This window comes from Seriola aureovittata, chromosome 2 (assembly GCF_021018895.1).
Source record: "Seriola aureovittata isolate HTS-2021-v1 ecotype China chromosome 2, ASM2101889v1, whole genome shotgun sequence".
Lineage (NCBI taxonomy): Eukaryota > Metazoa > Chordata > Actinopteri > Carangiformes > Carangidae > Seriola > Seriola aureovittata.
The window spans coordinates 614,902-747,447 of record NC_079365.1 but is presented as its reverse complement, the minus strand read 5'-3'; the positions used below and the strand labels follow the sequence as shown (position 1 = coordinate 747,447).

The 132,546-nt window shown below is 41.0% G+C and overlaps 5 protein-coding genes across 6 annotated transcripts; 4 read left to right on the top strand and 1 right to left on the bottom strand.

Annotated features, from left to right (window-relative positions):
• Positions 1–20,698: 20,698 nt before the first annotated feature.
• Positions 20,699–30,475, top strand: arfrp1 (ADP-ribosylation factor related protein 1). Its single transcript, XM_056364205.1, has 7 exons — positions 20,699–21,053; positions 22,521–22,608; positions 22,963–23,045; positions 23,886–23,967; positions 24,236–24,306; positions 25,497–25,597; positions 29,755–30,475. The coding sequence occupies exons 1-7, from the start codon at positions 20,961–20,963 to the stop codon at positions 29,840–29,842; spliced, it is 606 nt and encodes a 201-aa protein (XP_056220180.1). The 5' UTR covers positions 20,699–20,960; the 3' UTR covers positions 29,843–30,475.
• A 19,483-nt stretch (positions 30,476–49,958) lies between these two features.
• LOC130185437 (uncharacterized) lies at positions 49,959–52,012 on the bottom strand. Its single transcript, XM_056401910.1, has 2 exons — positions 50,765–52,012; positions 49,959–50,666 (listed from the first exon to the last, which is right to left on the bottom strand). Exons 1-2 carry the CDS (start codon positions 51,158–51,160, stop codon positions 50,019–50,021), a joined length of 1,044 nt encoding a protein of 347 aa, XP_056257885.1. The 5' UTR covers positions 51,161–52,012; the 3' UTR covers positions 49,959–50,018.
• A 5,287-nt stretch (positions 52,013–57,299) lies between these two features.
• On the top strand, positions 57,300–83,885 carry stmn3 (stathmin-like 3). Its single transcript, XM_056400328.1, has 5 exons — positions 57,300–57,404; positions 75,371–75,466; positions 76,226–76,404; positions 77,652–77,843; positions 83,613–83,885. The coding sequence occupies exons 1-5, from the start codon at positions 57,386–57,388 to the stop codon at positions 83,670–83,672; spliced, it is 546 nt and encodes a 181-aa protein (XP_056256303.1). The 5' UTR covers positions 57,300–57,385; the 3' UTR covers positions 83,673–83,885.
• Positions 83,886–84,532: 647 nt separating this feature from the next.
• LOC130181254 (helicase with zinc finger domain 2-like) lies at positions 84,533–107,378 on the top strand. Its single transcript, XM_056395246.1, has 20 exons — positions 84,533–84,622; positions 89,778–91,372; positions 92,197–92,380; positions 92,598–92,705; positions 94,594–95,108; positions 95,252–95,890; positions 96,041–96,839; positions 96,979–97,054; positions 97,163–100,568; positions 100,676–100,761; positions 100,930–101,055; positions 101,137–101,292; positions 101,389–101,533; positions 101,627–101,758; positions 102,674–102,866; positions 103,251–103,397; positions 105,227–105,436; positions 105,529–105,685; positions 106,156–106,323; positions 106,427–107,378. Exons 2-20 carry the CDS (start codon positions 90,021–90,023, stop codon positions 106,537–106,539), a joined length of 8,712 nt encoding a protein of 2,903 aa, XP_056251221.1. The 5' UTR covers positions 84,533–84,622; positions 89,778–90,020; the 3' UTR covers positions 106,540–107,378.
• A 13,136-nt stretch (positions 107,379–120,514) lies between these two features.
• On the top strand, positions 120,515–131,758 carry stk35l (serine/threonine kinase 35, like). 2 transcript variants are annotated; one of them, XM_056401225.1, is made up of 3 exons: positions 120,515–121,167; positions 123,490–124,231; positions 126,576–126,783. In XM_056401225.1, the coding sequence occupies exons 1-2, from the start codon at positions 120,675–120,677 to the stop codon at positions 124,206–124,208; spliced, it is 1,212 nt and encodes a 403-aa protein (XP_056257200.1). In that variant the 5' UTR covers positions 120,515–120,674; the 3' UTR covers positions 124,209–124,231; positions 126,576–126,783. The 2 variants fall into 2 exon arrangements, with proteins under 2 accessions (XP_056257200.1, XP_056257192.1); XM_056401217.1 differs by lacking the exon at positions 126,576–126,783 and adding an exon at positions 129,353–131,758 and having other exon boundaries at positions 120,517–121,167.
• Positions 131,759–132,546: the final 788 nt, after the last annotated feature.

Genomic DNA, 132,546 nt, shown 5'->3' with positions numbered 1-132,546 from the left:
TTATAGTCTGCGTCTCCCTTTGTCTTGTGCCAGAGTGTCTCGTTCCATTCGTGCACCCCAGCCAGTCATCACAGATCTTGCCTTGCCGTGTGTATTCTTTACCTCCATGCGAGTGATTTTTTGTTTGTATTTTAATAGTTTAGAGCAGTTTTTGTAGTCTTCTTTGGAGTGAATTTTTGTTCTAGTTGTTGATGCTTAGGTGTAATTGTAGAGCCTCTGTTTTTTGAGAGCGTTTTTAGTTGGTCATTATAGTGTAGTGTTCATAGTGTTTAGCTATTGTCTTCCTCCTTGTGGAGTGATTTTTCTGTTGGTTTATTCCTTTTTTTTCTGCAGTCATGTCCCTCCATTTGGTTTTTGGAGTGGTTTTTGTTAATTAGATTTTTCCCTGATAAGTTTAGTCTTGACTTGATAGTATAAATTCCATAGCAGGTTTATTTTATCACTCACAGCCGAGGTTGGAATATATTAAAGTCTGCCTTATTGGACACTCTGCATCTGAGTCCTCTTTATAGTCCAGGCCTGACAGTTTGAATTTAAATGTCTTCTTTGTTAATAAGACAGAAAACCAAATGAGAATCTCATTCATGAAAAGTGCAAATGAAAAAAATGACCGAATAAGCAAGCACAAACCTTGTCCTCTCTTGCTGGTGACATTTCTAGGCTCTGGCTGTCCAGTCTCTGGACGCCTTGCTAAACCATTTCAGGCCATAGTGTTAAGCAGCAAGGATACTAGGTTTCTGGCAGCTGACACAACTGTACCATGACCCTAAATCAGTTCAAGATGTAATGTAAAGATGTTTTCAGATGAACATGCAACAACTACACATAAAACTTACCATATATTTAGGCTTAGATTACTCAGTAAGAAAATACAGCGAATCTGGACTAAAGCTACTTTGACTGATAAAAACCCCTCAAACTTTGGAGTTTGTTTTGCAAAAGAAGAACACATTTATGTGAGCCATGCCTCGCCCAAAAAGAGCTTTCAGAGGATCTATGATCAAGAATTGTTGATTTACATAAAGCTGGCAAGGGTTACAAAGTGATTTCAAAGACTTTAGAAATTCACTAGTCTACAGTTAGGCAAACAATCTACAAATGGACACTTTGGGACTGTTGCTACTCTACCAAGAAGTGGACGCCCAGTCAAAATGACACCAAGAGCACAACGAAGACTCATTAATGAGGTAAAGAAACAACCCCCGAATGACAGCCAAAGATTTGAAGGCATCATTGGAACTGGCTAACATCTCTGTTCATGAGTCTACAATACGTAAAACATTGAACAAGCAGGGTATCTACGGCAGGACACCATGAAGGAAGCCACTGCTTACTAAAAAGAACATTGCTGCACGCCTGAAGTTTGCAAAAGAGCACATTTACACTCCACAGCGGTATTGACAAAATGTTTTTTGGACTGATGAAACTAAGATTGAACTATTTGGAAAAAACCCCCAGCACTACATCTGGCGTAGAAAGGGCACAGCATATATTCATGAAAACATCACCCCCAACCGTAAAGTATGGTGGAAGAAACCTCATGATTTGCTGCATCAGGGCCTGGCCAGCCTGCAATCATTGAGGGGAAGATGAATTCCCAAGTTTATCAGAGAATTCTTCAGGATAATCTGAGAATGTCTGTACATCAGCTGAAACTCTCTAGAAAGTGGGTGATGCAACAGGACAATGACCCAAAACACTGGAGCAAGTCCACAACAGAATAGTTCCAGAAAATAAAATCCACATTTTGGAGTGGCCAAGTCAGAGCCCAGATCTCAACCCAATAGAAATGCTATGGATTGACTTGAAGAGAGCCAGACACATGAGACGTCCAAAGAATATGGCAGAGCTTAAGCAGTTCTGTCAGGAAGAACGGGCAAAAATTCCTCCTCGACGATGTGCAGTTCTGATCCAGAGCTACAGGAAACGCCTGGTTGAGGTTATTGCTGCTAAGGGGGGGTCAACCAGTTATTAATTCTAAGGGTTCACTTACTTTTTCCACTGCCATTTTGAATGTTGAATGAGTGTGTTCAATAAAGACATGAAAGATCCGATTTTTTCTGAAAAAGAGGGAAGAATTTATAAAGTCAACATACAAATACCTGCAAAACCAAATAATGGAACAGGCTACAACTATAAGACAGCAAGAGAGGAAGGAGCACAATCTGAATGAGACAATGTCCAAATTAAAAGACACTATTACAGTGAAAAACGAAGCAATTAGACATAATGATAGGACAATTCAAAGGAGAATTATCTTGTGAAAAACTGACGACAAGATTCGAGGAACAGGAGTCAGCCGGTCCACTGACTGGGAACCAGAATAAGGAGTCAGCTGGAAACAGAGGGGACTTCAAACAGGAACCAGAAGCACGAGGTAACACAAGGAACTTAAACCAGTAACACAGGGGACATGAACAGGTAGCAGAAGCATGAGGACACACAAAGGGGTTTAAACAAAAACAGAAGCACGGGGGACTCGAACAGATGAAGTGACACAGACAAAGGGGAACACAGTGTAACGGGTGAGGTTTGGACCCAAAAGCAGCACCGACAAGAACCGATGTATTGGAAATCACTTTAATTGTCAGCAGAAGCAGGTAAATAAGCACAGTTCAGTTCTAAGGGGAACGGCAGTCTTTGATGGGCTTGGGGAAAATCCAAGGGCCCGGAATGAAGCTGTTGATGAGGCAGCCGTACGAGGCAGAGGACCGAAGAACCAGCAGGAAAGTTCTCACGCTGCAACAGTGGAGGCGGAGGACTCAGAGCAGCCCCGAGAACAGGCAGACGAAGACCAGGAAGGGGCAAGGCAGATTCGTGGTCAAAAACAGAAGGGCTGAAGTATTTACCAGGGCAGAGACAAGGCGGGTAGGTCGGGAGCAGGCAGGGTCGGAACCGGGAGATCAGTCGAAGGGTAATCGCTGGAGAGTCTTGCATGGGGACAAAGAACAATCTGGCAGTGAGTGTGGAGGAGAGTGGGGCTTTTAACCAGGCTTGATTGCTGATGAGCTGCAGCTGAGTGAACAGGTGAATGGAGTGACTGACGAGGTGGATGTGGTTGGCAGCTGGGGTGAGCAAGGGAGTGGTGAGTGAAGAACTACTGAAGGCAGGTATGTATGGAGGACAAACCATGACACACAGAGACTAAATAGACACAAGGGAGGCAAGGGTGATTAGCAAATGTCAAACCAAGACACTATGGCAGAAAAAATCCAAAACAACAAAAGTATCCCATCTAAAAATAGTTCAAAACAATCCCAATCGCAATTAATAAGCATGCAAAACAAACATCCAACCAAGAATATTCTGCTGTTTGACACATATAGAGGAGGTGTGCATGTCTGATATAGAAGAGTCCAGAAAAATAAGGGACAGAATCCTCAACCTGAAAAGAAGCCCTATAGTAGACGACGAGAAAGTCCTGGTGGATAGAAATACCAGTATAGCCTACCAACATCACTGTCTACAGACAAGATTGATTATTTCGAAAGGATCCAGCATAGTCACTACAGTGAGAGGAGACATTTACAGGAATAGCTGCAGGAAGCACATGAACATCTGGATCAGAGGCTGCAGAGCAAACACCATCTCTTTACCTGGAGGACATCCAACTGGTCAGGCAGAGGGAGTTTTTCCAGGCCACTGTCGCCCAGTGTTTGCTCATGGGGGAATGTTAGGTCTCAGTAAACAATACTGTAAAGAGTAAGTCTAGACCTGCTTCGCTGACCTGTTTTAGTCAGTTGTTCTCTCACAGATCCTTGCTCTGTGCGCTGATAGATAGCTGCGAGCTTTTCACACTGTCTCTGAATGTGTGCCACACACTTGGAGAAGTAATCCTCATTGGCTGTTTGTGCAAACCACAAAGGCTTAGTCCTTACCACAGCGGCCACGGGTTCAAGTCCGACCCATGGCATCCCTCTCTCTCTCCATTACTTTCCTGTCTCTCTCTCACTGTAGCTATCTGGATAAAGGCAAAAGAAATGCCCCAAAAATAATAATAACAATAAAAGGATCTTAATCAAGTGGAGCTGTCTGATTTGAACTGGATTACAACACATGTTCAGTGAATATTTTTTATTATTGAATTACGTGACAGAAATGCCTATATTGTTTAGTGTATTATAGCGCTGTTCCTCTCATTAAAAATTGATGTCTCTCTCATATTCAGATTCAGCCTAGATAGAAACTATAGTCGGGGTTCTAACACCTTTCCAAGGATAAATTCAAGCACTTTTCATGCACTTTCAAGGTGCGTTTTCAAGCCTTTCAAGCACCTTACAGCTGTGGTAAATTACATATTTATATACACATATGAATATACTCAAAATCACATTAAATCAGATGTTATTATGCTATAAGCAACCAAATTCTCTTTCATAATAACATTCCACAGAAAGGTGACAAATTAAAAATAAATAATTTTTTAAATGAGTAAAAACATAAATATTTAACTTGTACATAGGCTAGCAAGTAAACATTTTCTTCAGCTGGCTATTCTTGGCAAAACTGTCCACTCTGTTGACAACTCTCAGCATCATACTCTTCGTGTATCATGTCACCTCGCAAGTTACACAGGGCGACACAAATTCTAAGCATTTTTCAAGTTTTGGTGCAAGGTTTATTGGCACTACCTGGGAAATAATTCTGAGTGCTTTAGTCTGCACATGACCTTCTCCATGTGAACTCTCACATAAGCAATTCTCCTTGTGCTGTTGGTGTCTTCCTCAGAGAGCTGTGCTCCTTGTTTGGTATTGGCCAGTAGCTCAGCACTGGGCTAACAACGCTCTGGGACACAGGAAATCTTTCAGCCAAGTCATCCTGGAGGAGAGTAAGCCTCAACTTCATGAAAGTCTGTTGGGTTGAGCTGGAAGCTACCTTTGTAGAGAGGTGTAAGTTGTTTGGCTACTGAATGAAAGGCAGCAAGTGACAAACCAGTATGGAGCAAAGAGAGAGTTTCAGACCTAAGCATAGTCTTGTGGAGAGTTTCAGCACATTGTGTTCCCTGGTCAGCCGTGGTGGGTCAAAACATAAGGGAGAGACTAGGGTCACCCAGTGTGCAGTCCTTCCAATGCAGGGCTCCTGCACTATTTTAAAAATCAAATAGAATGCTTTGTAAGACCTTTTTAAGACCGCATTGAATGAAAATTAAGACCGAACAATTTCGAAATGACTTCTTTTACTCAGACTTTTATTTTGGTTCTTCTGTAAACAATGATTTAAAATAGAGGCAGTAGAGGCAGCGTAGAAAATTCTGTCTATGCTAGTCATGGAAGTTCAACAGTTCATAGTCGACAAAAATAGATGCAGCAGTTAAAGATCTAAACACCTGCAGCAGCAGTATTAAAGAGCCACGCCATTAATTTAGCATTTTGGTAGAAATAACTATCTTTTGTTATTACTGCTTTACTACTGCTAAACATTTTCTAAATCCTATCAATTTTTAGATTGGCAGAGGTAAAATAACATCTGTTTTTAGTGTTTTGTAGTGCAGACTTTATCACTATGCACAATGACTTTCTTCTCTTACTTCAGTTACTGGGGAACAGCCTAAAAGTCTAGCTCTACTGCAAAAAAATAGACAGGGGGTCTCCTGTTGGCTCCAACCACATCTTAAACTGCACTTTCCCATTTCCGAACTTAGACTGATGAACAGACTTTACAAACTGCCACAAACGTCAACTCTACATCATACTTGCTAAATACTAGGACATCATCAAAGATGTTACTAGGCACAAGGTTATTAGGGTTACAATTCATTTAAATGAACGTCTGTTTTTTTTTTTTAAATGGGCAAGCAAACCTGGAAAGGTACATAATTGGTGGGGTACATAATTGTAATTTATAACAGATTTCCTGCAATTTTACACCACCTAACCTCTTGGATTAAGTCAAGAAGCAGCCACTTGGGTTAGTCTAAATTAGTTAGACTGAGGTGCTGTGAAAACCAAGAATGCATCAAGAACAGCTTATAACTGGGTGGAGCAGGACAGGAAGTGATTTTTATTCATTAACAAAGTACAAACACTGGATGAATGAAATAATCTCACAACAACTCTCTAATTCACCTGTTTATTTTGCAAACAAGTTCTCGTGGCAGCTGCTCTCGTAGCTCCACTAGCTGCTATAGTTGGAATGTTAATTAACATTTTTAATGTGCCTGCTGCTTGGCGCGTGTACTTCACTCCTCACGTTTCAATCTGTAAAAAGGACGTTACTCTCAGTTTCATTCATGTTGTGTCATGTTGACTTGTCCTGACACTGACCTCAGTCACTGCAGGTGTCCCTCAAAAAGCCTTTTGAAGCTGTCACGCCTGGCCAAAATAACCTCACACTGATGGTTTCAAACCCAAATTTGTCCCCACAACCATAGCAAGACATGTATACACACATGTACATACCCTTACAGAAGTTGGTCTGCAATAAAGCTATATATATAATAGCTTCTAAGATTGAACTTTTATGACCTACCTTACCTCTTACTCTTTTTTGAAAGTGTCTGTGCTTCTGTGTTTGGCAGTATAAATTGCATAAGGTTTTGTACAAAAACCTTACCATTTTGAGACTTTTATTTTTTATCCAAATCGTGGAGATGGTGTTTGTGTGTTACTGTCAATATACTGTATATATGTGTGTGTGCGTGTAGCGATAGAGCTGCCCAACAAAACCTCCAGTAAATTCTTTTTACCTGGTTGAGACTCTTATTTTGAAGGTGAATATAATAAGTAAGATGGTGTTTGTGTGTGTCTGTCAATGTGTGTGTGTGTGTGTATTGTTGTGTATGGCAGAAGAGCTGTCTACCATAGAGCCTCCAAAACGCTTGTGTCACCAGGTTGAGACACTTATACAGTTAATATCTATATGGTGGTGATGGAGTTTGTGTCTTTTGATGTGTGTGTGTGTGTTGTTGGGAACTGCGTAAGCTTAACCTTCATTCAAAAAGCCCTTTGGAGTTGTCAGGATGGGCCACAATTAGGTCACAATTTTTAACCAAAATTGTACTCACAATTATAGAAAGACATGTACACACGCTCAAAGAACCACACATCAACACGCACACACAAGTACATGCAAATAAACCGAGTTGATTTATCTTAGAGTTGCTCTCATACCAAAACAGCCAGTCACCACATTATCTCAAATTATTTTAAGAGGTTTTTAAAAGCACAGAGCAGTGATGTCATGACCAAGACCTCCACCTATTGTATTTCAGAGATATCTGCTGAAATGAGCATGCTAACCAACTAGCCGCCTCCCAAGCTGTGTTGTAATACTACTTTATGACACTAGATGCTGTGTGAGTCAGTGTAATGTTTAGTCTGCCCTCAGTCCCACAAAGAACAGCTTCCTCCAGAGCTTAAAATTACGCTACAGCTCCCGACTAAAAAGAAAAAAAAAAAGCTGCCAACTAGCATCACAGAAACGCAGAGATAGCTGAAACGCCTAGAAAGCAACCTTTATCTCCTTCACAAAGGATTTCTCCAACAAGAAACCATGTTCAACAGCAAAGAAGCAAAACATGGGTGAATCCTGGTCAGGTCAAGTCAATTTTTATTCGTACAGTGCCAATTCACAACGTGCGTTATCTAAAGGCACTTTCCAAATAGAGCAGGTCTAGACCTTCTCTTTATTATATTTACAGAGACCCAACAATTCCCACCAAGAGCAGCACTAGGCAACAGTGGCAAGGAAAAACTTTCTTTTAAGAGACAGAAACCTCGAGCAGAACTAGACCCAGGGTGGGCGGCCATCTGCCTCGACCACTTGGGTTGGAGAGAGAGAGCAAGAGAGAGCACAGAGGAAAAGAACAAGAACGTACAGTGATAACAATATTAATAATAGTGATAGTAGCGGCAGTAACGGGGATAGTAAGGTAGTGGCAACTGTATGGTATACAGTATGTTGTATATATGTACATATACAGTGCTGCTTGAAAGTATGTGAACGCCTTGAGCAGTTCAGATGTTTCTGTTGTTTACCATGATTTTCTTATTTTATCATCACCAGTTTTTATGTATGAAATGTCAGATATATGTTTCATCAATTGCTTGTACTTGTTCAGTGGAACTTGTTTAAACTACATGAAACATGGAATTAGTGTATGTGCAAAAGTAAGTGAATCCCCAGCTGCATTGGTTAAGTCAAGCAGGTGACTCAGGTGAAATACATGTGAGTGCTTAATTAATCATTTCAGTAGACCAATGAAATGAGACATCCTTGGGAAAGGGATTGGCCTGCACTAATTGAAAGAGAGAGGAAACCAACCAAACCAACTTGGTCCCATACACATCAACAATGCCGAGAGGAAAGGAGATATCCGAGGACATGAAGAAGAGGGTAGTGACAGCCCATCAGTCTGGGGAGGGATATAAGACCATCTCCAAAAGATTCCAGCTCAATCCATCGACTGTAAGACAAATAATTTACAAATGGAGGGCCTTCAACATGACAGCAACTCTGCCTAGAAGTGGGCGCCCATCAAAACTATCACCCAGAGCCACCAGAAAAATAATAAATCAGGTAAAGGCCAACCCACACATCACCTCTACAGAGTTGCAGACCTCTCTGGTAGCATCTGGGACAAATGTGCATGCGTCTACGATCAGACGACAATTGAATAGCCATGGCATTCATGGGAGAGTTGCTAGAAGGAAGCCTCTGCTCTCAAAAAAGAACAAAGCTGCCCGTTTCAACTTTGCCAGAGAGCACTTGGACAAACCAGAGGCCTTCTGGGAGTCAATTCTCTGGACAGATGAGTCTAAAGTAGAGTTATTTGGTCACAATCAAAACCGCCATGTTTGGAGAAAAGCCAACACTGCAAATGAAGAAAAGAACCTCCTCCCAACAGTGAAGCATGGTATTGGAAATGTGAAGGTCTGGGGCTGCTTCTCTGCTTCTGGACCTGGGCGACTCCATATTATCCAAGGAACCATGAATTCTCAGGCATATCAACAAATTCTTGACCAGAATCTCCTGCCATCAGTCAAACAGTTGAAGCTGGGACGAAAATGGATTATGCAACAAGACAATGACCCGAAGCATTCCAGCAAAACTACAAAGGAATGGCTTCAGAGAAAGAGGATTCGTACTCTGGATTGGCCCAGTCAAAGTCCAGATCTAAATCGCGAGACCTGAAGAAGATGGTACATGCCAGATGTCCCTCCAACCTCTCTGAACTGGCTGAGTTCTGCAAGGAGGAGTGGGCAAAAATCCCCATAAGCAGATGCGAGAGACTGGTTAGAGGTTACAGAAGACGTTTGGTTGAAGTAATGGCTGCAAAAGGAGGAGCCACAAGCTACTAATAGAAGGGTTCACATACTTTTGCACATGTTACATTTTCAGTGTTTGTGAAATAAACCACATTTGTTGAATTACATAATGGAAAAATATCTCTTTTTGTGTGTGTGTCCAGTATTTGGAAAGTGTGCTTTACAAATTAGGATTTGGATGTCTGTTAAATAAGGTTCTTTTAATGTTTTTTACAAAAACAGTGACCATGTCTGGAAGGTTCACATACTTTCAAGCAGCACTGTATATGTATGGTGTGGCTTCCCACTGCTGGAGACAGCTCCAGTCGAGTAAAGAGATGCAGTTTGATGCTGAGCTTCAACTTTTCTGCTAGACTGGTGAGGAACATCTAATGTTGGTCTGTAGAGAAAAGTATCATTAGTGCAAATGGCAAACCGTACTGACAGACACTTCAAGTGGCGGCTGTTGTCCAGATAGATGCATCAGTAACTTTTTTTTTTTTACAAGTAAGACAAAGAGACTGATCCAGAACCAGCGGGTTCAGGATCCACTACCTAATACTATATTTATTATATACACACACAACAGACCTAACATGTTTGAATATAAAGAACTTGTATGATCTAAACTAATTGTCCTATCACATGTTTGTCTGTATCAAGACCAGAATTCCAGTCCAGTCCTCCCCAGTGACGGACCAGCACCTGCCTTTATTTCTGCGTCTGGCCTCATCAACCATCAACAACCACATGACAGTAACACCTTTGAGTATTATCCTTGCACAGAACAGGTATTATCTGTCAGGCCTGGACTATAAAGAGGACTCAGATGCAGAGTGACCAATTAGGCAGACTTTATTAATAGATTCCAACCTCAGCACAGAGTGACAAATTAAACCAGCTATGGAATTTATGCTATCTAGACAAGACTAAACCAATCAGGGAAAAAATCTAACAAAAACCACTCCAAATGGAGGGACAAAACTGCAGAAACGAAAAGGAATAAACCAACAAAAATTCACTCCAAAGGAGGCTACAAAAACTGCTATAAACTTTACAAAACATATTACTCTATACTATGAAAATACAAACAAAAAATCACTTGCATGGAGGTAAAGAATAAATACAAAACGGCAGAGACAAGGCAAGATCTGTGATGACTGGCTGGGGTGCACGACTGGAACGAAACACTCTGGCACAAGACAAAGGGAGACGCAGACTATAAGACACATGAGGGCAAATGGGAAACAGGTGGACACAATCAGGAATCAGGGAACACACTCAGACAGGTGACACATGAGGAAGGGCAAGTGACCTGAAACGAGAGGAGAGTTACTTTTCAAAATAAAACAGGAAATGACAAGATATGGAGACAGGACAAAAACCCCAACTTGACCTCACCGCGTGACATTATTGATACTGTGATCCTTTTTACATCCTGCCCAGCTTGAGTTTTGTCCACACTTTTGTACATAGTTTTATTTTTTAATATGTGTATCTATGTATATTTATCTGTTAAGACTGTTGCAGTATTTTACCAGTATTTTACCTTTTCATTGTTATTTCCTGTTAATATGTTTATTGGATACTGCACCAAACACCGAGCGAAGTATCTTGTAAGTAAAATCCTGCCTGGCAATAAAACTTATTTTCTGATTCTGCCTTTGTGATGATGTCATCATCCCTTCCTCATGCTGCTGTAGCCTCACACCCATGTGTCATGCAGGATCCCCTTGGCTTCATATTTTTATTGGTAAATAAAAACATACTGTTTGTACAACAGTTTCAACAATTTTAACTATCAACAATAAATGCGCATATAAATACCAAATTATAAGGAACAACAACATGATTAACTGGACAGGGGTGAAGAGGTGAAATGCTGCCCCCTATGGAGGTGGAGCAAGTAGCATCTGATCTTACACATTATGTCAAAAGGTGGAAGTTGATTTTATGGTTACTTATTGATTTCACAGTTTACATGCATGCGTTTATATTTTGGGTTTTATTTATTTGCATGGTTTTATTTATTATGACTTTGTTTTTATTATTGCTGTGTTCTGATCATTGTTTTTATTATTGATATTGGTTGTATTTCTTCCTTCCTTCAAGCACTGGATCTTCCGTCTTGCGTATGCGTAGGTCGAGTATTTAATATCAACAAAGTTACCTGTGACCCCAGATGACCCGAGAGAGGGTATATCTTCCGGTATCATCAGGGAATCAGTTCCTTTTTATCTTCTCACTTCCTCAGGTTCACTACTGTGGTAGTGTTAACTGAAACTATTTTTCTCAATCTTAAAATACACTTGTTGCCGGTAGCCTTGCAACCATGTCCGTCGGAGCTGCGAAAGACTCGCCCTCCGAGGGGCTGCGACGAGCTGTCCCTCTGTCGTGAGGGATTGTGATCGCTTTCGCTCCAGCTGATTTTGTTTTGTGTTTGCTTAGTCGCACAGCCTAGTATTTATTGTGGCTGTTAAATTTTGTTGGTTATGGCAGTGCTCTCGCTGCCATTCCCAGTGTATGATTAGCTGTTGTAGCTGTTCCGGGCATGTGATAGTTGTAGTAGCTGTGTTTGGTTGTTTAAATCTGTATGTAAACAATCAAGGGTTGGTGATGGCAGTGCTCTCACTCCCCGCTCCCAAAACGAGCGAGGGTGTACCTTGTTTCTGCTCATACCACAGTCAGACAGCATTACCCCTGGGTCTGACTTGGTGGCATCGGCTATTGACGGTAATTTTTACTGGCTTGGGTGGTGTTTGCACCTCCGCTCCCAGTGCACATACAGTATCCTCTACTCGTGTATCCGCTGACACCCCATTATTGTGGTACTTGCATGGCCCCTCTTCAGCCAGATGATGGCAACAATCGTTGCCCCTCTTGTCTTGGCCTCGAGCACTTGAGGGAGGGCCTCTCAGAGCACCCTTGCATGAATTGCAGCTTCATGCCCTGGGCATTATGGACCACCAGGCTGGTGGAGGTGGAGCAGTCGCTCAGTGAGGAGAGTCTTCCCTCTGCAGAACAGTTGCATCCAGCTCAACCTACCTGTCACAGGCATAAACGGGTCGAGGCGGCCAAAGCTGCCCCCTCTAGGAAGAGGGCTAAGACTGAGAAGGGTAAGCTCTCTTCTCAGGTGGAGCAGCTATAAGTGGAGCTGGCTCAGATGAAGTTTCTTCTCCTGACCCTCCGTCCTGGTGTTCAGACAGGCGACTGAAGACGCCAGCTGTGCCCTGTTTGACTCGTTCCCTGAGGAAGATGTTGTCTCAGTAGCTGCCTAGGCCACCCTCTTCTATAATGATGATTAGGAGTCGTCCCATGTTTCTGGGCCGGGCTCTCGCTCCTAGAACCACAGCTCCATGGATGACACTTGCATCGGCTCTATAAGGGCTACTGTCCGCATGGCCCTAGCTCATCTGCAGCTAGACATGCCATCTGAACTGGATGTGTTAGCGCCTTTTTTCGATACAGGCCAGTCACTACTGCCTTTACTGTTCCCCCCTCAGAGGAGTATTTGAGGGAGCTGCATGCATGCCGGGAAAACACTAGAAAGCACTTCCATCTTACTGCAGATCCTTGGCTGCTATGCAAGATGCAGCAAAGTTTGTGTTACTGGTGCCAGACCTAGGGGAAATCTGGACCGGCAGCAAAGGTTACACAGGCAACGGTGAACCGTGTAGCCAATAAGAACATTCTGTCTGTGGAAGGAAGAGAGCCAAAGTTAGCGTCTTGCTCCAGCCGATGGTCATTTGAAATTGAATACAACACAACAGTATAAAACTACATATTTCTCAGTCCTATCAGCTTTCTAAAACCTGCTGCTTTGGAGTTCATGTTCATGTTCACATTCACGGCAAAATACATGTTACAGAAATCAAATAAATGTTGAAGCCAAATTGACAATAAACAATATAAAACATTCTGTCTAAAAAAAATAGTTTCACACAAATTTAAAATATGACTTACATTTCTACATAAATACGAATAAGCTTAGCTAAAACATAATATTCTATAGATGTAAAATATAATATATGTATATATACAATATATATAAAATATAATATACCAGTACAAAAATTATAATACCCAAAACACACATTTACTTTACTCAAATTACTAGTCACTCATATTTTAACACATACACCACAGTTACACTCACCCTACACTGATATAACAGACACAGAACCTTTCTGCAACATTAACATAACGCTCTCTTACACTTACACTTCACCTCTTAACAAAATGGCGCGACTACGTCCCATTAACGAGTGACCGGAAGTGAAACTGATTTGGATACAACATCTCTCTTTATAATTAACTCATGGCTGACTAGCTTATACCCTAAAACAATCTTTTAAACACATTTTTGTATATTACCACATGCAAATGTCGGTAGCTTGCACTGACAAAACAGTAGAAAACCGAAATTCATGGAGGTAAATATTCTCAATGGCGGCGCCCGCCAAGATACACAGTAACAAAAATACGACCCAAATACATCTCAAAACCATGTCACAACTTCACAGAACGATTTATAATGCATTTATATTAGATATTAACCAAAGCTAATAATGGAAAAGCAAGTTTTAACATACCTGTGGATTAATAAAGGGGAGAGCCAAAGTTAGCGTCTTGCTCCAGCCGCTGCTCATTTAAAATTGAGCTGCGCATGAGCAGAGCACATATCCACACTGGCATTAGAGCGCCGTCTACTGACGTCTTTGAGTATTGACCTCATGTCAAAACTGTATAACAGAGTTAGATTAGTTCAAATAATTAACAAAAAATTAGGGGGTGTCTGTTTACATAATGTGGCATTTCCAACCCACTACATTTGGCCTGGGTCGCATGCTGGCTGTTGAGCCTGCCATTGCGTCCTTCATAGTGCCCCCTGATGAGGTTCTGAGACCGGATGCCAGGTGTCCTCAACCCCAGTGTTGGGTCACTGATGATTTGTTGTGCAGGGTTTATGATGCAGCGGCTTGCATGGTTCTTGTCCTGCCAGAATGTTGTGGAGAGGATGGTTGGTATTGGCCTAGATGGCCTCCATCTTACATTGCGTGCATCTCTCCACAGCAGTCCTGAGTAAGTCCAGAATTCTGCCAGGCACAGACCCATCCTTTATTACCAGCTTGTCTAGTCACTTTGTGTTCATGTCGGACATGCTGCTGCCCCAGCAGACTGCGGCATAAAAAAGTACACTGGCCACTACTGACTGATAAAACATGTGCAGCATTTCACTGCAGATGTCAAAGGACCTGAGCCTCCTGAGGAAAAGAGCCAGCTCTGCCCCGTGTTCAGGGACCAGTCCAGTTTACTGTCCAGGTGCACACCTAGGTGTTTATAAGTATGCACCACCTCAATGTCCTTCCCTCAAATGTTGACTGGCTGAAGGGTGGGGCTAGACCTCCGAAAGTCCATGACCATCTCCTTGGTCTTGGAGGTGTTCAGAAGGAGGCAGTTCTTGTCGCTCCATTCACTGAAGGCCATCGTCAGATCCCTGTACTCCACTTCCTGCCCGTTCCTGATATACACTACAATAGCTGTGTCATCCGAGTATTTATGGATGTGGCGGGACTCAGAGTTGTATTTAAAGTCCGCTGTATTTAAGGTGAACAGGAACAGAGCCAGAACAGTACCCTGTGGAGCCCCAGTGATGCTCATCTCTGTCCCTGAGACACAGTTACCCAGCCTGACGGGCAAGGGATTGATGCCTTGGGGCCGGACTCGGTTATTTGTCCCAGCAGCAGTTCAGATGCTGGACTGCTCACACTTCCGACCCCTGGGTGATTTCAACCTATGCCCACGGGTTGCAGTTCCGATGCCAGCCCCCTGCTTCCAACCAGGTCAGGATGACGATCATCCAGGACCCAGCACAGGCTTTCCACCCTTCTGGCTAGGGGCGCAATTGTACAAGTAGATCCCCTGTCAGACCCCAGGGGGTTCTACTCAACGTAATTTCTGGTGAAGAAGACAGGTGGGTTTCACCCAGTCCTCAACTTAAGGGGGCTCAACAAATTCCTCAAGGTACTGACATTCCATATGGTGGGTACAACAGATGTGCTTCGAACTGTTGCCCCAGGGGAATGGTTCACCTCCATCGACTTGAAGGATGCTTACTTTCATGTCCCCATTGCGACTCAACACAGGCAGTTTTTACATTTTGCCCTCCACGGCTGTTGTTTTCAGTTCTGTGTGCTTCCATTTGGTCTCTTCCTCTTCCCAGGGGTTTTCACCAGGTGCATGGCAGCGGCTCTCTTGCCCGACTGGCTGATGTGGTGAACAGATTTTGACCAAAATTGGTACACATGTTCTGGAGGTGAGTATTAACGAAAATCTGAAGTGCCATACTGATTAATGAAAGTGGGCGGGGCCTATTCAGCAGTATGTTCCATCTTAAACCTTTGCTCAATTTGCAGAGAGCTGGGACAAACCAAACCACGAAACACGAACACATGATGACATCATCAAATCAGCAGCCCCCTGTGAATCATCAACTCCTGCTCAACCTGCAGCTTGAGCCTCCAGGTCAAAGCTCAACACCTTCAGTCTGACACATCCTTTGTCCTGCCAGTCTTTGTTTGTCCAACGCTGTCAGCAACAACATATCATCATGACACTGACAGAGGGACGCCTCAGAGTTGAGTTTCAAACACAGGTTTTATTTCAAAAATGCTTCAGGTGAAAATGTAGCAGTGGCTCTACAGCTCTTCATTCACGTCGGTGAGTGACACATTTTAAAGTCAGGGATCGGAGCTCATGTTTAATGAGACTTCAGCGCTGTGGGCTAATGTTGTTTTCTTCCCTCAATCCAGCAACCACAACCAAACTGGTTTGTTATTTTACCAACTGGTCCCAGTACAGAACTGGTGTCAGGAGATTCCTGCCTGAAAATGTGGATCCCTTCCTGTGTACTCACCTGGTGTACACCTTTGCCGTCATCAGCCATGACAATGACATCACTGAGTATGAGTGGGATGAGAGAAACCTCTACAGATCATTAACTGAGCTCAAGAGCAGGTAACAAGTGCTCCATGGACTAAACTAAAACTGTAACTGCGAAATTTAAAGTCTGTTATAGACAGAAGAGGATTAGGGCCACATGTGAAAAATGTGACTTTTTTCTCACAATTCTTACTTAAAACTGGCTTTTTTTCTCACAATTCTGGTTTTAAACCTAGAATTCTGACTTTTTTCAAAGAATGCTGAGAAAAATTGTATTATTTTTTCACATGTGGCACTAATCCTCTGTGTGATTTTCTGTGTGTGCACCTGAACAGAAACCCCAGACTGAAGACTTTCCTGTCGCTCAGAGAGAAGGAGGACGGAGCCCAGTGAGTTGATTCTGTTGTTGAATCCTGATGAAACTGCTCCACCTGCTGACAGAGAGCAAGACCAGCCGCAGAGGAACTGTTTTATTTACTGTGTCTCTAGTTCATCATTTGGTATAATATTTGGTATAGTAACTGACTGTTGTTTGCATATCTAATTATAAACTCACTATAAAGTTATTGTAAACTGCTATTCTATACCTCACACACAACATCTGCTGCAGGTTCTCCATCATGGCGTCCACTGCAGCAAGCCGTCAGACATTCATCCAGTCCACCATCAAATTCCTGAGGACTCATGGATTTGAAGGTCTGGATCTGGACTGGGAGTACCTTGGTGCTGGTGGAAGTCTTGCTGAGGACAAAGAGAGGTTCACACTGCTCTGCAAGGTCGGACTGAACACTACGTGTATGCTTTTTGTCCAAATCCAGTTGAGGTCTCAGATTTTCTATTTCTAGCTTCTTCATGTGTCCTGTGACTCTTTGAGACTGTCCTTCCTTGAGTTGCTTTGAGGATTTGACTGTTGACAGTTGATGTTTGGCGTCTTCCTTTTATTCTGTAGTTATTTTGTTATTCAGTCTCATAATCAGTGTAATGAGAGGTGATCTGCTGTCTGCTGCTATTGCTCAATCTCAGCTCTCATCACTGTGTACTGAATTAATGTGAAACATTCTCAGTGTGAAGCAGTGAAGCCTGTGGAAAGTTAGTAATGTCATTGGATGACATCATGTGCCAATTAGCATTAGCTTGTGAAATCATTGCGTGGTGTTTGCGTCCTGCCGAGTGTCTCATGGTGTCAGCCCTTCAAATCTCACTGCTTCTCTCCTACTGTGAACTTTCCGAAAACCTCCTCATGTCATGTTTGTTTCGTCAAGAACATGAGTGTCCAAACTGTGTGCCTCTTTCCTTCCCTGCCTCATTCCTCCCCCATCCTCTCTCTTCTCTCCGACTCTCTGTGCTACACTGTTGATTATCCTGCGGCCTCTCTCAGTCTCCTAGCTGTCGGTTCCTCATCCCAGATATTTTGGATTTGGATATTTGTCTTCAGGAGTACCAGGCTCCTCCTTGTACCTGACGTGTGAATTTAAGTTCCTCCAGACATGTTTAAACTCTGTAAAAATCCTCTGCTATGATTCATATGTTAATCATCTATTCTTACTTCCTGATTGAGAAATCTGGATCAGGCCTGATGCCCCGCCCACCACCTGCTTGCTCCAGGTGGACAGGTGAAAGAGCAGAGAGCATCAAGATGGTGAGAGGAGGAAACATCAGAGAGACTCAGCCACATGTTTGAGCCTCAGTCAGACCCAGACTCAGATGAGGTAAGAGCGGTTAGCATAGTTAGCATATTTTATTTGTTGAGAAACACCACGATGTGACTTAGTTCAATCAACTCTGAGTATGTTTACTGTGAGTTAAGCGCATGTATGAGGAATATAAAAAGCCATCGTCAATGATTCACCATGGTAACAAGTAAATAAAGATTAGATTAGATTAGATTAGATTAATTTTATTAATCCCACAACTGGGAAATTAATTTACCACAGCAGAAAAATAAACATCTATAGAATAAACATCTATGGAACTATACATCAAAAATACACCACATATACACTAATAAATACAATATACACAATATACACGATATGTACATGAAAAAGTGCAAGTTTGCACATGGTCAGGAAGAGCAGGAGTTGTGGAGTCTGACAGCTGCTGGAATGAAGGACCAGCCCCAGATTACTGAAGGACTGTGCAGATCAGCTCTGTGGTGTGCTCATGCACTTGTTTAATCTGAGCCTGAGCCTGGAGAAAGTACCGGCCCTGTGGAAGACCTCCTGTGTGGTCCAGGTACCTAAAACCCAGCGCCCCAAGGAGCCTAACCATTTCAGGCCTGTTGTCTTGACCTCTCGCCTGATGAAGACTTTGGAGAGGATCATCCTGAGTCATGTGAGACCACTGGTGAGCAAACAGCTGGACCCGCTGCAGTTTGCTTACCGGCCTAGTGTTGGGGTGGACGATGCAGTGATCTACCTACTGCATAGATCACTGCTACACCTGGAGGACAGTGGGAGCACTGTGAGGGTCATGTTTTTTGACTTTTCTAGTGCTTTCAACACGATCCTGCCGCCACTGCTCAGGGTGAAGCTGGAAAGTGTGGGAGTGGACCATTACCTGGCTGCATGGATGATAGACTACCTCACCAACAGACCACAGTACGTGAGGCTTCGTCACAGTGTGTCTGATGTGGTGCTCTGCAGTACAGGTGCCCCCCAGGGTACGGTGCTCTCCCCTTTTCTCTTCACCCTGTACACCTCGGACTTCACACACAACACCACACACTGCCACGTCCAGAAGTTCTCTGACGACACAGCCATTGTTGGGTGTGTTTCAGAGGGAAATGAACAGGAATACAGGACAGTCATCAGGGACTTTGTCAGCTGGTGCAAGATCAACCAGCTTCAGCTTAATGCCAGCAAAACAAAGGAGATGATTGTGAACCCCAGGCGGAAGACATCCCACTTCACACCAGTGAACATCCAGGGACTGGACATCGAGGTGGTGGAGAACTACAAGTTCCTGGGGGTTCACCTAAACAACAAACTGGACTGGTCCACCAACACCCACGCTTTCTATAAGAAGGGTCAGAGTCGCCTTCACCTGCTGAGGAGACTGAGGTCCTTTGGCGTGTGTGGGGCTCTCCTCAGGACCTTCTACGACTCTGTGGTGGCCTCAGCCATCTACTTCCTGTGGTCTGCTGGAGAGGGGGCAGCGCTGACAGGGATAGGCAGAGGCTCAACAAACTGATCCGGAAAGCGAGCTCTGTCCTGGGCTGCCCCCTAGACTCCATTGAGGAAGTAGGTGACAGGAGGATGTTAGCTAAGCTGACATCCATCATGAACAATAACTCTCACCCTCTGCATGACACTGTAGGGTCTCTGAGTAGCTTCTTCAGCAGCAGACTTTTACATCCTCGCTGTAAGAAGGAGAGGTTCCTCAGGTCCTTCATTCCAGCAGCTGTCAGACTCCACAACTCCTGCTCTTCCTGACCATGTGCAAACTTGCACTTTTTCATGTACATATCGTGTGTATTGTGTATATTGTATTTACTAGTGTATATTTGGTGTATTTTTGATGTATATTTCCACAGATGTTTATTCTATAGATGTTTATTTTTCTGCTGTGGTAAATGAATTTCCCAGTTGTGGGATAAATAAAGTTAATCTAATCTAATCTAATCTAATCTAATACTAAGTTCATGTTAAATTAATAAATTTAAATTGATAAGTTAATTTGAAGTTCAAGTTAATACATTTTAAGTTAAATAGCTAGTAGCACGCATCTGCCAAAGTTGTGTTATGTGCATTTCATTGTGCAAGCATTACTGTATCTGCCTTTACAATAAGGTTTTGTGTTTGCAGACTATTTCTTAAAATTTGCACTGTGAAATGATGTGAGGATAATATGCTGTTGATGTTCCTCCAAAAGCTTATTTTTTTTCATGGTCTCTCTGTCACACTCTGATGTTGGCCTATTGTTTTCAGCTATGACAAAATGTCCACTAGAGAAGCCTGCTGAGTTGTGATAAAGAGATGGAGTTAATTTGTCAACATTGACTGAAATAGAATTTATTTTGGAATTTCTAACTTGAAAGATATCTATATTGTTTATTTCTAAAAACAATGTTAATAAAGCACTTCAAGCACCCACCCCACCCTTGGGCCAGTTGTGATTGGGCCCCCGCGGAGCGGCACCCCTGCTGGGTGGGGCGTCCTTTAATGTTCTGCATGGAAGGTGGCAACCCTAGTAATATATGCCTTTAATGCTATTGCATTGCAGGCACATGATAATAATAATGATATTCACAATCTTAACAACCATTACTTGTTCGCACCAGATAAAAAAGACTAAGTAATGTACGTTCTTTTTCCTGCAACCACAATTTTGGGTGGAATGTTCCTTTAACTGGACTACGATCTGTGAAATAATAACGCAATCATTTGTGGGAGATGTAGTTTTTCCTAATGTACAGCCAAAGATCCTCTATACAGCCGTTTCACAGAAATGGTTTAACGAGATGCTGTTTACTTCATTTCCCATAATTCCCTCCGTTTTACTTCCTTGCATTGTACCAGTACACGTAGTGTCAGCTGTGTTTAGAGTTTGGTTTAGGAAAATAGCCGCAGACGACGACGACGGCGACTTTTACTGACTAATGTCGTGTATCTGCGGTTGTTAGTCGCTGCTTTATAGACGTGTTCGTTGTCTTGGTACATGATGAAGCCACAGCGGCGACACTCTTGTTTGTCCTCATATGTAATCTAGGCTAAATTAGCAAGCTAGCATTAGCAAGACTGAGCACTTTTGTTGTTTACAGTTTATTCCAAGATGTACACTTTATTATCTGGGTTATATAAATACATGTTCCAGAAGGACGAATATTGCGTATTGATTCTGGGACTGGACAATGCCGGGAAAACGGTAAATTACACTACAGTATGAATTTATGACAGCTGGGTGAACTCGGCCCTGAAGGAGATATACAGACTTTAATCCTCTATAACAGCCCCTAAAACATTTGTTGTGCATCGTAGATTAATTTATGGGGTTCAGTTGAGGTTTTTACCTGTTGAAGCTCGAACCCCGGGAAAACGACGGACTGAAGTTAGGGCCGGTCTGTAAAGTGCAGGCAGTCTGACACACAGAGCTATTTAAATTATTAAATACCACAAATATTAAGGAACTATCCATTCTTACCAAGTTTGTTAAATTGATAATGAAAACGTTTTAGTAGCCACTGATTGTGAGTCAGAGGCTGCTTGTGTGTGTACTTGTACTTGTGTCTGCTGGCACACCTGCAGAGGTCGTGAACATGCCACCTGTGCAGCTTCAGGAAAGCTTGACTGTAATGCCCAACAGATTAGGAGGGGACTGATGGTGTTTGAAGGAACTTTTGGTATAAAACAACTGAGCACCTGTGACAGTGGAATTTGTAGTTGTATAAAATAATCACGTGTATCAAATTTGAGGTCACAAAGAAAAGATGCTCTAGGAGTTGCACACTTGTAGATTTTTTCTCTCTCCCACAAACACAACAGTCACACCTTGTCAAATTCTTAATTGCATGTGCACAAATCCTGTTTTACAAATCACAAATTAAGAAACTCATACACTCACATTTTTTCTCCAGTTGCTGCACGTGGCTTGAGGTGCCACAGGTACAAATCACTTTTGCTCCACATTTCACAGAGACATTTGGTGCAAAAGTCAGAATGTGCCGAACTTGTCATTTGAGACTCGTAGCGGAATATTCAAGCAGTTGTAGTTATTGACTTGTGTTTGTGCAGTTCTTGAGGTGTAGCCAGTGTTAAGCTACATTGACATCTGTTTGTTATTTCTGTATGGTGGTGTGTCATATGTGGCTTTGTCATTTGTAGTCTAATTTTCTCTAAGTTTGAGTCCAGTGCAAACCAGACTCTATACAAAAAGACCTTAGTGTGGTTAATGACCACTGTACAATTTGGCATACATTTATTACTAATGCAGTATATCCAGTTCAATAAGTAATAAGAATAATAATAATAATAATGATAATAACAACAACAACAACTATGTTCAAAACTTCTACCAAACTTAAAAAATGTTAATTTATAAATTATTCCTGCAGATTATATTTATCTCCTAGTGGAATGTAATTATACAGCTCTGAAATGTGTATAATATATAAGCAGAAGTTTTAAATTTGTCCCTTTCAGAATAAAGAATTGTTAATAAAGTAACTTATAAAAGCAGTGTTTTAATTTAGTCGAATTTTCTATGTGGAGCTACAGCAAATACCTAATTCATCTGAGTATTTTAAGCTACAGTAATGCACCGTATATATGATGTCATCTACTGACGAGCTGGGAACAGAGCATCCTGTTCCATCTAACTGTTGTCTCTCTGCAGACCTTTCTGGAACAGACCAAAACAAAGTTCAGTAAGAACTACAAGGGCATGAACCTGTCAAAGATCACAACTACAGTTGGCTTGAACAGTAAGTGTGTATTCTGCTGTGTGTGTTCAGCTGTGTCATGAGGAGTGATGGCCTGTTATTTCTCTGCTCTGTAACACCAACAGAACTGATTATTTACCCCTCTCCTCTAAAATCAGTGTAGCAGATTTTTGTCAGCTGAGTGGACATTGACTGTCAGTCAGACTATGATCCTGTGAGGGTGTTATTTTGAATGGCTAACTGCAGTGATTAATTCGTTTACAAAACTAACCATTACTTTAGAAAATGCTCTGTTAAAGCCAGACTGAAGCAGCTCTCCGCACTGCCCTGATGCTGCCTGTTCTACAGTTGGTTCCTCTGCAATGTTTCCTGTGTGTGTCTCACTTTGCTTCATAGTTGGTACAATCGACGTGGGGAAGGCGCGTCTGATGTTCTGGGACCTGGGAGGTCAGGACGAACTCCAGTCTCTGTGGGACAAAGTGAGTTCAAAAGGAAGCAACAACATTATCCTGCAGCCACACACACACACACACACACACACACACACACACACACACACACACACACTATACTAGTGGAAAATGTCCTGAAAACGTTTCTCAGACACAGCTACACCATGGCTTTATATAAATACAGTCGTTTGAGTTTCAACATGTTTCTAGTTTTCTTTGTGAAGGATCACTGAATATAATATATATATCATTTTAAAGTAACATGTATTTACATACAGTGGTTGGAGTCCACTCAGACTGTTGGACCCCACTGTATGTAATAGTTCACTGAACAAAGCCAAATTAAACTGAAGGCATAATATTCTGTGATCAGTCTTTCACGAAGAAAACATGTTGAAACTCAGGACTTTCCTGTTGTGAAACATTAAAGACACAGTTAGAGAAAAATAACCTGAGATTTTAAGAACAAAGCAGAAATATTATGTGGAAAAATCATAATATTTCAAGTGTCAAGCTTAAAGGTTCAGGGTACCACTTAACAGGATGTAAGACAAACACTGAGTCTTGATCCCTGAACAGTTTTCTCATACAAACATGTTTGATAAAACTCCACCAAGCAATAACCTCACCTCACACAAACCTCACTTCACCAGCCAAGTGAGTGCAGCACATTACTGCTTCCTGAAGGTTTTCAGTGTGGAGCGTGAGGACTGTGCACATTATAATCATTATGTCTTATCATGTTTTCACTTTAATCTCAGGTATTTTCTGGGACTAATACATCATAATACATGTGATCACATCACTGTCAGTCAGATGATGTTGGAGCTGCTCTAATGTCCTGTTTGTCTTCCTGTTTATTCATAGTACTACGCTGAGTCTCATGGAGTCATCTACGTGATAGATTCAACTGATGAAAGCCGCCTGTCAGAATCAAAGGAGGCCTTTGGTGAGAGACAGTCTGTGTGTCCCTTTGTTTAAAACAGAGTCAGACTGTAGTCTCTGAATATAACTGAGGCTTATTTCTACGACAACAATGATGTTGTTACTGACAGGTTTATGTTTTAGAGTAGATTGTCTGTTCAGTTCAGTCTTATAACATGAAAAGCTTTGTTGCATGTCAGGGATCTGAAAAGAGCCTTTAACAGTCAGTATTCATGTCATCATTGTGTGATGATAGAAATGTTGACTGAGTGATTTCACTGTGTCTCCTCCAGAGAAGATGATCAGCAGTGAGGCTTTAGAGGGAGTTCCTCTCCTGGTGCTGGCCAACAAGCAGGATGTTCCGGTACTGTGTGACCCATGTCTTTACTAAGACCATGTTCAGGTTCATGATGATGTTGAAATTATTCAGTTTGTTTTGGCCCTCATCCTCATGTTACTGTGTCTCCACGCTGGGGACAGCTGTGGTCAGAGGCATCACGTTCTCAGGTTGTCTGTCTCATCCTCATGAATGTGATATTTCAGTAACATATCGAAGGAATTTCATTACATCTGGTGCAAACTTTCACTTATACTCAAGGATGAACTGAGTAGAATTTGGTGGTCAAAGTTCACTGTGACCTCATAAAACAAGTTTGTGGCCACAACTTAAGAATTAATTCACAAGATGAAGATTAAGTCAAGTCAGTTTTCATAACAGCAGGTATCTCAGGTTGTTTTCATACAGAGCAGGTCTACACTCTCTGTCATGTTATTTATAAACTATCACTTAGTGACAGTGACAAGATAAACAGGAGGAACAGGAAGAAACCTTCTGTGTGGGCGGCATCTGCCTCAAAAAGTTGGGTTGGGTACATAAAGATGTAAGGTAATTATAATATATAAGCTTGTGAGCCTAACACATGCATGAATAGCTAAACTGTTGATAAGTAGGACTTGAACCTAGGACCTTTGTGATCCCAGAGAATGAGACCTACATAATTCAGCTGATTAATTTCGTAGAGTGTGATGAAAAGTTTAGTGAAATAGAAAATTTGAATGGAAGACAAACAACCCGGAGGAGTTGATTGTAGTTTGAGTCACATCAAATGAAAATATTCAACATCCTGGTTCCAGCTTCTCAGTCATTTAAATTTGCTGCTTCTCTCTGGTTTTCATCTCTGTAAACTCAAAATCTATTCGAACATATGAATCAATAATGGAAAAGGTTATTAGTTACAGCAGCTCTAGTGTAGAAACAGTTAACAACAGTTTTCCATCAACAGTCAGCCTGTTGGATAATTTCTTGATTAATCACTTTGTCTATAAAATGTCTGAAAAAAGTGAAAAATGTCTGTTTTTAATTTCTCAGAGCCCAAGTTACCAGATTTACAAACATTCAGTTTATTAGAAAAAGAGATTCAGTTACACATTAGAGAAGCTGAAACAGTGAACTCCTCCTGAATCATGGAGCTGTAGCTATAAACACAAGCCAGAGGTTTACACTGATGTGTTGTGGTTTTGACAGGTGTGTGTATGTCTCTGCTCTGTCCTCAGGACTGCCTGTCAGTGCCCGACATTAAAACCGCCTTCAGTGACTGTGCCCCCAAGATCGGCAAGAGGGACTGCTTAGTCCAGCCCTGCACTGCCCTCACAGGGTAAGACCACCACTCGACACTGTGTGTTCAACTGGGGAGGGGAGGTGATGAGAATTTATTGATACCAGTGCCATTAATGATTCTGCCTATTGGTCCGATTCTTTATCGAGTCCCTTAACGATTCCTGATCAATTTTTTGTTTGGAGAAAAATCTCTTTAATCTGCAATCCAGGTGTGATGAAGCTTTGGACCGTCTCTTCCTCTCCACCATGACTCCTGCAGAGTAGATGCTGCTGGAGTTTAGTAGGGCTGGGCGATATGGCCTATCAATAATAGCACTATATTTTTAGCCTATATCGCGATACACAATATTTATCTGGATATTGTGAAATGTCCTCTAAAGAACTTCAGAAATGTGCGATTTAACCCTTTGATGTATAAGGAGATGTGCCTCTCTCACCTCACTACGGCATCATGTGATCTAGAGATTCGGCGTCTCCCCTGGTTTTCATTCTTGCTGTGTCTCTCTGCAATAACAGACAGGGAAAACACCTGTTGATGTCATAGTGACATCATACCAGCAAAGTTATATACAACCAACACCTTCCACTATAGTTAATAATGATATGAATATAATATTTTTTAACCATTTTAGCAGCTGCATGTGGAGACAGAAAAGACCACATGTACTCGATGGTCATAGCAGAAATCCAATGTTGGTTATAATTATTGGCATGGCCAATTATCGGTGGTAAAACTCTGCATTTTCCAATTATCGTTATCTTTTTTAAATGATAAAATAAATTGATTTAAAAATGTGCTACTTTGGCTCTGATGCAACCGCCTGTCTCTGGTCTATAGTCACCACTCTGTGGTCTGAAGCAATTTCCCGCCCTTAGCACAATCTGATTGGTTAAACGTCAGGAGAATAGCCTATCACACTGAAGGCTGGTCACATACTAGAGCAGTTCCGGTTAACACGCAGAGCTGTGTGTCCGAGGTGAGACAGCAGACATCACTGAAAATGTACAATCGTCTACACTGTAGTTACAACAACACCACACTCTGATGAACAAGTTCATCTGTTGGTAGAGAGAGAGAAGCTAGCGTTAACTGCTAAGCTAAAGTAACTAGCTCATCTGAACAGCATGTAAACAACTGCTGAATTAGTGAATGTCGCTAAAAGGAGCAGGGAACTCCTAAGTGCTGAGGCAGAACTAGTGTAAGTTTAAAGTACAGCAGGTAGTTCATCACTGTGATGAAAAAAAGGAAGCATTACCCGTGATAAATAGAGCAGCAATAAACACTGCTAATATGAGAAACCCCTGGAACTGGAGATGAGACACTAGACTGACTACAGCACATCAGCAGGTGAAAGGTCATTCACTACTGTTACTGAAAAGACATTTACTCCAGTAGAAGTAAAATCACTGTGTAAAAATGTTCTCAGATAAAAGTACAAAGTAAGTCTGTTAAAAAGCCTCTGAGTAAACATTTAAAACATGCATTTTAAAAGGGGGAAACATCCTATTTGGTGATGATAATAATAATATATGGTAAAATTATTAAAATAAAGAGCATCTTTAGGCCGAATCAGTTCACAGGTGAGGACAGGACTGAAATCAACCAATTGATTCCAGTCAAGCTCTTTGCAGCCTGTGCATACAACTGACTACTAATATACACTCAGTTGTCAGTTTATTAGGAACACCTAGCTAAAACTGGTGTAGTCTAATACAACAGTCCTGCAGTAAATCCTCCTTCATGAAGGTTATAATGTTCAGTTTGCAATAAAATTGTTTTAGACAGTTGTTGATTCAACTGTATGATCATTATGGAGGATGTAATGTGTGTAATGTATTACGTTATACAGAGGTGTTTCTGTTATTTAGCCCACTTTCACTGATATAAATGGGGTAGACAAAATAATAGAAACACCTAGTTGCCATGCTGAGTGTCCTTATACAGCACTAGTTTTGTGTTGACATATCAGTTCCAAATATCGTTATCAGGCTCCTTGATTACGGATAATTGAGATTAGCCCTGAAAAAAACATTTCGGTCGATCCCTAGTTATAATATGTTATATCCACCCACGTCACACGCACGCAGCCAGGAGAGTTTTCTCTTTCTGGATGGATGGGGGAGTGTGTCTGTGAGAGGAATTTATACTCGATGATCGTGATATACAGTGGGTACGGAAAGTATTCAGACCCCTTTAAATTTTTCACTCTTTGTTTCATTGCAGCCATTTTCTAAAATTAAAAAAGTTCCTTTTATTCCTCATTAATGTCACTCAGCACCCCATCTTGACAGAAAAAAAACTGAAATGTAGAGATTTTTGCAAATTTATTAAAAAAGAAAAACTGAAATATCACATGGTCATAAGTATTCAGACCTTTTGCTGTGACACTCATATTTAACTCACATGCTGTCCATTTCTTCTGATCCTCCTTGAGATGGTTCTACTCCTTCATTGGAGTCCAGCTGTGTTTAATTAAACTGATTGTACTTGATTAGGAAAGGCACACACCTGTCTATATAAGGACTTACAGCTCACAGTGCATGTCAGAGCAAATGAGAATCATGAGGTCGAAGGAACTGCCCAAGGAGCTCAGAGACAGAATTGTGGCACGGCACAGATCTGGCCAAGGTTACAAAAGAATTTCTGCAGCACTCAAGGTTCCTAAGAGCACAGTGGCCTCCATAATCCTTAAATGGAAGAAGTTTGGGACGACCAGAACTCTTCTTAGACCTGGCCATCCAGCCAAACTGAGCAATCGTGGGAGAAGAGCCTTGGTGAGAGAGGTAAAGAAGAACCCAAAGATCACTGTGGCTGAGCTCCAGAGATGCAGTAGGGAGATGGGAGAAAGTTCCACAAAGTCAACTATCACTGCAGCCCTCCACCAGTCGGGGCTTTATGGCAGAGTGGCCCGACGGAAGCCTCTCCTCAGTGCAAGACATATGAAAGCCTGCATAGAGTTTGCCAAAAAACACATGAAGGACTCGCAGACTATGAGAAATAAGATTCTCTGGTCTGATGAGACCAAGATTGAACTTTTTGGCGTTAATTCTAAGCGGTATGTGTGGAGAAAACCAGGCACTGCTCATCACCTGCCCAATACAATCCCAACAGTGAAACATGTTGGTGGCGGCAGCATCATGCTATGGGGGTGTTTTTCAGCTGCAGGGACGGACGACTGGTTGCAATTGAAGGAAAGATGAATGCTGCCAAGTACAGAGATATCCTGGAAGAAAACCTCTTCCAGAGTGCTCAGGACCTCAGACTGGGCCGATGGTTCACCTTCCAACAAGACAATGACCCTATGCACACAGCTAAAATAACAAAGGAGTGGCTTCGGAACAACTTTATGACCATTCTTGACTGGCCCAGCCAGAGCCCTGACCTAAACCCAATTGAGCATCTCTGGAGAGACCTGAAAACGGCTGTCCACCAATGTTCACCATCCGGCCTGACAGAACTGGAGAGGATCTGCAAGGAAGAATGGCAGAGGATCCCCAAGTCCAGGTGTGAAAAGCTTGTTGCATCATTCCCAAGAAGACTCATGGCTGTACTAGCTCAAAAGGCTGCTCCTACTCAATACTGAGCAAAGGGTCTGAATACTTATGACCATGTGATATTTCAGTTTTTCTTTTTTAATAAATTTGCAAAAATTTCTACATTTCTGTTTTTTTTTCTGTCAAGATGGGGTGCTGAGTGCACATTAATGAGAAATAAAATGAACTTTTTTGATTTTAGCAAATGGCTGCAAAGAAACAAAGAGTGAAAAATTTAAAGGGGTCTGAATACTTTCCGTACCCACTGTCGTCGTTTACTACATCCCACGAGGAACAAGCTGTGATACATCGAGTATATTTGTTATATCGCCTACATCTAGCTTGGAGGTATATGATTACAGTTTCTGGAACCAGTTCTCGATTTCCATACCTATGCACCAGCAGCAGACTGTCAGATTTAATGCAGTTGGACCTGGTGCCTGTGTGACCAAAGATAAACAAAGACACTGTTTGTTGTGTTGCTTTTGGATTGGTATCATACTGTTGTGGTTTGAGTTTATGTCTCATCTTTTCACAGGCATTAATTTCACATTGATGACTGACATCACCTGGAGGCTGATGGTTTGCTGACGAATGAGCTGCAGCTCGGCCATCTTGTTCTGTTTCTACATAACTAACTGAGCTCTTGTCCTCCTACAGGGACGGAGTGAATGAAGGGATCGAGTGGATGGTGAAATGTGTGGTGAGGAACATTCACAGGCCTCCAAGACAGAAGGACATCACATAAGAAGACGTGAGGCGTCTTCACTCTCATCCTGGACTGAGACTTTCTCCCTGAGGACATTCCATGTAAACCTGGAGCAGGTTACCTTTCCTCTCTCCTGTGTTGCTGTGGCTTTGAACAGTTTGGATTTCTGCCTCATCACAGACAGTGACAGTGTTTTGAAGTCTGTTGCTCTTGTTGAAGTTGTCTGCTTCATGTAGAGCAGCAGCCTCAATCTCTGCTGCTGTCACTGTGTCTGCATGGAGCGCCACTGACTGACTGACAGCCTGTACTGTGACAACAGAGCACACACACATGACTCTGACTCCTCTGCAATACACAAAACTTACAGCATCACATCACTTTACACACATTTGTCAAAGTGAAATGTGAGTTTTCCTCAGTTTTAGAGTTAGGAAATATCAACTAACACTGTCACTGCAGCTGCTGTGATAGAAGCTTTTTTGAACATAATAGAAACAGGATGAATCTGTGTTTTTGTTATTGTAGTGAAATCCCATGAAAAGACTAAAACCAGCAGTGTGTAGTTGTTTTCCTTCCTCTGTCTGAGACTGTTGTTTCTGCTCAAAACTGTTTCCAGACACATGATTTCTTTTCTTTTAAACAATAAGGTTAAATAAATAATTTCCTAAAGAATTTGGTCAGTGTAGTTTTTAACATGACTTTAAGAGGAGGATGTTGTTGCTGCAGTGAGTGTTCTCAGCAGGTGTGTGTGTGTGTGTGTGTGTGTGTGTGTGTGTGTGTGTGTGTGTGTGTGTGTGTGTGTGTGTGTGTGTGTGTGTGAGTGTGTGTGTGTGTGTGTGTGTGTGTGTGAGAGAGAGAGAGAAAATAAACTACTGTGTGTGTTCAAGGTGATGAAGGAACATGTGGCACAGTCCCTACACACTCCCATTCAGAGATGGAATCACACTGGTTGTGGGACGGCCACACCTTCTCGATGGAATCAGGAAATTCATTGTTACTTGAGAGGTTATCTGACACAGCATTAAACTGCAGATGTGTGGGCAGGGACATGGTAGTCATCACATTAATGACATAGTGAGCTGGTGAAAGGAAAATTATTAATAGGATAAATAAAAACTCACCCATGCTTCTTTGGTCACATTTCTTTATTGTTGAATATTTTTCTGATTATAATCAGAATCTTAAAATGATCATATCCTTGTTTTTTCAATAGTTCTTTAAATTATGAAGTAAAAAAAAAACAAACACATTTACTGTTTTCTCAGGTATGCATGGACATGTTCATTCAAAATATAATATAACCTCTAATTTCATCATGTGTGTAGAAAAGAGTGACCTGTCTGTTAGAAATGAGGCAACAAAGGAAGTAGAGAACTCACTTTGTAGGTACATGGTCTTTCATCCATCCTGGACTCAAGGTGATGCATGATTACAACCTGTATCGAGGCAGACTGTGTTGGAGGCTTTAAAACCCACTCCAACTTCAGGGTCATTAGTTTGGAAGGACACTTGTGGAATCCAGAAACGGAGTGAGTGGGTAGGGGGAGGGTGTCCTTTCTGGATTGAATTGGGCCAGTGACTCTCATGTGTTTTAATAGTGCTTGGAAACAGTGGAGCTCAGTGGAGTCACACACATCAGACTGTGATAAACACAGACCTGTTAGTGGAGATGGTCAGTGTGTGAGACTTCTCTGTGTGTCAGATAACACTGAAACGATACAAAAAACACACATCAGTCACGTTACTGTATGGAAGTCATCAGTCAGACACTAAATATAAACAAATCTCTTAACATTTATTTTTGATAATTAGTGTTTATATATAAATCTGCTTTATTTTTCCATGGTTCTCCATTGCTCCAAACATTACAGTGTGAGCCCGCACTTCAAGGAGGACTGCTTCATAAACCGTAAGCCTGTCAGTCTGCATTGTTATTGTGGATGTTGACCGTGTAACCGCGACCTGATCATGTTAGTAAGAAGCAGCAAAGCAAAGATATAAATGCTTAAACGTTTGTCAGTGTTGACATGCTGTACCTCTTTCAGCTCAGATAAATTATCCACAGTTTAACTGCTGAGTTCATTTTTCAGTAACTATGAGCACTAAAGTTTAATTCTTTCAGATTTACCGGCATCATATTCGTCATCGTCTTTTCAGAACATTGAAGCATTTAAATCTATTTTAATAGACAAGAATGAAATGAGTAACACTGAAAATGTCAATCATAATAGGTCCTATTTAATCTGTAACCAGTCTGTATAAACTGATTCATACATTTTAATTTCAGTTGGACATTAAGGTCTGTACTCTCCAGTCTGCAGACTTGACTCACTTCTTTCCTGTGTGTACTTATTGCCGACATGTGGCTGTTTTAGCTTTTAAATATAACATATATAACAATATTGTTTATTCATTATGTTGTGGCTTTCCATAAACAGATACATTCATGATGGAGAAATGAGAGTAGGGAAGACCAGGGATGGTTGTAACACTTATTGTCTCAGCACCTATAAATCAAAAAGTGACAAAGTCTCCTTATTTGTCCACTACAAATATCAAAGTTTCCAACTTGTGTCTAAGTAAGTTTATTGCACTTGTGCCAAAACTTCACCAAGAACAAAACCACTGACTTTTACAACATTGAGCTGCTGCTGATACTTTTAAACTTTATTTATCTACTATCAGTTCTTTCCCAGCCACTGTCTTGGCATGCTGAAAAAAGGAGTTGGATATAGAGATGTATTTAGTTTTTATTAGTGGTAACACTGTTTTGAAGGAGGTGTTAGAACCATCCCCACCCCTGTCAGCTATTGCTTACCTACTGTAGCTGTCGCAGCATGCTGGTTTGAAATCAGCATAGATGAATTGCCTCACATTTTACCTAAGACACATTCTAACTTCACCAGTATCAGTACAAATGAAAATATAGACTTGAAAATATAGAATTACTTTGTTACCTGAAAATCAGTGTTTGGTTGTAAAACCTCAGCCCTGCAACTTCACCTAAAAGCTCAGGAAGGAAGTGGTCATGCATGAAATTGATCACTTGATTCTAATGTCATCCCTAATTAGTGAAAGTGATACGGTCACAACTACCCCCAGTCTCCCCTGTGTAACTTTTAAATCTAAAAACAGTCATGTTGTGTTTATGACGTTACTGTGAGTTTCCCTGTGACAGTTTAAATCCTAATGATATCAGACCAAAACATTCAGTGAATCCAACAGGGAGAAGAACAAAGAATCTAAATTAAATTTACAAAGTGAATCTAACATTCTCTGTAGGAAATATTAATTGTTGTTTTATTAATTATTAGTATTGTTTGACTGATTATTCTAGATGGTTGCTTTATTTAGATTAGATTTTTGATAGTATTTTCTTTAGCCAGTCGTTTGTTTAGTTTAGTTATTTCCAGCATATTTAGCTTTTTTGTGTAACTAGTATTTTGTTTGTTTTTGTTTTGCTTATGAATTGGGTAACACTGTGGGCTGAGGTTATATAGGTAGTAAGGCAGGCATAGAACCAGAATGCACCTGGGTGGGCCTATGGTTTTTTACCAGAGCAAGAGAGGCATGCAGGAAACAGGATCTCTTTGTTCTTTGTTTGCTTCACTACATAAAGTAAAAAACCAACCCTTGGACTCAAATGACAGATCCCTCATCACTGGACAAGTTGGATCCTCGTGGAATTTGGATGAATGATCAGCACGGATTGTTTTATTTATCACCCTTTGGAATCAGCAAAAGTGGGAAAATGCTCCTGGCCTGGATCAACAAAACGCTCAACCCTCTCACAGGAAACTGGTATGTGATACGACTGCAAAAGCTGTATTGGAAAAACAGCAAAGCGAGTGGAGTTTAAAAGTCAGTACTAATGTACAAGTTTCATGAAGTTTGACAAGTTGGACAGCGTCAAATTGCTACTTCTATTCACCACTGCTGGCGGCTTTCATTCATAACAAAACCCGACTTCAGTGTGTGTCTCTGTGTGTTGAAGTGGATCTGTGCAGCTAGTAATCACATCTGTTGTTTTTTGCTTCCTTATACCTGCATTATTGTCCGACTGTGGATTTTGATTGGTATGCAACAAGCAGTTTATAGGAAATGCTAACAATGTCAATTTTGAAATGCCGTTAGCAAAAAGAAGCATTAAATTCACTTCTAAAGGTTTGGGCTTCTACATGAAAATGTGCCAGGAAAAAAGGAGTACAAAATGTAAACAAGCCAAGAGGTGTATGGAAAACCTCCATGCGTTAATGGCATCAAATGAAAATATCAATGCAGTGAATTCTGAGTTTGCCAAGTTCATCAAGTGTTACCAAGACGCAAATGACATGCATGAATTTTTCATAAACAGACCTTTACCAGAAGATGAAGTTACAAGGCAAGGTAAATACTTTGAGGAGAAAATGACAATGTACTGTGATTTCAGTGAAAAGATAAAATACTGGCTGTCTGAAATGGTTCATCCATACAGTCCCCTCCAAAAGTATTGGAACAGCAAGGCAAATTCCCTTGTTTTTGTTGTTCACTGAAGACATTTGGGTTTAAGATCAAAAGATGAGTATGAGACAAGAGTTCAGAATGTCAGCTTTTATTTCCTGGTATTTACATCTAGATGTGTTAAACAACTCAGGACATACCACCCTTTGTCCGAGCCCACCCATTTTTCAAGTGAGCAAAACTATTGGAACATGTGACTGACAGGTGTTTCTTGTTGACCAGGTGTTGCCTTTAAGGTTGATTGTTCAAACATTAAATAGTTCTGCATTACTAGCCTACTTTTTGGCCTGGGTTTAAACCTATAAAGACTGCCTTTCTTGTTAGGATAAAGAGGATAAACCAACATGAAGACCAGAGAGTTGTCTATGGGAGAAAAGCAAGCCATTTTGAAGCTGAGAAAAGAAGGAAAATCAATCAGAGCCATTGGACAAACATTGGGCATAGCAAGCACAACAATTTGGAATGTCCTGAAAAAGAAAGAAACTACTGGTGTACTGAGCAACAGACGTCGAACAGGTCCGCCAAGGAAAACAACAGTAGTTGATGACAGAAATATTGTGAGAGCTGTGAAGAAAAACCCCAAAACATCAGTAAGTAACATCACCAACGACCTCCACAGTGCAGGGGTGAAGGTATCACAATCCACTGTTCGAAGAAGACTCCGTGAGCAGAAGTATAGAGGCCATACCACAAGATGCAAACCACTCATCAGCAGTAAGAATCAGAAGGCCAGATTGAAATTTGCAAAGAAGTACAGAGATGAGCCGCAAAAGTTCTGGAACACGATCTTATGGACTGATGAGACCAAGATTAATCTCTACCAAAGTGATTGAAAGGCCAAAGTGTGGAGAAAGAAAGGAACTGCTTATGATCTGAAGCACACAAGGTCATCTGTGAAGCATGGTGGAGGTAATGTCATGGCTTAGGCGTGCATGGCCGCTTCTGGAACAGGCTCATTAATATTTATTGATGATGTAACTGATGATGGTAGCAGCAGAATGAATTCCGAAGTTTACAGAAACATTTTGTCTGCCAATTTACGGAGAAATGCATCCAAACTAATCGGGAGGAATTTTATCATGCAGCAGGACAATGACCCAAAGCACACTGCCAACAAAACAAAGGACTTCATCAGGGGAAAAAAGTGAAAGGTTTAAGACTGGCCAAGTCAATCACCTGACCTTAACCCAATAGAGCATGGATTTCACCTCCGGAAGAGGAGACTGAAGGGAGAAAACCCCCCCCCCCCCAAAACAAACAAGAACTGAAAGAAGCTGCGGTAAAAGCCTGGAATAGCATCACAAATCAAGAATGCAACAGTTTGGTGATGTCGATGGGTCGCAGGCTTGAGGCAGTTATTGCAAGCAAGGGTTATGCCACCAAATATTAAATGTTATTTACTTTAAGATTATTTGTTTCTTTACTTTTGCTCACCTAAAAATGCTGTGGTGTAATACAAACGGTGATATATCCTAAGTTGTTTAACACATCTAAATGTAAATACCAGGAAATAAAAGCTGACATTCTGAACTCTTGTCTCATACTCATCTTTTGATCTTAAACCCAAATGTCTTCAGTGAACAACAAAAACAAGGGAATTTGCCTTGCTGTTCCAATACTTTGGAGGGGACTGTATGTGCGGCCAAAATCTAGATTCTCCCGACAACCAAAGTGTTGCAGATGAAATAAACCCTGATGATAGCACCTCTAACATGTCAAGTGTAAAAGTAAACTCTGTAAAGACACACTCCCAGCTATCCCGGATTTCCTCAACATCATATGCATGCATTAAAGCTGAGGCCTAAAAAGGAAACTCTTATGGAGCGTGTTGCTGTGTTAAAAAGGAGACATTTAATAGACGCTCAAGAGGAAAAGCTTACGAGAGCAAAGGACAACTAGACCTTGAAACAGAATTGGCAGTGACAAATGCAAAGCTTCATGTCTTGGAAATCAATTCATCACAGTGTGGCTCAAAACTTTCAGGTGGCATATACCTCAACCACAAGCTGTTAGGTCCCAAACAAAGGCCAGAAACACAAATATATGAGATGCTATTAAAGGTTGATGCTCCAACTCAAGCTATGCAAACTGTTAATGAAAATCAAACAGGAAATGTGCAACCTCAAACTCAAGTTCTGACTGATAAGTATCAGAATGACATTGTAAACATTATGCAAAGACAAAATGACATCACTGCTCTGCTGGTCCAGCAAAATCTGTGCTCTGTCCTTCCATCAAGAAATATACCTGTTTGATGGAGACCCTCTTCAATACAGGTCTTTCATCAGAGCTTTTGAAAATGGAGTAGAGGAGAAGACAACTAATTGGAGTGACTGTTTGCACTTCCTTGAACAATACACCAGGGGGCAGCCAAGAGACTTAGTGCACAGTTGTCTACACTTCCCTTCAGAGCAGGGTCACCAGAGAGCCAAAAGTCTTGTAGCAGAGCACTTTTCCAATTCCATCTGCTTATATGGAAAAGATTCTCAGCTGGACGCCTGTTAAAAGTGAGGATATTAAAGCACTACAATCATTATCCCTGTTTCTTCGAGGATGCTCAAATTTAACAGAGCAAATGATGCACATGAAGGAACTGGACTTACCATCTAACATGATGAGCATCATCTTGAAACTTCCTTACAAATTAAAGGAAAAATTGAGAAATGTTGCTTGTCATCTGCAAGAGCGAAGTGGTCAACCACTGTTTACGGATCTTGTTGCCTTCATGAAAAGCAAGTCAAAATTGCCTCACATCCACTTTTTGGCACCATTCAGGACTCACAACCCACCAGCTGTAATGCTTCCAATGCTAGTCGCTTAAAGCAAAGGAAAAATTGAAGCAGTTTTGCCACCAATGTCACTGCAGTAACTCAATATACAGTCAACAAGACCAAGTCTTCCTCTGTTCACAACTGTCTACTCAACTCAACTCAACTCAACTTTATTTATAGAGCACTTTAAATACAGCCAAAGCTGATACAAAGTGCTGTACATAATAACATAAAAACATAAAAACATAAAAACAATGATAAAATAGCAAATAAAAAACAATAAAAGCAATACAACAAATGCCGTCTCATGCTGGATCAAAAGCCAAGGTATAAAAGTAGGTTTTTAGACGGGTTTTAAAAATGGACAGTGAGGGAGCTTGTCTAATGTGGAGAGGTAAGTCGTTCAACAAAGTGGGAGCAGCAACAGAAAAAGCTCTGTCTCATCTGAGCCTCCGCTTATACCTCGGTACCTCCAGGAGCAGCTGATCAGCTGACCTGAGGCACCGGGCAGGAGTGTAGGGGTGAAGCAGCTCAGAGAGGTAGGGTGGGGCCAGACCATTTAGGGATTTAAAAACAAATAAAAGAATCTTAAAATGAACTCTAAAAGGCAACCAGTGGAGGGAGGCCAGAATGGGGGGGATGTGCTCCCTCTTACGTGTTCCAGTTAAAAGACGAGCGGCCGCGTTTTGGACCAACTGGAGACGTGCAAGTGAGGACTGACTGACTCCATAATAAAGTGCGTTACAGTAATCCAGCCGTGATGTGATGAAGGCATGGATTACTGTCTCAAAGTGCTCTCGTGCAAGAATTGGCTTCACTTTTGCCAGCTGCCTAAGGTGGAAAAAGCTGGACTTAACAGCGGTAATCTGTTGGTCTAGTTTAAAGTTACTGTCCATTTTAAAACCCAAGTTAGAAACTGTTGGCTTCACATACGATGCCAGAGGGCCCAAATCAACAGGAGGGGGATCACTTGAACTATTGGGACCAAGCACCATCACTTCTGTTTTTTTCTCATTGAAATTCAAAAAGTTTAAAGCCATCCAGGCTTTAATGTCATCAAGAAATGCTAGAAGTGGAATCAGAGAGAAGGCATCTTTCTTTTTCAGTGGCACATATATTTGGCTGTCATCAGCATAACACTGGAAGGCGATTCGATGCTTTCTGAGAATAGAACCCAGAGGAAGCAGGTATAGGGAGAACAGCAACGGCCCTAGGATTGAGCCTTGTGGAACCCCATAATACAGAGGGGCGGGGCCGGACTCACATCCAGCAAGGCTTACGGACATGGTTCTGTCTGCCAGATAGGACCTAAACCATTCCAGAGCACTACCAGAAATTCCAACAAGGTGCTGAAGCCTAGTTACTCACTATATTTCAATGAGAGGAGTACCTCACTTAACTCAAGCTGATTTTGAGCCATCTCTACCACTTGGTAAAGGTATGTTATACTAAAAAAAGTCCACCAGATGTCACTGTGTCTGCCTATAGCATGCCGCTAAAACTTCCCTCCAAACAAGAAGTGAGAAAGAAGAAAATCAATTAAGACATTTTGGTTGTTTTTGGTGAAACTATGAAAGGTAGGAATACTTTTTTGACATGTGTTACAGGCCTTACTGAACAGAATTATGTTGCTTGAAACCACAAAAACACTGAAATTAAATATCTAATAATTTTTTTAAAATATGCTCAACCAAATGGTTGATTTGTCGCTTTATGGTAAGTGTAGTGAAACTAAGATAATGTAATTAAAATAGACTATTTGTGATAAAATAAAGACTTCTGTTCATCCATTGGTGTAAATATTAAACAGATACCATCCACTTACAAGCACAGTGTGGATGAGGTCATGTTAGCATATAAAGGCACGAGGGCTGGCACGCTGCCAATATATCGCCAACAAGCCAGACAAGTGGGGCTTTAAGTCATTCTGTTGAGCAAGTTCATCTGGCATTATCCACGACATGCTGCTGTATCAAGGGGTGTCCACGTTCTTCAATGTTGCCCTTAGTGAACAGGAGCAGACGCTACCTCTAGGAGCCAAAGTGGTGACAACGCTGTGTAAAACCATAAAACAGCCTCAGTTGTCTGTTGTATTTTGTGACAACTTCTTCACAAGTTTCAACTTGATCCAACACTTGCACACCTCCCTGAGTGTCAAGTGCATCGGCACTGTACGACCAAACCGGACTGGTGGAGCTCCCTTGGTGGCGGACAAAGACCTGATGAAGAGGGGACGTGGAGCCTATGATTACAGGTCTGCTGAAGGGGTGATTGCTGTAAAATGGTTTGACAATAAATGTGTCAACCTTCTGAGCAATGCCTGTGGGATCATGCCTTTTTCAAGTGTCAAACGGTGGAGCAAAGATTCCAGGGCAAAGATCAATATCCCATGTCCATCACTCATCCCTGCTTATAATGAGCACATGGGAGGAATTGATCTTTCCGACATGCTGGTACACTTGTACAAGACCCCAGCCAAGTCAAGGAGATGGTACATTCCCCTGTTTGGATACATCCTTGACATGTGCATTGCAAATTCCTGGCTGGTCTACGAGAGGGACTGTGGCCTACTGAACCAAAAACCACACCAGGAATGCTTTGTAGCATATCACCAGAGGTAAAGTGGATGTAATGCTCAACAAGCATTTGTGCTGTTGCACAGTCACACAGATGAGGTGTGTTGAGGTGAGAAGGTCAGAAATGTAATGTTTTAATATGTTTGGCATATGTTTGCAATGTTTTTTCAAGATTAAATGGAAACCAGCAACACTAGTTCAATCAATCCACCAGAAATGTGGATCTTGTGTCCCAAAAAACGTTTGTGCAGTTGAAGTATGAAATGCAAATGTTTCCTATGTTTTGCACTGTTTTGTTGCATACCACTGCACCAGAACTAAGTGTATTCCATGTCATGGATATTTCTTGTTGTGTATTTCTGTATAAATTAGTATTTTATTTGACTTTTTCTACTATTTTTGGTATTTGTATGAAATTCTGAACTTAAACCATCAAGTGACATCGCGACCATTTGGTAGAGATCAATATTTTAAAAACCACAGGGCCTGTGGAAAAAAAAATCATTGATTGTGGTTATTAGTCACCCAAAGAAATAAGAAATGCAAAAAAATTTTTTTCATTGCTTTTTTCTTGGTGGGGTTGTTAAAGGGTTAAGAAGGGGTGCTGTTAATAATGGCAAGAACTGATTTTCCTATGCTAGGGAAAATCTCCTTAAAGAAGTGAGGAGGGACAGCTCACAAGGGGAACCTGATGGCTTAGTGTGGCCAACCACATCTTCTAAAAGTGACAAAGTCACAGGATCAAACCTATCAAACACAGCTTGACAAGGGACTGGACAAGAGGGGTCAGAGGCAGGAGTTGGGATGAGAGCCCTTGTGGTAGCAACTTTGTCATTGAAAAATTGCAGGAAATTATTGCACAGCTCAGGGGACGCTTCCACTCAGACAGACTGAGGGGCATTTAGGACAGAGTCAATAGTTTTAAATAACAAACAGGAATTGTGGCAATAATATGTGACAAGTATTCTCTTTTTGCCTCTTTAACAGTGTTCTGGTAATGTTGCAAACAATCTTCTAGGATTTGGAATGAACCCTGTAGCTTGTTTTTCTTCCATCTGCGCTGGGCTTTGCGGCATTCCCGTCTTGCTGCACGAGTTCTGTCACTGAACCAGGCCTCTGGTTTCACTTTAGGCTGCATGGACTTTAATGGAGCCACAGAGTCCAGTATGGATTGACAGGAGGAGTGAAACCAGGAACTGAGCTCCTCCGTGTCAGCAGACGCTGAGTCAGAGGGAACACAGAGCTGGTTGAATGAAACAGTGAACTGACCGGCAGTCGAATGGTTAAAAGGCAGACGGCGCTGAGCAAGAGTGCGCGGTTTAACAACAGTACAGGACAAGACAACTTCAAGCAGAACAGGCATGTGATCAGAGAATAAATTGTCACAAATCTCCAGGTTAGACACAGACAGTCCGTGGGAGAGAACAAGATCTAATGTATGACCATGTTCATGTGTGGGACCAGACACACACTGCAACAAGTTAAAAGAGTCAATGAGGCTTAAAAAGTCCTTTACCAACGGCTTATCAGGACAACACACATGTATGTTAAAATCTCCAACAAGGAGAACGCGATCGTAACGTGGCATCACTCCGGCGAGAAAATCCGAAAAGTCATTGACAAAGTCCTTATTGTATTTGGGGGGTCTGTAGATGACAGCGCACAGCACCGGATCAGAGCGACCCACCTCAAATAAAGTCACCTCGAAGCTGGAGAATGAGGATGGCACAGCACACTGCTTACATTTAAAGTTGTTTCTGTAAACAGTCGCCGTTCCCCCGCCACGGCCCGATGTCCGCAGGGAGTTAAAATAAGAGCAGCCTGGCGGTAAAAGCTCGACCAGGGCACTGCACTCACCAGCACGGATCCAGGTCTCTGTCACACAGAGGAAGTCCAAGTCGTGGGAGCTGAAGAAATCCCTCAGAATGAAAGTTCTGTTTGCCAGTGATCTGGCGTTAACCAGGCCAATCCTGTAGGGAGCCGGGTCCTGTGGGTCGGCGGATCGGGGAGCCCGGAGCAGCGTCTTCAGGCTCAGGACATTCACCCAGCGCCGAGAGAACCGGGGAGAGCAGGGCCGGGAACGCTCACCAGAGCCGGCGACAGGTAGCAGGCAGGCGTCGATAGGATCCAGGAAACGACGGTGCACAGTGAAAGGAAAGGATAATCCACATCCTTTCCTGGAAAAGGACGACGATTGTGCCAGGTAGATCTTTAGTTTCACCAGCCGACCACCGCGCTTACCGCGGCGTCGGAGGCGCTTCCGCCGGGGGGCTGGACTCACGGTCCGGTAAAGGTGAGTCGAGATTCCCGACAGGAACGGGGGCAACGTTTTCTGTCCACCCTAATCAAATGAACCTAACTCCTTGAGATTTGATCGAATGTCCAGGAGCGATTGGCGATCATACACCAGCAGAGACTTAATTTGTGTAATGCCGAGGATCAGAAATAACAAACACACCAAACAAAGTGACATCAGCAGACGGTCAGCCATGTACACCGGCGCCATCTTTAGTAGTTCGGTCTACACTACAAAGCAGTCAATCACTGGATAAATGCTCACAGTTTAAAGTGAAAGTACACTGGGACAAGATTAATTTCATCAAGGAAAAAGGAATTTGTTTTGGTTGCCTGAGAGTAGGCCACACAAGCAAAGACTGCAGGAGTCGTTTGGATTGCAATGTGTATCACCAAAAGCACCTGGGAGTCCTTCATATAGAAGGGCAGGATAGAGGCACGTCCACAGAACAAGCCCAACAGTCTGTAAGCCCTCCAAGTGTTTCAACTGCAATGTCTCAGACTTCTGGCCATATTGGGGCCGGTTGTGAATATGATTCCATCTTTTCTATTGTTGCAATCAAATTCAAGAACAAGAGGAGTAACAAAACTATGCAAATGTAGCAGGTGCGCTGTTCCTTGTCCCTCCTGGTGCAGCGCTGTAGTTTTTATCCCACTGATTGCTGGGCGGTGCCACACCTTTTATATAAGGGTCTGGTTCCATCCGCCTCCCCCTCTCTCTTCTCTTCCGGGGCCATTCGTCCACTGTCGTGGTGTGGTTTGGTGTGACCGGTGCAGGTGTGGAGGAGCCATTGTGCTGTGGCTGTGCGCGAACTGGAGCTCTGTTTGGCGTGTTGGCCATCGTGGCGCACGCTCGTTCTGTAGTGTACAGGTATGCACACCGCCGTTCTCCCTCCTGCTTAGCGTGCCATATTGCGCAGCAGTGACAGTCCATTCTCTGCTGCAGGTGTCGGATTACTGTCGCCGTGGGGACCGGGCTGCCCCGCTGGAAGCCCCTTGCGTGGGTTTGTGCATCCTCATGGTGAGTTGGCGTTGTCTGTCCTCCTCCTTCCTTCTTGTTTGCCCCTGGCTAATTATTAATTTGTGCCACAGTTTGGATCAGGCAGAAGTCGGGGAGTAACTCCGCTGCTTGGCCTGCTGTGACGCTGCACCGGTGAGGTCGATTTGGAAACTGATTCAACGCCACGGCTCGCTGGACGGCGTTGCTGTTTTGGCTCTATTTGGACTACATGGTTTTACTATTTGTTTTATTGTTTGTTTGATTTTATGAATATTTGGTTCCGCTGTCTACTTACCGCTTTGTCGATGCGGCTGTTGTAGCAGTCTTTGCCGCTGTTTTTGTTTATTGGTTTATACAAGTATTTAGTTATTTTGAACATTGATTTAATTTAATTTGATTTCTTTTGTATTGTTGTTTGTGTTCTATTTGAGATTTAATTCTTCTGTTTTGTTAAGATGATTATTCAATTGAGTACCGTTTTATTGAGTTTGATTTCTTTCGTAGATTGTTAATTGCTGTTATATTATATTTGAGAAGTTAGATTATTTTGTTATTTACTTTATTACTTACTATTGTTTTGTGTGTGTGTGTAGTGGTAAAGCGTGGCCATTTTATTGTTCTTTCTCTCCCTGTGGACAGGTGCTGTGGGCTCCTGGCGGCGACCCAATCCCTGGTGGCGGTTCTTCATGTTTTCAGTTTGTGTGTGTGCAGTGTCACGGGTGTTTTAGTTTCCCCCCTCCCTCATTGGTTTCGGGCCGCCAAGGTAACCCAGCACTGTCCATTCCCCCTTCTCCTATGGCCCCGTGTCTAACATTATGTGCTTTAGACAGCATCTATGGAACATTCTTTTAGTAATCACTGTGAATAAAATTTGTATTATGAACATCGTCTTTGCCCCGTGGTGATTGCGAACTTGCGTAGCTTTTAGTTTTTGTTTATAAATATTGTTATTTCCTGGGGTGCAATTCCCCAGGTGGCGTTGTTCGGCAACAAAACTCACGCTATGACCGCCACTCTTGTCGCACAAACATATGCTTTTTTGGATCCAGGAGTTCAGCCACATTCTGTACAGAGAACCAGAAAGAAAATTGAACTTGAAGGCTAAAAGAACAAGTATTCTGTTGAGAACAATGGGTCAAAAGAAGATTGTAAATGCTCATATTCTGTCAGGTCTTGAAGTATTTGGTATAGACTTGAATGATTTTATTGAGTTACCTGATGTTTTAACGCAAAAGATCATGCCTGTCTTGACAATTGATGTCCCATGACAAAAAGATGTTGATCAATGGTCATATCTGAAGGATGTTAAGCTCCACAACATTGATGCGGGTGTTGATTTACCCAATGAAACTGATGCTCCAAAAGTAATGGAGCCTTAGGAGCTGATAAACAGCCAGGATGAAGGACCCTGTGTAGTCAGAACCAGAGTTGGTTGGGTCATTAATCGTCCACTTCGTGGCGGAGGTAATAGGACTAAGAGTGGCTGCCCTGCTGTAACAGCCAACCGAATCTCTATTTAACACCTTCAAGAAATGCTGGTTAAACAGTTTAACCATGACTTTAATGAGAGATCATCAGAGGAGCAGATTGAAATGTCCAGAGAAAATATCAAGTTCATGGATGTTGTGAGCAGCACAACAGTATTAACTGGAGACCACACAGTATTGACTTACCTTTCGGACAGGAAAATCTCATCTTGCCAAACAATCGCTGTGTCGCAGAACAGCGCCTCCAGAACCTCCAGAGCCTGAAAAGAAAATTTGACAAGAATGGCCCATTTAAGGAGGAATACATCACATTTCTAAATTACATGATAACTCAGGGATATGCTGAGATGGTTCCTGCTGATCAACAAAAAAAAGTGATTGAAAAGTGTGGTATATCCCTCATCATGAGGTTTATCATCCCAGAAAAGGCAAACTGAGAGTTGCTTTCGACTGTGGATCAACGTATAAAGGGACATCAATGAACCGACAGCTCTTGCAGGGCCATGATCTTACCAACTCTCTCAAAGGAGTCCTCGTTCAATTTAGGCAAGAGCCTGTTGCAGAAATGGCTGACATCCAATCCACGTTTCATCAAGTTCATGTCTCAGATAAGCACATCAATTTTCTTCACTTCCTCTGGTGCCCTGATGGTGACACTGTACAGTCTCAACTGGAATATCGTAAGAAAGTACATATTTTTGAAGCTGTATCATCGCCAAGTTGTGCAAATTATGCTTTGAGGAGAACTGCAGATGACAATGCCCAACATTTCCCTCTTGAAGTGGTCAATAAAATCAAACGTAACTTTTATGTGGATGGCTCCCTGAAATCCATGGCTTCAAAGGAGGAAGCAATGCAAATGATCAAGGATTTGACTACTCTCTGTCATAAAGGAGGCCTGAATCTTTCAAAGGGGATCAGCAATAGCTGCACAGTGCTGCTGTCAATTGCTGAGGACAGCAGAGCAAAGGAAATGATGGAACTGGATTTGGATACAGATCAACTTCCAATGGAACGAGCACTAGGACTACAGTAGTGCTTTGAAACCAACAAATTCAAGTTCAGGATCTCAGCATGAGAACAGCCACAGACCAGAAGAGGCAGCCACAGACCACAAGAGGCAGCTCACTTTATGACCCTTTGGGATTTCTAGCCCCAATCTGTATGCCAGCCAAGCTGTTGCTGCAGTAGCTTTGTAGGAGAAACTTGGGGTGGGATGAAGCTATTCCCCATTTCTTCTCTAAGCAGTGATCCGATTGGCTGGAGGACCCCCAAAAGGTGGCTGAGGTCAAAGTGGATCGCTATATTAAACCCAGAGACTTTGGAGACCCTGTTACAGCACATGCTTCACCACTTTTCCAATGCCAGGGTTAGGGTTAGTCAAGTTGGATGTGGAACTGTGTCTTACATGAGACTGGAAAAAGATCATAAAGTACATGTTGCATTTCTCATGGGGAAGGCAAGAGTTTCTCCACTTAAGCAGACTACAATTCCTCGACTGGAACTCACAGCTGCAGTTCTTGCTGTTCGAGTTCATAAAATGCTTCAGAAGGAGCTACAACTTAAGGTGATGACATATCTGTCATGAAACCAAGCAATTCCATACTTTTGTGGCAAACAGAACCTCTGTCATCAGAGAAGCAGCAGATGTTGATCAGTGGAGATATGTGGATTCTAAGGAGAATCCGGCAGATGAAGCATCGAGAGGAATGAGAGCTGAGGATTTCCTGAAAGGCAGGAGATGGATAAATGGACCTGAGTTCCCCTTTAGGTCAAAGGTGGAATGGTTTAACCTTGATGTGGATCTTGATGTGATTCTTGCAGATGACCCAGAGAACCATAATATTAGAACCAAGAGATGAGAACCATGAGATGAGAGCCAGAAGATGAAAGCCAGAAGAGTGAACCATAAGATGAGACCCATAAGATGTGAAACATGAGATGAGAACTGGAGTGTGTGTGAACCAGGGTGACTGCAGTTGTTGCTAATATTTTTATAAAATTATAATGAGTCAGATGATTATATGCCTGGCCTATAAGTTTCCCGGTCCATTACCTCACCTTCGGCCATGATTTTATTTTAGCGTTATTTTATCAGCACCTAAACAGAGTTGTTGTCTTGTGGAATCCAAACTATAAAAGACAGTTATAGATGCATTTCATATGTGTTCATCTGTCCATATACTAATAATAACAATAATAATAAACTTTATTTATAAAACACTTTTCTTAAAGTTATATATTATATAACATATATATATTTATATAATGCTTTACAAAAGTAATAATGGAAGAAGTGAAAACATTAAACGATTAAGGTCAAATAAATGTGAATAATCAATATAAATAACAACTTACAGTATGTCAAACATTTCTGAACACTTTTCGCAGGATGGGAGCTCCCTTTGTCACAAGTCCATGTCTGAATCATGTGACTGCCCTCCCAACACTGCTTCACCCCATCCACCTCTTCCTTCGCCAGCACACACACACACACACACACACACACACACACACACACACTGGTTGGATGGGGACTAACTGTCTGATCATCACCTGTGGGGACCACCCTTTCTAAAGGTTACAGAAGCATGACAAAAATCTGGTATATTCACAATAGTTTTGTTAGCTTATCCACGACTTCAAACATCTGAACTGATGAAGTAATGACTGGACCATGCTAAATGGGGACTTAAGAAATATCTATTGGACATGGCTGATGGGGACCTCATTAACATATAATTTGCCTATTTCACACAAAGTCTCTTGTGATTAGTGGGGACTAACAATAAGCATATTGCTAATTACATATGACATGCATCTATATCAAACATATCCTCAGATTATTGGCTTTGTTTAAAGAATGATTGAATCTGCAATGAAGTAGAATTAAAAGAAACAGTACTAGTATATAAATGTCAGTCAAAATTTGGAAATTTATCTTAGCTTACTTACTCATAGATAATATAGAGATGCAGCGTGAGGCTTTGAAATGGTGCTAGTATCACTCTTGCATAGAACATCTGGTGCTGGGCATGTAGTCATCTGATATTGTATTATGGAAGCGAATATTAATAGATGAAACAGTGAAAGACTATCTCTATTTATTTGAAAAAGAATTTATGTCTGGATATTTTCCAACCCATATCATACCCACATCCGGCATCCAGCTTCAGGTAACTACTTCTCAATCACCTGACATTTAATGCTACTATAATGAAACTACTACTAACTACTAATTGAAATTCAAGGCATTAAACTGAAACAGATATCAATTTTTAATGAGTTCAGCTGTACAAAAGAACTCAACAAATGAAGTCAAATGAACCCTACAATAATCTGAGTCATGTTACCTGAGCTTTATAAGGGGATTTCTTATATAGCAAAAATTGAAACACAACTTTCACATATGCTCTCTTTCAAATAACTGTTTTTTTTGGCTATTATTGGCACCACAGAGCAAAACAATAATGCAAGATGCTCAAATGCTTTTTAAAACGGAGGAAATGAGTTTAACATGTTCAGTGGACCTTTAGGTCTATGCAGTGTGTTTTGCTGAGATGCGAATGTAAACAAAAACTGCCATACCAGAGAGTTGGTAATTTTCACATTATTTACACTGCAATTTCCTTTGTAGGCTGTAATGCGGTTATAAATGTAGAATTTCAGGTTTTGCCAGTCCCGGTTCTTAAGAGCATCTGGTTAGGCCCTTAAACACTTCTCACAGTCACTCTTTGCTGGTACAATACAAGATCTGATGAATCGATTCATGTGCCTTTCCACCACCTGCCCCTCTGTCTGCTGCCAGGGTGTTTTCTTCTTCTGGGTAGCTTTACCTTAAAGTGGAGAAAAATAAAAATTTGTAATTGAAAGTGTAAGGAAGAGTGTGTGCTGGAATTCCAATCTTAAGTTCAGTATTTATATTTCAAGTTCTTACCAACATTTTGGATCCACTGGATAAATCCATCTGGCTATCTTACTGTGTCCACAGAATTAGTTTGTGAGAGCTCACGGCAATTTTCTGATAGCTGCTAATTTAGATAAAGGAGAAGGGTAACTGATGGCTTTAAGAGGAAAAACACAAAAATTAATAGAGACAAAATTATTGCAAAATTATATTTTCCAAGGTGTCCCGAATTTCCAGACTTTCTATTTATGTTCCCATGGGACTGTTGTTAATGCTACAACAATTTACAGTTGACCATTTTTGGTTTAACTTGTACACTGAAAGTACATCTCCAAAAAAGAGCAGGCAAAATCATTACTGACATGCAAAAGATAAATGTGTAAAAAGCTCACCGTTAGAGGAAGGCCTTAAAACACTGACTCCTGAAAGTATCTTATCATCTGATAATGGTGGTTTGTGTCTCTTGGATGGTGGCGGGGGCATTTCATTCCTCTCAGTAGGAGGAAGTGACTCCTCTGCTGATGGTTCTATGGAAAATAATCAAATTTCAAGATTTTCATAATCCTAACCCTATTAACTCTTAATGTAGAATTGTGTTCTTCACTGCAAGTATATTTAAACTATATTAGTTAACTGATGAATTAAGAATTATTTATGCAGATTTTCTATTGACGTCTGATACTGATATTAATGACAATATTCGTTATTTTACCTAAACAGGCTACACAGTGTTTTTACTTGACAAGAAGCAGACCGACTTTGAATGTTACCCGTCAGGGTGGCAGAGCGATATGTGGCTGTGCATGGGGCCACAAAAAAACGTGTTTTAGACACTTAAAAACGCCCACCGAAATAGTCCAATATCTGTTTAAATGCAGATTCATGTAAATGGTTTATCTTCCTATGAAAACAGCACTTTCCTTTGGCAATACACTTATCAACCGCTGAACTTCCGTATTCCTACGCACAAGTGCAACATATAGAGCACATTGTATTATGCTGCAGCTGCAGGTCAGCTGAGTAAATCAGAAAGCAGCATTATACAATGCGCTCCATTTGTTGCTCCGAGTCAGCTTTCCTAACCGAGACCATGCTGTAAAATTCTACTGTGGGAAATGTACTGACTATTCATGACTACCCCACACAACCCCATGTCAAAAAAAAATGTCCCCTTAAGTGGTGTTCTGGCCAACTCACCAGTGTGAACCTATTGACTTACAGTGAGCTAGTGCCCAGACTGAACCAACTGTTACAGTTTTTTCTGAATGCTTAAGCACATTTTTTGCAACATTGGCTATTTTTGCTAAACTCTACACACAAATGAGAAAACCTTTCACCAAATTATCAAAACGTTATAGTTCTCTTGCAAAAGCGAACACAGCTTGATTAACTCTTCACACCTTAGTAAAAATGGTGTTTTCGTATCAAACAGTAAACACATGCCATCATTTACTAAGCACATAATGTGCCAACTACACACTGATGGTATGAATACAAAACACATCTGGCTTTTGCTTTCTCTGTGCACAAGGTAGGCTAGGTCAGTTTGAGGTCATACTTTTGTCATAGTTCTGTAAACACACAGGGATCCAAACTTCAAGTATTGGTGTTTATTCACACTCGTCAAAACAAAGACACAGAACAGAACACAAAATAATAAATTCACAAAAAAAAGACAATCAGCCTACATCATGCCGTCTCTCTGGGTCCGGCCACAAAATCTCATCTACATCGCATGCGATGTCCTCCAGTCCAAGGCACCGGGGAAAATACCTCCTTGCATGCCGTATCCAGGCCTGACATGATGCCTGCTCAATATCTCCACATGCCTCCTCCATTGCCTGTAAAAGGGCTGCGTGTTGATGGGGATGGCGGTCGTGGACTTTCCAGCGCCAGGCAGAAAAGAACTCTTCAATCGGATTTAAGAATGGAGAGTATGGGGGGAGGTTGAGTGCCATGAAGAGTGGGTGATCGGTAAACCAGTTGCGGACCAAAGCAGCCCTATGGAAACTAACATTGTCCCATATGATAACATATCGGGTCTGCTCTGGTCTCTGAACAGTGAGAATGTCGTGTAAGGTGTCCAGGAATGCAATCATGTGTGCAGAGTTATATGGGCCAATGGTTGCATGATGGTGAACAACACCATTTTGGCTGATAGCTGCACACATGGTGATGTTACCACCACGTTGTCCTGGGACATTGATTATTGCACGGTGTCCAATAATGTTCCTGCCACGCCTCCTTGTTTTACTGAGGTTAAAACCTGCCTCATCGACAAAGAGCAGCTCGTGTCCCATGGCATCTGCCTCCAGCTCCATTACTCTCTGGACAAGACAAAACAAATGCAACACATCAGGCCCATACACAGCACTACAGTAGCCTATGCACTTCGAAATTCAGAACCAATGACACTATAGCTTACCTGCACATACTCATATCGCAGTTGCTTCACACGTTCACTATTTCTTTCGAAAGGAACTCTGTAAATTTGTTTCATCCTTATTCTGTTGCGGGCAAGTACACGACTTAGTACTGACATGCTCACACTGCGTATATTTTGGAAGATGGTGTCATTATCAATTATACGCTGCTGTATTTCGCGTAGTGTTATTGCGTTATTGGCAATCACCATATTCACTATATGGGGCTCTTGCTCTGGAGTGAACATTCTTCCTCTGCCCCCAACATCTGGACGTCTAGCAATTCTGTAAAGTAACAATTTCAGAATTTTTGCATGTATGGTATTGTTGTGTTTCTCATTAGAGTAGGGCAGTGCTACAAATCTTAGTGCAATGTGACTGTACTTACCGATTTTCATTTCGAAATGTCCTAATGATGCTCGCTACAGTGTAGCGGCTCAAATTAGGCTGAACCCGTTGGCCAGCTTCCCTCAGGGTCATTCCATGGTTTATGACATGGTCCACTATTGTTGCTCTGATGTCATCAGTTATTCTATTTCTTCTTCTTACCCTTCCTCTTCCCCCTCCTCGTCCTCCTCTTGCTCCTCCTTGTCCTCTTCCTCTAACTTCCTCTAACCCTCTCGCTTCTTCACCTCCACGTCCTCTTCCTCCAACTCCTTCACCTCCACGTCCTCTTCCTCGGCCTCCTCTGATTCTTACTCTTCTTGCTCCTTCCATTGTACTCCACACAGACAGCTTACCTGTGGCTTATTTATAGTGCTTAGGCTGATTGCAAAGTGAACTAATTCTCTAAAATTGTTTTCACATGTGAAAGTGTGCCAGACAGTTGGCAAAATAGTGTAAATAATAGCCATACATGTGTATAATTTTGCTAGGAGTGTTTTGGAAATTTGGCAATTGAGTGTAAGCAGCGAGTTGTGTTTAAAGTTCTGCAAAAAGAGTGCTGTGCAGTGAATTGTGCCTACAGTTTTGCAAAGTGTGTGTTACAAAATTACAAACTGAGTGCAAAGCAGTATTTGTGCTTTTAGTTTGGCTAACTCAGTGAGTGGTTTTGCTATATGTATTAATAGTTTTAGAAATTGTGCTACAAGAACATGATTAGCGCTTAAGCATTCAGAAAAAACTGTATTATCTCCACTACATACACCGTGAATTATGTTTGATTTCATACATTATTGTAGCTTTCAAGTCCCAATCAGTAAGTCCATATATTCCCTAAATGATAGGAACATTCTATGAAAATACACTTTCATTAGAGTCTGTGAGAAATACAGTTTACATTCGTTAGCTAATTAACTGAATAACTAACTAACCAAAGAGAAACTCGTATATGCATTTGGAGCAAATAATTCAGTCTATTAGTATAGAGGTGAACCTGCAGTATTTCGACAGTTACTTAGTGACAATACATACCATCAACAGTAGATGAACAGTTTTCCTCCTGTATGCTCCCGTCTTCCTCATCACTGTCCATAACTTTTTTCTGTCATACAAAGTACAGCTTACAAATGTGATCAAATTCAAATGAATAGATAGTAAATACATAGAGACAAACAAACAAACAAAGTCAAAAAGACAACACACCATCTGGATCTATCCCAATTTCATCCAAGTTCTTGCCATGAAACTCAGCTATTCTTCTTTGCTTGAGTGCCATTAGAACTTTGCTGATCTTGGCAAGTTGAAGGGTCTTCTCAGGGAGTCAATAGAATTCTCAATGGATTCTTATATCCTGTCCAAGAAAGTTGGCCAGCTGGTCCATCTCTGTGTCTGTAATGTTCAGCACTGTTGAAAGGGTTACGGCATGCTTTCGGAGTCTGGTAGATGTCAGTTACTGGGGATACTTTGCACCACACATCTTTGCAAAGCAACGAATGCAGTTTGAACCTCGGAAATGTGTCATAGCTTCTGGTCTTGCAAACATGTAACCATTGTCTTTAGAACCCCACAAGCGTCTCTCTGCTTAACAAGGAGTTCTAACCCACACAGCATTTTTGGAGTCAGAAGAATTTGAACTGGTGTGACAACGTTTTCCCCTTATAATAATTCTTGTGAAGTGTCTGCAGAGCTTTTTTTCTAGTTCAGAGAGTATCCAGTCCACATCCTCATGGGGATCAGAGATATCTCTTGCAGAAAATGCAGACAAGGGCATGCTTGCCACTTCTCCTTCCCTACGCCGGTTAAAGAGAATGGTCTGCACCAGACGAACCTTTGCAAGCTCCATCCAGGATTTTGTGGAGGGACTTTCAGAGAGTGAATTGTAGTACTCATCTTGCACTCGATTCAGATATGCATACATTTTTTGCACATCTTCAGTAAAGGGCATGAAAATGGGCACATTCCATTTAGTTTCCCTGATGTTCCTCAATGCTATAGCCGAGATCGTCTCATTCCACTTTTCCTGATGGACATCTTGAAACTTACTGGCATTCTTGACCATTTCTTGGTTGTTTGAGATTAAACCCCTGAGCTTTTAAGAGTCTGCTTACTTTAACAAGGGCATTACCAAGTTTGTTTGCTAGTGATGGAATCAAGAACTTGTTTGTTTCACTGTCATACCCACATGTAACCTTGACAGCTTTGACAGTCTCCATGTACTTATTTGGATTTATGAGATCTTCCATTCTTTTTTTAAGTGGTGACTCTCCTGGCATTTTGAATCAGCCTTCCCATTTCTCGCATTTTCTCTCGGACACACTGTTCATTCTTATCTGACATCCCACCTTTGTTCAATAAGTGCTGCCCTACATCAATGATAGCTTGGTCATTTCTTATTATGTCTGTGACTGGGTCTGGATTCATGATGCTGATTACTCCCCACATTTGTTTACTTATGTTTGAAGGCACAGGCACTGTGTATGTGCACATGGACTGAACACAATTCTTGCCTGGTTTGGGGGCAACTGATCCAGGTTTAAGGCTACAAGTGCGCATATGTCGCCACAGGACCTTTCTAGTAAACAGTCCTTGACAATATGCACAGTGCATAAAGTCATTGCTTTGGGCTTCTTTTGGTGGCCGTTTAAATGGCACTAGTTCACCCTTTCCTGACTCCATAACAGCAGCGTTGTGAGCATAGTTTCCTCTGTTGCGAATATAATCAAGGTGTTTTTTTCTCTCTTTGGAACCCTTTGAAAAGCTCAGAGCTTTAGCCACATTAGATTTGTCTTGATGTGCACATTCTAGATGCCTTGCAATTTTAGCATATGGTTCAGAGCAATATAAGCAATAATGCCGCTTGTCGTAAACTTTAGTCCCACCTCTTTTCTGAGATGCACTAACAACTATGCTATCATTAATGTTCTGACTTGAACATGGTCCTTCTTCTTCTCCAATGGCCTTAGATGTTGAGCTGTCAAAGGTCATGATGTCTGGTGTTGTGGAATCACAGACAGGGGAACTCTTTGAGCCCGAGACATCCAGTGTATCATAAAGAGGCTGACGTTTTGTCCTTGTGTCACGGCTGACACCACTGTCACTTTCAGAGGTGGAGTTTGGAATATATTCATCTCCACTCTCTGATGCCGAATCATATAGATCACCAGAATCTTCAAAATCTTTCATCTGTAAAATGAAAAATAGAAACATTAAGAAATAGTAAGAAATAATGTAATAATAAACTAAATACTTGGGGGTTTTGGACATTTGATCTGAAAAAAAAGGACTCAACTGATGACATCATCTTCAAAATGAAATGGTGTGATTTAAAGTGATGGTATGTTATACACCAAATGATTTATCATTTTAGAATATAAGCAAATTAATTATTGAAAATGAAATTAATTGTTGATTGCACCCCTTGACATAATCCCAGGTCAGTAGACAAAATGTACATTTCATTTATGTTTTTTGCCAAGTAAATGAAGACTTACTATGATGCTTTTAGTCCGTCTTAGTCTTGGGACAATACTCTCAATTTCACTTTGACATTCACTCTGTGAATAAACAGACAAAATCTCTAAAATGAGATGCATCCCATCATACTACAGAATTAAAGAACAAAATCCAAATTCATAGTAAAATAGTTCCTCCTGCACAGCCAAGTTCTTTCTGCGCTCACACATCTTAAATCAAACAAGCTTTATGGGGACCTTTCACACACAATGTTTAAGTTCCTTGTGGGTTAGAGTTGTGTCCAACTTTTCACACAGTTTCTACTCAAACACTGAACGTGTGCTGTGGGGACATCGTGAGTGTCCAAAATAGGCTGATAATTAACCGAGAAAAAAGTCCATGAGCAGGTTAAAATGTGCCCAAAACATCCCACTAGCACTAACCTTCTACATGCATTAGCTATTGAACTGTAATGTGTACCGATTAAACCTATATTACTATCACAATACATGTTCTTCACTGTTTTAGCTGTTTCAAATTGCAAACATATAAAAACATGACCAAGAGAGACTGTAGAGTTAAATATGAAGTGATGAACATGAATGTACATGTTTAGGAGAGTTGTTTGGACCAGTAGCATCATCCATCTGAGTCTTTGGCAGGAATGAAGGACGGGAGTCGTCCACTGCCATGGCATCAGCTGCTATGCTGGTCGTCTGTAAACGCAAATGTACAAATTGTCACTTTGATGTAAATACTAATAGACTGACCACTTGTTCAGACAAAATCTCTAAGATGAGATGCATCCCATCATACACCAAAATTAACCCATTTATACCGGATGCTGCGTAGTGCAACATTGCCCCTCCCGCCGGTTGCTGCATAGCGCAGCATTGAGACTCCTGCCGGCTGCTGCGAAGCGCAGCATTGTTGATTCCTCGTCATTTTCATGACGCATGCAGCATATAAATATGTAAAATATGTATAAATATATCATGAAAATGACGAGGAATCAACAATGCTGCGCTACGCAGCAACCGGCAGGAGGGGCGCTACGCAGCATCCGGTGTAAATGGGTTAAAGAAAAAAATCCAAATTCATAGTAAAATAGTTCCTCCTGCACAGCAAAGTCCTGTCTGCGCTCACACATTTTAATCAAACAGGCTTTATGCGGACCCTTCACACACAATGTTCAAGTTCCTTGTGGGTGAGGGTTGTGTCCAACTTTTCACACAGTTTCTACTCCGAGAAAAAAGTGCATGAGCAGGTTAAAATGTGCCCAAAAGATCCCACTAGCCATAACCTTCTACATGCATTAGCCCTTGAACTGTAATGTGTACCAATTCACACTAGATTACCATCACAATACATGTTCTTCACTGTTTTAGCTGCTTCGAATCACAAAAACATTACAAAGAGAGACTGTAGAATTATCCGTGGTGGCATTTTAGACTGAACGGAAATGTTAAAAAAAATGGTTTACATTCGACTCATTGACAGTTTGAGGTCTTTAAAATTATTAATTGTATAATACTTTTACAAACTCTCATGCTCAGATATTTCAGACACAAAGGAAATGCATGTGACTCAAAAGGAAAACAATATGTATGTAAACACCAGGGGAGTAACTCACTTTTTTCATTCAGTCTCTAATCTCTCACATGCAGAATCTGTAGAATTGTATTTTAAATGTCTCTGTGAGACACTTGTACATATACGCAATCAATTCACTTAAATGTAACACTTGAAATATTGATCCTGAATTTATCATGGCAAAATAAAAATCACGTTTACATTTATAAAAGGTGGAATATTATAAAAAGAATCATTTTGACCACATAGGCCTGAGAGCAAACAATTAACTAATCCAAAGACTTAGTTGTATGTGTTTGGTTTGCATAAACTCATTTACGCTAAAATGCATGCAACTAGTTGGAAAAATGAAGGAAAACATTTCAGAATCACATTCAGAATCAGATAAAGTCAAATGTTTGAAGCCTTCACTCTGTAGTCAATCGGAGCCAACTAGCTAACCTGCTAAATAATTAAAGCAAATTAACTTAATTTTAGGGTTGAACAATACTTATATTGGTTTTTCTTACAAATGTGCTTACCTTGTATTTCACATTTGCTCCATTGCAAAAATTCTTAGCTCTTTAGATGGCATCTGCTGCAAATAATCTTCTTACTCGTCCACTGTATTGATTGCCACCTGTAACACTGAAAATGTATTTGCTGCTAAAATCCTTCTTAATGAGAACCAGGAAGTGGGCAGTACCCAACCATATTTGGAAGAAGTGTGCATGTGGAGCAGCGAGTGCATTGTCAGCCCCAAACTGTTAGGGGGCGCAACCGAGCACTCCACACACACACTGACTAAAAAACATGTGTTGTGGGCCTATTCTAAAAACCACACAGGCACCTTCAGAATAGCTCCTGTATTCATTTAACTACACTGATTGTGTAAACAGATTGTTGTCCCCATAATGTCATGATTACCAGAACAAACATACACACACACACACACACACACACACACACACACACACACAGACATCCAGTCCCAGTGGCTGCCCAGTTGTTTACGTAGACTTCTGCACTGCACCACTCAGGGAACGGACACACACCAAGCCCATCTTCTCTCTCTCCCTGCCTCCCTCCTCTCTCTCTCTCTCTCTCTCTCCCTCCCACCCTCCTCCTCTCTCTCTCTCCTTCACATTCTCTCCTCCCCTCCATCCAGCAGCATCTTCAGACTCCTCGCTCCTCCTCCTCATTCACTGTCAGCGACAATGACCAGCACAGTTTCAGGTAAGATGACACATACCACCAGCCTGTTGTCTGGTTTAAAGTTTGTGAACATGAGTTTGTACAAGTGTGTGCGTGGCAGGAGAGTGGAGAGGTTATATTGTTTTATTCATAATATGTAATAATGCAGAGGGTGGAGAGGGTCAGTGTCTGTCAGTGTTATCATCATGGTCACTGGGGTTTAATGTAGATAACAGACACTCCCACAGTTAGATTGATCCTGAACAGCAGGTTAATGATCATGTCTTTACAGTAATTTTGATTAAAACACCACCTTGCTGATGCAGATCTAAAACAAACAGTTCTTTTTTTGTTTTACCATTACACTGGCTTTTTACTGCAAGTGTGGGAGGATAAAATTCATACTAAGGAATGTGAGGTTTTGGTGTTTCTGCATTTATTTCTTCCTTAATCACAGTGCTAAGCTTTTAGAGAAACTCACCTGACTCCATGCCACAGCTGATCTAACACGCTTCGTCTCCCGATTTGTGATTGGTTCACGACGTCACGTTCTTCTCTGTGACTTCAAATTCAGCTCATGTGTGTGACTATTTTATGCAAGTGAAAATTGGTGGTGTCACTGAAGTTCACTGAACTCACTGCAATGTTGATGAAACCAGTTTGTGATGACTTTAAAGGGTTGTTAATGTGGTGGGGTCCTGACATTTTTATTCTTCTTGAACATTATGCGCTTTCTCTTGATTGAAATGAGGTAGGTTTCCCTAATGTGGTGCAGTCCTGACCGGTCTGCCAGTTCCCTCTGAAATGCCCCTGTTGCCAAGAAACCTGCAGTGTGGTCAGCACTTACAAGAGAACAGGCAATGTGTTACACCTATATTGTTTCCTAGATGTTCTCGTGTGTACATGTCTGAATCAAGTATTGTCACACAGTCTTGTGGAAAACCCAGTGTCCATTGCCTGAACACACTTCTGACGTTCCCGTGTGGTAACACACCGTACTGTCCTGTTTAAGGTTTGCTGTCTTTGTGGAGGTTTTGATATCGTGCAGCTGTTTGTGTCATGGTTTGCTATGGCAGACACTTTTTGTTAGTTTTGTTTTGGACTTTGTTACTCCCTGTTTTATTTTGTAATAAGGTTTCCTTGTGTGTCTCAATGTTTTGCTTCTTGTCTTGGTCTTGTTTCTGTGTAGTGATTGTCTGCCCCGCCCTAATGTGTTTCACCTGTGTGCAATCACCTTGCCTCTTGTCTATATAGTCTTTGTGCTTCCCTTTGTCTGTGTCGGTTCGTCTGTTTAGTTCAGTGTTTGTTCACGTCCTCTGTTCATGTCTGTTATTTCGGTTAATAAACCTGTCTGCACCGTTCCCTATGTTTTGGGTGCATTTGGGTCCTACTTACCTCAAAACCCTTGACAGTTTGACTGTTGTCTTTTTGAGAACTCATATTAGCTCATGTTAGCAGTTTCCCACATTAGTTCATGTTAGCCCACTTCAACTGAGTTAGTTCACATTAGCTCATATTAGCTCATGTTTGTTAGCTCATGTTTTTTGGCTCATGTTATCACATGTTTGTTCGCTCATTATAGCTAATGTGAGCAGTCTGCTCAGATCTTTTCAGGTGAACTTTTAGTTTTTTAGTGGTACTTTTCCTTTTTAGTTGAATGCCACAAATATCGCAGTTGCTCTCCATCACAACACATTTCTGTTTGTCTATGTATTTGTAAGGGAGTTTTCCAGATATTCACCATAGATGAATGGTTCAGGGTAAAGGGTCAACATGAGGCCCTTAGGTCATAGTGCCACAGTTATTGCATTAGTTCTTACAGGAGGAGATGCTCAGGCGGCTCCGTCAGACACAGCTGTGCCTTTTGCTGATATTGCTGGAGCCTTGGTTGATAGCAGTAGACCTTGGATGGTCAGTAACAATTGGCTTTGTCTTCTGGGACTAGTACCTGGGTGTGTGTAAATCATGTTTACTTGTTTATGGTTATCGGACCGATAATGCTCACACATCCCTCTGCAGGCTAGAGATTTGATCAAATATGGGGCGTAGTTTATTTATGGTATTGTTTGGAACTCGATAAAGACCTACCACAGGGGACCTTTCAATCAGAATTGAGGTGGCATCATGCACAGAAACATGTATCGATGACTCCTTGGTTCTCCTTGGTCAAGCTTCAATACACATCCTCTGCGTAAGACATCCCGGGCTCCAGTGCACTTTCTTCACTGATCTCTTAACCATCGATGATAAGAATCTCCCCATCAGTGCTCAAAGAGTTCCACTATAGGATTGTACTGCTTTCTGCCTCCAACTTCAGTCATTTTCATAAAATTTCATTTGCACATGAAGCATGTTCTCTTTCTTTTTCTTCTTCTTCTTCTTCTTCTTCTTCTTCTGAGTTTTATGGCAGCTAGGATCTTGCTTTGTTGCCACCTTCTGGAACTAGTCCATTACAGTTATCTTCATTCAAGGTCCAACGACTTCTGGACAGACATGGAGAAGGACAGTTGCAGACTTGGCTGTACTTCTATTCATTCTCCAGTCAAGGGTTATTTGTACCCAGCACAGTTCACTCAAGTTTAGTAGAAAACAAGTTGGCGACCTCCTGGAGAGCTCAGACAGCCAACTGAATGTATTGAGCTGAAGACAGTTGGTACTGAACTGCCTTTGATCTTTGTTGCGCTCATCTAATGAATTCTACTTACCGAGGTGCATTTGAAGAGTGATACGACCACGTATCACAGAAAACGATGAAAATTGTCAGTGACTCTGAATCTTTGAACTTAAAAGTTTGAAGTCATTCAAATAAGCATATTTGGTATTTGGTCATAAACTGACATTTTGGACAATGTGAAATTTTTACCAGATGGTGTGTCTAGTTTAAAATTACCTAATTTCATCCACTAGTTGTGAAGATATTTCAATCATGGACTGGAGTGGTAGAGCAACTGATTGACAAGGTCATCATCCACTGTCATGCATTTGCATAGGACATTATACTGTATATCCATTTATTATATCATCTACATAGTGTTCATTGATACACTTCATCAAGGAGTGATCAGTAGTCTGTGAATTATCTGGAGGCCCGTCTAAACTCTGAGCCTTTCTATTTTTGAACAGTTTCACCTGGAGAGTTTTATTGATGCTAAGATACTTATGTTTTTTGGAAAACTTTTAACTTTGTGCCAAACCAGCAGAGATCAACTGTGAAGCCTCTTACACCTCCAGTGATATTACCAACTTCAGGTTTATAATTTTACTTCTTCTAGGTGTGGTTGTTAAGTAATTGTGTCCTGTTTCAAAGTGTTACAGTGCTCACTGAGCTCCCTGTGCTTCCTTATATTTCACAGACCAGGTGAGTGGTCATGGTGGTGTAAATACTAACCCTAACCCTAACCCCATGCACCATCCTCTGTCATTAGTTTACCTCTTTGAGTCCTCATTTTCTTCATTTTCTTTTCTCATCTTTTCTAAGCGTCCTCAGGACCTTACCTCTGAGAGGCTGAGAGCCTCTTCAGTATATTCCAAAGCATTTTCAGTTTGTTTTTATTCCTCATATTCACCATGTCGAAGAAGTTTCCATGATGGTACCAATGAATCAGACACAACTTTGGTTTTTGTGTGAATTTTGAGCCTTTTCTTTTGCACCAAACATGTGAATGATGTATCCAAAGCTGTGTGTTCTCTGGCTGTGAGTGAGTCTCCACCCTGTTCCCTGTCTCCCTGATGTCTCCCTCTCTGTGTTCTCTCTGTTCCTCTGCGATACACACAGCTCATCTCCTGATGCTGTTTAGTCTCCAAAGAAAAGCATAGCAGGAAGCTAGAAGAAGAAAAAAGACACAAATTCACAGCTGATGTCTTAAAGCCGACAGCTCACAGCAGGAAGTCTGACCATGAATAATGAACACATCTGAAGTGAAATGTGATTACATAGTCCCACCATGCAGTGCACAGGTCAGCCATTTTGAGAACTCGGTGGAGGAGTGGAGGTGACTGTGCTGGTAAATCTCCAGTGGAACAGAACTAACTGTTACATCGCCCTACTTTAGACTGACACTAGTGAAGGGATGTGTGGTGCTTCATAGACCCAAACACTTAGAGCTGCCACTCACTGTGCAGAGGACACTGGAGAGTGTTGACGCTTCCTATATATTCTATAGCTATCTTTATTGCCTCAGCCAATCTCCCTGGTAAAGCTTTGATTGTGTTGCACTTGGTTGTAGATTTGACTAGAATCCCTGGACTGCTAAAAAAAAAAAAAAAAAAAAAAGGCCCACTCACCTTGGGGCCGATATGATTTGAATTTTCAATATTCATTTAAAAAAAAAAACCACCCCTCCACACAAACATTAACGACTGGCCCATATTATTGGGGCAGCACATTGGTTAATTTTTCTAATGACTGGCCCATTCACATCTCCTCCTGTGCTGGCCCCACCCCTTACTCTCTCCTCTCTGTGTCCCGTGTCAGGTGTGGTGGATGGTGTTCAACCAATTGAGAGGTTAAATTGTGTCATAATTAGTAAATTAATTTGTGAGCTATGGCCAAAATTGGAACAAATTCCCTCAAGGGGTTATTTTACATTATGCCTCCGGCTCTTACTGTTGCCGGCGCAGAGACACAACAACTGGCTGACCTTCTCCCTCTTGTTTTACATTCCTCACACACTTATTTCAAACCCTGCCAAGAAGGTGTCTGAGGTGTGAATGTCGCAATTCTGACATTGTCGGTTTTGGAGATTGTCAGACACAGCCCTCCCGATTCCAACAGTAGAAAAATGTGGAGACGAAGGGGCTGACCATCTGACAAGCAATTCTGATAGAATATACTGGCCCCTGAAGCGACAAAGCGCCATCACTCTCATTGCCGGACTATTTTACACTAGGTTTCATCTCTTAGGCTATCTTGTGGTGGGGCAGGTTGTTTTCTGTCAAAACAAAGGAACACTTGGGTTCTGGAGGCTGAAGAAGGCTGTTCACCTCCAGCGGTATTTATGGGTATTTAATCCATATTTTTTTTATAGTTAATAATTCATCAGAGTACAAAAGTCTTTTACAAAGCAGGCAACTCATTACATGTCCAAATGATCAATTTATTACAATCCAAAACTTTTTGGGATCATTTAAGTTGCTGGTGGTTTTAGAAAAGTAGAACTCAGATTTATCTTTTTGTATTGAGAGAGGTACAATGATCTCAGAGCTGTCTAGAAATCAGCCAGTCAGTCTGATTTTCAGGCCTTGGCTCAGACAACGTCCCTTTGTTTAGCAGACTGGACAGCTGAGGAGTAAGCCAAGGACTGTTTAATTCTAATTTTAGTAAAAGCATCATTAAAGTATTTCCAAGCTAGTTCCACCTCTGTAACGGGAAGGATCTTGTTCCTCTCTGAGGAAAGTTCTGCTGACAGAAAAGCTTAAATCTCATGTGAAAACAATTTGTGCTCATGTCTGACTGTAGCTGTAACACAATGGTCGCTAATCTCATCTGCAAAAATACCACTATCTGATATTTATATTTTTATATTTTTATTATTTATATTTATTATTATAACTAATATTTATAAGAAGCATTTGTTACAGTTAAATCAAAAGGATTTCTGTGGGCATTTAAGATTCAGATGTATTGAGCTATTGATTAGTTGTGTAAGATAAAATAAGTCACAGGTATATCAAAAACAGTAAGAGACAGAGGACAAACACTCCAAGTTAAAATCTCCATTTGGGTGAATCTCATTCAAATCTATGTCTATTTCTAGGTCTAGGTCTATGTCTATGTCTATGATAATCTATAACAGCTATTTACTCAACCATGCTGAAGCCTCACTACTGGTTGAAGGGGGAGACACTGTAACTAGGCTATGATAGATTTCTTTAGCAATGTTTCAGACAACATAAAATATCAGTATCAGATGATTTTACCCAGATTTTTGACTTCTGATATTTATTTGATCAACACCAATGGACTAAATAGGTTATTAAAACAGGGTAGAGCCAATCTTCCACAATATTTACTGATGATGTGAGAGGTTTTCATATCTTTAGGTTCTGTAAACAAGATTTTAATCATTAATGCAGAAATGAAGCCACACCCTCTCTGTGTGTGTTGTAATATGAGTTTCTCAGGTCTTTGTTTTGGTAGCCAGTCTGGCAGTGTGCATTTTAGTGCATGAGTCTCTCCTGTTAAACTGTTGGTCCTTACCATCTTTATTAAATCACAGCCTCCACCCACATGTGAGATGGCACTGTGCAGTACACAGCGTCCAGGTGAAAGTGACCTTCCATAATTTCCTCCACTGAAGAAGAAACCATGTTTTTGTCTAAAAAGGCCTCAGGCCAATAGACATCAAAACAACCATAATGTCAGTGTCAGCTGCCAGCTGCATCAGTGTCTTTATTGGCTCCATCAGTGTCATTGGTGCATCCAGTCGTGGTGGATGAGTCCAAGGCTGAATTTCTGTCCCAGTCTGACCGTGGAGCCAAGACTGGTCTGGTTTTTGAAAGGAGAACCCTATGGGCTGCTAAAGGGTCCAGCTGGACTCTCTCTCTTCTCCTCATGTGTCAGTAGCTTGATGGTTCATAATGTTACATGTCTGTTTTCATTAGTGACGGCTGTTACCCTAATTACGAATGTGTTTGGCAAATGTTGCTATTGCCAGCTGGCTAACTATCAGCATGGCTGTGAAGCAATGGTTGTGGTTATTGGTTGTTTTTTGTTGGCTCTCATGTTCACAGGGTAACTTTATTCAGTTGAGCTTCTTGGTGTGTGTTTAGTGGACACTTTCACTGGGCTTCATAGCACCATGCTGAGAATGTGAAGGGAGGGGAGATGTGGCAACAAAGCATTTGTTTTGGTCTGAGATGTTGGTGGTCTAGAGCGACAGCTAATGGCAGTGAAGATTATTTACAGAGCCTTGAAGTAGGAGAAGGACGACGTAAAATCACAAAATTACAACAAAAAGTTCTGTATTTGTAACGGGTGAGGTTTGGACCCAAAAGCAGCACCGACAAGAACCGATGTATTGGAAATCACTTTAATTGTCAGCAGAAGCAGGTAAATAAGCACAGTTCCGTTCTAAGGGGAACGGCAGTCTTTGATGGGCTTGGGGAAAATCCGAGGGCCCGGAATGAAGCTGTTGATGAGGCAGCCGTACGAGGCAGAGGACCGAAGAACCAGCAGGAAAGTTCTCACGCTGCAACAGTGGAGGCGAAGGACTCAGAGCAGCCCTGAGAACAGGCAGACGAAGACCAGGAAGGGGCAAGGCAGATTCGTGGTCAAAAACAGAAGGGCTGAAGTATTTACCAGGGCAGAGACAAGGCGGGTAGGTCGGGAGCAGGCAGGGTCGGAACCGGGAGATCAGTCGAAGGGTAATCGCTGGAGAGTCTTGCATGGGGACAAAGAACAATCTGGCAGTGAGTGTGGAGGAGAGTGGAGCTTTTAACCAGGCTTGATTGCTGATGAGCTGCAGCTGAGTGAACAGGTGAATGGAGTGACTGACGAGGTGGGTGTGGTCGGCAGCTGGGGTGAGCAAGGGAGTGGTGAGTGAATAACTACTGAAGGCAGGTATGTATGGAGGACAAACCATGACAGTATTTAAAATGGTACTGAAGGAGCATGAGGAATATAAGCTGTATGTATGAAAAGTAAAGAATGCTCATAGTGTGTTGTCATTTCTATATGACATGGTGATTTTAGTGTATGTGTACTATTTAAATCTTATTCTGAATAATAACCAGTAACTATGGCTTTAAGATGATGAAATAAAGAGGATAATATTTCCTTTTCAAATAAATCAGAGCAGATGTAGAAAGTAAGAAAAGGGTATTACTCAAGGAAAGGTACAAGAACCATGGGTCTCTGTGCAGAGTTAATTTTCACCACCTATGTAGTTTAGATGGTGGGTCAACATTGTTAAATGACAAGAAAGGATCAATCAGGAAAGACAGAAATTAACATGAATGAAGCCAATCAAGATTCACAGAGGACCCTTAAAGCTCATTTATGCTCAACATTAGATACGGAGCCTGTGTGGAAGTGTAGACAATAGTTCAAGCGAGACTCGACCACAGGACTTAATGAGGACAAGTCATATGATGTACTTTGGCCTCACAGACCACCATCTACAATGCTGCCTCTGCTTTTGGCTCATTCTTGCGTGGTACATTATCACGACCTCTTCCACCATTGCCATGTCTGTTGTTGTCAGCAACCTTTGACTCTGAGCTACGCTCTAGTTAATTTAGTTCATGTTGAAAGTATGTGGGCACTGATGGTTACCTTGTTTGAAAAGGATGGATCTATTTGAGCCTTTAGATGAAGCCTTGATAAAGGTGGTGGAGGTACGAGCGGAGAAAGATGATAAACAGTAGCTAAGGTGGTCTAAATGTTCTTCAGCTATGTTGAAAGACCGCACACAGAACCCAGTGATAACACTGGATAATAGTGAAGAGGGGGAGCCTCAGTGTGATGATGAGATGAGATAAGAGACAACTCAACATTTAAGACTTTTAATCTGGGTAAACCTTTGTTTTTTTAAAGTAATGATGTAGTAGTTTTGAATTGTATAATAATGTGCAGTGTGTTGTTGTATAGTAGGATTATTATTGCTCAGCTCAGGGTCATATACTGTAGACCTTATTCTTTCCTCCTCTGTTTGCTCATCTTCTTTTAAATTGCAATAAAAACCGATGCACCACTGGCTGGCTGTTCTCCAGCTGGATGTTAATGGAGCAGACAGGAAATTACTGACTGTGGCTTTTATAAAATGTGTGCTGTGCTGTGGGTGGAAACAAACAGGATGCTGGAACCAGCAGATCTGCAGACATTATTTATTGGGGAAGTTTTTCTATGAAGAAGACAGTCAGCTTCACTGTGCTGATGCTGCGTGCCTTGGACAGAGAGATGACAAAAAAGTTTGGGACACTGACAGAGACTAATGCATCCACCCTGCTGAGCATCTCAATAATAAATGAATGCACAAATACCACTCTGTCACGTGAGTCAGGCCTCACATCATAACCTGCCTACCTCTGTAGAAGCTTTCTAAATTTATCCTGAAGTTAACTCAGAGTTCTTTCAACAGAAACATCTCTTACTGGAAATGTGGTGTTTCTTCTGGGGACAGAGACTCAAACAGAGAAATTCACAGGAGAGGCTAGAGGGTCATCATACACAGTCAGTCAGGATGTAACAGGAAAAAACATCCATCAGATCAGCTGATCTCTTATTCAGCTCAGGTTTGATTGTGTAACTGAATCACACACACACACTATGTTCTACAATAATGAGTTGTCAAACCAATCATCACCTTTCTGAACAGCAGGGGGCGTCTGGTGACATCAAATAAAACTGGAGCCTGGATCAATACACATGTGTATGATATAATGATTCATATATGTATAATAATCAAATCTACAAACAACAACACTGACCCTCTGGCTTTGGACAAAGGTAATAATATTTCCTTAATTTCGTCATGTAGCCTATTTCAGTTTAATGAAAGAGAAGAGAGTCTTAACATTTATTGTGGAACCTCTGGGATCCTGATCCTGTTCCTGGTCTACAGGACTGCACCTGAACCAGTCATGAAAAAATACTGACCTCTGTTATTGTGTTGTACTTCAGGTGTTGAGTTTGTAGCCTATTCCCACAGTGATGTCACCTTAGCAACACACACTGGGACCATGATGGGCTTTTATTTCAGGCTCACCGATCAAACCCTGGTTTGTTTTGCAGCAATGGTGCAGACATAGACAGGGACAAGTGTCACAGCTGTTTCACCACAGGTTTGAGCCTTGAGCTTCATAACAGTTAACAGACCTGAGGAGCCGGTTCATGTAGTTCCAGTATGTGAGACATACTGTATCTGCTGGTGCAAGACCTCACCTATTATTGTTTGACAATAATTATGACACAACTGATATTCAAATGTAAGATAATCACTACATAGTGTCATTTAGTACATTTAGTATCGTCAGTTTTCACCAGATTAGTTGTGCAGTGCAGGATTTGAGTTTTGAGAGTAGACTGTGTCTGTGCGGATTTTTGTCAAGGTCTCTTCAGACTTTGAGACTTTCACTCAGACCTCCTCCTTTTTCCTGCACAGTCTCCTCTGTTGTTATATGATGTGGCCAATCTGCAATCTTATTATCTTAAGCACTTCCAACTTTACATAGACATCCTCCAAATATATGGACAAACAATCAGCTATTGATTTATATTGTAGTAAAGCAGAACAGAACAGTGACAGGTGATATATAGCGTCAGTATAAAATAGAGAGTAGCTTTACATTAACCCCACTACATTTACCCACCAGGGTGAAGTTGTGACAGCAATTAAAACCTGGTATAATGAAATCCGGGTGTACTACCTGAGCAGAGCTCTTATAAAGACATTGCAGGTGTTGTCTATGGGAGGTATTTTGTCAGTTCAGACTTCTACGGTAGCCGACGAGGGCAAACCCGCTGCAATGGCCTAAAACACTTCCATCAGGAGAAACGAGCTGGAAATTCAGAAATTATGCAACAACAAAAACACATAAACCCCCCAAAAAAATGCAACAAGAAAAAACACTGCATATCCAGAAAACACAATAGAAGAGCTCCAGGCCTCTAGGGGAATCTCTAAGTGGAACACCCATAGACTGTGGGCGACAGAAGCTGTAGACGTCTTCCAGGGCAGGTGGATGTGTGCAGGTGATCCTCTAGGCTGCGTTGATGACTCTGTGAAGCCGTCTCCTCAGCCACAGACCTGCTGCCACAGCACATGAGGCTCCATGTGTCCGGACTCTCAGTGGAGCAGCAGTAGAAGGACACCAGCAGCCTTGTTGACCTTGTTCAGTGTCCTCAGAAAGCAAAGTCACTGCTGCAGAGTCAGCCCAGATGTGTGCGTGACTCTGGGGCAGCTGCAGCCAGATCCATCCACTCAGAAAGCAAGCACACATCCACAGACAGCAACGGCAAGCACCACACACATATTCCAGCAGGCAGTGAGGCAGAAAGGGATTAAGTACATGTTCATAAAAATAGCAACAACAACTTTTTATAGTTTCAGTCACGCAACAAAAGCTTCCACACACACAGCTAAAGGTTCAGATACTGTGCACTGAGCCTAGAGCAGCTGACATGATTCTGACTCAGATATATGATGACTGATGACGACCACACAGCACTGATTAGTTAATAAATTACCCATACTACAGCTAATGCTACATGGAGTACCTGTGTTTACCTGTGTTTTCCACTATCATGCTAATCCTGGAGACATATTTGATGTGCACAACCAACAACATTTCAGCCAAACACTCAAAGACACAAAATCCTGCAAGGTTGGATTGTGGGTCCAGGTGGGCGGGGTTCCTGGAGTCCTGATTGCTGGTTTTAAGCTTCAGTTTCTGAATACAGGCTGTGTGCATTTCTCTGTGGACTGAGCACTTTGATACTTTCACAGTATTAATATAGAAGCTAGACCTGATCTATAATCAAACAACACATGGACAGAGACCTTTAGACTATATGGAGCTTTAAGGCCAGGAACACACTGGCTGCATGGCAAGGCAGGAACATCTTTGTTTACATTTCAGCACCAATGTTCACAAGTTAGAGCAAACACACTACCTGTGTCACGTCTCTCGCCTCATGGCTGCATTGCATGATCTAGAGATTTGGCGTTCACACGTGATGCGTCTTGCAGCAAAAATAAACAAGAAGACCTGCTGATTTCATAGTGACATCATACCAGCAACATAAAACTGACACTCCACTATAGTTGTCAATGTGTGTTGTGTATTGTCAAAAATAAATCAGAAATTAATTTATAATGAAGAGAAATCCAACATTCCAGCCTATAAACTCTATGTAGAGAAATAGAACTGCAGACACACACAACACAGGCAGTGTGTTCCTGGTGTGTTGCTCCACTGTGTTCATCAGCTGCTCTGCAACTGTCCCTCTCACCCATTTTTATGGTATTTTTGTGCCTTTATTTTGATAGGACAGTGGGGATTGACAGGAAATACAGGGATAGAGAGTAGGGAATGACATTCAGCAAAGAGTCTGTTTGTCAGAAACTTCTGAACAACAATAACAACAAGAACAACAACAACATCCAGATGCATCAACACATTCTGGACAATCTGTAAGAGCCAATGACTCAACACAGGAAACAGGAAGTGTCTGAAATTCAAACCTGTCCTATCAGAAGATCTGACACCTCAGAGACACAGTTATAAAATGAGTCTCATTTGACTCAACATCACTTATCATGTGACTTTGTCAGATTAGAAAACAGAAGGATTTCTGGGTAATTTCCACAGTGTTGTTTAGTTTGTGAGATTCATTTTGTCTGTTGCAGGAGGATGAACTTTCTTTACCAGGTTCACAGTAAGTCAATTAAATGTTTCACAGGAGGTTTTACAACATCACCAGGTCAAGGGTTCACAACTACATAGACTCACTGCAGCTTTATATTTATATATATACATATAGAGCCCATTTTATACACAGAGCCATAAAACACACAGGATAACACAGAGTGTAGCCTTTCAGATCAGATTATTTAAATGGAGGAAGACAAACAATGACAATTATTTTTGCTGCTTTTGTATTTTTACCTGTGCAGGTGTTTATGATCCTGTCAAACCTTTGTAACTCAGACCTCATGTTCTGATAGAGGCCAGTCATGTGACGTGGTGTTATTACATTATATTGCATTCATTTGACAGATGGGATTCATGATAAGACAATACACGGGGGGGGGGGGGCACTTGCACATGAACCTATAATAAAGGGAAACAGTAGAGCCATGTGTTGACAGGACAAACCTGTCACTCTGGGTCACTACAGCTGAGGTAGCGCTGACATGGGAAGGAAGTCTCATCAACACAACACAGAATCAGAGAGTCAGTGTGTAGAAGCTGAATTTGACTTCAGGTAAACGGAGCAGAGTCTCTCTGTACATAACACTGAAGCTGTCTCTGGGCTTAACTCAGATTTTCTGGTATCATAAACCAGAGTAGATCACCATGGTAACCTGTCCACAGCTCGACTACTGACCAATCAAATAGTCATGATGATGATGATGATGATGATGATGATGATGATGATGATGATGATGATGCACACTGGGCACCATCTTGGCTGCTTGGCATCATCTGGGGCCAATTTCACAAAGATATCTCAGACTGATCTGAAGGGTTGGTCCAGTCATAAATCAATCTAATGGCAGTCAGACTGTTTCAACAAAAATAAAGGCTGACTCCTTTTAAGTCAGAAACATTAGACACCTTACCCCCAGGCTAACTCAGGTCTAAGACCAATGTTACTATGGTAACAATCAATGACACCTGCGCTGAGCAGCACCCAACAACAAAAAACAGGGGAACATGTCTCATAATTTGAGCAAAGAGAAGGGAAAGAGTTTTTGGAGACCAAATCAGATATTTCGTTTTATTGTTTCACTCTTCACTGAATTTCCAAAGTAAAACAAATTCTTCCTAAAGACAAACATTTTCTGCTGGGATAAACGGAGGTTGAATACAGCTCCTTGGTCGACCAATCTTTTCAATCGTGGTCTGTTTGTGGAAGAGGGGTCCTTTGTCTCTGTTTCCTATCAATGTGATAGTTTGATGGTGGGAAGAGTCGCAAAGTGTCAATTGTGGGTCTGTAACTCTGCATGTCCTTACAATGAACTTCCTTAATGGCTTGTGACTGATGCCAGGCTCAGGTATGTACGCTACACCTGATAACACCTGAGGACATCAGCCAATAACATCTGAGCACAGCTGTCAAAAGTTCCTGCTTCAACAACATAATCAAGGACATGAGTGTAATAAGTCTGGAGGAGACACAGCTCATGAGCAGCTGTGTGGTGCAGTAACATGTACATCACACACAACAGAACTCAGTACAGACACTGTAACATGTCTCATCTGAAAACAGCTTTAAAGTGTCTGTAAGTGAGACCAGGCTGTCTGACCTCAGTGCTTAAATATCACTATATGATTTTCCTTTTCAACTCTCCTCTGGGTTAACTATTTTTCAGTGGTCATCTTCATGCTGAGTGAATGAACACACTGAACACATTTATTTTGAAAAGACAGTAATGGATGATATCATCTCTTCTAATTCTCATGAACGTGATATCTCAGTAACACCTGGAGGGAACTTATTCAAATTTAGCACAAACATTCACTTAGTCTCAAGGATGAAGTGACTAAAATTTGGTGGTCAAAGATCAAAGGTCAAAGTCACAGTGAATTCACAAAACACATCTTTGGCCATAACTCCTGAATTCATATGCTAATTATGACACAAATGTCTTAAAAGATAAATGATGAAGTGATGGCATTTTATAGCCAAAAGGTCAAAGGTCAACTTCACTGTGACATCATAATGTTCTGAAAAACACCTCTGGCCATCATTCAACAATGTAGCTGTGTCTCAATCCAGAGGTCTCATGAAAAACGCTGGAGGCCAACAGCTGGATCCTTCATGGCCCAACCTATCCCAAGAACTGGGCCACAGCTAATAACTCAGGAAGGACGGAGTGGGACCATATTTCCTGATACTTAACTGATTGAATAAACAACCATGAGGTGGTAATTCTAGTTGTTTTGTGCAGTGCTGTCAAACCATGACACAGAAAGAGCCATAGCACGAAGGCTGTTTGTGTCAGGAGGTTGCACTGTAAGACCAAACATGAGGAAAGGGGAGAAATAAGAGATTTTACCTGTGTGCACATGAACAGGTGTCACCAATAAGACAGGAAATGTTTTTCAGTATTTAAAGACTGCACGCTCACACAGGTGTTTGAGTTAGAGTGGCAGATTAGACAAATGAAGGAATTACTGTATGTTCCGTCACCAGCAGGGACGTGCAGTCAGGGGCCATCATGGAAAGAAAAAAAAAGTAAAAAGAAAAATAATTAATTAAATTGTTATATGTATACAGTGATTATACTATAAAGTTATTTTCCATTTAACTTCACCAGTTTTAGATTATTTTTATTCAAAATCACTGAATTTTGACATTTACCGTTCAAATACTGAGAAGAGACTTGCGGTGAGGCAGCAGCCAGCTGAGCCTCACCATGGATTGCGCAATGACTCGGCTAACTGCTGGCCTGCTGTGCAGTGAGACCGTATTGCTATCTCTCTGTATGTATTAAAATGTTCAAACACTTTTGCTATATGAATTATATTATAAATTTCCATAGTTTAGTTAGCCGAGGTAAATAATGTACAGTGTATTTTATCAACAACTGTATGTGTGTAACGTGTTTCTTGTGCTGAGCAATCATAAAACGGCTGCGAAGACGCAGTGGGTGAGGCACGCAGTTCTCCTGCCTCATGGTAGAGGGCGCTAGTGATCCCAGGGATCCTTCTTGCGACTCCTCGGCTGCAGAATAAGTGACAACAAGCTACAGTTAGCAAGTCAAGTGCAGAGGCAGCGATTGTTTATTTATTCCTCTCGCCTGGACTTACTTTTAACATGGAGGATTACATATCTATCATATCTTGTAAATCTGACTGTGATGAAGTCAGTGCATCACCAGGCATGAACCTCACCGCACGTCACTGGTCACCAGGCAAATACACCTGTGCTGTCACCAGGCAAATAGACCTTTTTCACAGCATGTGTCAAAGCAGAAAAGGCACAGGTGTAGTTACTAAAATTGATGATGGCATATGCTAATGCTATATTCCATTTAGGGCCCATTCCAAGGTTTGGTGTTGGTGGTGTTGTGGATGCTGGTTCACTGTAGAGGCCTCCAGGGATACATAACAGACAGAGTCGTCATCAGTGTCAGTAGTTCATCCAGCCTTCCCTTCAGTGTGTGACAGGTGGCTCTGTGCCACTGGAGCATCAGACGTGTGATGCTTTATGAACCTGCCGTGCTCATGCACAGCTCAGCATTAGAATCAATCTGTTCCTGCCATCATGATTGGTGTCTTTCTTCACATTCAGCATGTTCAAAACAAAACTCAATAACTGCTCTTTGATAAATAATGTTAAATAAATAAATACTATAATATTATTGTAAAACAATGGATGTTTTCATGTACTGTGTTTATTGAGACAAAAAGCAGAGTGAAATTTATTGTATTTTTAATATGTTGCAGCCATCCGCAGTCAAAACATGATGAACGGGCTGGAAACTGTCAAACAGTGATGTGATGTGAGTGATGTGGAGGCTGAACCCATCACATGACCTACACTCAGTCCAGAGCCTGAACACATCTGAACTACAGCAGCTGCTCTGTTCTCCCTGTGTGGACATGATGTTACACAATGTAAGGTTAAACTGTCCAAGGTTTCAACAGTTCAGGTCTCATTGACCTCACAGTGTCAGGTAGTGGTTCTCTGTTTAGCGTCTGTTATCACTGATAGTGCCCCTCCAGAGACACTACTATCCTCCATTGCTAGGGTAACCAAGGTCTCATATATAAGGAAGTACAGAGAAGCATACACTTAGAGAGAACTACCCAAATCCATTCCAGTCAAGGTTTAAGTAAATGGGTAAGAACATATGACAGTGACCAATAGAGTCTTCACACACACAGGTTTAGACTATAGTTTGATCTCATTTGGAGTATATATATATATATATATATATATGTGTAAATACGTGTCAGACCAGATGTCTTCAGGAGGTTGGTGAAAACTGTTCTCATTCACTGCTGCCATTGTTCTGCTCATCACTTTCTCTGCAGCGCCTCAAGCTGTCAGTTAATACTCTGCATGGAGTGATCTCTGGTCGTCAGTCAGTGTTGTGATGCTGCCGACTGACCAAAACATCAGTGTGTGTGTGTGTGTGTGTGTGTGTGTGTGTGTGTGTGTGTTTACCTTTCAATCACTTTGTGAAATCAGTATTCCTCTTTCACCATAACCTGATTCAGTCCCCTATTCTCCTGATTCGACATAAACTAATTATTATTTCTTTATTCATAATTTACTTTAACAAATAGTAATAAAAACTCAAAGTGGAACTAAAACTACGTAAAATGACTTCATCCAGTATTTGTGCTGGATAATGACTTCTATGCTTCTGATTGGCCGACAGGTGTTTTTCAGTTTTTCAGTAACTTCAGGTTTAACTCTGGGTTTTCAGTCCTACGACAGTGGTTCACTTGTTAGCGGGATAAAGCACCATGGTGTCTGATGCTGACCCCTAACCTGCTCCAGAGCAGGTTAACTTAGAGGATCAGATAAAAACCTGTCAAAAGCTTAACCATTGACCAATCATATTACTGGAAAAACTGAATCATCATTCCTACGGGACCCTGATGGGAACAAAAGAGATTTTCTTTTTTTTCCTCTTCTTTCTCTCCTCTCTGCAGCAGAAACAGTTTGACATTAACTTTAACTGTTTTATCACATGTTCGTAACAGTTTGTTCATCATCAGGCTGAAGAGAAAAATACTCGATAAGAAACTTCATAATAATTCATGCATTTATTTACAATACATCCTTAGTCTGACTTCAATAGAAATTATATTTAGAAATACATTTTTTTTATTCCAGTCATGTGACCATATTGTTTACAGTTCACCTTGCTGAATTTCACTTTATGACGTTGCTATATGTGAGTTTACTGGCAGGAATCAGTGTTTCTTCACCTATCATGTTAAGTACTTTATTCATGGCTCTGACAATGTTGCTTATAATTAACAAGTACAGGTTATCATGACAGACAGTGTTGTCAGACCTCTGATTGTCATCCCATTGTGTTGTAATATAGAACGGAATTGACTGTCCTGATGTCCTGGACTGATTAAAGGTGGATAAAGGATTAAAGAGGAGCTGCTTTCTTTTCTTAATTTATATAATGGACACAGGCATATGAAGAAATGTATGACAACCAGACCCAGGACCGATGTTTACACACATTTATTCTATGTTTTTCTAGTGTTGTCTTTTACCCACAGAGGTGAGTCAGGTTTGATCCAGTTGACAGGGTCCAGGTGGTCTCATGTGGATTAACATGTTGTCTTCTGTCTCTGTATAACAGTCTACACGGACAAGATGAAGGAGATGTCCATGTTGTCTCTGCTCTGCTCCTGCTTCTATTCACAGCCACATCCTAACAGCCTCTATCAGTATGGAGGTCAGTTCTTCTGACTGTCTGTCTGACTGTCTCTGTCTGTCTGACTGTCTGACTGTCTGTTTGTCTGTCTATCTGTCTGTCTGTCTGACTGTCTGTTTGTCTGTTTGTCTGTCTATCTGTCTGTCTGTCTGACTGTCTGTTTGTCTGTTTGTCTGTCTATCTGTCTGTCTGTCTGACTGTCTGTCTGTCTGTCCGACTGTCTGTTTGTCTGTCTGTCTGACTGTCTGTTTGTCTGTTTGTCTGTCTATCTGTCTGCTCTTACAGCCTCTCTTATAGATCAAAACGCAAACAACTTCAGAAAACATCAATTTGACAACACATGAGCTGCAAATATTCATAACACCAAATACACAAATGTGCTGTATATGTATTATAATACATCCATGTGCACTTGTTGTTCAATGATTTTAACTTCTGGAAACACTTCCATTGTTGTCAGTGCTACTTACAGCATGTTTGTGTATTTGCTTGTGTTGTGAGTGTTTGCAGCTCATGTGTTGTCAAACTGATGAAGATATTTTCTTCAGTTGTTTATGTTTTGTTTGTTTGCATGTGTTTTCTTAAGCTGCAGTGTGTTGAGCTCTCAGGGCCACCGCACTGATGCCTTTTGAATGGTGAAGAACAACAGAAAAGAAGGAGAGAGAAAGAAAGAAAGAAAGAAAGAAAGAAAGAAAGAAAGAAAGAAAGAAAGAAAGAAAGAAAGAAAGAAAGAAAGAAAGAGCTCTTTAACTGGTGTCTGACCCTGTGACTCTGTGTCAGACCTGGAGGTGAAGGGCCTGAACAAGCGAGCCTCAGGACAGTCTTTTGAAGTGATCTTAAAGGATCCGGGTCAGTCCGGGGACAAAGCCCAGCCTCAGCCGTTACGGATCAGTCCGAGGAAGGAGGTGTCCCTGGAGGATCTGCACAAGAGGCTGGAGGCAGCTGAAGAGAGGAGGAAGGTGGGTCCAGGGGGTCTCCTCATCAACAATAATTAATAATAACAATTAATCTCATTTTCCACCGCTAATATTTTTTCCACTCTACTGATTCTATAATAGCTGTACATGTATAGTCCTTTTCTACTGCCTGGTACCAGCTCCACTGTACTGTTCAGTGAACATTATAGGTGTTACTTTTCCCTGTTCGGACTGAGCAAGGACAGCTGGTCCTCCCATGCTCCCAGTCTTTATGCTAGGCTAACTATAGCTGTGTTTCCATTAATCTGATTACTGTGCTATTTGAAATTATGAACTAAAAAACGAGTAATGGAAACGTGAATTTCAAAAAAACATTTATACACTCAATGAGGTTGTTTTCAGACTATTACATGTGTTTCACTAATATGAAATGGAAACATTTTTTTATTTCAGTCACATGACCTAACATTACAGAATATTAGGATATGTAGTCGCTGGCAGATATGATATGAGAGGTTTGTTTTCTGTCATTACCTGCACCAGACGCCGTTGTCACCTTCGGTTAAATACAACAGGTGGATGTAATCGTCCCAACAATTAACAGATGCTGATAATCTGTCATCATGGACTGATATCATGAGAGGAGAAAACCCAGCTTTATTCACAGAACATCACTCAGTCGAAACACAGAACATTCACAACTTTGTTTTGTCGACTTTTTCAAAAAAGATGCTTCTCTTTTTTACAGAGGATGAAACTTCCTCCCAGATTATGACATATGTTCAGAGGTAGTTTCAGTCATCACATGTCCTGTGGCAGTGCTGAACTCCACAGAGCTCCACAAACCACGATGCTGACTCAGACTGGACTTTGACACACGCTGAAGACTTAGTGTACCAGTTAAACATGATGATCTTGACAGTGATAGAGACATGATCAGCAGGGTGTGGCAGGCATCTGTGACTCCACATTAATTAAGCATCGATCACCAAGTCACTGAGCAGGTTGAACTGTAAACAAGCAGCACAAAATGTGTTTCTGTTTTCAATCCAAAGATTCAAAGGATAATTAAGGTGACTCACTGAGAAGATAATTATCTGAGGTAGTTTACAGAAACTCCAGTCGGTGGCAGGTTTTTATTTCAACAGCATGATTCATAAAGAGATTTCTGAAATGTACAAGTCATCAAGTCAACCCTGCAGATAATATACACAACACACCTCCCTCATTCTTTTCTTTCTGTTCTTTGCTCTGTTCTCTTCTCCCCACCCCCCAAAACCATGCTGTAGTCGCAGGAGGCTCTAGTGCTGAAACAGCTGGCTGAGAAGAGGGAGCACGTGCAGGAGGTCCTCCACAAGCTGCACAAGGAAAACAACAATTTCAGCAAGAAGACGGAAGAGAAACTCATCCAAAAGATGGAGGTCAACAAGGAGAACCGGGAGGCCCACCTCAGTGCCCTCAAACAGAGGCTTCGTGAGAAAGCAAGTCTTCCCATACCCTCATCATTAATGTCATTTCATTTATCCAAGGTCCAGCTTCATTTTTATACTGTCACACATCCAAAACAAACCAAATGAATCCTACAAAGTTCATCAAATGATCAGAGTTTTACTCGACAATGTTGAATGTGGGAATGAAAAATATAGACAGTAATGTTTCTGCACCAAATTAAAGTTCTAGTCCTGAAAGGGAAATTGAAACAGCTGGTATGGTTCATAGACTGTAAATAAAGATGGACATAGTGTCCATGACATGACCTACATGTGTCTGAGGAGCGGTTTTGTAGTTCAAAGATAGCTGCTTCACCGTCGCCATCTTGGGAGTGTCTGACTCCTACGCTGACTCCCAACTAATCCAAAAATGGTCAAAGAGGTGGGGCGTGTGTGGAGCCGAGAGTTGGGTGTATGCCGATTTGTGGAAAGCATATACTCCCCCACCTGTCACTGAAAGAGGCCACGCCCTCAGTTCTACATAACTTTAAGCCTTAATCAGATGTAAACAGGTGAGTTATATAAACAGCTGTCATGAAGGAGGAAATTAGCTTTAGAGACCAAACCAGTTTTTGTACCAGGCTGTAAACATGTTTATTTCTGCTGTAAAGTTGGACATTTTAACATGGGAGTCTATGGGGACTGACTCACTGTTGGAGCCAGACTCTAGTGTTGGCTTTATTTTTCAGCCTTGGAGGTTGTTGCTTGGTCTGTTCTGTTCAGAGGAAACAAGATTTACCTCCCTGCACCTCTAGAACTGGTGTTGGTGTTAATGTGTGAGCAGGTGCTGCTACCTGCACCCAGAGCCAGGCTGCCTGTCTCCCCCTGCTTCCAGTCTGTGTAGCCTGCTGCTAGCTGCCTGTCAGCCTGCTGCTCACATATTTGAGAGTGGTATCAGTCTTCTCATCTAACTCTAAAGCAAAATTTTCTATGGACTCTAATGGACTAAAGTACTTATAGACCTTATAGACCTGTTCAGACCTCCTCAGACCTGGAATTAACCTCTGTCATGGGCAGGGCTGGACTGGTAATCTGGCATACGGGGCATTTTCTCGGTGGGCCCACTCACCTTGGGGCCGATATGATTTGAATTTTTAATATTCATTTAAAAAAAAAAACAACAAAAAAAAACACCCCTCCACACACACACACACACACACACACACACATACACAAACATCAACGACTGGCCCATATAACTGGGGCAGCGACCCATTGGTTCATTTTTCTTATGACACCAGACTGGCCCATTCACATCTCCTCCTGTGCTGGCCCCACCCCTCCCTCTCTGTCCTCTCTGTGTCCCGTGTCCGCAGAGTTACACACCTGTGGACGAAGGAGGGAGATGTTCAAAATGGACAGACAGCAACATCAAAAACAGAAGAAGGGAGGTGCAGAGAAGTTGCGAGCAAGAAAAATAAAGAATTTACATGCGGAGGCCGTCAAGGGTGTCAAAATCCCACATATGTTCGCTTCAGGGGCCGCAACAGCTTCAACTTCTACGACGTCTTTCGGTGCCATCGTGCAGCAACAGGTGAAAGGAGGAGAGCAGACAGAGGAGCAGGAAGAGATGCAGGAGTGTGACAGGGAAGCCGAGGAGCACAGTGAGCAGGAGGCCGAAGTGTATAGTATAGTTGAAGTGGAAGCAGAAGGTAGCACGCAGGTAAAAAGGGTCACTGAGTAATGTTAGGCTGTGTATGCTGACATGTTGATGATGATGCTGAGTAACGTTAATTCCATTAAAGTGGATGATAATAATAAGATAATGGTCTCATAAAGAGACCATCATCAGCTAATGTTACTGCTGATGCTCACTCAGGCAATCAATGCCAAATAGCTTATTTGTTAGAGCATATATCATATCATATCATATCATATCATATCATATCATATCATATCATATCATATCATATCATATCATAACATATCATATCATATCATATCATATCATATCATAACATACCATATCATATCATATCATATCATATCATAACATATCATATCATATCATATCATAACATCATATCATGATATTAACACAGCCACATGACTGCCAGGGAGTCAGTCAAGAGTAAATGAGTATACTGGTACACTTGCCCATGGCACAAAAAAAACAGCTGTTGTACAGTAGGGCAGAGTGGGGTAAGTAGTGCCATTTTTTACTTAAAGTGCCTTTAGCAAGGGGATTACAGTAATGCCTCCAACTAAAATATGTACATATAGTTTAGGATGTTGTGCATCCCTGGGAACAATCACTGGATCTTAAATAAACTGTTTGAGAAATATAGCTTTAGAAAAAAAAGTGGTCTTGTGGCACAACTTGCCCCCGGTGCGGGGTAAGTTGTGCCATTAGAGAGAATACACTGGGGTAAATTGTGCCATTGATAGTAAAACAGGTCATTTTAATCTCACAGACGATAATGCTATATAAAAGCAAGACAAATTCAATACAAAATTACTTTTTTAACGTTTATTTAACAAACAAAGCCTGACATGAACTTAAACAAGACATGAACACACCTCGACTCAGAGCAACACACTCAGAGCAAAATAAAAATCCAAAATGAAAACCTAATCATGCAAATGATCTGCATCTGAATCTCTTCACAGAACCGGCCCACTACTGAACATCCCACTTTTCAATGCTGCATGGAAATGTGAACTTATGCTCCCTTCTAGCAGTACCACCAAGTTTTTGTGGTGTGGGTAGTTTCTTGAGAACATCACCTTTAGGGATGACTCCTTCATCATTCTCTCTAAATGTGAAGATGGGCTTTCCATCAACAGACCTCTTACAACTTTGCTTCAGAAACTTTGCACTGATCTCATCACCTTCAACATTCTCCACCAATCCAACATAGTTATAGGATTTGGATTTTTTACCTGCAAACCTCACAATGACAAAGTTACCAGCAGACAGATCCTTGTCACCATCATCATCATCATCACTCTGGACATCTGAACTCTCATAATCAGTGGAATCGGACAGTCACTCTCTTCTGAGCTACTGGAGGAGTTGGAACCCTCCGAGTCTTCCGTTTGTATTCACGTGGCATGATGGATTTTGGTCTAAAATTAAGAATGTCTCATAATTTTAGTGATCAAATGAAGGAATACAATGTACAATAACAATAAAATACAATAAAGTAATATACAGTAAATAATCATAATACCATTTTGAAAAAAATGCATCCCCTAGCTGCTTTGAGCTTGCATCATGCTAACTGTATAGACTCATGGTGTAGCTTACTAAAGCACTAAAACATGTGTGAACTGTTTTCAAAGTTATCTATAATTGTTCAAATACAGCAATCAAAAAACCATGATCATAGAAAATTTACTTTGGAGGGCAAAAAATTGTTTTTTGAACTTAAATGTGCTTATCTCTCAAGCCATGTGTCTCCCCTCTTTGCAGAATGAGTGAAATAGATGCCTCTTCAAAAATATGTGGTCACATGACCAACTTCTTCTATGGTTTTCTAGATAACAGGGGTGGCACTACTTGCCCCTTGGCACTAATTACCCCACTCTCCCCTACACATATTGAAGGGAACTGCAAAAGAGGTGTGAGAGGGGGCCAGTCTGGGCCAAAATTGCCAGGGCCGATTTTTTTGTCGCAGTCCGCCCCTGGTCTCGGGAGATCTGATCACAGCTCTAAGTTCAGGTGTGAACACATCAAAGATACATTGAGGACACATTTGAGATGTGATCACTCAGACCACATTCAGAGGTTACAGCATGTGTGCATGAATGTGTCCTGGGACATATTGAAGGACCAACTACCCTGCTGATGTCCTTGTACCACCACAATTTATAATTAACCAAAGATATTTTACTATGTCAAATGTCGGCGTTGACAGATCGCCAACATTTGGCAGGTCTCCAATAAAGTTAATTTTCTCCTGATCTGTTGATCTGCAAAATGTAATGTAATGTAATCAAATCAGGTCGCCGCCTCTTTCCGTAAGAAGATCCAGCGTGTTCGTATTCTTCTTTGGCAATTTTGGATGGCTCTGCCTGATGCCCGGATTACGATACAGCCACAATTGCAGTTACAAACGTCAAATCCACCGAGTACCGAGGAGGCGGCCGCCTCCCGATTCTCTATGCAGGAAAAACCCTGCATTATCCAGCCGATTGTTCTGGGTTTGTTCTTAAATTCGGTCTGAAATGGACAGAGCATCATCTGAACTGTTGTTTAGAAATTCAGTTGCAGGTCGGGGGGGTGGGGTGGTGTTGACTTTTTTTTTTTTCAGTTTTTTTCCAAAGTCAATGAGAAATCGTGCTGAATAATTGTGATTTCAATATTGATAAAAAATAATCGTGATTATGATTTTTGCCATAATGGAGCAGCCCTAGATTTCAGTTACTTTATTTGAACCTGTAGGTTCATTTGGTTTGCAGTAAAGAGTCATCAGTCTTACACATACACATGTAACAGCAGAGACAACTCCACGTGCATTTAGTGTTAGAGAGATAGAAACAGAAGCAAGACTGTGCACCACTGTTCACCTTTATCTCTGTGCACCATGACACGGTTGGATTGTTGTAATAAAGCCACTTCCAGTTTCTGCTTGTCTCCTACAGTGAGTCTGACTCTGATTCAGTTTCACTTCTGATGAAATGCAGCAGATCGAGTATTTTTAGACAAAATCTCTGGAAGCAGGAAACAGAAACGGCCTCTTCGCTGTGGGCGTGGCAGCTGATCCGCCAAGTCTTAGTCTCATGTCTACTTCTCTTGATCTCAATGGGATTCACACTGACTGTCACACACTGCTCAGACTGTGTTTCCTTTCCACTTCCAAATGAAAAGTCTCCCTTTACCTCTTTCTGCAACCTTTTCAGATAGGAAACTTTGAGTGCAAAATATTAGTTATTTTCCGTTTTTGTTAGCTGTTTATTCATTCACTTTATGCTGGTAAATAGTTAATCAGATGATTAGCACAAACCAACAACCAGTGAATTCACCTGCCATGGCAGCATATAAACTGGGACCTAAATGGACTTTCAATAAATTAAATACAGTTCAACTGAAAAATGAATGAAAATGATTTGAATGTATTTTTTCTAAAAAAATACTTCACTTTCAAAACCACTTTTTTCTCTCTTAGAACAAATACACAGCAGGTCGGCTGTTGTTTGTTTTTCCTGCCTGTTAAAGTTGCCATAGATGTCATTTACCATGGTTGTGGTCAGTCACAGCAACAAACAGAGAAACAGGACCAAATATGGAAAAGTAACAAAACAGTGATGTGATGTAACCAAAACTATAGAACTCAGTGAGACATACAGTGAGCTGACCCTGGATCAGTGGACAGAAGGATGGACAGGAGGAAAAAAAGAGGATGTTATTATTGATTATATGTCATATACCTAAAAAAAAACACAGTGGTGAAAACATTGTCCTGAGAGACTGAGCAACTTCATTTACATGAAACTTTACATAAAATGTGTGACACCGGTGTTCCCAGTGGTTGTAAACTGCAGTGAATGCTGGTTTGATGACTTTATGTCGCTGCATGCTGTTGGGTTCAGATCAAACAGCATCTGATCTGAGAAACAGGTTGGACAGAGCTGACGCTTCCTGAAGTTTCTGCATCTTTGTGTTTCTCAGCAGTCAACTGTATTTCTGCTGTTCACATATAAAAAAATGTGGTGCCTCTAAGTTTCATGTACCAATAACGTCCTACCTTCTGTCATTTTTCAGTTGTCAGGTTTAACTTTGTTTCTTGTGTATCTGACAGTTTCTGTGTCTTACAGGAAGTCCACGCCGCTGAGGTTCGGAGGAACAAGGAGCGTCAGACCGACCTCTCTGGCTGAAGGTGTTCTCTACTTTCTGGGTTCTACTTCTGACACTCTTCAAAGTTTTCACCATTATAATCCCACAGTGCACCTTTCAGGAGTTAATCAGCACCAAATACTGTTACACATCTGTTTCATTTGTGGTTAACCACACACACATCTGGAAGAGCAGAGTGTTGTACAGCTGAAATAAAGTCCAGTCCTTGGCCAAACAAGGTCTGTGTCCGGTTATTCTGTTATTCTGAGTTTTTATGGTAAAATGATATTCTGTAAATAAGAAATACACCTGACAAAGCACAGGAAAGATGAAATATATGAAAGCCTGGAGAGTCAACTAGATTTGTTTGTTTGCTTTTATTTGTTTTTATTCTTCATTAGTTTTTCCTGTTTTCACAAATGGAAAAATGAAAAAAAAAACTTGTGATCCTGGCAAAAAATCTAAAAATGCACCTGCTGTCAGGGCTTCCACAGATTTATATAATAAGGTCTGATCAAATATTAGTTTGAGGGAACTGGTGAGATCTGTGTGTGTGTGTGTGTGTGTGTGTGTGTGTGTGTGTGTGTGTGTGTGTGTGTGTGTGTGTATGTGTGTGTCGTTAACACTTGTGTAATGACAGTCAGCAACAGTGAAGAAGAACAGAGGAACATCATGACTAAGCGGGAACCTGCAGGTTCACAGGGAACAAGCACCATGTTTTTAACAACTGTGCGTGCGCGCGCAGTGTGTCGCTTGACAGGGTGGGGGCCACAAAACGCATATCCTATCATTCTAACCTGATGCTGACGCAAAATATGCGAAACGAAACTTAAGTGAGTCAGTCCCACCCCGGTGATCAGACTCCCGCCTATTTGACGGGCTCCAGCTGATTTCCGGTTCAGGGAGGTGTTATATTAACTGCGCTGCGAGACCTGATCAGACCAGATCAGCCGCAACATGGATGACCTCAATTAGACCCGCGTATCTGACGGTAATTATTATTATTTTTGTTATCTTCAAACATGTTTCTATAATTATCATTATCATTTTTATTATTATCACCATTATTATTATAGTCTTGTTGCCATTCTTCCTCCTCTTCCTCGTCTACTTCCTCTTACGAGTAGTAGTAACAGCAGCTGTCAAAGTAAACCTGAGTGACAGTTGCTGTCATGGCCGATATTAAGTGTCCCGACAGCTGATCACCTGCAGAACATTGTATTTTACTATAAAAACTTTAGTGTACAAAGTCCAGTTCTACATCACATCCCGGTCATTGTAGGTCATCTGAGGACTTCAGTCTGTGGGTCTGTTTTATTGCCTCTGGTTGTTCCTGTTATTTTGTTTAAAACGCGCAACTACGCCATCAGCTGGACCTTAGATGTAAGTTCTGCAGCACCTCGTTCCTGACCTGCTGCTATTAAAGACATGAAGGATCAACTGTGATTTTAATGATTTTTCATATCAGCTGACTTAAGATACTTAGAGTCATCCTGCTACCTCAATTCATTTTGAACTTTAATTGCAAAATAATTTTAAAAAATGGAAGCCTTCACCTTCACCTCCCTCCAGCTGCCAAAGTGACCTGTATACTGAGATCCAATCACAGTGAGAACCTAACAATACCAGGTGGAAATAAAGGTGGAAATACTGAAGTACATTTTGTGTCAGTATTTCTGTATTGTTCCACATTCACAGAACCTGATGACTCTGAAACAACCTGAAAGACCCTGTAGAATAAACAGAATATGATACAAAGTCATAAAAACACAGTTGAATCAATCAAAGGAGTTACTGTCATTTTCAGTTTTCTTTTTTTAATCAGTGATGAAGTCTGGTCGTGGTGAACACAGCAAACATTACAAACTAAATGAGTCTTTCTTTATTTCTAAACCTTCAAACACAGACCTCAGATCAGACCATGGTCTCTGCTGAAGAATCTTCTGCCTCATCTTTATTTAACGTCGCCACCGTTACGACACTGACAGGTTCAAACATGACTGACAGTGGAGGAGTTGATTGTGATTGGTTTTTCTCCACTTCACATTTTCAAAATAAAATATAAAATAAAATTAATTAACAAACTAAAACCTCTGCTTCAAAGTAAGTATTTGCAAAAACTAAAGAGAGAAGGTGGAGAAATTATTTTTCTTCAGGAAACACATTTGAGTAAAATGGAACATGCAAGATTAGAGAAATTAGCCTTGGCACAAGTGTTCTCTTCTTCATATACATCAGCTATAAGGGGAGCGGCAATCCTCATCAAAAACAATCTTATGTTTTGTAAAGAAAAATGTATCAGGGATAAGGAGGGAAGATATGTGCTTATAACTGTGGAAATAGAACAACAAGAAGTAGATCTCCTGAAAAGAATCCTATCTTTATTGATGACGGAGGTAACTTAGTAATGAACAAGAAATTGGACTCTCAAAGCAGCAGGATTATTGAGAAAAGCCTGAACAGATTTAGGACTATTGGAAGTTTGCTGTTGGTTATACCCCCATGAGAGAGTCTACACAAGGTCCATTCGAGATTAGACTATTTCTTTATACTAAAAACTGAGATCACAAAAGTAATAAAATGCTATAATGCTGATATTACCCATTAGCACAGCATGCCATGCACCAGTTATAATGGAACTAAACTTGAAGAGGGAACAAAGGGAAACTGCATGGAGGCTAAACAACTCCTTGCTTCAAGACACGTGTTTCAAAGAGAAAATAAAACGTAGCATGAAGTCTTATTTTGAAATAAACGATAATGGAGGGGTGACGTCTATATTATTATGGGAGGCTGCAAAAGCAACAATACAACGAGAAATAATGGTATACTCATCTTGGAACAAGAGGCAAAGGGTAAGAGAAAAGACAGAATTGGAAAATAAAATAATGAAATTGCAAAAGGAACATGAAAAAACGATGAACAAAGATGTACAGACACAACTAAAGGGAGCAAAAAAAGAATTGGAAATGATAGAACTACAAAAAATAGAAGAAAATCTCATGTTCTGTAGGCAAACCTAGTATGATAATATTTGAAAGCATTGAAAAAAGAAAAAGAGAGAAAAGTCCACAATAACCACCATCATGGACAAAAATCGGAAATCGGAAAAAGCATCATGTTTCAGGGATTACTACCAAAACCTCTACAACACAGAAATAGAAGAGACAGATTTACAGAAAATTAAAACGTATTTAGAATTGTTAAACCTCCCTGCAATGAATGATAAACAAAACAACGATCTAGTAAAACCAATAGTTGAGATGGAAATTCTAAAAAATCATTCAGAAAGGCAAAACCGGAAAAAGTCCGGGAAGTGATGGATTTACTAATGAATTCTAGTTTTCATTAAGATCTTACAAACAGGACACTAGCCACAAACATGGAATTCAGCAATCATCACTCTAATGGCTAAAGAAGGAAAAGTCCCTCTTAAATGTAGTTTAAAAGTTATTAACATCAATAATACCAAATAGACTCTCACATATACTGTACTTCCAAAAATAATTAATTTAGACCAATCAGGACTCTTCAAGGACCGTCTTTTAAGTGATAATGTGCGACTCACTCTCACCGTCATTGATTATGCAACAAGAATGAAGCAACAACTTGCTTTATATGCAGATTATATTATGTTGTATTTTACAGATAATTCTCTACCTGTGTTACAAGATGAAATTACAAACTATGGTGCTTATAGCCTCTCCGGTTATAAGCTTAACTTGAATAAAAATGAAGCTATGGAAGTTGGTTTCCATTTGTAGGAAGCTTTTTAAAAAACAAAGTAAAATATCTAGGGATAAATATACCAAATAACTTCAATAATCAATGTCACTGGAATTACAGAATTTTGGAGAATTCAGTAAAACAAAACTTGAATAGGTGGAAAATTTTACCTTTAACTTTACTTGAAAAAATTAACATAATTAAAATGAATATTCTACCACATTTTCTATTTTTATTCCAGAACCTGCCCTTATATATAACACATGCAACCACATGCAGTACCTTGATTTTCTCAGGTCATAAAAAAGCACAGATCAAAATAGATGATCTCTCAGTATACAACACATTTAAAATCTGGAGAAGAATATGCAAATTAATCAAAGTCAAGGAACAAGAAACAGTTGGTTTAAGAGGAATAGCATGGGACCCAGATTTTACTCCAAACAGCTTGGACAATGATTTTAAGGTATGGGAAAGTAAGGGACTCATAAGGTTTTATCAAATGTAAAGTGAGGGAATGAGTGTGAATATCTTTGAAAATATAGCAAACACATATGCTCTCCCCAGTAGCCACTTCTATCGATACTTGCAAGTTCAAATTAGACCTGATGGAGACCTTCATCCCCTCCTGAGATACATTTTAAAGATGCATCAAAGTAATAACCTCAAAAATGTAACTGGACAAATCTATCAAATACTTCAAGAAAACAAAATTGAAGATGTAAATTATATTAAAGAAAAGTGGGAGAAAGACCTGAAAAGTATAATATCTGATAATGAGTGGGAAAACAGAGTTTCAAAGATATTTACTCTTATATAAAGTCACCTTACTGGCAGGAATACGCTTGGAAGATGAATATATGGTACTTTAAAACACCATCGACCATCTCCAAGTACACACGAAACAACTGCAGCTGTTGCAGAGAATATGGGGAAATTCACGCTGATTATAAACATACTTTTTATACATGTAAAAAAATACAAACCTACCAGATATTTTACATATAATAACACAGACGTTCAGGAAAGTGGGGAACCTACAACACCAAAACTTTCTTTAAGAATACGTCCTAAAAAGCCTGTAGAAGCAGGAATTATATTACTTTTGGATTATGACCATTACAGCTCTGAAGCAAATAACAAAGGGCTGGAATGAGTTGGAACCTCCCATGTGTCAATATATATAATATGGAAAAGGTAACTTACAAAATCAACAATGAAAAGAAGCTGGAAAAAAGATGGGCCCTCTTCAAATTAAGCAAAGCAAGTTCACTAATTATACCACAGATGTCAATGAAACATCAGATGTATCACGTTTGAGAAGATGATTTAAGTAGTATACATGAAATAGTTACATAAAATGAACATAAAATTAAATATTAAAGCTTTTCATTCATCAAATACATTTATTTACTAAATTATTTACTTATTTATTTATTTATTCATTTTCATACACATGCAGTATATGTACAAGGGTATGTATATGTATATAGGTGCATTTGTGTATGTATGTATGTATGTGCATATGTATGTATGTATGTATGTATGTGCATATGTATGCATGTTTGTATTGGTGTATGGGTAATTGACAGTATAGATATACATGATATGAAGGTACACATCATGATCAGTAAAAACTGTACTGTCGCTCACCCTGTTGGGTTGTGTGTGCACTTCATTCTAGGTTGGGGTGGGGGAAAGAAAAAAAAAAGAGTCTGTGTCAGGATGTTTGGGTGGCAAGAGATGTAAAGTGTGTTTCGGTGGCATTAATTGACACAATAAAGTATTAAAAAAACAAAGTAAGAGTACTTGATAGAAATATAGTGGAGTCAGAAGTGCAATATTTGTCTTCAAGTGTGGTGGAGTAAAAGTCAGATGTTCAAAAAAAATTATACTCAAATAAAATACAGATACTAAAAATATACTGAAGTACAATACTGAAGTAAATGTACTTTGTTAGTATCCACCCTTGGGTATAAATGTAAGGAGGGTGGCACTGTGGTGCAGTGGTGATCACAGGTCCTGGGTTTGAACCTGCTGGGGCCTTTCTGTGTCAATGTGAATGTTTTTTTGTCTCTGTCCTGTGTTAGACTGGCTACCTGTTCAGGTGCCCCCCCCCCCCCCCCCCCACCCCCCCCACCCCCCCACCCCCCCCCTCTCGCACAGTGTCAGCTGGCTTCGGCTCCAGCCTCCATGTGACCCTGAAAAGGACAAGCAGTATAGATAATGAATGAATGAATGTAAAGACCCATGGGCTGTATGTCATTATCCAGATACAGATATTGGCTGTCCAGATCTGGAATGTTAATGTCATACTCTTTAAACTGTCTGCAGATAAAAACTAAAATATGAAAAACTCTTAATGAACACTCTGAGCACGCTGATCACTATGTTGTTCTCTCTAATGTTTTCTCTTTCAGACACTTTCAAGCAAAGGTGGACGTTTCTCAGACTTCAGTAGGAGAATCCAACCTAATTTTTTCAGCGATACCATAGTGTCTTAGTTTTACCCAGACTGCTAATCTAGGTCTGCTGTGACTGACTGTAACCAGGAAATGCACCTGAAAGCTACTCGTCCCAGCTCTGACCACATTCCTACAATCTGCAGGGCCAGTAAACCTTTTGCCTACAGTGGCTGCCTTTAGCATTATGAATGTATCACAATGTCAGCTGGTGGGTCCACGCTGGCTCCTCTCTCATCAACCCATGACCTCAAACTTGCATGCACTCAGTGCTCAGTCAAGGAGAGAGAAATTACATATGCATTAAAGTCAGTCCAGCACCAGTGTGCACGTACTCTCCTGCTCTGCAAAGCCAAAGGTGGCAGCAAGTGGAGGCCTGTTAATGGACGACCCAAGTTTCCATTGCCGAGTCAGTATGAGGTGTGTCACTACTTTGTGGAAAGCATTGGTTGCACATACCACAGGAACCGGTGCACATTTGCCAGGAGTGATGAGGAAGCTGCAGTGTGGAACTTTGTAAAGCGTCACAGATTAGACCATATACTTCTCTGTAATCTAGTAGCTCAGTCTGAGAGAGGACCTGATCAGCCTGACCACCCTGGACCTGTGGGTGACCTCTTGGCATCGCTGGATTTGAAGGCTGTCTGTGATCTGTGCTCTGTCAGGGACAAAGAAATAACATACACAGTTCAGTCAGTTAGTCACAGGTGCAGCAGAAATCTGCTTTTAGCCAAAGCCAAGGCGTCTGACCAGTGGAGGCCGGTCTCTGAGCGGCCTACATGTGGAAACTTTGGTCGAAATGTCTTTTACCAAGTGTGTGACTTCTTTGCTGAGGGTTCTGGATGTAGAGTACATGGACAGGGATGCACTTATGCCAGGAGCTATGAGGAGGCCACTGTATGGAACTATGTAAGAGACAACAAAATAGATAAAAACGAGTTAATCAGACTCGTAACTGAGTCTGACTCGGTTTTGTCATCACCAGAAAGTGCAGCTAAAAGAATAGTTCAGCAGTTTTCAGGTGAATTTATCGAGTTCTGTAAAGCCTGCTTTCATGCCCGTCCTCAAAAACTAACAACCAAAAGGTGGAAATCAACTTGCTCAGCAGATGAAGCTCACAGCTGGGACCCAGTCTTAGTTCATCACCTATCAGAGAACAGTCGAAAGCACATCTACAACCACGTGCGTCCTCTTCCACCTAACTGTCAGTTTAAGTACTGCAGTCATGTCAGGCAAGGCAAGCCCTGCTGGCATGGGCCCAACCACTGCCAGTCTGCCCAGAATGAGGTGGAGATGGCGGTGTGGAAAGCCGAGCACAGCGGGCTCTCTGTTCGGCCTCATCTCCTTCAGCTGAGCCAGCCAGAGCAGACAGAGCCCAGACAAGTCACCATGTACTGCAAAGTCTGCCTCCTGGTCCTGTCCTCCCCAGAGAGCTTCTACAAGCACTGCTCCTCTTTGGAACATGCCCAGTTGCTCCATCAGGACACCATCACCAGGTGGAGAGGACGACAGCCTCCACACAGCCGCCAAGATGAGCTCTGGCTGTGTCCGAGGTAAACAAAGCTCCTTCCCATCACATGATTTACAACTATACTGTTGATGTTTTTAAATGAAATGATTTTACAAACATGCCTATCACCGTGATAAGTTAATGTTAGAAATGTTTATGTTGTTTCCACCAGACCACATCATATATTTGTTTGCTAAAAGATCAGATCCAAGGCAAAAACTGGAGAATCAAAATGAATAGCTGGTTAGAAACAGGAAGCGTTAAAAGGAAAGAGAAATAGAAACAGATTGTGAATCTACAAGTTATCTCTCCTCTGTTGAATAAAAAATTGAGTTTCCTCTGCTTTCAGTTCAATTCTGAACATTTGATCGTTATCAGTCAAATCCAAAGTGCTCTGAGAATGTATAATTTGGCCTCCATATTGTTACGGGATGTGGGCTGCCAACATTTTTTGAGTAATTGAGTTGGGAAAGGCTGGGGCTCACTGGTTTAAAGGATGAGGCTGGTCCATGCTCCCACCTGCTGGACAACACTCAGATGTAATACATCTCTCAATTTTGTGTTTCTGTGTTCTTTTTATGTTAATGTGACATTGTCACAATGAAACCAGTTCAGTCAGTTATTAAATAAAATAACTGTCCCTTTAGTATGTGTTTGTCATTTGTCATTTGACACAGAATGCATACACAAGTAGGAAATACAAATATCATTATGCATTTGACACTGTTTAATTTGATTAAATGTAGTCTTTTTAGACCTTCCATAGAAAAAAGGAGCTCCAGAAACACACACACAAAATAAAACAGATTGATTGAACAGTTGACATATGCTCCGTATTATACTGTTAACACTGACATTTCATCCTAGACCACAAACTTGTGAGTACGGCATCAAGTGCCCAAAAGCTCATTCTGTGGAAGAACTGCAGGAGTGGATGATGCGTGCCGCAGAGGAGAAGGAGATCAGACATAACATTGAAGCCCAGGGTCTCATGTCCTATAATGAAAGGCTGTTAGAGGAATACAAAAACAGCAGCAATGAAGTGCACATTGTAAGTATGAGGCTGTAATATTCTGTTCACTGACTTTTTAAGTTTGGCAAAGATGTCGATGTGGCTCAGTCGACTGAGAGGCACAACATGTTCTCACAGAGTCAATACAGGAAGTTGGCCAGTTGACCAAATATAACATGCTTTTTAAAATGACATTTGAACCAATTAATTCTTCACTTCATCATCGTTCTGAATTATTATTTCAAATGTTGAGCAGATATCTGAACAAGTGGATGATGTCAGCATCTCTTGTGATGAAGATTTAACTGTGGAGTGTGAACAGATCGGTGCAACGCTCAAATGGACTTTCCATGTTGAAACAGAGGTAAGATTTTAAATCTGGATTTTTATAGTAAGGCATGGAAGTTGGTACATTTTTCTGTGTCCAATGACAAAAAGTCCAGTTGCTGAATATCTAACTTAAATCAGCTTCATACAGACATGGCCATTTCACAGACTGGACAAGGAGTGATAGTATTCGAAGTAGGCTACTGCTTTTTTCCATCCATCAGTCATCTATACTGTGTTATTTAAGATAATGTTAAACACTATGTTAAAAGCTTTCACACATATGACGGCATATAAGTATTTATAAATCCTTTATCATACAGCCATGGCAGAATAATGATTGGAATAAGAAAATGTTCCAACTTAGTTGTTACAACAATTAATTACAACAATAATTAAAGCTGCATGCAGCATTGACCTGGCCCTCGCATTGTCATGCACATCACGGGGGCTGCCAGGACACTGGTTCAGTGTCATCGTAGCGACCATCAGACGCCGCGCTCATGAGATGTTATACATTATGTTTATCAAGTGTAAACCAGACCATGAACATTTCATGTGAATCAAATGATGCAGATGTCTTCAGTGTGGGACTGTCATCAAATATGTGAAGAGATGATGATAGAGTTACAATAACTTCCTGCTGCGAAATTCGCTGCGCCACCACTAACATGCCCTTACATGAAAACTCAATTTTCACAACAAAGCATCAGCAAGGTATGAAGTATTTTCTGACCAAGTTTGAGGTGGGTTTGGTCAACCTGCTTGGAGGAGTTCATCAAACTATAAAACATAATATTTCCTGTTACCATAAGGTGGCTCTACTGAATATTGGTATTTAGATGTCTTCAGGCCGGGACTCTGTTCAAACATATAAAGTTTGGGCCAGTTTGGACATTGTGATCTGGAGTTATAAGGAGTTCATTTCTCAAGGCGAAAAATCTAAATTCAGCGAAAACTCAAAGGTTTCACAATTTAGCATCACAGAGGTCTTAAGATTAGACCGATCAACTATGATGTCGATCTGATCAATTCTCCAGGAGTTCGTTAAATTCCAATGCCTGTAAATGGCAAAAACAGCACCAAAATTTCAGGGTCAATTCAAAATATCTCATTTCCTGTTGGGTTTTTATGGTACATACAGTCTTTTTTGTCGGTCTTGTTACACGTGCCTTCTGAATTTTGTACATGTAGGGCGAGTGGTGCCTTGTAGTAATTTTCTTGGTGGCACTATTGAGCCATTTTGCCACATCCATGTACAAGACCGATAAACCATGTACATATTCACAAAGCCTGACATGTGTGCACAGTGTCATGAGTTTTCAACCATGTTTAGGCCTTCAAAAAGGTGATTCATTTTCATTAAGAATAATGTAACAAACGAATTACAATAGAGGCCTCGCACTGCTCAGTGCTGAAGCCCTAACAAGGGTTTGCACGACAGTAGCTTCAGTTTTTCCTGAATGTGTTAAAAGCAGAAAGAAACAAAAGCAAACACTCACACTGTAGTTCAGTGGTAGATAAACAGGTTTACAGGCAGTAAGAACAAGCTGTAGGATCCAAATAAACTTTGGCAGGATGATGAGCAAAACACATCATGCACCAAGGTAACAGGTAGTTAGGAAACAGGTAGACAGATATGTAGTCAGGTATGGGCATGCAGTGATATAACTGAGCTAAGGCTGGAGTGCTGGTTAAAGTAAATCTTTACATTCTGCAGTATACTGGAGTTTTAAATTCTGGTGTTTGTGTAATTACTCTCACTGTCAGAGGGGGGAGACAAAGGTTCTGCACCGCAGGTTTATATGTTGTGTCAGTGTAATGCCCACACAATTTTCATCTTCAAATATTGTTATTCTTTCATGTCCCAGAAATGTTATATCGTTGTCATCATATGGCTAATTGTCACTTTTGTGTATATACAGAGGCAGCTTGTGCATGTGGCTCTGCTGAAACAAGAGCCAGGAGCTTCGTTCACCCTTGGTGATGCGAGCTCTGTGCCCTGCCTCTACTCCTCAGGTGACTACTTTCTTAGTGAAGACTTGACCTATGACGTCACTGTGTCTTTCACATCCATCAACCCAGGCTTGTATGAACAGTGGTTAGTGCTAGATTTTGACATGAAACCAGTGCTCTTGAAGAAACTCAGAATAAGAGTAGGCCAGCTGTCACTGGATAACACTGAACAACCAACTGTGACCCACGGAGCCACCATCCAAAGAGCACAGCGTTGGCATCGAGGGAACAAGTTTATCATCCCATGTTCGTCCAAGACAGAGGAACAAGAGGAGCTGTTGAAGCAGTACAAGCCTCCTCAGATTAGCTTTCAGTATAAATCCTCCCACAACAGCACAACACCTTTGAATAAGGAGAACTATAAAGAGAGAATGCACCACTTCCTTTACAATGAGGAACGTGCAGAAGACCAGGTTGTTTCAAGGTAACATGCTTATCTCCTTCATTTTTCTTTTATGATCTTTGGAATTTGCACAGACCATTGGGTCCAAAAGTCTTAGACCACTTTCCAGTTCCCCACTGTCTGTATAAAACAATGCCTGAGCTGTTTTTTCTTGTTTACTTTAGGCTAAATGTTTGTGGAGAAATTACAACACTGGAGACATTGAACAGTGCACAGCGGGGCATGATCATGCCTCCTTGGGGAGAGCTGTTCTGTGCTGTCTCCATTTCCTGTAATCTCACACCAGACACCCCCGAGGGACTGGTATTAAGACGAAGCATCCAGTCTGCTCTGATAGCCCCTTTATCTTCAAGTGATCAACACTTGAAGGTCTATGAAGCCACCATTCTGCAAGACCAAACAAGTGTGAACAAAATGTATTTGAAACTGTCTAAAAAATGTTGCTCTGATCTTACACTCAAAAAAAACGAATCATATCAAATGGAGGTGCAGTTTCAGATGAACCGCCACAGCTTCTGCACTATGCACAGGGCTGTAGACCTCCTTCCTGATACAAACAGAGTGCTACCAGACCTTAAAAACTGTGGAGTTCCTGTAAATAACATCCACTATGAGAACCTGAATGAAAAGCAGCAGTCAGCCATGGACTTCATCACAGGAAATTCCAGTGGCCAAAAATCTGTGGCACCGCTTCTCATCTATGGACCATTTGGAACTGGGAAAACATTCACACTTGCTACAGCAGCCAGAGAGCTTTCTAAGCAGCCTCACAACAAAGTGCTGATTTGCACCCACACCAACAGGTAATACATACTTTTGAAAAGGTTTTTTTTTTTTAATATTCATTGATTAATTGATTTTTATTGACATGTACTTCCCACGTAATTGTACATGTTACATTCAAAGTGTTAAGCTAGGCTAAGCTAGTCTGTGACGTTTTTGTTTAATTTCAGTTCTGCAGATCTGTACGTCAGAGATCACTTCCATCCGTTCATTGACAAGAAAAATGCTGGAATGAGGCCAATTCGAATAAAAGCAAACAAACAAGGCAGTGCTTTGTTGGCCACGGATGAGATTACTATGAAATACTGTTTTCTTTCAGAAGATAGGCAGCATTTTCTACCACCTACAAAAGCTGCCCTGGATTGCCACAAAATCATCATAACTACCACAACAATGGCAAGACTTTTTCACGACCTGAAGCTCCCGGAGGGATACTTCACCCACATTCTAATTGATGAAGCCTCTCAGATGCTAGAATGTGAAGCCTTGATGGCCCTTGGTCTTGCTGGGCCAAACACCAGAGTCGTTTTGGCTGGAGATCACATGCAAATGGGACCCAAGCTTTTCTCAGTGGATGATCATCACCGTTCAGATCACACAATGCTTAACCGCTTGTTCCACTACTACCAAGGCCAGAAGTGTGACGCTGCTAACAATAGCAGAATCATTTTCAGTGAAAACTACCGCTCAACCAAAGAAATAGTGGAGTTTGTATCCACCCATTTCTACGTCGGTAAGAATGACGTTATAAAAGCCAGTGGAAATATTCCAGCTCCTGCAGATGGTCATGCCCTAAAGTTTCATCATGACAGGGGAGTGTGTCTCTTGGACACTGTGTCTATGTCTTGGTATAACAATGAAGAAGTTGGTAAAGTGGCTGAAGCAGCGAAAGAAATTCTGGAACAGTGGCCATTGACATGGGGGCCCAAGGACCAAAGCTCAATCTGCGTTCTCTCAGAGGGATTTCAGGTATATTACAATTTAAACTCTCAACAATTATCACAAGACTGGAACACAACCATAGATTACATCAACAATGCAGTAAAGATTTCACATTATTAAATATGATTTCAGTCTAATTATTTCACTTCTTTTTCATGGTTCATAGGTTCGGAAAATTAGGACAGCACTTTCGAGAAGAGGCCTCCCTAAAGTCCATGTTGAGAATCTGGCAAATGTGCAAGGTAAGCCTTAGGAACAACTGCACACTTGTCATTTAAACATTACATTGATATTACCTTTCATAAATATTTACATTATAAATCTTAAAAGTTGTCTTTATGTGTCAACAGGAAAACAGTTCAGGGTAGTCATAATTACAGCTGTGCAAACACGTGACAGTCTGAAAATGTCACACCTGCCTGGTCTGGAGCTGTTCAATGATGCCCGTGTGTTAAACACTGCGATGACTAGGGCTCAGTCCCAGGTGGTTGTGGTTGGAGATGCTGCTGCTCTCTGTTGCTTTGGGAAATGCTCAGGAATCTGGAAGAGCTACGTAGACCACTGCATCAGCAACAACAGTGCTGCACCACAGCATTTCACAAAGGATTTCTTTGAAAAAGATGTTGTGGAAACTCTAAGGTTTCAAAAATCTGAACATATGGATGACAGCAACACTCTCAGTGATGCAATTCTTCAAGAGCTGAAAGATGAATATGAACAGCTGAGATCAGAGTACAGTTCCGATGATGACAGCTTGGAATTTGAAGGCTTCAATCCCCACAGGTCAAGATCATCAAACAATATCACTGATCTTGACAAAGTCCCTTCAGAGTTATGTGAAAAACAATCTGAGATGTACCAGCGAGGAAAGTTGGTCAGGGAACCATATAACAGAGGTTATGTCATTCCATCTAATAATCCCACCAGACGTATAACCATCAAGGGAAGGGCAAACCTGGGTAAAGCCTTCACTGGAGACGAAGTGCTATTACAAACAGCATCATCATCAAAAGTAATCAGGATCATCAAGAAAGCTGAATCTGCCTGTGTACTTGTGTGTCTTCTTGAGGATGAGGATCACAGCAAATCAAGACAGCGTTCTGAAGACAGATTTGTCAAAAGATTGATGATGCCCATCCAAAAATCTGAGCCCAAAATATGCATACTGATCAACAAGAAAAGACGTAACTTCATTCCAATATGGGAGCAAATTGATGGAGAGTGGACGATTGCAACACATGAACGTCTTAATGAAAAGCTGAAACGGAACAATGTATTTATTGTGCAAGTGATTGGATGGAAGGAAAATTGTTATTTTCCATTGGGGAAGGTCATAAATATTCTTCCAGTTGGAAGTTCCTTGGTTGATGGACTAAGGATCCTGAATGCTGAATTCAGAGTTGAACCCAGTATGTATAAATCAGATGAGGCAGATGAGGCAGATGAAGATGGGAGACACAGACAGGACATACGTGATGTAATCACTTTCACTGTTGATCCAAAAGGAGCAAAGGACTTGGATGATGCCATCAGTGTCAGGGACATTGGAGGCCACTTTGAGTTGGGAGTCCATATTGCAGATGTGGCAAGCTATGTGAGTCCAGGTAGCGAATTAGATGAGGATGCAAAACAACAAGGGGCTACATATTACTGCAGTAGAGAAAAACCAATTCATATGTTCCACCATGACTTGAGCACTGGACGCTTCAGTCTTCTGCCAGGTAAAGATCGCAGGGTGGTTTCATTAATGTTCAAAGTAACCAAGGACACAAATGAGATAATTGATAAGCCCAAATTCCAATTGTCATTGATCAGGTCAGACAAGCAGTTTTCTTATGAAAAGGCAGAGAAAGAAATCACCAAAAAATATGGAAAGAGACTGAAATGTGACACAGTAGAAGACTGTGTTGCAGTGGCTTATTGTTTTGCAAAGGCTCACAGGAAGATCAGAATTGTGGATTGGCCTTATTCCCAAACTGATGCTGAGAGATTGCCTGGACAGCGCAAAGCCCATCTGATGATTGAAGAGCTGAGTGTGTTATTCAACACACTTGCATCAGAGACTTTGATTGGTTCAGAAAAAACCAGGTATTACACACCTCTTCGCTGTCAGGAAAAACCAAGGCCTGAAAAGGTTGAAGAATTCATGAAGAAATGTGGAGAATTTATACCTCTGTCCTTTCATGTGCGGCATAAAGTTGACCATGTCAAAGAAGACCAAAACTGTGATAACTTCCGCATACTCGCAGAAGTGTGGAAAGATATCCAGTCAGCTGCCAGAGACAATGACATAGACAAAATGGTGGACCTGGTTGCTGCAGATGACATCTACCCTCTGATCCAGCCAGTCGTTGAGCAGTTCAGAAGGTGCTCTAGTAAAGCGTATGTCATCCGTTCCAAATCCTCTTCCAAAGCAGAGGTTGGGCATTATTCTCTGAATGTAACATCTTACACACTAGCATCCTCACCGATTCGGCGGTACATGGACATCGTCTTACAGAGACTTTTGCACGCTGTCATATGTGACAGGAAGGTACAATATACTCGAACAGAGATTTCGGCCATGTGTGATCAATTTGAGGACAAACTCAAGATTGCCAAGGAGTATGAACAAAAGGCTGAGCAGATCTCCTATGGAGTGAGCATGACAAAACAAAGTGTTTCAAAGTTAGCCTTTGTTGTTAGCACAGATGCTGACAGAGATAGCTTTGCAGTGTCATTTCCTTTTAACAAGGACATATTTGCAGAGAGTTTATCAATAATGTACAAAGACTTACAATTAGAGGACCAACCTTTTTTTGATGAAGCAAATCATTGCATCTGTCTTCAATGGAAAAAGCGGATCTATGCTGCTGACACCATGCAAATTCCCAGAGAGCTGAAGATGCTGCCAGACTGTCAACCCTGCATTGAGCTTCCGCTCACAATATGGAAAGAAGCTATTAAAGCAATTGATGAAGAAAACTGGGATTGTGCAAAGTTCCTCCTAATGGATGCTGCTACAAGGTCACTGCAAAATAAAAATACTTTGCCACAATCATGTGAGGTGCCTCATGCCAAGATTAACACATGTACCCCAGAGGAGGTCACAGAGGTGCAAAGTGAGCATGAAGTTGACATCAGCCTCCAGTTGCAGCCAGGTGACACCCTTCAGATCCAAATGACATCAGAGGTAAAAAGAGGTTATCACATGCCTGCTGTCCAGTTGGTGCACATCAAACCAAAGTTTGAGATTTGTGTGGACCATGTCCACAGCCCTATCACGTGCTTCTCCAGATCTGCAGATGATCCATCAAGAATTCATTATAGTGACACCAAGGAGTATGTACGGATCTGGAAACCAATGTGTGATATGGAATCTGCTTCCACTGCAGTGGATGAAAGTGACAGCATAGTCATTGAGAACCTGGTGGTAAACTTCAGTAAAAGGGAAAGCACACTAACAGGAAGCTTCTTCTTACCTCAGGAATGGATCAATGAATGGGCCATTGAATGCAACTTTTCAAAGTGCTTATTGTGCATACGGAAAAGAGGTTTGAAGTTGACCCCAGAACATTACACACTGGTTGATCCCAGAGAGTTCACATGGGTGGCCCATGGTGTCACAAGGAAAGTGGAACAGAAACACTCGACAAATGAAGGAAGTACAGTGGAGTTCTATGTCAATCACTTGCCGATGGAAAACATTCCTGATTGTGTCTTTCAGAAAAACATATGTTTCACTGTTGAAATAATCCCAAAGCTCCTGCCTGACATGTAAGTTCAAATGTAGCTCACTTTGAGCATTGCAAAATAACAGTTTTTATAGTTTAAATTTGATGAGTGTATTTATATCAAGGTATTTATTTATGTTGTTTTTGTAGCCGCAAAGAAAATGCTGTGCTCAACATTTCGTCTGCATGTGATCTTGTCCAGAGAATAGCACTTGGACAACGCATTCCAAGAGAGGGTATGTCCATTATTTGACAGTAAATAGTTGATTTTAACTATTAGTATCCATGTGACAAAAACACAAAAAATTTAAAAAGACACACATTATACATTCCTATAGTGCCTTTTTCTTTTTCTTGCAACAATAACTCTAATCTGTCGATTCGTTCTCATTTTGCATTTGCAGTAAAAGCAAGAGATTACATCATGAGGAAACAGCTATCCAATGGACTACCAAGCCTTAACCAGAGTCAGTCTCGTGCTGTGGATATAGCTCTGAATAACTCCTTCACACTTATACAGGGACCACCTGGTAAGAGCTAGAACATATATTCACCCTGATCCTTCATATTTTCAGCAAAGGCTTAAGTCATTTTTCCCATTTGTCTCTTAGGAACTGGAAAGACAGTCGTAGGTGTGTACATAGTGCACGGTTTCTTTGAGCAGAACTCAACGAACCAAAGGAAATTTGATGACCCAAAGGATAAGAACAAGAAACAAGTTATTCTCTACTGTGGCCCATCCAACAAGTCTGTGGATGTTGTTGCAGGCAAGTCACTTTATGTCTCTGCTGAAATTTTAACTTGTTTTTTCTGTTATCATAATCCATGTTGTGTTGTGTGTTTCTTTTCCTGCTTTGACACAGAGTACCTATTGAGATTTAAGGACAGTCTAAGGCCCCTCAGGGTCTACAGCCAACAGGTGGAGATGCTTGATTACCCTTATCCGGACTGCACCCTTCAGTTTTCCAGGAGGACACGCCGTCAAGATCGCTCCAAAGCAGAACTCAGGTATTGTAATCACACCAGTTAATGACACTCATTTTTGAAATGTTTCCTGTTTTTAATTATTATATAACACTTGAATATTTTACATGCTTTAAGGAGCATCACTCTGCATCATCGCATGCGAGAGAACCAAAATCCTCATTCAAGTCAAATAAAAGATTTTGACCAACGCATTAAACTTGCCCTTGAGGAAAAAGGAAAAAAGCTGACTGCTCAGGAGGTGAAAGCGTAAGTTCAGATACACTATTGTTTTGAAGGTTCTGTAAACAATCATCACTGCCACAAGATGTCACTTGACCACCAGCATCTCAGAGCAAAACAAACACATCTCCCCTCCCTTCACGTTCTCAGTCAGCAAGGTGTTACAAAGCCCAGTGAAAGCGGACGCTTAACACACAACAAGAGGGAAAACTAAGTAAAATTACCCTGTGAACACGAGAGCCAACAGAAATACAATGCAGCCACAACCATTAGTCCACGCTTGTATCACTGTAATATGCTCTTCAGCAATGCTGACAGTTAGCCAGCTAGCAATAGCAACATTTACTGAACACATTCATAATATCGGTAACAGTTAGCTAACATTATCATGTCTGCTGTAGCCATCACTAATGAAAACAGACATGTAACATGATGAACCATCAAGTTGACAACAACTAAGGTGGTAGCACTGTGAGTGCAATCACAAGCTTTGTAAGTAAAAAAGCAATTCGCTTCCTCCATCACTCAACCTGTTAGACAAGATTTAAACATGTAGAAAAGACACATTTTCAACTTCTCCGTCCACCGCGGTTTGTTTTACACGAGCCCAACGTGCTAACGTTAAGCTAATAGTGAACTGTTACGAACAAGCTAAAAGGAAAGTTTTCTGTGTGTAGACTGCAACTTCATTTGATTCATTTGATTTTATAAACTTGGAACAACAGCCTGAGACAGAAGCTGCCTCCTCTCAGCAGCACTACCTTTGTCTGTGTTCTTCATTCAGCTTCACTCAGCAAAACTGTATATGCACACCTCAATATTTGTTTGTTTATTGCAAGTCACATCGTCACCGCAATATTGAACAGAGTCATCACAAATTTCATACTCATATCGTGCAGGCCTATTCGCAGCACTAACTGCATGGATTCTTTTTCCTCCTAGATACAAAAAACTTCTCATAGATGCTCGGACGTATGAGCTTCAACGGCATGACATCATATTGTGCACATGCACACAATCTTCCACCCCGAGCTTGACTAAGACCGTCAGTGCACGTCAGATCCTCATTGATGAATGTGCAATGGCCACTGAACCCCAGGCCCTGATTCCATTAGTCTGCAACAAACCAGAGAAGGTGTGCTTTTCATTTAATGTTTGTATGCTAATGATGAACGTTGCTTCTTTGTATCTTGATTCAGGAAAATACTGCCCATAGTCTGAGATTACAATGAGTTTTAATGTCAAAATATGATTCTATTTTGGCCAAAATCTTATCAATCATGTAATTTCACATGAAATAATGTTAGATAAACCTCCACAGGGAATAATCCCTCTGTTTTTGATGACTTTCCATTTTGGAGAGAGGGGTTCTCCAAGTGCTAAACAGCCATCCATGTGCTGCTGTCTAACTGGCTGTTTTTATACCTTATTCTCTTTCAATTCCAGGAGTTTGGGACACTGGCTCACCGCTGTAATTATTAGAGATATTCATTGTAATGTTTCACAATATCACTTTCAGATTGTTTTGATCGGTGACCACAAGCAGCTTCGTCCCATTGTGAAGAACGAGCGTGTGAGGAAGCTGGGGATGGCCAAGTCTCTTTTTGAACGCTACTATGCAATCCATGAGAACAGGGCAGTGATGCTGGACACCCAATACAGGATGGTGAGAATTTTATATTTACGCTATATATGTAATGATAGTGTATGATGTGTATTGTATTGGTTGGTTGATTGGTTTGTCGCTACCTTAAAAGACAGTTTCACTTTATTTTGAAATGTATATTTTTATCATTCTTACATAAAGGAACTATTTGTAAAGATATTAGTATTAACAGCTGTTTACTTACCAGTCTTGCCAAGCACTTCAGCCATCATTTTTTGTGTGTCATTTTGAGTTATAATAAATCCCCTTCAGGGCAGACTAGATGCTACAGTGAAGATGGGGAAAAAGGGGTGTGTGTGTGGAACTAAGACTTCGGTGCATGCCGGTTTAATAACTGTGTCAAGCATACACTAACATTAGAATTGTTAGCACAGCTGGGCGTCTGCTTGTCTTGCTCGAAGGCTAACCCAAGGCTAATTCATTTGCCAGCTAATTATCTAGTTAATGAGACCCCACCACACACAAACACTGTTGTTGACTCACTGTTGGAGCCAGCCTCAAGTGGTCATTAGAGGAACTGCTTTTGTCACTTTAATGTTGGCTTCATTTTCCAGCCTCATAGGTTGATGCTTGGATGAGACAGTCTGGCTGACAGAGCTAGCTGGTCAGTATACTACCTTAAGTAAAATATAAAAATGATAGAAATAGAAGCAAAACAAGAGAGTTGCTTTCCACATCTGGAGACAGCTCTTGGTGAGTAAAGAATAAAGTTTGATGCTGAACTTACAACATTTTTTTCTAGACTGAAACAGCTGTTAATGCTAATGTTAGCTATGTATCAACAGCAAAACTTAGCATCCTCTTTTCTTTGATCCTAGATAGAATTTCTGTAGAAAGTTGGAGGTGAGCCTTTAAATATATCACCAATTTTCATCACTTTAAGCCATCCCTTTTCACTTATCTTCAGACAACGTGCTCTTGTTTCTAATATTCAAGACATTTGTGAAATAATTATTTTGAATGTACAGGTGCATGTAAATACATGGATATAGCTCTCTATGTACATTTACTGTATGTATTTGACATCATAGGGGAACCAGTGGTTTTTTCTGTGTATGTGTGAGTGTATTTGTGCTGATTTATTATGCACTGTCTGCAGTGTTGTGCCAGTTCACACTTAAAAAGAACTAGTTCAAAGTTCAGTTCATACAGATGAACATTAACTAGTTCACGTTCATTTGTTCCGTTTTTTTTAATAAATAGGCCACTATTCTTCTAACCATCCATCACCAGCCCCAAATCACTGCCACTCCCAAACTAAATGGATTATTGTTCACCACTGAAGAATCACAGACACGAGTTACATTTAAAATGCGTATCTATATATAATCCGTCTCAGTCTTCACTTGTTTGTTCATAAAACTGCTTCAAATGCTCAAACAAACTGGCTTCAGCAGTCGTAGATGCATCTGTACCGTCTGTACTGCTAGCACCAGCCAAGCTGAGCCGCGTCATAGAGACGTCATGCGGCGTGCCTTAAAACTGTCATAAAACGTGAGTGAATGCCTCACGTTCACATTCATCATTTGAAAACTGATTCATTTAGTTCAGCATTCACAAAAAATATGAACGTGTTCAATGAACAGCGTTCATTTAATGTGTTCATGCACAACACTGATTGTCTGTATCTGTATATGTATTATCTGTATTTTCTGTATTTGTGTTAAGGACCGGCTTGAAAACAAGATGGTTCATCTCGAAGGGTTTTCTACCCGTATAAATACATATATATACATACATACGTATTGTATACTATGTACTTACTATCACAATATTGTATTTAGTATTTTAAATTCAACTTAACATCTATCAATTATGTATCTTTATAGCACTTGGACATATGCAAGTTCCCATCAGAAGAATATTATGAGGGAAAGCTGAAGACTGGCGTGGAGCAGCCGAGCAGTGTCCTGCGTGTGGATGAGAGGACAATGCCGATTGTTTTTGGGCATGTCAAAGGACAGACCATCAGACTGGTTGTCAACACAGCCAAGGGCAATGAGAACTCTAAAGCAAACAAAGAAGAGAGAAAGAAAGTGGTAGGCCTACTTGCACCCTTGCAGTTCCTTGCTCCTTGTGATATTATTCATTATTGCTTCCAATCACAGGTTTTCCTTTGGTTCTCTTACAGATTGACATTGCTGAAAAGCTGGTGAAAACTGCCAAAATCGAACAGCAGAGTATTGTGATTTTGTCGCCGTATAACGCACAAGTGTCAGAAATAAGAGAAGCGCTGAAGAAGAAGAAAATGAATAACATCACTGTTACCACAATCACTAAAAGCCAAGGTAGGCTTAGCTACCTAACAACAAATCTTTTACTGAAATTAAAGTAGCAAGACCACAGTGGGAATATGACTCATTGTGTTGTTAAGCTGTTAAATGTATTTACATGTAACCAGTATTTTAATGTTGTAGCTTTCCCCAGTGGTGCTGGGTCTACACACCTGCTGTAGTTTAAATCACCAGTGTGTCATCTTTTATCAACATAATTCACATTTTGAATGAAAAAAATTCAATCTGTAAAACACTAATCTGTAATTCAATCTGTAAAACAGCAAATACAGATTCATGTGGTGAAATAAAAGGGATAACTCACTTCAAAATGTTGTAGAGAGACTCTTACACAATGGAAATACTTAATTACTGTCATGATGTAGACAATTTTTCAAGATGTGTAAAATGGAAGGCCACCAGAGAAAAACATCTACTGTTTCAGCGATGGCCCATCATGTGACCCAGAACCTTTTGTCTTGTAGGAAGTGAATGGCGTTACGTCATCATATCTACAGTGTGCTCTCTGCCAAGTGAAGAGATTGAGAGTGAACCAGAGAGGGCTTGGATTTCCAAACATCTGGGCTTTGTGGGTGATCCCAACCAGATAAATGTGGGCATCACCAGGGCCAAGGAGGGACTGTGCATCATTGGTGAGATACTGTAGCTCCTGTCTTTGTTCTGCCTACACTTACTAAGGCTCAAATCTCCTGCTGTACCCAGCTTCATAACTCAAATGTGTCTCTCCTCTCAAAGGGAACCAGGAGTTACTGAGCAAAAGTGGAGCTTGGAGAAAGCTCATGAACCACTACAAGAGTCACATTGCGGTGACTGATGCAGACAAGATTTCGGTTCATGGTGCTACATAGATGATCTATCCTTTTTTGGAGACTTGACTCTACAAGCAGCAGATCAGAGCTCCCAAATTTAAGCATTGCTTAATGAAATCTGTGTATATATATTTTTGTTTCTATGATGTCACCATAATGTTTTTTTATTCTTTTTGCAATTTAATAGCAGATTTTGGATTTTTGATATTGACACAGCTGTTGTTGTTACGCTCTGATTTACATACGCCTTTCTCCTTAACATATATACATGTTTGTTTTGAATTTTTCATTTTTGATTCTAGTTTAACATATTGTATTTAGAAGAGGTTGTAGACCTCTAAAGTAAAAGACTTTATCACTGAGTGCGAGTCTTGACTGTGAAGACAGAGTTCAGCTGTTGTTTGCATCTGTTTAGCTGACATGTACAGAATTACCACTGTATGACCCCCAATGGGTCAGTGCTCCTGATAACTGATGAATGAGTCAGTAGTGTTTTTCATTGCAGGACAGCTGTTCTTAACGCTCACCATTCAGTGAGTCCAGTGTCCAATTTTTTATGTTTAATTTCTCATGACATGTTTTTGTTTTTGCTACCTTTTAAACTAAACTATTAGGCCTAGAGGCCTTGAAGCTTCACAGGGCAGTTGTAGAAGTAAGATTTAGAAGTATTTTTGAGCTTTTGGAGAGCCAGAACTGCTGCTCATGCTTTTCTTTGTCTGTATAGCCATGGTAAAACACACACAAGACACCCTCAACCCCCACACACACCATTTTATTGTGTAATATTTTCATTGTAACCCTTTTCTACATTCAGTGGTTTTAGTAAAAGTGTATACAAATGTAGAAAAACATTAAAATTGTTTTATTCGAGGTTTTAATTTTGTCTGAACCCAGTTATTTTGAATTTTTTGGATTTTAATTGGAGGGCGATAACAGAATCTGACCACCCTGCTTGAGACATGGACCCCCCCCCTCAAAAGATGTAAAAACGATATTTTGGGGGACTGAATATATATCTTTCTTACCTGTAATTGTAAATATTATAATATTTTCCTATATTAATGTCTTGAATAATCTTGTAATACAGTTTTAGACACCCCTAACGTGGACCATACCATTTCTTAACCTGACCTACAAAGACACTGTAGGTAAATGTAATAAGCAGTACCTAACTATCTAGCTCATTTAAGAAACTTTACTTTATTACCCTCAGAGTTTCTTAATTAGGTTGTGTCAAGTAGATGAACAATAATGTTTGCTAGTTTCTAACTTAGGCCTTAAGTTACTGTTTAGCTAACTAATGTTAGCTAGTTTCTAACTTAAGCTTTAAGGTACGTTTTGACATCAGTATAGAGTTTATTATTTCATGTTATATATAATAGTCTTTTGTGTGTCTGTGGTGGTTTATTTGGTCTTTTACCTTTTTGATATTAGTTTCTATAATAGACACCTTTGATTTCATTCAGGACTTTTACCTGTTGGGTCATTGCAATTGTATTAGCATTGGTGGAAAGTCATGAAGTACATTTACTCAAAATACTCTCCAGTTTTAAGGTACTTGTACTTTAATTGATTTTTTCCATTTTATTAGTGCCACGGGTGCTCAGCTCCGAGGCACTCCTCTACAGCTAGAATAGCTGAGAGGAGTGTCTTGATCCCGCAAGGGGTGCTATGACTTTTGGTGTTAAAATTCCAATTTTTCCCAAAGTTATTCCCAAAAAACTGGGAATAAATAATGCATTAGGAATGCATTGGAATTTTCTTTAGAAACCCACCTTTTTTCGACAAAATTGCACCTTTTTGCTGAGTCACCCAGCTCTCTCATACCTGCACGTAGAAATGTGATTCAAACTATAAAACGGAGGAAAACTTCTGCTCTCTCAAAAAGACAGGAACTGTTTTTACATAACATGTAAACTTTTCTAACTGTGAGCACTCAAAGGAGGAGTGCAAATCCCTTTTTCTTCAAAGTTAGAGTGAAAGCGTCAGTTGGCTAGAGTGCGTGAAGCAGTAAAAAATAACCTTTATTTTTATTTTTAACTCGAGCTCACGGCCAAACCGTAAAAAGGAGACAAATAATTCTTTCTGAAAATGTAGACATAGTTGTTGGGATTCATAAAATGTAACTTTGACAGGCAGGGTCTGCACAAAATTTAAACAGGGGTGCCGAGTCCGGCAGCAATACCTGTCTCACTCTCATTGACACCTAATGTAATCGTCTTTTTTTTTCTGTCTTCGCACTGAGCTTCCTCACTCATTTTAAGGAATATCTGAATAAAATAGAGACTGTAGAAACTTCTGGCTTCAGTGTCTGGCACGGTCTTTTCAGTTTATGAAAAGAAGTAACGTTTTTCTCATAATTTGCAGTTGTTTGAAGCCATGTAGAAGCCAAATTCTGGGCAGATTTTCACATTGCCATGGCAACGGCAGCTCCTGACCTGTGTGCGTGCGTGCGCCTAGCAACCAGATAACCAACTCTCCAAGCTCCGCTAGCTTTACATTAGCCGCATGTTAGGTCTTAAATTACATTTAGTTAGGTCTTAAATATGTAAGTCCATTTACTGCTTCCTTCGTTGCTTTTTGTTTTGTTTTGTTAAAAGAGTGAATGAAGTTGTGACGGTCTCCGCTGAGACAGAGGAGAGGAGAAGCTACTAGCCCTCTCTCGCTGTCACTTCTCGTCGCGTTGCTCTCCTCCCCAGTAATGTTAAATTTAGCACAGAAAAAAACATAATAGTGGTAATTTAAATAGCGGTTCATGGGATTTATTAACCCTCAGGGGTCCCTCTGTCCTTTATTGGACATTTTCTTCACTTTTCTTTTTTGATTTGCTGATCATTTTGGCTGTGTTACAGCTGAAGGTATGGATTTCTGCAAGAAAGTGTCTTTTTTGACATATTTTTAAAATCAGTTACTGTTACAGGTCTATTATACACTGGTAACACATTTTGTAGCCTCTGGGGTTCCTCGCGTCCAAAAAAGGACACACAAAGAAAATGCTATAAAATCATCATATATCAATATTTTTTTCTGCTTTTTTTGCATAAATCTCTTAAACCACTTCAGTTCTGCTCAAACCTACCAAATGTTTATTAGTTTTCAGGATTTTAACCCTTTAAATGCCCGTTTGTAGACATGTTGCCTCTTGTTTTATTAAAAAAAACAACACAGAATATGAGATATTTCCCACATAATACATGATGGAGGGATGTGACATTGTTTTATATCAGAGTCTTTTATATCAAGACATTTCTCAAAACCAGAATATGATCAGGGTGACTTTTGAACACTGGAAATAAATCATGTACTCATCCCGGCAGTAGCCCCCGTGGCACTCAAAATTTCCCTGGAATTTTCTAGTTTTACTTTATACTTCCACTCCACCACATTTCAGAGGGAACTATTGAACTTCATACTCCACTACATTTATTTGTCAGCTTTAGTTGAACAAGTAAGATACTGTAAGGACCATAACAGTTCACTGTAACACCTGCACTGTACTGGGTTCCCTTACACCCCAGAGAAAAAGTTGACCTGATTGTCATTGTGTAATTCGCACTCTAATTTTAATAGAATTTTGTTTCAGAAGAAGATGTGTAGTTGTGAGACTGAAGCCGAGTCACTTGTTTTCAGATACACCTGTTCCAGCTAAAAAGACACTGCCATGACAGGTGTGCTGGAGCCACCCTGTCTCCTAAAAATGATCTCTCTATACTATACTAACTAAACTGCAACAAGTATGTTTTCTAATGAATGTAATTGCAACTGGATTATGTTTTCTATGAACATAATGAAGAAATTTTGTATTTACATATTTAGTCACAAATATGTTGATACTGAAAATATTCAAAGACGGGTACAAACATGTACCCGGCCAGAAGAAGATCACCTTGGTCAGAGCTGGTGAGCAGCCGCAGGATGCAGCCCAGACCAGCAGCCAAATACCTCACATCTGATTTGGACTAGGAGCGGCGAGTTGACTCGGGGAGGCAGCTCGAGTTCCTGGTTCATATCATGGCAATCACACTGAGGCCAGACATGGTACTATCTTCATCTTTTTCAAGGCAGGTGCTCCTCATAGAGCTGACAGTTCCCTGGGTGGACCGCATGGAGGAGGCCAACGGACGGAATCGGTCCAAATATCAGGAGCTGATGCAGCAGTGCCAGAGGAGAGGCAGGCATACTGTTGGCTCGATGCTCTGCCTCACGAGTGGGACACCATTGTTGGACTTTCCATTGCTTATCAATTTATTGGCTATCATGATATAAATATTCATATTAAGAATATTGATATTGAATAATAACTAATTTAAATAATGAAATAATAATGAAAGTGCTCGGTACCAGCCGAGGATAGCCAATGTTGATTCAGTCTCAAATTATTACTATTCATCTGGAACTCTGATTAATGATTAACTTAATAACTTTAACCAAATCACCATATCAACAGTAAGTCATAGCTGAAGGATTGGAGTTCTGAGTAGAAGTTGGCAATATTCCCACTCACACTGCAACATTAAACACACCAATAGTTATACTTAAAGACATTTATTTACAATTTAAAAACACAATGTATAATCTGAAGTATATACAGGTGTGTGTGTGTGTGTGTGTGGGGGGGGGGGGGTATGTGGGGACACAGACAAAGGTAAGATAGATAAAATGGCTAATTCAAAATGGTTGCTGTGACCACATGCCCTGGACAAAGAAGACTACACATGATGGTGGTAAACAAAGAAACTACTCAAAATGGCCACTGAGACCTGGTTTGTGGGGGAGGGAAGGTTTTCTTTAATAGCCTAGCTCATATAGTCTAAAGGTACCAGGTTAGAAGGGGGGGGTTAGCTGCATGCAGGTTCTAGAACTGAGATGTAGACTACTACAAGTATGTGTGTGAACACACAAGTAACAAATGAACTGTTTGAGTTTACCAATCGCTTTAAGCTGCATCCCCAAACAACCTGACTCTGAGAAGACCCGACCCTGGCGCATCAAGGGCTGTTACCAGCAAGACATTTTAGTCAGTTTGTGCTGCAAATATTTTTCATACACTATACATATTCCACTTTGGTTATAATATCGTTATCCCCATATTCATAGCTGATGTGTTTGTTAACATCATCTGGATCAATTTGTAGTCTTTGCAGTCACTGAGCTGATTTTCATATTGTTCTCCCTTTTCACTTGTTTCTGTAAAATCACACAAACATGTCCTGCATTACTCAGAGAGAGGCCAAAATATAGTTGTGTAAAAGTCTTCTTCGTGGTGTCGCTGATATTGGAGCAAACTGCAAGAAATAAAAGTGTGTAAAGCTTGTTTCTGCAAACTTAAGACAAGCACCAGAGAGCCTGGAGAGGAACGAGAACAAGGTTGTTTTCCGGTTCCACTCTGACCACACTGCAGGCTACTTGCTGCTGCTGGCGGAGTTGATAGTTCTTGTTAATAGTTGTCATTTCCTACACAAGTGTCAGTTTCAGGAGACTGACACAGTTATGACAAGTCTCACTGAGCATCGTGAGAGAACCAGAATTATTCTTTTTTATTATTATTATTAGAAGTGGCACACATGAGCAGTTTAAGAGAATTTGTATTAAAGTTCTCTCTTCAGTATACTGTATGAACAAAATTCACCATTGGTCCAAACCTGCGGTATTAGTCTTAAACAGGGGGAAATACACTTGTTTGACTTAATAATAGGAATGTCATCATCATCATCATCATCATCATCATCATTCATCATCATCATCATATCTTGTCAATTTACTGAGAGAAATTTTATATTTAAGTATTTTTACAGATTTTGTTTTACATTTAAGTAGTTGTTGGAAAATTCCTTTACTGCGGCAGCTGCCACAACTGTTCAGTATGATCCTCTGCTGCACCCGCTGCTGCAACATCACCTGCTGTAAGCTAGTATGATATCTCACTGCATGTACCCTTGATTTTAGAGAGATGTTTTTAGCATTTAACTTCATGCAGCCTAAACCATTTCCTCCTTATTTCTGTCACTGTATACTGCTGCTCTGATGACTCATCATTGACAGATCTACCATTAACATTTTCTCATTGTTTTGGGTCATTTTATGTGACTACTGACTGCTGTCTTTTTCTTTTACTCTGGAAGGACATTTTTCTGAATGAAGCATTGCCATAGTCTAGTTGGAACAGGCAGCCTTACAGCCTTGACACTTGATTATACTAATGATCAAACCTAATGAACTTGGACAAGTTTGTGCTGTTAAGACAGATGAAGAAATCTGACTTGAACACTCATACAAACATACCTCACAGACAAAAGTACATTTAGGACCAGAATCCCAAAAAGTTCTTGTATCATAAACTGAGTGATTAGTAGTAGTCAGTATTAAAATGAAAGGCAGCGCTGAAGCATCATCCCTCGTATTAAGACCTCTCTCTTGTAAAGACCTGCATGCAGGAGCGGAGCTAGAGGGGGCAGAGCTTTCTCAATGGGCCCTGCTCAGAATGTCATTTTAAAATTCATAACTGTAAAATAGCTGATATAGCCTATCCTACCACTATAATTAAAGAGCAGTTTGTGTGTCTGTTGGTGTAACTGCTCCGTGTAGGAAGCAGCCAGGGGCTCAAACTTTTTAGGGAAACAAGGCCTTTCAAATGACACCAAGTTTGTCTGGTTCAGTCTATCTCGGTTCTGGTTGCAAGAGTCTTTTGGATATCACTGTATGTTAAATGAATGTTAATGTACTGTATATACAGCGACCCTGTCTACATATCAGTTGAGAAAATTTGAGAAATTTTGAGAAAGATCTTATTTCTAAGCACAATATAAATCAGTGTACTGTAATCTCTGCATAGATAATGTAGTTCTGCTAGTGAGCACAAGAGGGCATATGCTACCTCTGAGTGAAGGACAGGACATTAGACATCTCAGTCCTCTTCCAGAGTAATGGCTTAATACAAATATCTGTTGTTTTATGAGTACAGACATAATGCATATATGTACATATACAGTTAACTAGGTAAAATCCAGTTTTCATCTGGATGATCTTCCACACGTCACCACACAAACATGTTAAACACATTACAGCCTGCAGATTGAAGGGTTTGTTCAACACCAGACTAGGGTCTCTACAGATCAAGGTGCAGAAACTTCTGCCCCATTAGAAAATAGATTGTGACCAAAATAACACATCAGTGTTTTATCCAAACATGTTGGGAAACAACAGAATAAAAAAGCCTCATCTTTAGTGCTCCCTCACCAGGGAGACAGCACAGATGAGGTCATCCATGACCATCACACATTTTGCTTCATATGGGATGATGTCAGCACAGGACAAAGAGAAAAAACTCTATTTTGTTTCTCATAATGTCACAAACAAACACTGGACAACTGAACTCCAGCTGACTGAACCCACTACAGCAATTAACAAAATACAAACTTACAGCAGATCTCACACAGAGACGGTAAATCAGTGTAATTAGCTTGTTTACTTGCTACTGCTGCATATACGTCTGCGCATGCGTGTAATGCTATCATATCTGAGCTCAGAAAGGTAGAAGCTAAGTGAAGGACAGCCTGACAAGCACACTTTGGCTATCGCTCGTGACCAGTCAAAGTTCCAGGATTATCCTCATTGTGCAAACCTTCGGATGCTGTCCTCTCTGCTTGGCAAGCTCCAGCCTTTGTCAATGGGACATGGTTACACCCATAAAAATGACAGAAACTATAGATACAACAGCTGGAAGTCACGCTAGCTTAAGAGACAATACCCTGCTAGCGCCGCAAGTGGGCAGTAAATTACATGATGGATGCAAACAGACATCAGATCCTTTATGGGACAGAACGCTGTTCTGAGATCAGATGTGAGGAGAGATATCTTTTCACTTCAGTATTGTTGTAACTGATTCTATTTTTAGCTTTAACTGGGCAAACACTGCTTGTCTTGCTTGTCCTGATGGCACGACACTGGGATATATTAACCTCCCCCTGAGACGTCCATCCAAATATACTGAAGAGACTGAAGTGTTCTCCACCTCCACATCACTTCCCTGCTGAAAGGACTGTCTATGTGAGGTCACTGTGCACATCTCCACTGAGACACCCCGAAAAAAGCAGAGTGTGCACACATACCATCGGGCATGTCTGCGCCATTTGCTGGCATACACATGAGAAACAGCCTCCACAGTCCCGTCAGTGATGTTTTGAAAGGGCCTTCATTTCACCAGGCTACTAAAGGAGACAAAATAACTGTCCATGTGTCGAAACGGTGTGTAAAATTCACACTGGGCAGTGGCAGTTCATTCACCTTCGCGCTGCAGACGGTCATGTCACAGTCACTGATAAGTAAATGAAACTAAAGCTGCTTCCCAGACACCTCAAAACAAGGGAAATGTCTGATCTCTCACAGTAGGGTGGAACTGAGTGCCTGAACTCAGAATACCACTAATGTTACTTCATGTAATTAGCATTTTGTTAAGTATAATGTTTGGCAGAGATAGAAAGTATGATAAAAAGGGACAGGTGGAGTCCCAGCCTGGCAGCCAGTGAACACAGCTCAGAGCAGTGAGAGTGGAGCAGGAGCCAGTCAAGGTCAGGACCAGGCTGTGGACAGACTAAGCAAGATAATGAGGACAGGTAAAAATAACTGTTCTATATGACACTGGAGTTCACAAGTGGACAGTGAGATTATTTAAAATAACACCTGAATTATTTTCTTATGTTATGGTGATGAGGCGTGAAGGTTTTGTCTTGCTGAGCAGTGCTCATGTCCACCACACTTTTCATTCAACATTTCAAGCACTGAGTCTCTTCCTTGTGTAGTTGTCACATGACATGGTTTTAGCTGAATACAGGTATGGATGTTTATGACATGTGTTTGTGTTTAAGCAACAAACCTGGATGACACAGATTTGGATGAAGAGCCAGAGTGAGGTTGGTGCAGGGGACTCTGAACCCCCTGTCTCTCTCACTATCAGGGTCAAGAAGGGGGCATGTAATGATTCCTGGTACAGAGACAACACATGGTTAGAGTCCTCCATTAGTAAATATTCTGTTTGTTGCCTGCCATCATCTTTTCCGTCCACATGCCCCATCCTCATATACCGCCCTGTGTGTATTATAGATATTTGAAAAGTATCTTGTAAAGCACTTATGCATCTATCATGTTTTCTATGCAATCCAGTTTAACACAATACAGCTGAAAATTGTGAAGAGTTTTGATTTTCGAAGCTTTGTGGACACAAAATGCTTGAACAAGGAAATAGGTGAAGTGACCCAAAGGGAACATGAAGCTTTTGTGTCCTGATAAAAGACACTGAGTCATCTAAAAGTATTGATTCACTCCATCACAGCATGTCAACACAGATTTTTTCATACAGTGACTTATTTGTACTGACATACACAACTTCACTAAGTAAATAAAGGATGGGGCAGGTGATGACAGATGATATATAGTTTATTTTCGGAAACTTTTTTTTCCTACAGATGGTGAATAAAGAAAACTTCGGTTAATTCAGATTGATGAGACAGATACAGAATAAATCCAGACAATGTCCTAAGAATCAGTTTCAGAGATCAAAACTTCAGACAGGTGATGTGTAGCTTAATTATAATAGGTATGAAAATAAAACTGAAGATTTTTTATCAATAAATAAATCATTTTTAACACTAGAAATGCATTTTTGTTTTGCTGTTTTTTCAATCAACTTTGCAAATTTGTGATTGTGATTTTTATTTATTTACAAAGGATATTACTATATATCAAGTAAAACAGCAGAAACACATATAAGATGACCTGAAATGACATAAGTACCAAAGGAAACATGAAAATACAACAAGACAAATGTTTATTTTTTAAAAGGCTTAGGGTACATGAATACACAAATATTAACATATTCAGTTAGAGGTGGTTATTACTCTTTGTGTTTTTCGAATAGATCGACTGACTTGAATAGCCTACAGAATCAGTTCTAGGAGAAAATGTGAAAATTGAGAAATGATTTGGCAATTTTATGTTTGTGAATAAAGAATTTTTCATATAGAATAATAAAGTTAATCAAATATTCATTCGCCATCATTTGGATCAACACAGTAACAAATAATAGCCTATATTCAAGGTTAAAGGAGTAGAGAGAGTTATGATCCTCACAAGGTCTTTACAAATCTTCTGGCATATTTCACACTATAGGTGAGAAACGGTTTCTATATCATGTTTACAAAGGGTACAAAAGATATCAGTGTCTGAAAACACCAGCAGTGTATAATGTATATAACACAACATTTTAAAATTAACTTCCTGAGCCTTGTTTGATAACCAGTTTTTAGCCCTTCTCCAGTTAATGTTTTCAATTTTACACTTACAGAAAAACTTAGTAGACTACCATTTTATTTTTTATTTTTCTTATTCTTATTATTACAGTCTAGTTTAATTCCGTCCAGCATCAGTAAAGGCTGTGTTCTTTAAGTGGCTTTTCAAAAGTGCATTGATTCATCTGGAAGGGCAGAGTTTTCTGAAAAGGAAACTGTGAACAGACATATGACACCATTTTCATCAAAAAGACTGACAACATGATTTATATCTTTGGAACCAGTCAGGAGAGAATAAAGATTGTTTCTGGTTTTTGTAATGATTCATGTGTCTGCATTGTGTGACGTCATCTGTCCTTGAATCTGCAGGCAGCGTGTTGGCACACGTGCCCCCGGGGGCTGAGGATACGCGCACGTGAAGTGCCATGCTGGATAAGAAATGAACGGAAGAAACCATCAGAGGGAAAGTGGCGGGGGAACAAATGTGAACGCAAACGACGAACACTTTTCTACTATGACTGAAGCGACATATACAGCATTTTATTGAGCTGTTCACACTAAGCTGTTCTTCATGTGTGACGTCACTGACAGATCTGATCCTGTGATTTACAGAACATGTGGAAAGGTTCGTGTAGCTGCTACTCACTGTATCTGATGGTGTTTACAAAGATCGTTTGTTCACCGACACACACACACACACACACACACACACACACACACACACACACACACACACACAAGCTTTGTGTTTTGGTACCCCGTGTTCTTTTACAGTGGTACATTCGAACTCTGCAACCCGTCCCTTCACGAGCGTCAAGCAGCAAGATGGAGCCTGAAACAGGCCGGAAATGACGACTCAAAAATAAAAGTACTGATGACAGGAGTGAAACCGATTACAAAAAAATCAATTTCCTCGTGAAAGGGTTGAATTTAAAAATCCAATAAGTCTCTGAGATCAATTATTTTGACGATTATTTCCTCTCATACACTGCTCCTCAAACCTTTCTCTTCCAAAAGGCTGCAGTTGCCCTCATGACAAATATGGTAGCGGTGTGCCATAGGATAATGTGCCTTATTAGTTTTTATGGTATATTTGTGTCCTGCCACTCAGCATTGCTTATATTGTGGATATTTTATGGCTACTTCCTCTATTGTTATGATTATGATTATAATCATTACTGTGACTTTTTTTCTACATAGTCTACTTGTATATTTATTGTGTAACATGCTGGTTTAGCCCTTTTCGCCATTCATTTTGTATAAGGAATCACATATAATATATTTTTACTTAGATATTTCCTGACATAAAGACATTTTAACTACATCCTTGGCTCAGAGTGAGTATGCCTGAAGTAAGTCCAGATACTTCTCTTTGTCTACAGTTGACCAATCGGTAGTTTTTAAAAAAAAAAATACACCCTGTAAGTCACAGGTGTATTCACATATAATTGGGAAGTCTGTTTTAAAGAGTCCGGCTTTTATATTTGTCAGTTCAGCCTAATTAAATAAAACTGTTATATTCTAGGTACTTCTCTCAACCAATCTTGAACACCATCAGAGAAGCTGAGTAACATTGAATTTTGGTATGGGGCTGTGACCCTTGTGTTTATAATTATGTCACAGAGTGTACCTTTAAAGTGATTTGGAGCCAGCTGGTAAAATATTGGCATAATTATTTCCTCAAAAAAGCACAAACATGAGCTGTGTCTTTTTTTTTATTACAGATGCCATGTTCATGAATAACAATTGTGAACTTAAATGTATCACAAAGTGCTTTACATCGTCCTTTTTCCATTCATGAGTTGAGAAGGGGACTAAATAAGTGCAAATTGACTGCTCCTGGTAAGGCTAATATATTTTATGTCATGTTAACGGATTTAAGTGATATTGCATTGGAAAAGTTATTGGAGATGTATAATAGGATTTGGGGGGAAGGTAAGCTTCCAGCAATGTGGAAAGAGGCTGTCATTGAACCCATTAAAAACCCTGAGAAAGACCCTACTTGTCCAGCTAATTATAGGCATATAGCTTTGACATTGTGTGTATGCAAGATTATGGAAAGAATGTTTACAGAAAGACCAACATACTACATTGAAAAAAATGAAATAATCACTGCTTGTCAGAGTGGATTTAGAAAAGAACATAGTACTTTTGATCCAATCTTATGTCTGGAGTCTGACATCAGGAAAGCTCAGGGAAATAGAGTGTGTTGTAGCTGTTTTCTTCAATGAGGAAAAGGCTTATCATATGATGTGGAAGGAAGGGCTCTTAATAAAATTAGATAATATGGGTGTTGGAAGTAAAGTATATAAGTGGATTATGGACTTTTTATTTGGTCGGTCTATTTGGGCTCGTGTTGGGAATTGTTTTTCAATGAAGTATATGGAACCCCTCAAAGTAGTATAATTAGTCCCCCTCTGTTCTCTATTACGATAAATGGTATATGTAATAAGGTAGGTTCAGACATTGGTAAGTTACTTTTTGCAGATGATGGAACTATTTGGAAAAGGGGTAGGAATATAAATTATGTTGTGAAAAAAGTCCAGGAGGCAATCATTGAAGTTGAAAATTGGTCTCTGACGTGGGACTTTAAGTTATCTGTAGATAAATCAGAAACTGTCTTTTTATAAGGAAAAATGTAGTAGAAGATGTCAGTTTAAATCTTGGATCATGTACATTTAAAAAGACATTCAATAAATTTGCAGGCTTATGTGAACACAGTTCTTCATGAAATGTATGGACAATATATCCATATTACGAATTGATCTAAAAACCCAGATAATGGTAAAATGAGTTGTGCAGTTGGCAAAGTGATCACAGCATATTCAGTAGAAATGATGGCAGTCTTATTAGCTCTTCAGTGGGTAGAGGATCACAAACCTATGCAAGTGTTAATTTGTTCATAGTGCAGCACTGACTAGTTTAAAACACACTTCTTCAAAATTCAGGCAAGACATTATTTATGAAATATTGCAGTTATTATATAGAATCATTAGGTTAGGAACACAAGTTAGGTTTTGTGGGTATCAGCTCATGTAGGAATTATAGGGAATAAAACAGTGGATCAATTAGCTAAACATAGATTAAAAGCAGAGCATGTAGAGTTACATATACCAATAAGTAAAATATAAACAAAATCATTTATTTGGCACAAAATCAAGGCAGTGGCAAAAATTATGGCATGTAGAGCTAAAATGAAGACAACTGTACCAGATCCAGTAGGATGTTGGAGTGGAAAAGACTTTGGGGAAAAGTAGGAGAGAACAGTGCTTGCTAAATAGAATAAGATTACGACATACCAAACTGAATTCATCATTACATCTTATTGTAAAACACCCATCTGGAAACTATGACATTTGTAAACACAAAGAGACTGTGGAATGCATGTTTTTTGTGTTCCCTAAATATGAAAAGGAGAGGAACATATCTAGGACTAATTTGGAACAAGAAGGGATAAAACGCATGGATCTACAAACTGGCTTTACAAATAATCCTGGGAATGGTTTTTGGAACCATATTTTTATTTACCTCAAAGACACTGGATTAATAACAAGGATATAAGGATTCTATAATTCTGCAGTAGGTGGCGATAATGCTCCATATGGTTGCAATTTGCCATAGAAACGAAGAAGAAGAACACGTGAACTTACACAACAAGAAACGCATTAAACTTTACACGTTTTATTTTGAAGTTCCCGACCGGAAATATAGTAATGCATCGTATCGGTGTTAATACCCTCCCCCTACCGTCCACCCTCCTCCTCTCTGTAACCTTCATTACTGAGCAAATTCTTCCCCGTTTTCACCGTCAGATCAGGGATCCGGGTCACCTGGACAACATGTGGACACTTTTCTGTCTAATGTTTGAGTCGTGAAAGCTCACGCAGACGTATGGATACAGTTGGAGGTGACAACTGGCGGAGACGCACGAGGAGCTCGCGAGCGTGCTGCAGACGACAAACCAGAGCGCGAACTGACGAGTCCAGTGTGCTGCGGTGTCTGAGCGTGGGAAACACGGAAGAAGACCATGACATGGAGGAGGACACCGGCCTCTTCAAGCAGGGCAGCCTGGAGCGGAGGGTCATGGCACCCCGCTACAGCCTGCTGCAGGAGGTTGGAAGGGGAACATACGGCGTGGTGTATGAAGCGGTGGCCCGGAGATCCGGAGCTAAAGTCGCCGTGAAGAAGCTGCGGTGCGACGCACCGGAAAACGTGGAGCTGGCCCTGCAGGAGTTTTGGGCGCTGGCGAGTTTGGAGAAGCGGCACCAGAATGTGGTGCAGCTGGAGGAGTGTGTGCTGCAGAGGAACGGTATGGCCCAGAAAATGAGTCACGGGAACAAACGGTCCAAGCAGTACCTGCGCCTGGTGGAGACCTCACTGAAAGGTGAGTCCATCTAGTTCTCCAGTAGACAGGTAATTTAGGATTAACTGCTGCTTTTTGTTGGCCGAAGTCAAGACACAGCCCTTCACTCTCCAGACACGGTGCTGTTGTAGCACAGAGGTTTGGTTTTTGTCCCATATATCAGATGCAATCACAATTAGTTGGGTTTTTAAATACCGTTCTGGTTTCCTACCCAAATCAGGAGGCAGTTGCTCGGATTTCGATTCTAATTGACTGTATTTAATGTATTTGCCATATAATAAATGGCAGTGCTGAGCTCTTTCTAGTATCTGATGATCAGGGCGGATCAATTATCAGTTTCGGTATGTTATCGGTTCCAGCTCACTGGTCCTTCAGTGTAACCCAGATGAGAATGTTTAATGTCGGTGGTGTTTGTCTAAAGCGGATCTTCACTGGCCCTACAGCAGCTATTACATGTCAGGTTTAGTGTGTGTAGCTTTGTTTTATGAAATTTCCCCCAGTCAGAACTGTTGTTGTCGCCATGACACTGGCTCGTTGGGGGATGGGCAGATTTTGTGAGGGAGCTCCCGAGGCTGAGACTCACTAAAATGGAGTCCAGACTGTTGGCTGTGTCCAGAGGTGTTTCTGTGTATGTCACAGTCACTGCACCACGTCAACAACAGTGTGTGCTGTCTTCATCTGTTCATCAGAGCAGCATTAATGATCTGTATTTATGATCAGACTGTGATGGACAGTGATTTATCTCAGCTGTCCACACTAACGTTTTCTCCACACACAATATGTCCCATGTTAGTGTGCTTTTATTGTTCTTATACTTGATATTGCTTATCTGTCACAGTTGTTTTTACATTTTTGAGTTATTGTTTCTGGTATTGTGTATTTGTATGGTCATCAGTGTCCTTGGAAGGACACTGATCACCTGAGTGCACTCAGTGGTGTTTCCTGTATAAATGAAGGTTTGACTGAATGAATAACACACTGTAAGTGTTACCTTTTAGATCATTTGCTCACATCTTAGCCATCGAAGTCAGTCTGCGATAAGGACACATGTTTAGGTCGTATGTATATTGTAGGCTCTGACTCTGTATCCAATCTCTGATGAAGATGTTGGGTCAGGATTAAGTATCTTCCTCAGTAACTAAGTACATTTACTGAAGTACAATATTGAGGTATTTGTACTTGGTTATTTCCATTTTATGTTGCTTTCACTACAGTTCAGAGAGAAATATTGAACTTTCCAGCTCCTATAATTATTTGAAAGCTCTAGTTACTTGTTATAGATGAAGATTTTACACAGTGAATAGTGTATCAAATATTTAAAATCCAGATGAAACCAGTGGTTTCCAGCCTCTTCTGGCTCCTGGTGTCTTACAAACATGAGAGTGTGGCCGGTCAGGTCACAGTTCAGATATCTGAGTTAACAGCTTCAAAACACATTGATTTTTTCCTCTAAACTTCTCATGTGGTCTCATATCAACAAATGTTCAAATCTAATCTTTCAAACCTAATGATGTCATATATAATAATACATCAGTCAGTTATACTTTCTAATGGACTGTTTTCACATTGTTCTTTTGGTATTTTTACTGAAGTTAAGGATCTGAATATTTCCATCATTGATCAGGAGGTGGAGCGGTTACCTCCACCAATGATGTCAGGTCTGGGCGGGGCCTTTTCAGGGGTAGAGACCAGAGCATTTTACTTGTCGAAACGACAATCAATAGTTCTCTTCATTTTAATTCATCTGTGTTTTTTAAGGTTGTGATGTTATTTGAGGAAGAGTCCAGGGCGCAGTGTCACACATGTCTTATTTTTTTCCCCATCCCACATTCAGTGAAGAAGAGTATCAGGGTCACAGCCAATCAGAGAACAGGTGTGACCAATGAAAAGGTTTAGCAGATTGGGCCCCTGCCCGCATTGTTGTGGTCATAGTCCAGGTAGCTGCAGTTGCACCTTGTTACCTGAAATCTGCTCCTCAGTCACTGGCCTGTGTGCAGCATAGCCAGTCTGTGAATAATTTGTCTCACTGTCAGTCATTACTGATGAACTTTTAACTCCTCTGCTTCACATATTGTTCTTGTTGGAAACCTATAATAACACATTAGAGAAGCTGTCTTGTAACTCAGACACTGTCCACACAGAACCAGGCAGGACATGTCCAGTGGGACTGGAGTGGTACCTGTGCAAAGGGTTCTCGAGTGCTTCTTCTGTAGCTGGTGTTCTCATGTACTTTTTCAGTGACGCATCCAAATCATCATCAATACATGTTCTGCTTTTAGTGAAATATGTGGTGTTGTGTTACACTGCATGACTGTGTGAGTGACTGGTATGTGTCTGTTCCAGGTGAGAGGGTGCTAAGTCCTCCAGAGGAGCCGTGTTACCTCTGGTTCGTCATGGAGTTCTGCGAAGGTGGAGACCTCAACCAGTTCATCCTGTCTCGGCGACCCGACCCACGAACCAACAACAGCTTCATGCTCCAGCTGACCAGCGCAGTCGCTTTCCTGCACGAGAACAACATCGTCCACAGAGACCTGAAGCCAGACAACATCCTCATCTCAGAGAAGTCGGGGACTCCGGTCCTCAAGGTGGCCGACTTCGGCTTGAGTAAGGTCTGTGCTGGTTTGGGTAACGCCAGCGAGGGCAAGGATGGTGAAGATAAGAACAAAAACGTCAACGTCAACAAGTTCTGGTTGTCGTCAGCGTGTGGTTCAGACTTCTACATGGCCCCCGAAGTGTGGGAGGGCCACTACACTGCCAAGGCAGACATATTCGCCCTGGGCATCATCATCTGGGCCATGCTGGAGAGGATCACTTTTATCGACGCAGAGTCTAAGCGGGAGCTGCTGGGGACATATGTGAGACAGGGAGCAGACATTGTGCCGGTAGGTGAGGCACTACTAGAGAACCCAAAGATGGTGCTGAGCATCCCACAGAAACGCAGATCATGCATGTCTGACGGCGTGAGGAAGCTGCTTCAAGACATGCTTGCCGTCAACCCTCAGGATCGGCCCGACGCCTTCGAGCTGCAGGCCAGAATGGACCAGGTTATGTGTGCTGCGTGACCCTGGACTGCACTGTTTTACAGGTACCTGTGTCTTTAAATAATGAGCCCTGACTGTTGGGATATCTGCCTAGTCTCTGAAGCACTAGAACAGTTTAATGTGCTAATACTGCCTGTACAGTGACTGTGTTCACATGTCAGCTGGGAGTCTTTCCCTCTTACAGATGATTTTATCAGTTGTTTTCTCATCAAACATAACATATACACATAGATGCTTGTTTTAACACTGGACTGTGAAGCTTTAAAGTGATAGTTGGTGTTATTTGATATGAGATTCAGATCAGCGCTCCCAGTTAGGAGATGAAGCAGGAAACGCCGGCACACCAGCAGAGCTATGTGCTGCTATGCACGGGGCCAGCAGAAAAAAATGTGTTTTAGACGGCCACTAAAACTATCCAATATCCATTTAAATGTATGCTTCATGTAGAAAACAGCACTTTCCTTTGGTACTACATTTTTTTCAACCGCTGAACTGCCATATTCCTATGCACAAGCACACCTACATCGCACACTGTATAACACCGCTTTCTAAATCACTCAGCTGACCTGCGGCGTAATACAGTGCTTGCAGCAGTTGAAAAAATGTACTAAAGGAAAGTGCTGTTTTCTACATGAAGCATACATTTAGTAATATTGCATTGTTTCGGTAGCCATTTTCTAAAAGTGTCACGTTTTTCTGCTGGCCACGTGCACAGCAGCACATAGCTCTGCTGGTGTGCTGATGCTCCCAGCCGTCTCTCCTAACTGGGAGCGCTGATCTGAATCTACTGCAGGTAACACACCCACTATGCATGACTACCTCATACAGCCCCACATCAAATAAACCCAACTATCCCTTTTTAATTGCTTTGTAAAATCTATAGCATTCCTGGAGAGCTCAGATAAAGAGAGTTCACTTTGCTCACTGTGCAGTGTGTATAATTAGTGTATATATCTGTAGGTTTCAGCCTCAGGGAGACAGTCATCATTATTCAGCTTGTTTCAGGACTGATCTCAGGATCACTTTGCTGCTCTGTGATTCAGCTGCTGTTGATTTTGCTCTGTCATCCTGTGATGTGGTCCAGGTGAGACATAAACATGTGGACGAGACACTCAGTAGGTCACTGTGATGTGCAGCCTCTTCTCAATTGAGTCCCTCCTACAGAGAAGAATGTGGTCTGTGACATGCCAGCTGCAGGCTGGCACAGTGTGGGGGGCTGACCCTGGTCTATGGTTGACCTGAATGGGTCAGCACATGTTATTCAACCCTCCTCTGTGACCTTTGACCATTTCTGTGACCACACCCACTTCAAGACTGTAGCAGTCTCCTATAGAGACCTTCAGAAAATGAGTGCAGTTTTCCCCATTTTTAATTTTTAATTCAAAACAACTGTAAACACTTGATTTCTGGTGTCATTGGATAACATGTTGACAAGCTCGTATTTTAACTTGGTCCTTTGAGACTACGTGAACAATAATACTTTTCATTTTAAAACTAAATTGATCTCCGTCCAGACAAGTATTTCAGCTCTTTACCACAAATTATCTCCATCCACACTAACACACCTGAAAACACATCGCATGACCATTCACCTACACTGAGCATGTGTGAACTGGTGTAAACAGGAAGTAGATTGTCTACTCTCCTCAGAGACATGACTCAGTCAAACTGGGACTCACAGTCAGGTTCTCATCGGCAGGTTCTCATCCAAAAATTTGTAAATTCACAACTTTTTTCACAGACTGAGAATCTCTCATCAACATGGTTTTTTATATCTGTGCGACACTGACACGCTCCTGTGCATCTACATACTGACCTCTGTGGTGTGATGAAACCTGTGGACAAACGGGCAAAAACTCCAAACTATGTCAAATGAAAGAAAACCAGGTTAATGATCTGGATCATGTTATACTGTAATAATCATCAGGAGATTCAATGCTCTGAGTCCTTGTCAGAGCCTCAGTGCATTCAGCTGCGTTCGGCTGTGTGTTCAGGTGTCAGTCAGTCACATTTGCAGTGTGAGCTGTTGTGGCATGTTCCTGTTCCGTGTTTGTGTGTGTAAGTGAATGTTATAGAGTGAGGGTGGGGTCGTTGTGTGTTGCCCAGGGCACATATGTAGTAACTGCAGTGACTGGTGTGTGTTCTGGTGTTGTCAGTGTGTGAGTGTTTGTTGTGCTGCAACTAACTAGGACACCCCTCATGCAACCAAAGCCCCCACCGCCCCTGGGGCCTGTGTGTTGAAGAGACTGAGTGAGCAGGTAGTGGCTCTTCCTATAGCTTTCTACATGATGGTGTATGATGGTTCTCTGGGTTGCCCTCTGTGATGTGTGATGACTGTAAGACCTTTAGCCCTTGATTGTTCTGCCTTCATGAGCCTTCCTCTTGTAGGGGGATGGTGACAGTGCACATGAGCGGGGTGGGAGCTGCAGACAGACCAACAGACCGTCACTCTTCTTTCTGCAGAGTCAGAGCAGGTCAGTCAGTCCACTGAGGTTAAATTAGTCAGGCTACGTCCATGTTACTACCTTTTCATTTTAAAATGCCGGTTTTCAAACGAAAACTATCTTCATCCAGACTAACACACCCGAAATCATACCTCATCAACCACCTACACTGAGCATGTGCGAGCCAGTTTAAACAGGAAGCAGATTGACTTCATTGCAGTTGATTAGTTGCAAAAAATACTACAAACATGGCACAGTAAAGACAGTTGTGTTGTTAGAGTATAGAATCTAACTGAACAAAAGACAACAAGGTCAGTAACACTGTAATTCATTATCATGTTGTATTCACCACTCGTAGTTAGGGTTGCGCGATATGAAAAAAATCATGTTACGATTATTTTGGCTGATATTGTGATGTGCGATTTCAGTTTAAATGATCGTTTGAATTTAATTTTCACTGAAAAAATAATAAAAATGTTGATGTGCTTTTTGTTGGTCTTGTACCAAACAAACATTTTTCCTTTACATCTGGAGAATATGATTTGTAGGCTGGGGGGTCTTTAGCACCACACTTATGGTGCTAACAATACACAACAATGTGACACATTTTACCTTTATCAAAAAAGGTTTTTGTAGCGCCTGTGATTTGGATATTGCACTTGGCCATGTTGCAATTTCGATTACATTTTGATTAATAGTGCAGCGCTACTGGTAGTTGAGGCTGATGAGAGGCAATCAGGTCCGACCGTGGGTGTCTACGTCATCATTTCCAACCCAGAGTTTTCAAAATAAAAGACAACCCAGAGTTTTCAAAATAAAAGACAACCCAGAGCTTTCAAAATAAAAGACAACCCAAAGTTTTCAAAATAAAAGACAACCCAGAGCTTTCAAAATAAAAGACAACCCAAAGTTTTCAAAATAAAAGACAACCCAGAGTTTTCAAAATAAAAAAACAACCCAGAGTTTTCAAAATAAAAGACAACCCAGAGTTTTCAAATTGAAACACAACCTCATAGTTTTCAAAATGAAACAGGGCCAGCAGCATTTCCAAAAGTCTGTTTTTTGAGAAGTGTGGACAGGAGGAGGAAATGTAGCAAAAAAATATAAAATGTTAAAAAGCCTTTTCATACACACTGGTGTAAAAGGTAGAGAAGAGGTGACTCCTCCTTTAGAACATGAAGGACCATTTAAACTGTGTGTAAAGCAGCAGGAGTTCAGAGCACATTAGCTCAGTAAAAGAGCCCTGTTATCAGCAGCAGAGTGTTGTGTTGTATTCCTGTGGGTGAATCCAGACCTCTGCTGTCCAGATTCTGATGCTGCATGACGTGATGAGTCAGCACTGTCCATTAAAACATGTTGTCTCTATAGGCTGCAGGGTAAAGCTCTAAATCCCTGCCTGCCTTTAAGTCAGTTATGTAACATTAGGAGAATCTATGACACAAATTGTGTGTAGCCCCCCACATGCTGCAGGTCAGGTCTAACAAAGGACTATTAGTGCTGGACGATTCAGCACCAACCAGCTACAGTGTTGGCCTGTGACCTCAGTGAAACCCCCCACACCTCACCCCTTTAATAAATCCCTTAATGGTTTTCATCATGTCAGCTGTACTCACTGTTGCTATAGTTACACCATCCTTTACAGGTTCTGTAGAATCTGGAGATTTTCTCTCTGCTGCTGTGTTGGATCTGTGTCTCTCTGTGTGCAGCCTGTTGTCAGTTGCTGTGTGTGTGTAGCAGGCAGGGCACTGCAGTGGGCACTGCTGTTTGGTGCAGCAGTGTGGTGTTAATGCACTGACTCAGCATCTCTGTGTTTACAGGCTGCTGCAGATTCTCCTCCTCACAGCACAGTAAGACTGTTTCAGAGTCTGGCTGTGTGAAAAAGCTGGCTGTGACAGAGCTTCAGTGTCTCCTCTTGTAACACAGCTGCTGCCAGATGTTGTGCAGCAGAATAAGAATGAGTCAGGAGACACTGTTAGAGCTCAGAGTAAATGAGTGAAGCACTTCACTCTGCTGCTCTTCTCTTAGAGGCTGAGAAGCAGCAACTGAAGGATGGTTCAAGTCACTGAACTCTATAACAGCTCTGTCCTCTGTCTGTGGAGACTGTGCTCAGTCCAGCAGAGTTTCCATGGAGTCACTCACTTTTACACAGACGTCAATCCGGCTCTGTGCCAACCTCCACTGCCAGGTTAAAAGCCATTTCTACAGACTGATGGGGTGGAATAAAGGCACAACATTCCTGCCTTGAATAGGCTATGTAACAGGAACTAGTGTTTACTGACACATACACACAAAGAGGACAAAGTTTCCTGATGTGGAAACACATTCCAGAGAAACCATCTTGTCAGAGTTGCTGTTTGAAGGTACTGATGTGATCATGAGACATGGAGGATTTATTTCTGTGCTCTGCAGCAGAATAATAAAATTTTAAATTGTAATATCATGAAAATCCTCCTGAGACATATGGAAACTGGTCTGATGTTGGTGGTAGAGAAAAGGTCGAAGGTGAGTAATTCAGTGAAAGCAGGTTACACATTTCAGCAGTCAGCGCGCTCACATGCACTGTAGTAACCAGGTTGTACATAAAGGCCTGTAATCAGAATACTCCTCCACCGCTTCCTGATTTAGTTTCATCTTTCTACAGATGTGACGCTTGAGCAGTTTGAACAACCTGTTGCTATGGTCTGTTTGTTTGATGGTTGTTGTTTTCCTGTGTCTCTGCAGACATGTCTCAACCTGGAGCTGCTACATCACCAAGGGTCACCTGTGCTCACCTGAAGACTGTGAAGATAATGGAGAAGCAAACGAAGCAGTTGGTCCTGCAGTGTGGAGGCTGAAGTGGAATGATTGTTTTCTGTGGCGTTGTTTACAGCGAGGCCTTGTGCGAGTCCTGATACAGACCGTTTGTCCCGCCCCCAAGAGAAGCATCAGGTCTGTTTTGACCTGATGATGCCAGACCTCCATCACAGAACAGAGGTCTGGAGAAATCCCACAGGAGACAGTGATGCTGTGTGTGTGTGTGTGTGTGTGTGTGTGTGTGTGTGTGTGTGTGTGTGTGTGTGTGTGTGTGTGTGTGTGTGTTCTCCCTAATAAAAACACTGTAACGTCAGACACACTCTACTGGGAACCTTGATGTGAGGAAGGTTTTGTTCTTTGTGTTGCTTTGTCAGTTCAGTGTGTGTTGTGTTGGACGTGTCACTGTGCTGACAGTCCCTGCTTCCTGTTGGTACAGCGGCACTCTGTTAACATCAGTGCCATGTATTGTCCCACTGAGATTTGACAGGAAATGGTGTCACTGCCCTTCTTCTGTGGTTGGGTTTAAATTTCTCCAGATGTCTGTTGGTTTACAGGTGGAGGATGACACAGGAGGGTGATCTGTAGAAATCCTTTGTCATTGTATACGTAGTTTTATATTACAGTAGTGGTATGAATCATGATGTAATCAATTTTCCACAAATTCAATCCAGACTTTTGGAATATTGTCATGAAAAGTCCTGTTCATTGGGTCACAGCCTCATCTGTAATGTTCTGATGCTTTTAGTGACACAGTTACATTAATTAGCCATTGGATCATGTAATAGTTTTCAGCCTGGGTTTTTACTGTCATGTTGTGATCATGTCTGTCCAGAGGATCAATGGAGACTCACAATCTTCCATCAGGTACAACACATTACAATCATAAATGTGAAAACATGAGTTATTAATACAGGTTGGAATCATAAACACATCCTAGATTAGACACATGTGAGTGAAAGTTAATTTCTGGAGACTTTCATTTTGACTACATGGAGGTTATTTGTTAATCCGTCATCTTTAATTTCAGCTCTTTACACCTCTGGTGCCTTGAAACTGACAGGTAGTCAGGTGAGATTTGCTTGCTGCTATTTTATTTTTGATTTAATACTCCAGATACGTGATCCAAGGTATGTGGACGTGATGAGCCCCCCCTCCAAAATAAAAGTGAATAATATTGAGATTTGACATTAAGATAAATGTTTATCTGTTTTTCTGTGGCCCATGTGTTTGCTGAGCGATGTCGGGTTTTTAAAGGGAAGTGAAGGTCTCATGTTAAAGCAGCAGAGTCGCAGTGAAACCCTGCTCTGACCTGGATCTGTGTTTTGTTCGGATACAAGTATTGATAATAGTCCCAGGCCTGTGTGAAGTGACTGTGGTCAGAAAACGAATGTGAAAAAAAACTAAATCCTTCTTGGTGTGTTTCACAGTGGACTACAGCTTTTTTTTTTTCCTCAAACCAAATGTCAGAAGAAGAAGAAAACTTGGAGTTGTGTGTCGAACTGGGACCTGAGTCATTTAACAGAATCCTTTTGTTTTCAATTGTTCTACCTCATGTTTTTACACGTTCACCTTTTCCTTTTCTGAGCCATCGTTTCTTTTTCCAACACACACATTCCTCAGTTAGAAACAGAGCTGGCAGATCTCAGAGCAGCAGCTTGGTGTGTGTGCTGTTTCCCTCTCATTAATGATGTTTGAAAAGTATTGGATTGTGTCAGCGACACAGCTCAACTGTTTCTTTCTGTTATACTGCTGCATTGTGGGAACTAGGTTTACACTGATACAGATGTTTACACACCTTTAGCTCAGACTCACCTCAGCTGTCCTCCTGTGTCTCACCTGTGTGTGAATATTTGTGCGGAGTAGAAATGTTCATCCTGAAGTGGAGATGAGTAAATGATTATGTACGATTCAGAATTGCTTTTCTTGAATTTCATTGAGAGGAATGTACGCCAGATATCAAAGCAGACCCTTTCAGGCCCAGCTAGCTGCTGGATGTTGTCCTCTCCTGTCAGTCTGACTAAACTCTAATGACCTGTTGGTCATTTGTTTTACATGCAACACTCTTCTATGCAACCACCACCCCACCACCCCCTGACTCACTGTGGATCAGTGCAGGTTTGGCTGATCTTGTGTTGGTCATGTGCTTCTCATCCTAACAGGAACCAGACACCTGGATGTGGTTGTGTTCAGGTGACTTCACCTTAAGTCAGCAGGATTTCCAGTATGTGGTCGTACATGTAACTGAAGCCATTTTCTTGAATGAAAACCTGTTTTTTATTGCTGAATTTGTACATATCAGAGCTCTTTTTCAATAAAGATTGGAAATACCTCTCATCTGTGTGACTCGAGTGTGGAGAAGACATGGGAGGAATTTAGAGGCATGTTGTTTTCATGGTTACCTAGGTGTGCCCGTTTCACTTGTGCCCACATTATGTGGTCATATGGGAAAGTTGTATTTAAAATTGATAAAAGTAAAATCAAAGGCTTCTTTTTATGGAACTCCTGTGACTCCATAGTTTCGCCTTAAAACAAACGTGAAAAAGTGGATCTAGATTTTCAAGCATGAAGAAAAAGTTCTTGGTAAGAACAATTTGAGCTAGTTCCCTTCTTCAATACCTGGTGGCTTCATGAGACTTTTGTGGGGTTTTTTTTTTGTTAGAATATAAAGAAGAGTGATAGATAGTTCATGTTCAAGAACATATAAACTTGTTTTCCAAATCTCTCCAGCAGCTGCCTCAGAGGTCCAGACTCTAGGGGGGGGCCCCCAAAGACCCCAAGTTCACTAATCCAAGGCCCTGCAGTATGACCTAATGTTGAGGCCCTGTGTTGTAGAGACAGTCTTTGTCCACATCTAGTTGTAAGACTTGAAGAATTTAATTTGACACTGACATCAACATTAATGAACTTTTATTGTTTTTCATCATACTACCACAAAGTCATTGACAGGTAGTACGTCTGTAAAAGGGCGGGGGCCCCAGAAACGGGGGTCACCAAGCACCAGCCTGATAGTTTGATGAACTGGTCTGCCGCTTGTGAACCAGGTGGAGGTTTCCTGCCGCAGCTCCAGCTGCTGAATAGATGATCTAGGTCATCCACTCCTGAAATATTACATTGACACAGGT

Coding starts and splice junctions, on each gene's coding strand:
- LOC130181254 (XM_056395246.1), top strand. CDS start 90,021: ATGTCAGCTGGTGGGTCCACGCTGGCTCCTCTCTCATCAACCCATGAC. Junction 101,056..101,136: donor ACTTATACAGGGACCACCTG/GTAAGAGCTAGA, acceptor TTTGTCTCTTAG/GAACTGGAAAGACAGTCGTA. Junction 105,437..105,528: donor AAGAAGAGAGAAAGAAAGTG/GTAGGCCTACTT, acceptor GTTCTCTTACAG/ATTGACATTGCTGAAAAGCT.
- LOC130185437 (XM_056401910.1), bottom strand. CDS start 51,160: ATGAAAATCGGTAAGTACAGTCACATTGCACTAAGATTTGTAGCACTG. Junction 50,667..50,764: donor TGCGATATGAGTATGTGCAG/GTAAGCTATAGT, acceptor TGTCTTGTCCAG/AGAGTAATGGAGCTGGAGGC.
- stmn3 (XM_056400328.1), top strand. Junction 75,467..76,225: donor CAGCCTCTATCAGTATGGAG/GTCAGTTCTTCT, acceptor ACTCTGTGTCAG/ACCTGGAGGTGAAGGGCCTG. Junction 76,405..77,651: donor CAGCTGAAGAGAGGAGGAAG/GTGGGTCCAGGG, acceptor ACCATGCTGTAG/TCGCAGGAGGCTCTAGTGCT.
- arfrp1 (XM_056364205.1), top strand. CDS start 20,961: ATGTACACTTTATTATCTGGGTTATATAAATACATGTTCCAGAAGGAC. Junction 22,609..22,962: donor AACTACAGTTGGCTTGAACA/GTAAGTGTGTAT, acceptor TTTGCTTCATAG/TTGGTACAATCGACGTGGGG. Junction 25,598..29,754: donor CCCTGCACTGCCCTCACAGG/GTAAGACCACCA, acceptor GTCCTCCTACAG/GGACGGAGTGAATGAAGGGA.
- stk35l (XM_056401217.1), top strand. CDS start 120,675: ATGGATACAGTTGGAGGTGACAACTGGCGGAGACGCACGAGGAGCTCG. Junction 121,168..123,489: donor GGTGGAGACCTCACTGAAAG/GTGAGTCCATCT, acceptor TGTCTGTTCCAG/GTGAGAGGGTGCTAAGTCCT.